General features: G+C 37.4%; 1 protein-coding gene across 2 annotated transcripts; it reads left to right on the top strand.

Moving 5' to 3' along the window:
• Window positions 1-25,004: 25,004 nt before the first annotated feature.
• CUL3 (cullin 3) lies at window positions 25,005-122,358 on the top strand. Of its 2 annotated transcripts, XM_065880239.1 has the most exons (16): window positions 25,005-25,388; window positions 45,611-45,808; window positions 67,889-68,002; window positions 83,457-83,617; window positions 84,628-84,742; window positions 86,855-87,083; window positions 91,309-91,454; window positions 92,199-92,375; window positions 93,578-93,748; window positions 94,383-94,490; window positions 98,829-98,953; window positions 99,548-99,644; window positions 101,341-101,475; window positions 109,058-109,244; window positions 118,943-119,088; window positions 121,860-122,358. In XM_065880239.1, the coding sequence occupies exons 1-16, from the start codon at window positions 25,323-25,325 to the stop codon at window positions 121,989-121,991; spliced, it is 2,307 nt and encodes a 768-aa protein (XP_065736311.1). In that variant the 5' UTR covers window positions 25,005-25,322; the 3' UTR covers window positions 121,992-122,358. The 2 variants fall into 2 exon arrangements, with proteins under 2 accessions (XP_065736311.1, XP_065736312.1); XM_065880240.1 differs by lacking the exon at window positions 45,611-45,808 and having other exon boundaries at window positions 25,323-25,388; window positions 121,860-121,991.
• Window positions 122,359-144,179: the final 21,821 nt, after the last annotated feature.

Genomic DNA, 144,179 nt, shown 5'->3' with positions numbered 1-144,179 from the left:
TGGGGGAGATTTCCCTTTCTCTTTTTTGTTTGCACAGCTCCTGGGGTTCAGCTTTGGATTTGGACCCTCCTCTGCGTGTAGGTCACCTGAGGGTGTCTGTTCCCTGCCCAGAGAGGACGGGGTTAAAGGAGCAGCTGATTAGGAGGCTCTGGCTCACTCAGGCCAGGGGGAGGGAGAGGTAAAGAATGCAGGGTGAGCCTGCGGAGGCAGAGGCCAGCAGGACGTTGCACCAGCCTGAGGTGCACAATGTGTTCCCCCCAGGGAAGTTGTCCCTGGATCACGTGACCCTGGCAGTGGCGGGCTGCACAGGCTCCCAGGAGGGGAGGTGTGGAGAGTGACCTGTGCTTGCACACAGGCGTCTTGGTGGTTGCAGTAGCAACCTTAGCATTTCATGCCCATCTCTGGTGTCTCCGCTGATAGCCATGGCTCGTGCCCATCTCTGGAGCTGGTTTAGGCGGTGCTCTGAATCTCCTCTCCTCGCGCACCCCCAAAACAATGGTCTCTTGCCTCTTAGGTAGGTCCATTCTCTTTCCTGGACTCCCTCTTGGCTAGCTGTGGCACACTAGCCCCCTTCAGGCTGTGTTCATGCTGCCAACCCCAGTCCTATCCCTGGGGTCTGACCTCCGAAGCCGGAACCTCAGCTCCCCGTGCCCACCCGCCCCGGCGGGTGAGCAGACAAGCCTCTCGGGCTGGTTAGTGCTGGTCAGCTCCAATCCTCTTTGCAGGAATCTCTCCGCTTTGCCCTCTGTACCCCTGTTGCTGCGCTCTCCTCCGTGGCTCTGAAGCTTCCCCCTGCCCCACCCCCCATCTCCTCCTGCGAAGGGGCTTCCTGGTGTGTGGAAACCTTTCCTCCTTCACAGCTCCCTCCCACTGATACAGGGCCCATCCCTATTCTTTTGTCTTTGTTTTTCCTTGTTTCTTCTGCCCTACCCAGGTACGGGGGAGTTTCTTGCCTTTTGGGAAGTCTGAGGTCTTCTGCTAGCGTTCAGTAGGTGTTCTGTAGGAGTTGGTCCACATGTAGATGTAGTTTTGATGTATTTGTGGGGAGGAAGGTGATCTCCATGTCTTACTCCTGTGCCATCTTGAAGGCGCCCCCTGGTAATTCTATTTTTAATTTTATAAGGTACTGCCATACTGTTTTCCACAGTGGTACACCATATTACATTCCCACCAACAGTGCACAAGTATTCCAATTTCTCCATATTCTCACCAACACTTGTTATTTTCTTTTCTTTTTTTTTCATAGTAGCCATCTTAATGGGTATGAGGTGGTGTCTCATGTAGCTTTAATTTGCATTTACATAACTATTAGTGATATTGAGCATCTTTTTGTGAACTTGTTGGTTATTTGTATATCTTCCTTGGGAAAATGTCTATTTAAGTCCCTTTGTCTACATTTTTTTTTTAAGAGTTTTTTTGATGTGGACCATTTTTAAAGTCTTTATTGAATTTGTTACAATACTGCTTCAGTTTTATGTTGTGGTTTTTTGGATGCAAATCATGTGGGATCTTAGCTCCCAGACAGGGATTGAACCTGAACCCCCCTGCTTTGCGAAGTGAAGTCTTAACCACTGGACCACCAGGGAAGTCCCCCTTTGTCTACTTTTGAATTGTTTAGTATTTTTCTTTCTGTGTTTTAGGAATTCTCTATATAATCTGTATATTAATCACTTATCATACATATAATTTACAAATATTTTCTCCCTTTCTGTGGATTGCCTTTTAATCTGTTAATAGCATCTTTTGATGCACAAAAGTTTTATTTTCATAAAGTCCAATTTGTCTATTTTCCTCTTTTATTGCCTGCACCTTTAGTGTCATACTCAAGAAATCATTGCTGGACTTCCCTTGTGGTGCAGTGGTTAAGAATCTGCCTGCCAATGCAGGGGGCATGGGTTCGAGCCCTGGTCCGGGAAGATCCCACATGCCACGGAGCAACTAAGCCTGTGTGCCACAACTACTGAAGCCTACGCATCTACGCATGCTCTGCAAAAAGAGAAGCCACCACAATGAGAAGCCTGCATACTGCAACCAAGAGTAGCCCCTGTTCACTGTAACTAGAGAAAGCCTGCATGCAGCAATGGAGACCCAATGCAGCCAAAAATAAAATTAATTAATTAATTTTTTAAAAAAAAGAAATCATTGTCAAATCTAATGTCATGAAAATTTGTCCCATGTTTTCTTCTAAGAATTTTGTAGCTTGTTCATATTTTCCTCTTGATTTATTATTTTTTTATTTTGTACATATTTTATTTATGTGTAGATGAGCATTTCTTTTTTTTAATAGATCTTTATTGGAGTATAATTGCTTCACAATACTGTGTTAGTTTCTGTTTTACACCAAAGTGAATCACCCATATGCATACATATGTCCCCATATCCCCTCCTTCTTTAGCCTCCCTCCCATCCTCCATATCCCACCCCTCTAGGTCATCGCAAAGCACTGAGCTGATCTCCCTGTCCTATGCTGCTGCTTCCCACTAGCTTCTCACATATATACACATTCGGTAGTGTATATATGTTGATGCTACTCTCACTTCGCCCCAGTTTCCCCCTCCCATCCTGTATCCTCAAGTCCATTCTCTATGTCTACATCTTTATTCCTGCCCTGCAACTAGGTTCATCAGTACCATTTTTTTTTTTTTAGATTCCATATATATGCATTAGCATACGGTATATTTGTTCCCTTTCTGACTTACTTCACTCTGTATGACAGACTCTAGGTCCATCCACCTTACTACAGATAACTCAATTTTGTTTCTTTTTATGGCTGAGTAATATTCCATTGTATATATGTGCCACATCTTCTTTATCCATTCATCTGTTGGTGGACATTTAGGTTGGTTCCATGTCTTGGCTATTGTAAATAGTGCTACAATGAACATTGTAGTACATGTCTCTTTTTGAATTATGGTTTTCTCAGGGTATATGTCCAGTAATGGGATTGCTGAGTCATATGGTAGTTCTATTTTTAGGTTTTTAAGGAAACTCCATACTGTTTTCCATAGTGGTTGTATCAATTTACATTCCCACCAACAGTGCAGGAGGGTTCCCTTTTCAACACACCCTTTCCAGTATTTATTGTTTTCAGGTTTTTTGATAATGGCCATTCTGACCAGTGTGAGATGATACCTCATTGTAGTTTTGATTTGCATTTTCAGCTTTATTTTTCCAGATAAAATCTGCAGTCTAAATATGCCCTGGGTAAAATATACACGGATGTATTACTCATCTACAGAACCCAAAGGTAATTAGCTATTGTGCCTGCACTTGTGTGCATGTGTGTACTCAAGTACTTGCGCATGTGTGTTAGGGTATCACTTGCTGCAAGAAATAGCAAAAGCATTTAACACTAGTACAGGAAAATATGGGCCTATTAGATAGGGTAGGCTAATGGCTAAACAAATAAGCCAAAAATTTATAACTGTTCAAACAAGAAGTTTATTTTTTGTTTATGTAACATCCAAAGCAAATATTTTTGATTGATGGCAGTCTTTCCTCAAAGTCATCATTCAAAGACCTGTGCTCCTTCCTTCTTCCTTCTTGTGCCATCTTTGACAGGCTGCATGTCCATTTGCATCAAGCTGGTGAAAGCGGACAGAGAGTGAAGAAACCACATCTGCTTCTTAACCACCTTGGTTTAGAAGTGACATACATAACTTCTATTCCCAAGCTTTTGGCAATACCTAGTTACTTGGCCCTTCCTAGATGCAAGGTAACTAGGAGATGAAGTCCCTGAGAGCATAGCTACTTTCCAGTGATTGCTCTATCTTTGCAATCCAATATGGTGGCCAGCAGCCTCATGTGGCTATTGGGCACTGGGGATGTGGTTCATCCAAATTGAGATGTGCTGTAAGCATAAAGAGCACACCAGACTTTGATGACTTAGCATGAAAATAAGGATGTAGATATCTGATTGGTAATTTTTAGAGTGATTACAGGTTGAAATGGCAAGGTTGTGGATAACTGCGTTAAATAAAATATATTATTAAAATTAATTTCACCTGTTTCTTTTTACTTTTTTACCAAGGCTACTAGAACATTTTAAAGTACGTATGTGACTTGCATACTTGCGTACTATTTCTATTGGATAGCCCTGCAATGGAAACTACCCTTCTCTGTTACACAGATTATCTCATAGGATTGAGATAGGGAGTATATCTGGGCCATTCACAGAATCAGAAGAAGAGGAATGGGAAAGCTCTCTGGAATCAAGGTGTGTGCTCTCTCTTTCTTTTTTTTTCTCTCACTGGAGCCACGTGGTCACTGGTCTATCTGTCTATACCTACTGACTTAACTCTTCTCTCTCTGTCTTTCTCTTTCTCCCTCTGTCTCTTTCATTCATGTTGCAATCAGCTGGGGTCAGGAGGCTAAGGTCAAATGGCGTGCCACTCATTCACTAGAAGCAATGGAAACAGGTTCTCAGGGAAAGGGCACAAGTAGGTCAGACAAATTGACTGGCGTGTTTGCTCAGTATGCAAATATGTAAAGGCTACATGGACTTGGCAGCTGTCAACATTCCCCAGTTTTTACACTTCAAAGACTATATTTACTCTGAGGCCTTTTGTAAGAACTCTGTGTTGAATAGATGATTAAATTTAATCTGAGAGTATACTATTTAACTCATGTCATCACTAATGAAAACATGTAACTAATCTTTATTTCTTGGGTTTGTACCAGTGCCCAGAAATAGTCAACCTCATTGACAAGGCTTGAATTTCCAGCAGTGTACATTGGGCTCAATATATATTCATAGAATATCAATTTAGCCCATAGGACCAGGCTCATTAAACCATATGCAGAAATTATGTGAGAGTACAAAGTTAATATATGGGTGATATACCCCCAAATATAACTCTCCTGTTGGGCTGGAACCTTTACATTTTAATGCCATTCTCTGGAGTTTAAGAAATGTCACCAGCCCCTGTTAGAATATGTATATATGACCTAGAGAGATTACCAGATGTGTTTATATTCTCAGGAAGAATTTATATGTCAGACACCATCCTAAATCCACTAAAAATTTATCAGAATTGGATTTTTCAGATTATTGTCTTCCACCTAGAAAAAAAAGGGGCCCATAAGGAATGGAATTAACTTTTGTTAAAACGGGATTTGGTTAGCTTCAAAATATGTCCAGGGGTCCTACAGAGGTTGGATGGCCAGTGTGTGCACTAGGATCTTAGCCATCAGGGAGGGAAAAGGAGGTAGGGGATGGTGATGAAAGAGGGGACACGAATGTCACCAAACACACATTTTACCTTCTTTATTTTCCTGATGAAACTAGAGCTTTGACAATGGTAGTCCTTTTGCAGGTGCAATTTCACAGCCCTGCTTTGAGGCTATGACCTTCAAAGTTGGTAGGAATCTCCTAAGCCTCTGAGGTTCTTTTGGACTTGTCTTAGTTAGTGGATGACCTTCCAGAAATGAGCTGACATTTCCTGTGGCATTTTTAGGATGCTGAGTGGGGCTGGCTGTAAGCTGAGCTGTTGGGGATACATGCTTTGCCTTTTTCTCTCCTGCAAAGCTTATTCAGAGTCCAATGCGGGTGTAGGTCTACCAGGAGATGGCCTCTACTCCACCAGTGTACTGAGCTGAATCTACCATCTCCCACTGACATAATGACCTACCTCCCAGGAAGCCTAGCATATTCCTAAGGGGGATTCTCTTACCCTTTCACTAAGAGGAGATGGGGTACAGTTGCCAGCTGTACTCCTCTCTCAGCTTGGAATCTAGACAAATTCTAGAGGGGTAATTTGCCAGGAAGTGGGAAGTTGTAATGCAAAGAGCTTAGGTATCTTCCACAACTTATGGATGGCTTTGAGGTCTACCCATAAATCTTGATGGAATCACTGGCCTTGTAATTTATATAATGGATAATAGTTCTTAGCTCGTGTTCTTTCTAGTACATGTTCCTGAAATTAAACACACATCTTAAGAATGTTCATAACATTTGACTACTAGAGTTAGATTATTAGTTCTATGAAGGCAGGGACCACTTCTGTCTTTATTGTCTTGTTTTTCCTAGTGTCCTTGGAGCTAGACACTGATTTAATGAAGGAATGAATGAATGAACAATGAATTTACTTATACTCTTATGTTATTTGTTGATTGTACATCTTTGTTATAGTTGTTCTTATAGGGAAGAAAACGATGTTTTAGTTTATTCTGTGTCTTGGGGACAGCTTTATCAGGGAACCACTTACTAAAAATTATTTGCTAATAAACAACTGGACAAGAACATGTAGAAATTTATCCGTAGAGAACAAGTAACCCTTTTCTTTAAAGCATGGACTTCTTTTTTCCACTTCCTATGTGAAAATAAAAAATAATGGAGGCCACAGAGAGATAATAAATAGTATCTGCCCCAAACTCTATCATGTGGGAAAAAACGCCCACTTTCACATACTCTATTTCATTTTATTCTTAGAGCAATCTTCTCGGAAATAGAACCGACAGTATAATCTGTATTATTAATAAAAGAGTAATTAAGATCCAGATAGTTGTAGTGTGTAGCTCCAAAAAAACTAGAAGAGTTGGGGTCAATGGTTATAACACGTGGCTTATTTTAACTTTGAAATCTGGACACAGAATTCTGTATATTGACTCTTAGGTTAAAATCATTATTTTATGTCTGACTCTTACACATCCCTCAGATCTCAATTCAAATGTCTCTTCCTCAAGGAAGTCCTCTCTGTATTCCCCAAGCTGGGTCTGGTCTCCCTAGAAATGCTCTTATAGTGCCTGGTAACTTCTGTACATGGTACTTATCATACTTGTCTGTTACTGGCTGTTTTGGTGGCTTTATTTGATTACTCTATTTTCTCCTTAACCAGGAAGCATGCTGTTTTACCATGGTATTCCTGGAGCTCACACAGTAAGCATTCAGTAAATACCATAGCATTAATAAGTAAAGGAAAAAGGACCTACTGTATATCACAGGGAACTATACTCAATATTTTGTAATAACCTATAAGGGAAAAGAATATGAAAAAGAACATTTATATTCTGTGTTATACACCTGACACTAACATGACATTATAAATCAACCATACTTCCATTTAAGGAAAAAAAGAAAGAAAAAAATAATAAGTAATGGAACAAATAAATGTTGACTTTTTAAAATGGAGTTTAAAGTCCTAGGAGCAATTCAAAGAGAAAGTAAGAATTGAAATTCATTTTCAGAGGATTTGAATTGATGTTTACATTTCAGAAGAATTCAGAATAATTTTAACAATTTAAATAAATGTAATAGCAAAGAGATATTTCAATCAGTTATTACTAAGATACATTATTTTTATAATTATGTATATGTACTAAGACTATTTAAAACATTCAAATTAACTTCTAAACATCCATGAATCTGTAATACAATTTGAACTTATTTTTTAACCTGACCTATTTTATGCTTTCTTTATCAGAGCATAGGTTAAATCACTAATTTTGTTAATTTTTCCCCCTTAATGGTCTGTTTTTAAGATAAAAACATTTGATTCATATTATCTATAACAATATATTTTATTAAAATGATGCTTAGTGAGGAAGAAAATGTCAAGAAACAAAATAATGTCATAGTATGATGAATTAAATTTATAGGAAACTTTATCCTACCTCCTACTTAGAAAAGTTTTATAGGGCAGTAAGACATCAAAAAGTTTAAAAAAAGAAAAGTTTACTAATGGAAGAAAAGAAAGTTTACAGGTTTTTCTAACTTTTCCTGGTCTATAATGAAAATAAGCACCATTCAATAGAATTCAAATGTAAGACATTTAAATGTGGAGAAAAACAGTAGCTAAAAATAAAACATGTCTTATTAAAACTGTCAAAAAAATTTTTTTTTTTGGCGGTACGCGGGCCTCTCACTGTTCTGGCCTCTCCCGTTGCGGAGCACAGGCTCCGGACGCGCAGGCTCAGCGGCCATGGCTCACGGGCCTAGCCTCTCCGCGGCATGTGGGATCTTCCTGGACCGGGGCACGAACCCATGTCCCCTGCATCGGCAGGTGGACTCTCAACCACTACGCCATAAGGGAAGCCCAAAACTGTCAAAATTTTAGTGTGAAAAATTATGGTTAATTTTCTTTCAGTCGAAACACTAATAAGATACTTATAGAAAGATTATAATTTTAACTTTTTTCATATTCACATATATGCACATATATGTTGCATTAAGATATCCTCAGATTTAGACAAAGAAAGTAATACCTAAATTAGTAACTGCAAAAATGAAAAAAGGATTTTGGGGAAAACTCTTAAGACAATTTCCTTAATATAGAAATTTAATATAAAGACATATGTCTTAATATAAAGATGTATGAATACAGATATAAAGGTGAGTGAGTTCTTTAAGTAAGAGATTAAAAGTCAAAGCAGAGCAAGCCAAGAGGGCTGCCTGGGAAGAATAAAAGGGGATGGAGGTCGGGGATTTTATTAGAGTAAGAAACAGGCAAATCTATAGACCTTTGAAGAGCTGGTTTTCATAAATATGTCTCTTCCTTGGTAAAATACAATTTCCTACTCATGTGTTTAGCTTAATAGCAGAATTTTACCTTAATCAAAAGTTAAGTGGGCTTACTAAAATTCTTGAGTGTTTTGTTTTGGTGAATTCCATAGTTACTATCATGCTGATTCACAGGAGTCTAACATAAATGATACATAATGCTAGAAAATTGAGTTTAAAATACAATTCTCTTTTATATTCTCATTCCCATACTAGAAGAAGAGAAAACTGAGTTTAAAGCTGCTGTGTTACTGACACTTCAAATAAGATTTAATTAGTTTCTCTGACAAAGCAGTAAACCTTTAAATTAAAGAGTTCAGGAGTGCTTAGCCCCATAAATTCTCTAAGGAAATTTAAATAAGAATAATAAATTTTAAACACATCTTTCTTGGTGCTTCCCATGAAGCAGCCAGTGTTGGCCCTTGACAAATGACAAATATAAAAATACCTTGAATCTATAAAAGTCCATCACAGGCATTTACTAAAATAAGACTTCTTGATGTTCAGGAATTAGAAGCCGACCTCCAGAATACCAGAGAATGATATAGATGAAATATTAATCAATCGATAAAAGTCATCTTTCTCTATAACAATAGCCAACATTTACTAAGTGCTTATGAAATGTTATGGCCTACTTTAAGTATTTTACATGGATTGAATCGTTACTCCTCTCAACCCTATGTGGTTGAAGCTATTATTATTTCCATTTTATAGAGGAGGAAACTAGGTCTTAAACAAGATGAGTGACTTCCTAGGAATATACTGATAGAGGATGTCTGTAGCAAAGGCTGCGGGTGTGCCAACTACATTCCCTTGGCCTTATCAATGTAGTGCACACCCAGGCCTTCTTTCTAACTGCCAGGGCCTGCTGCAGGCCACTTTGTGTATGTTTTGCTGTATGCAAGACAGACCAGAAAAGCCAGAGCTAGAATCTGCCCCAACCTCCTCCCAGGAGCCCTCAATCAATGACAGATGGGCTTTGGTATAAAATATCTCAGGTCCCTCACCCCTCAGGTAGGGTAGCTCAGAGGCACGTGTTCTATATTGCCTACTAAGAGTTCCCAAGTGGGATTAAACTTCTGTTACTCACAGTTATAACTTACTTAAAAATTCGCCATTAATTGGCTGCCTTCCCTTGCCTTTCTTATTTCCTTAGTCATTACCAGTGATTTCAGAGATTACCTCCCAAAATAAACTGTTTTCTTTCATATCCTTATCTTAGAGTTTGTTTCTCGAGAAACCCAAACCAGAAAGAGACCTAGACATGATTAGAACCCAGACAGTCTGGCCACAGAGCCTAAGTGTTTAATTCCTACAATATGCTGCCCATTCTCCCAAAAAGAGGACATATATTTTGTAAAAATGGTCTCAAGAGATGATAGGAGGAAGAATTTTTGTGTCTATTTTACATCCCACTTTCTTGTCAAGAACTGTGAAGGGTCTGAGATTTTACTCTTTTTGCTAACAAAGGAATTAGCTTGCTTTGAAGGCTGATAGAAGACATGAGACTCCTGAGTCAGAGACAAGAGACTCTATTACACATAGCAGTAGCAGTAGCTGAAGAACCTGCATTTGTACCAGCTGCCCAAGGCCCATTTCTAGGATGACACAGACAAGCCCAGATGAATAACTACACATGCAGTAGATTGTGTTATGGGAAAGAAACCCTGAGGTTAGGGAACCCAAAACTTATACAGGACAGTAAACATGCCTGCTCTTTGCTCCAGAGAGAGACACTATCTCTGTCTTTCAAAGGTGTCAGCTATACCAAAAATTTTGAAAAGATAGTCCATAATAAAGGCAATCAGTGCCTCACATGAAAGGTGTGCAGCTATGCAAGACACCCACGGAGAATTGTCTTCTATGTTCTGAAATCAAGAAATATGTTCATAGTTTCATCACACTGTGGAAACATAATTATGCCTTACAGAAAATGGCACAAACGAACAAATGGCAAAATTTAAACACTGTTTATTGTGTTGTTCTTAGTTTTTATTGTTTTGTTTTCAAAGCATAAACACATTTTCCTTTGATGCCCACAGTAATCCTGTCAGGCAAGTATTTTATGGCTGATGGAAAAATGACTCAGAAGATAAGGAGCTTCACTATCCTCATCTAGTGAGTGGTGGACCCAAAAGTTAAATCCAGGACTTCTTAGCCCAAAGCTGCCAAACATTTGACCAATTGCGCTAGAGAAGATGGACAACTGCTCAGAACTTATAACCTAAAAGCTTTAGTGAGTCTCTTCATTGCTTCGATGCTGCCACACTCCCAGGTAAGAATTTTGGGAGCAGAACTGAAGACATAAGCTGGAGGGTGCAAATGGGGAAAAGGGCACAAATATGCCCTCTTTGTTTTTTTGATGTTCAACTTCTACGTTCACTTTTGTTTTAGGTGGTTTGCACTGTGTAAATCAGTCACTGCTTAAAAAAAAAAAAAATCCCAGAAAGTCGTGGGTTTGGAACTGAGCTGTGAAAAAAACTCCACAATAAGCAGAATTATAGCATTTTCACTCAAATGGATGCAATACATATTTATTTCAGAATTTCGTGCGTTTTTCCCACCAGGGAAATATGCACAATTTCAGTGCATTCAAAAACTCAAGCTAGGGCTTCCCTGGTGGTGCAGTGGTTGGGAGTCCGCCTGCCAATGCAGGGGACACGGGTTCATGCCCCGGTCCGGGAAGATCCCACACGCCGCGGAGCAGCTGGGCCCGTGAGCCATGGCCGCTGAGCCAGCGCGTCCGGAGCCTGTGCTTCGCAACAGGAGAGGCCACAACAGTGAGAGGCCCGCATACCGCAAAAAAAAAAAAAAAAAAAAAACTCAAGCTAATGTTACACTTTTGGACATACTGTTTATAGCATCAGGGTGCCATTGTTTATGACATACGATACCTGAAAAAAGTATATAGATCAAATTCTGCTCTATCACATTATGGTTGAAGTGCATTATGGAAATGTTACTTAAGGGAATCCTATAGTGAATCCATTTTGTAGAAAACAACTGTAGTTAGAGAGATATCATGACTAGTGGCAAAAGCCTTGACCAAAGAATTCTGGGATTCTAGTGCTACTGCTTCTTTGTGTCATTTGTACCAAAGGAGGGGAAACTCGATAATCTCTAAATGCCTCTAATTTAAATTTCCCTTTTCTGGAGTGTAGTGACTGATGTGGTTTGACTCTCAGCTGTGCCGCTTACTGGATACACACTTTCCTGCAAGTTATGTAACCTTCTCATAACTTTTCCTAACTTGTGAAGTAAGGATAATAATCTGTACTTCAAACAATACTTGTATTACATTAAATTAGATAACACTTATTAAGCAGTTTGTACAAAGACTGGCACGTACTAAGTGCTCAATAACTTGCAGTCCATATCATTAATTCTACATTTTCATGTATCAAGTTCACTTACTGTGAGACTTCCTATAATACATGCACATTCTGGACTCTTCTTTTCAATTAAATATGACTATAAGTAATTTAATACACACATTCATGCTTTTTTTCTAACATTTTATTGAAAAATTTCAAACCTGGTATAAAGTTGAAAGAACTATGCAATGAATACCCATCTACCTACCACCTAGATCCTACAATTAACATTTCCCTAGATTTGTGTTATCACATGTCTGTCTACTCACTCCGATATCCATCCAGCAAGCCTTCTTTCTTGATGCATTTCAAATTTAATGGAAAATGTCAGCACACCTTTCCTAAACATATCAGCCTGCTTATTGTTAAATAGAATCCAGAATTTGTTTGGAGGCCTTTTTTTTCCCATTTGAGGTAAAACTTTACATACAAGAAAACCATGCATTTATTTTTATATTCTGGGGTGATTTAAATATTTCAAATTGACTCTTTTGTAGGGACTTAAATATTCAAAGTTAAATCACCAATTATGTTTGCTATAACCTGTAACATAATGCATTGAAATGCCTTTAAAATCCTGGTGTCAAAGAGCAATCTTACCTTATAGGTCAGCTAAACCATATCAAGATTCTCTTTGGTGGTTGTGTTATTTGGGCACATTCAATTTGACCTTGGTGTCATATATCCAAATCCACTTGGATATCCATTTGTAAACTATATAAAAAGATGTTCCAGGGCAGAAAAAAAATTTGTAACTATGTGTGGTGATGGGTATTAACTAGACTTATTGTGGTGATCATTTCACAATATATACATATATTGAATCATCATGTCAGACACCAGAAACAAATAGAATGTTATATGTCAATTATATCTCAATTTTTAAAAAAGAGGAAAAGTAAATAAATCTATAAGTATGTAATAAGATTTCAAAAAATAAAAAGAAAATGAATACTGCAAGTCAATAAAATTAGAATGACATTCTAATTCACATTCTGGTTTTCCAGCTTTTGTTTGATTCTGCCATGTTGAAGCACTTAAACTCAATAGTTCCCACATGTAACACTAAGGGGAAGATGCCTGAAGAGATCCCCTACCTTAAGAAGGGCTTTGGCAATCTTAGTCTTATTGGGGATACTCCAAGAAAAAGGATTTCAACAAAATTATCCCCTAAACTATACCTGCTCAGCTTGTTTTATAATTCACACCTACTCCCTTCCCACTTCTCATAATATATCTGATGTACAAAGTAAACCCTGGACAGAAAAATAAATTCCACTGAAGTTACTGAAAAAAGAGCAACAATGAATCATAGCTGGGACCTTCAGATATATCTGCATGTTCTGGTGAACTAAAGAAATTCATTTAGCTCCAAAACCTCTGTGGAAACTTTAGTTCCTTTCTCTAATGTGTGAGAAGAACAAACTCAGCAAAAATTTTTTCCTAGCTAATTTATGTCTTAAAGTATATAGAGATGGTCTTCATGAGTAAAGATCACAGTAACATGGATAGAATATTATCACATTTTCAGGCTATCACTCAAAATGGCAACAAAATACAGTCATCCCTCAGTATCCATCCCTCAGTATCCAAAATATATTGGTAAAAATATTTGCAGTGTGTGGCAAATTCAAGTTTTGCTTTTTGGAAATTTGTTTTTAAATTAATTAATTTATTTTTGCTGTGTTGGGTGTTGGTTTCTGTGCTAGGGCTTTCTCTAGTTGTGGCAAGCAGGGGCCACTCTTCATCGCGGTGCGCGGGCCTCTTATTATCGCGGCCTCTCTTGTCGCGGAGCACAGGCTCCCGACGCGCAGGCTCAGTAGTTGTGGCTCATGGGCCTAGCTGCTCTGCGGCATGTGGGATTCTCCCAGACCAGGGCTCGAACCCGTGTCCCCTGCATTAGCAGGCAGATTCTCAACCACTGCGCCACCAGGGAATCCCTGGAATTTTTTTAACCAAAAATTTTCAACCCTCGGTTGAATCCCCAGATGCAGAACCCATGGATACACAGGACCAACTGTAGTTTGTCAGGGTCTTAGGCATAGACTATCCATCTGTTGGTCATTCAGCAACATCCACTTAGTACCGTTTAAGTGCAGAGCACTCAGGAGTATACCAAAAAAGTTATTATTATTATTTTTGTTTTTTGCGGTACGCGGGCCTCTCACTGCTGTGGCCTCTCCCGTTGCGGAGCACAGGCTCCAGACGCGCAGGCTCAGCGGCCATGGCTCACGGGCCCAGCCGCTCCATGGCATGTAGGATCTTCCCAGACCGGGGCACGAACCCATGTCCCCTGCATCGGCAGGCGGACTCTCAACCACTGCGCCACCAGGGAAGCCCAAAAATTAATCTTGATCTCCAACTTTTGGGGAACTTTGTCCTATTATCCTGTGTGGAATAGAGTATTTGAAATAGATATTCAGCAGAAATATGACATATTTGTGAAACAGCCAGGCTCTAGAATTGGATAGACCTGAAATTAGATAAAAGCATTTAAATCCCTCTCTCATGATTTATTAATGTAGTGACCTTAGGCAAATAAACTCTCTCAGATATGACAAGTTACTTAATCTGTCTGATATACAATTTTCTGATCTATAAAATAAGAAAAATAACAAAAGAGCAGATTTTTATTAAGTGCTTATTATTTGCAAGGTGCTGGAGTAAGAGCACTGAAGGTTCCCTAACTCCTCTAATCTCATAACAATCTCAGGAGGTAGGTACCGTTATTATCTCCTTCCTATATGGGAGCACCCAGGTCGTTCAGCTCATGAGTACAGTACCTGAGCCGGAACCCAGAGCTCTTCATCATGATGCTAGTGATACTGAACTGCGTAGGGTTGCCTTCAAGAGAAGTGAGCAAAGTTGAGGCGTGAAAGACATGTAGCAGATGTTCAATCAATGCTAACCTCCTCTCCTTAGCAATAGTGTACCTAACTAAGAACACCCAGAACCTACACTTCAGATATTTTCTTTTTTTATTTATTTATGCATTTACTTATTTATTTATATTTTTTTAAAAAAGAAACTTGTTATCTGTTGAGCTTTTATTTATTATTTATTTTATATATTTATTTTAGCTGCTCTGGGTCTTGGTTGCGGCACGTGGGACCTTCCTGGCAGCATGTGGGATCTTTAGTTGCAGCATGTGGACTCTTTAGTTGCATCATATGGACTCTTAGTTGTGGCATGCATGTGGGATCTAGTTCCCTGACCAGGGATGGAACCTGGGCCCCCTGCATTGGGACTGAGGAGTCTTACCCACTGGACCACCAGGGAAGTCCCTTTATTTTTTATTGGAGTATAACTGACATACAATATTATATGTTACAGTTGTACAATACAGCGATTCATAATTTTTAAAGGTTAGATATTTTCTTATTTTTAGGAAGTTAGTGAATGTAAAACAAACAAAACAACAATAAATTAAGAATCGATCTGATGTAAATAAAAAAATACTAACTTCTATTCCCAAAGGAAAATTTCTTTGTTATACCAGTTCTTTACATCTTTGGGAGACACTTTTGCTACCAACCAGTAAAGACAGGATCAAAAGTCGAAGGGGGGCTTCCCTGGTGGCGCAGTGGTTGGGAGTCCGCCTGCCAATGAGGGGGACACGGGTTGGTGCCCCGGTCCCGGAAGGTCCCACGTGCCGCGGAGCGGCTGGGCACGTGAGCCATGGCCGCTGAGCCTGCGCGTCCGGAGCCTGTGCTCCGCAACGGGAGAGGCAAAAAGCCGAAGGGTTCCAGAACGATTAATAAATGTTTTGGCATCAATCAAGTATAAATATTTCTGAACTAAACATCCCAATACAAAATTTTCACATACCTACTCACTCCCTTAGAAAGGTTTAAAATGAACCCAAGGTCATACTTCATTCTTGGGAGATGTCTTGATTAATTTCCATTGTAATGTGGAAAGGAGCCAATCTCTCACCAACAAACAGGAAGTGGAGTGAAGAACACACTTCCCCTCAGGAGGCAAGGCAGGAAAAGGGGAGCTCCCAGAGGGCCACAGGGCCGCCCTCCTGAGACTCTTAGCTCCCAGTTTCTTCCTCATACATTGGCTCAAGTAGGGCACATGTTTGAATCTCATTATCACATTATTTTCCTATGTCTTTTACACAGATACGTTTGTCTGTTGGAAATCTAAGCAAACGGATAAAGAAGTTGCTTCTCCCTTTTTAAAGATCCTGCCCATCTTGGGAATTCACGTGTTTGCAGGTACACTTAGATTCTATGATGTAGCAATTAATGCTAAGCTGTTGGTGGCTTAATGTAGCCTTCTTCACATAAGCACTTACTTTTGAAAAATCTTTAGACGTGCTTTATCCAATAGTGGAACTGATGGCTTTGAGCTCAGAGTGGGGTGCTATGGGGTTTGGAGAGACAGCACAGAACCTTCCACCCTGTATCCCATAGGTAACTATCTTGTCCACCTAAGCAGATGGCTAGTTAGGTCTCTCTGTGTTTTTGTGCATTTGGTTTGCTTTGTTTTGTTTTTAAAGGGGGAGCATTTTGGAGGGTAAAGAGACCTCTTCATCACCTGTCAGGTTGCTCTTTGTGGGCACCCACCTTTTGTCCTCATTTGCCTGTGGAGGTCCTGGTCTATAGAGCCCACAAAAGCAGGGAGCAGAGAATAAGATTTCTCCAGCACCTCTGAGACAGAAGCCTGTGACCCCTGAGAGAAGTGTGCAACTGTCTGTGCATGCCCACAGTATCTTTTTGAAACAAGCTGCACCTTTCTGTGGGTCCCTGGCTGTGATGCACTTCTCTTTGATCTCCTTACCTGTGCTTGAGAGCTATCCATTCATTGTAGTTTGGGGCCTGAGATCATGCCCCTTCATTAGCCAAAAAACCTATTTTTCACACACATACACACACATACACATACACACACACACAGACACACACACACACACACACACTTCCCTTTCCCTCAAACTTAATCTCCACGTAAAATCTCTTCAGAGATAAATAAATGTGCTCTGTACTAACTGTTGACTCCCAAAATCTATTCTACCCCAATGATAGCATAAACTATGGTCACTCCCCTTACTACTGAGTGGGTTAAAATAGACACATAACCTAGTCTTGGCCAATAAGCCACAACAGTCTCCTGCTTCAGGGAACAGCTTCCTAGCTGATTACACAGAGACGTAAGAAAGAGACATTCTCTCTCCTTCCTTTAGTCTGGACTTTGTTGTGTCTGCAAGTGATACCTATAGTGTCTGTAGCCACCTTGCCATCAGCCCAAGGCCAGGGCCAGGAAGACTGTCACAAAGCTGGGCTGGAGCCTTGATGTACCATGTCTGGAGACCACACTAACTTTGGACTTATTATGTAAGATAATAGATTTGATTGTTGCGTGTGCCAATTTGAGTTCGGTTTTCTGTTACTTGCAACAAAACTTAATTTAGCTGATTCATAAAAATACTATTTTTATGGACAACCTTAATTGTTCTATTGCTTTGATATAACCATTTGATAACTGCTAATATTCTTTGAGCTCAGACCATATGCCAGGTATTTATGTAAAGGAGAGTCTGCTGGCTTGTTTTTAAAAGTGATATCGCTTATAATCAATTCATTTGTAATCCTTCTCCATCCCTACCCATGGTCACTTGTTACCACACTGGTTAGTATAACATTAGATGGTAGATGTGTAAATGCACCAAAAACTGATGGTGAATGAGTTGATCAAACTAGAGCCACGTGGACCATTTCTTTTACTCCTAAAAGTCTGGACACAATTATGGAAAGACCTGCCTCCTTAATCAATAGATAAAAAAAAATACTTTAGATGATATAGCATCATACTTCCAATCAAAATCTTAAGGATGAAAAAAAAATCTTAAGGATGAATTTAATTTGCCATGTACTTAACACTGACATGAGACTCCTAATTTTTCAGTTGTTGTAATGATGTAAGGTCCAGCCTTGCTGCCCTCTTGTGCATGACAAAGGTGACATGGCAGTGGGGAGAGGAAAGCAGAAGTGCAAATGATAATGAATTGCACCACATGTAATTTACATATCCAAAGTTTATACTTTGTATGTTTCGGAAAGAAAGAACACAGCCTAAAACAGATCATGAGAAGGGACAGTCGGGTTACATTGCTTTGCATGCTTATTTTCTAAAGTCCATTGTGGAACCTTAAAGCAAGCATAATAGATTTAAAGTTTTAATCCTAGAATTGTGGTACAACCAAATCTTAAACTACAGAGAGGATATCCTGACAATTTAAAGGCTGTTGAAGATTTTGATGCGGCGTGAAAATCAAAGCAGAGTTCCCACTACTGTTTCTTCTTTTTCAGTCTTTTTTAGGAGGCTTGATGCTCCTGAGTCTCACTGGAAGGGTAGATAACTTGGGAGCATCCTCCACAGATAACAGATGGCTAGGATGTAAGCCTAGAGAAGCGAATGTTGCAGGGAAAATGAATGCTGACTGGAAAGTGATGTGATCGAGAGGATGATGGACGTATAGGTATCAGATACAGATGACAGGGAGGCCACTGTGTGAGGAGTGATGGGACTGGGCATTGGGGAAGAGATTAACCACACAGGATGTTGTGGTGGCTGCAGGAATGGAAGTCAAAAAACAGTATTGGAAATTAGCCATAAAACAATTGTTCATGTTCTTGGAGTTCAAACTGCATGCCAGGTGTTGTGCTAAATGCTTTATCTCTACTGTTTCATCTAATCCTCACACTAGCCTTGTGAAGTCGGCATTATTATTAACCTAATTTCACTGATGAGAGTAAATGGCACATTTTTTGATACACTGCAGAACTCAGATGAGAATCCAGGTAGTCTGATTCCAGAGTTGGCATGCTTAACTAGATGCTATATTATTTCAGAGTTTAAAATATTAGTGCATGGGCGACGCACAGCCACTGCTGGTCTATATGATAGTTTTAATGCAAATTAGAAAAGACCAAAGGGCCCTGCCCACCACCCAGTGAAGTCCAGCCCCCTAGCTGCACAGTTTAGAGGACAGTTGGCATCTCTGATCAAGGAAACACATGCTCCATCCTTCAGGTAATTACAGCCCTTGCAAGGGTACCTGCCTTGGATATCAGCCTCTATTGACCTTCTCAGCAAGGCACCTCCTTACAGTGCACAGACCTTACAACTATATGAGGGGGCTTTAAAAAATGAATGTACATGTATATTTTAGTTTTATCAGTCAAGTCTCATTCGCAAGCACTCTACACAGCTACTCCCTGTTCCCTCTCCAGATCTATTCTCTACACTTCTCCATTCTGCTCTGTGTTCTGAAAGGCTGACCCTTATGGGCTCCACCAATGGGCTTCCTTGCCTTCTCGCTTCCAGGTAGCTTCATCCAATGGGAGGCACCAGCCAGAAGTCCGAGGGAAGGAGAAGAGTGAGGCTGGGGTATTTTGTCCCCTGGCTGCCTCCCTATTGAGCCAGGAGCTTTGGGTCCTCTCCTAAGGTCTCAGCTTCTCAGGCAGCCTGTTCCACAGCTACAGAGAGAATTCTCTCTCCAGGTTCTGGTGGCACTTCACCTCATAGCCCTTCCAGCCTAGAAGTGGTATAAGGCTCCCTGCTGTTGCTAGTCTTCATCATCCCTTGGTCACTCCCTAACTCTACCCACACTTCTGTAAATAGTCCCTGAATTAAAGTCCCCTCAATTTCCCTGTTTGAGTGAGCCAACTGTTTCCTGCCAGGACCCTCTCTGATACACAGCGGAAACAAACTTTGACCATCTTAAGCAAAAATGGAATTTAGGGAAGGCATTTTAGGAAGCACACGAAGGAAGATGGGAGGACCAGGGTTGGAGAACAAGCAGGAACCCAGGGACCTCTGGAAAGCTGAAGAGCAGGAATGACAGCTAAAGTCATTCAGTGGGAAGAGCTTAGGCCACCCACTGCCACTGCCCCCATGCCCACCAACTGTCCCTGTGTCCTTCAGCCACCTACTCAAGAGTGTCGAGGAGAAGGTCCGCTTGCCTGAGTCTACATCATACATCCCCAGGCTGAGCTGGGGAGTGGAGATGGGGGAATCAGGTCCCTCTGGCTATTGTGATAGGAATGGACACCACTACCCACCAAGACCACACCCAATGGGTGAATCCTTTAAAACAAGAAATCAGGATGCTAATAGGAAGCACCACCCCCAAAACAAGGACAAACATAGCTGTAAAACTTAATAAAATAATGTGAGACTGCCTTAACAATCCAATCCAAGCATCTGAAGTAACTTTTCCCAAAAGACGAAAGTTCATGCAAAGACAGGCACTTCTCAACAAGGATTCCAGTAGCAGAGAAGTACCATATGTAAAGGTCTTATAAATGAAAAGTCTTTATAGGGTTTCAAACTGGGTTAGGTATAAAGATGCTGGTTTCATCTTAACAAGATGCCATGTTGTCCCTTTCTTAGAACCACCCATTCAATGGGTCTTCTGCCCAATAACCAGCCACTCAAGAACTAGAATATTCAGATACCAATAACTTCAAGTCAACTTATTGCCAGGAATTAATTGATTATATCAACTTGGGGCTAGAAACTGGCCCCAACAATTTTTTTTAATCTGTTAGTCTCTTAAAGGTTATTCTTCAACTCTACCACCACTCCTTTGCTTTATTCAGATTTTGATTTTTACTAGTTGAAGATGTAAGAATAAAGAATACAGGTTTACTGTGAACTAAAGACAAACAGCTTATTGCAGAAGTTTAAAGATAATACTATTTTATTATATTTGTTGACTGTTGTATTTATAATTCACACAATTACTAAATCTAGCATAAAATTTAGACTATTTACTTTTATAGCTCTCTGGAACCATGCTTTATCTCATCTCCAAAATTAACTTACTTCACAAAGACAGAGCTGATGAGTTATAAATTTCAACATATGCTTTACTTGTCACGAATGAAAGCAATACATATTCATAATTGTCCCCCAGAGGTTTCTTGATATAGTTACTGTTATCAGTAAGAGGAAATTATTTTTCTTCAAAATAAAATTACATGAATGCAATGCCTATAATTTTTTTTCTTTGCGGTACGCGGGCCTCTCACTGTTGTGGCCTCTCCCGTTGCGGAGCACAGGCTCCGGATGCGCAGGCTCAGCGGCCATGGCTCACGGGCCCAGCCGCTCCGCGGCATGTGGGATCTTCCCAGACCGGGGCACGAACCCGTGTCCCCCGCATCGGCAGGCGGACTCTCAACCACTGCGCCACCAGGGAAGCCCAACGGCTATAATTTTTAATTGAGAATATGTATTCTGGTAAGTTAGGTTTGTTGGTTGTATATACAGATATTTTTATTTCCAAAATATTAATTTATTGGATAAATGTGGAGTAAATAGAACACTGTCCAGGCCAACTAGAAGGTTTCCAGAGCTGCCAGTGAGATGCTTTTGTTTAGCATGACAATGTGATAAAAATTGAGATGGGTTTTTATGATACAATAGGCATTTAAGATTTTCTTTAATTCAAGATGTAACTTGTCACATATGCTCATAGGGCTTATAAACTTCTTGTCTTGAAAAGAAATAGTAAGAACAAAGTAGAAAAGATCTACAGTTTTTATATATGTAATTGTGGTTATGTTCTCAATCAAATACTCCTGTAATATGTCATCTTATAAAGCAAATATGAATGCTACTGCTCTAAATATGTACAAATTTAATGGCCTGCAATACTTGCTAGTTGCCTGGTGGAGACAAGGAAGAAAGTAGATCTAGCCCTTCTTTTCAAGGAAGTGATAATATCTATAAATCTTCCTCTTCCAATTTCAAAAACATGCATCTTTCCCTAACAGTCTTTGTTGTTCAGAACCATTGACCAGATTTTTCTAAATGAATTGGGAGGCTGTCAGCAGTTTTAATAACCAATATCTGCACAATCAGATCACCAGGTACGATATAGTAATTCATGTGGCTTGGTATCCTGGATACCTAGAAATTCATGGCCAAGAAGAAGCTATTGCCTTTCACTGGCTTCTCACAGTCTGTACTGCCCATTTCTAAACTGGGATGTAGAAAAGAGGCTGGTCCACTCAGCCTCCTGACTTCTCTGACTGCACGTGCTCCATGCGAATAAATGGAAATGGGGCCACTGTTCTCCTGTGTCAGGACACGGTCAGCGTAAGTAGGAATACCAACTGGCAGGCATGTAACATCTAGTGAGTTCCTAGTCCAGAGCTGCTTTCTCTGCTAGATCAGGTGGCAGGTGGCAGGTGGCAGAAGAAGAAATATCCTGAAAGTTCATTTGCTATTTGCAAGTCAGGGAATACTATTGGACTAGAAGAATGGTCTACTGCTGCTTTACAGAGTATTTCATAGACATTTTGAGGATGCTGATTTCCTAGAAAGGAAAAGCTCTGATTTCTGTACTGCAGTATATAAAAAGTTATTGCCAAATTCAACCTGGGTCTGTGGTTTCCAAATTTTTGGGGGGGGGGGCGCGGTGGGAAGAACTACATATTCTGTGATTGCAGGTCTCATCTGTCTTATTCACCTTAGTGCCTGACATATAGCAACCATTAATGTTTCTTAAACAAATGAATAATTAAATGAAAAAGTAAATGAGCAGTAGATTTTTTTTTTATGGCAGTGGTAGACAAATTCATTTTGAAGAGTTTTTCTGGGTCTTTGTGGTTAAAAGCCTAAAGGAAGACCGTTGAAAGTGATTCTTTTAAATGCAGCTAAATTTTGCTTAAGCAAAACCAAAATATGAAAATCTGGGTTCACAAAACAAATTAATTAAAAGGTGATTATATGCTTCACAATTACATGGGAATATGACTTAATGCAGGGTATTCCTAAATGCTGGCCCATGGTGTTTTCTCAGGTTCTCGCTGAAAGGAGAAAACTCAGCTCAGTGTATTGTTCTAAAGAACTGTCCTCTATTCACAAGTTGACCTTCCTCCATTTCTGTAGTTAAAATACTTAACAACAGCAAAAAGATAATGAAACTAGTCTCTACTTCCAGTTAATTATTCCTTTTTAATGCTCTTAAACTTGCCAAAATAAAGTTGTTAACCCTAAATTGGTTCCCCAGCTTTTTGAAAAATACTTTATTGGTTTGTGAAATCCAAATAAGATTCATTTTATAAAAGCATACAGCATTTTTAAAGAAACCTACATATTGAATAAAGGACGATAGTGTAACCTGGGCCTTAATTACCCATGATAATAACAGCCAACAAGTTTTGAGTCAGTGCTGAGTACTGTTCTCAGGCCTTTTAAAAATGGTGTTAATCATCTAAATTTCATAGTAGCCCAAGGAGAAAATATTATTTTTATCCCCATCTTACAGATGAGGAACTCTAGACACAAACAGTCCAGTCCTTGCCCCAAAAGACAGAAAATACAGCCAGTAAAATGGTAGAGATGGCCCCATATATTCTTAAATTACAAAGAAACTGAGCCATGTGACACTACAACCAATAAAAAAACATTGGTTGTTAATATAGTCTAATGATTATAGAAATGGAGTTTCAGTCAGCATACAGATTATAAACTCCTATCCAAGACTCATAGTATTTTATATTTAAATCAGAATCCTCCCAATCTTACCTTATCAACAAAATTCTTGACCTATTTTTAGCTTCAGTATTTACACAGATACTGCTTCAAGCAACATCCTTGTTTCTTAAGCTCTGTTCTATTAGCAAATACCAGAAAACAAAACAAGAAAATATGATGTTTCTAATGGGGCATTTCAACCAAGTAGGGGGTGAAAGCACAACACTGGTAAATCTAGCTATCAGGATTAAGCTAATTTAGGGAAAATTCAACCTTATAGTGAACAAATCAAAAGGTATATTTCAGTCCACTTATTTTTAAAAAAAGTATAAAAAACCCAGTTTCCAAATGCTACAAAAGTATTACACTCCAGATTTTTTAAAAAAGGCTTTAAAAAATAAATTTAAAAAGTATTACTACCCTAGCTTCCAAATGTAGGGTCTTATTTAAAATGAGATCACAAACTTTAGTGGGAACTCACATATTCCTCTGCAGAGTCAGAAATCCAAATATAACATCAATTGGGCAAAGAGGTAAATTAGTAAGTATAATCCATAATAAATGAAAAGCAAAACTAGACTTTTTGATCACAATGCCAAAAAATTTTTTTCCCAAGTTATCCGCAAACTGGAATCAAAGACAAAAATTTTGGCTTTCAAAGTCTATCATACTCTTGTAATGGTAAAAATGATTTGGCAGGTTAAGGATAGGTTTCTAATCATCCTATCTTCTACTTAACACCATTTACCAAAATACTGCACTGCGTTAAGGGAGTTGTCTCAATGGCAACGAAAAAGAGATCTTAACACTAATAAGTTCTGGGTCCCTCGGAAAATATCAGTGAATCTAGAGCTTATGCTGTTTAAGGAAATTTTGTGGATTTCCACCCCTCAATCCTGACAGCTGGGGTGTGCACATCCGATCTGAATACTTTGTTAGGCATACAGGAACCGAATTTCTGACACTGCAGGTAACTCCTGCACAAACTCTTCTTTCAACTTTCTGGCATCTGGTCAAGTACCCATCCCTAGTCCACATGCCCTAGAAAACAGGAACCAGTTCTAGGACGTGGTTATCCACCTAGCACCCCACGCTCCACCCCGAGTCTACTCGCCTGCCGCCCTAGCTCAGCCCACCCCGGCGGAGCCGGACCCAACCTACTACAGTCCTACTGCTCCGGCTCTCCGAACTTCCCCCGCCCACTCCGTCCACGTGAACAGGGACCGCGCCGCGGTCCACCAATCAGCAGCCACCTCGCCCAGGATCCGGTCTCCAACGATCCCCTTTCAAAAAGTCAGCTTACACCTCCCGCCTCAGTCCCGCCCCTTTCCTACCTCCCCGCCCCTCTGGTCCCCCCCACCTCCCCAACTACCGGTTCCCCTCCTCTCCTCCCGTTGCCCCCTCCCGCTCCCAGGCTTCGTCCCGCCCAACCCAGGACAGAACACTCGCCCTCTTCTCGCGAGATCTGAGCGTCCCCCGCAGCGGCCGCCCGCTTCCCCTTCTCGTCCTCCCACCCCCCTCCTCCCAATCTCTCCACTCTCCGGCTCTCTTCCCTCCCTCCTCCCCCCTCCACCCTCTGGGCCGGATCTCGTCTCGCTGAGGCGGAGGAGGAGAAGGAGGAGGAGGAGGACGTTCGGCCTGCGCAGTGAGATGTTTGTCCGTCGCCGCCGCCGCCGCCATCGCGGAGGAGCGCGATAAAGGGAGCCGAGCCGGGCGTGAGGGGCATCCCGTGGAGCCGCCGCGCCAGCGCAGCCCCCCAGCCAAGCCCGAGACGCCGGAACCCGAGCCGCCGCCGCCACCGCCGCGGCCGCCCAGGGGCCGGCCAGCTCCCCAGCCCAGCCCGTGGGCCGCGCCGCCGCCCCCAGCGTCGCCCCTCGCCTGCCCGCCCGCCTTAAATGTGACACCGGCGCCTCGGAGTGCGACCCGAAGCCGCCGCCGGGGAGGGGACTAGCACCATGTCGAATCTGAGCAAAGGCACGGGCAGCCGGAAGGACACCAAGATGCGGATCCGGGCCTTTCCGGTGAGTCTCTTCTCGGAGCCTGGGACCCCGGGTTGGGGGCCCGGCCAAGAGCCGCACGCGAGGCCCGGGCTGAACTACCCCAACAGGCCGCAGGCCCGGCCTCCCCTCCCCCACGCCGCTGGCCGCGGGGCGCTAGCCTTCCCGGCAACTGGGCGGCGCGGGGCCCCGGCGCGGCCGCCCTCCCGGGCCGTTCCCCGCGCCCGTCGCCCGAGTCTGGCGCCGCTCCCCCGCCCCGGAGCTGCGCCTCCGGTCGCCCTGCGGGCGTCGGCTGCGGCTGGGGCCCCTTCGCCGGTCCCAGTTTCTCCCCATGCTCCTGGGATGTAGGCCCAACCCCTAGTACTCCGCTCCCGCTCGGTTCCCGGGACTCCCAGCCCTGCAGGTATGGGGACTGTCCAAGTCCTTCTTGTTTGGGGTGTGTGTGTAACTTTTCACGTGGGGTTTCGCTGCGGTTGAAAAAATCACCCAGCCTAAAAGATGGCCAGCCCAACGATGAGGGGGACTGTCCTCTCCCGCTCTTCCCCTCCTCAGGAAGGGCTATGCCATCCACCTGCCCCCCACGCAGTGACAATGGTTCCACGTAATGCTCCATAGTAACATACCAACAACGTTCTGTGTGTTTACATCATCTTTTATCCACAAGCTTCCAAAGCACTTGACAAACTCTCTTGTGCAGGAATTGCCTTGCCAATCAAAGGGAAATAAGAGAAAACAAATTGGACGGTTGGTTCTCCATTTCTTAGCCATGGAATCCCAAAAGAATGAGTAGTCACCACCCTGAGTTGCTTTACTCTTAGGGACAGCAAACGTAGTCTGTTTAGAAACTTATTCTTTTTTAGCATTACGTTGAGTCATACCCTTGCAGTGTTTAGTATATGGGGTATAACTTTGGATGTCATATCTGATTCAGATAGCCAATGGCAAGCAATTAAAGTGTACTGTTGGAACAGAGGAGCTGGACATACTTGCTCATGTCGCTACAGTAACAGGTACATGTCAAGACAGACAAACTAGCAATGGAAAAGAAGATTTTAAAACAGTAAAACTAGAGAAAGAACTTGGGTTTCCTTTCTTAGAATCACAAACACAGTATATCATGCAAGGAGGGAAAAGAGGGTTTGTATTCACTTCATGAAGCATGCTTTTTCTAAAGTGTAGTTTGCACTTTAGAGGGAAGGCTTATTAATATAATTGTCCTAGTTGAGTAAGAAAGCGACCCAGAGAACTTGAGGACCTCTCTGAATTCTTAAAATTTAGAAGAAGGAAATACACCTTATGCAGAACTCTGAAGTTGTAATAACAAATATTAATATCAATGTGAAGAGTCTTCAGGGTTTATGTAAATAAATGTAGGATATACTCAGGAGAATTAAATGTTTTGATGCTCATTAAAGGGATTTTATATCTTTGAAGTTTTTTTCCCTAAGTAATCATGAGAAAGTACAAAGAAAGTGAGAAATGTTGACAGAAGAGAACTGATGAACTTCATGTGCACGTTTTTCCTTATAATGAAGCAATGAACTGGGTTTATGATTTTGTGAGTAATGTTAGTTCCCCTGCTAAACCAGTTCTGAATATTTTTAGCAGAATCTAGAATTACTCAGAATTTTAAATAGTTTAATACAAGAATTTTTAAAGAAAAAATTAGCTATTCTTAAAGTCTGAGTTCTTCTAATTCAGATTATTACGAAAATGTGGAGTAGTTCACATTTGACATCAGCTTACTTACGTGGATATTCTGATTAACCAGTTGTACCTTTATGTGTAGTCAACTCTTTGATCTCTTGGTTTTGCCTGTTCCTACCTGTTCTTCCATTCCTTCATTCGTTCAACAAATATTACTGACGACTGTGTGCCAGGCACTGTCCTAGGGTCTTGGGATATATCAGTATAGCTTGAAGGACCAGTATCCCTCCCTTCTGGATCTTGTATTGTTGGGAGGAAGTGGTGGGAGAGAATTTCATTATTCCTTTACCTGAAGAGTATCATAGTATGTGACAAGTTACCACATACTACCGAAACTGATTTTTTTTTTAAGCAGCATTATGGTCATGAGCTAGTTTAGACCCTTTCTGTCTAAAACTTGTTGCCCTCTAAGTTTTTCTAAAATCCTTAAATGAAGTTTGTAAGTGGCTAGTGTTTGATATTCAGTACTTAATATCTGCTAATTTTTAAAAGCATTAAGATTTTTTTATTTCATAAGTATTAACATCACTCATAAGTAGTTCCTACTGAAAAGAACCATTATATTTTTTAATGTATAACTTTTAAAGTCATAGTTCTTTGAACCTTCATTAAGGATGGATACATACCTCAGTGGTGTGGTATTTCAGATTAATTTGGTAACTGAGTGCTTCTAGACCTTCAGAATTTTTTTTTTTATTCCAGGTTAGCAGTCTTTTACAGAACTATAGTCTCCATGGATTGCTAGTCAGAAGTAGTAAATGCATATTATTCCATAAAGAAAATATTATGTTCATATGTACTCGTGTGTGCATACTTAAAACTATTGTATTTTACATTACCATTTGAGATAGACAGTTACTCTAAGGGAAATTACAGTGTAATCGAAAGCCTCAAGTGCTCTTTTCAGAGTGTGTTTTATAAAATTGATGTGTAAAAAGTATAAAAATATGTTTCGGGATTGTTTTGTTTTCATTGCAAAATAGTAAGTGAAGGTACAGGATATTTTGTAAATGTGTAAACCTACTCCAGCTATAGTCCCATCAGTAAAATCAGTTTCTGAGAAATTGGTTCTTTTTTTTTTTTTTTTTTTTTTTTTTGCGGTACGCGGGCCTCTCACTGTTGTGGCCTCTCCCGTTGCGGAGCAACAGGCTCCGGACGCGCAGGCTCAGTGGCCATGGCTCACGGGCCCAGCCGCTCCGCGGCATGTGGGATCCTCCCACACCGGGGCACGAACCCGTGTCCCCTGCATCGGCAGGCGGACTCTCAACCACTGCGCCACCAGGGAAGCCCTGGTTCTTTTTAAGGTGGGAAACAATGAAGAGCTTTCTGTACTTATAGATTGGTGATGGAGGAAATATTTATTCCAGTTTGTAAACTTTCCTGCAGTGGACAAAATACATATCATTTCACATCTTTTGGGGTTTTTTGGTACCCAAAGTAACAGCAAGGGCCACAAAACTTTTTTAAGGAAGAAGTCTGTAGTTGGGAAACTTCTGGAAACGATATGGATTTGGACCAAAGAATGCTGCCCCCAGAAGTTCCTGGTCCTCTTTCCTTGCTGTTGCCATGTGTCTCACTCCTGAGCTTTTATTCCACTATGTAGGATTAGTTGCTGTCAGGTGAACCTTTTGTCCTTATCTTTGAAAAGCCATTACTCACCATCTGTACTGTCCACTGTTTGTCCACGTGGGCTTGAAAAGCTTGATTGGTTTGGAGGGGCTATGGTTGAATGGAAATACTGGTCTCTCCTCTGATTTGCCTTCTTGTCTGAGCCTTCAGAGTTTAGGAGACGTGTTATGAAAGTGATTGTCTTTAGAGTGTGATCTGGAAATGGTTTCAGTTTTTGGTTTATAGAAGCATGCTAAATCATGATAATGAATCTCTGGTTGTGATGTCCACTCCATAGTTCTAGATGAGCTTCACAGAGCACCATCTGTGTGGCGTGAACAGTTACTGATGTAGAAGTTATTGTTAGATGGAACCCGCAAAATGACTGAGATTAGAAAGAGATGAATTTTAAGATCACTTGTGATGTACTTAAATACTTAAGAGGACAAGAATTTAACGACAAATGGGGACAGTTAATTTTTTTTTTTTTTCCTGGCTATAGTGATATTTGCTAGATATGGGGGAACAGCTTTGATCTTCAAAATAGGTTTCTCTTAGGGAAAGTAGTTGTTGCCTAGAACTAGCTGGACTGTACATAGAGAAAGGCTGAATAATAGTTTTGGAAATCACACAGGGTGGGGAATTAACTATAAGTTTGTTTTGCATTCTCTAGTGTTTTGTTACAGAGATGTTATGGAGTAAGATATAACATTCATTAAAGTGTTGCTTTCACTTAGACTGACTTTGTTCTATTTAACGGTTTTAGGACAGTCAGCTGTGTTGTAGCTGTTAGTACCTCTCAGGCTTTAGAAGTTTAAAAATAAAAAGATAAAGTAGTTATCTATAAAAGTGTATATTTTGCGTTATCTCCCTAGAAAGTTCACAGGAGCCAAGAAAATTATTACTGCCAAATTATTAATACTAAAGTTACTGAATTTGAAACAATTTTAGTAGTATAGAATATAATGTGAGAATTTGGCCTTTTAAATAATACACTAGTCACAAAGTCAGTTCTTTCAAACAAAATAGAGAAAGTGTCATTTGTTTGTACATCATTCATTCATTAAATGTAGCTAAGTAATAATAGCATTTCTCTATTTCAACAAGAATATATAATTAAGACTAGAAAAAGTAGTATGTCTTCCCTTTGTGTTATAAATTGGGACCTTAGAGATAATTTTTTGCTGTTATCTTTATTCAAAAGTATCTGGGTGTTAACAGTTTTGTTAGATTTTTATAAAAGTTATTGGACAATTTGTGGTTTTAAATAATGGAACTTTGAAAATAGTTCTTGTTTGTCCATTGTAAAGTCAGCAAAAAAGTAAAAGTGCTACTGGTAAGAAATCACTGAGATAAAACATGAAGTACAGGTAGTGTCTTTCTATTGCGAAAACTATTCAGTAGTAGTCTGTCAAAGCTATGAATTCATTTTAGTAGCTTTTCTAATTAGAAAAGTGATGCGTATTCATGATAGAAAATTTAATAAATATCTAAACTTATAAGTAAGGAAATAAATATCACCTGTAACCCTACCACTTGGAAATAGGCCATATTAACATTTTGATGTGTTTCCTTTTAATCTTTCATAAATGTATAAGCACACAGTAAAATTGAGGTACGACCTTTTCATATGCTGCCTTTTAAAAAATATATAGTATCTCACTGTACATTTATTTCCATGTTAAATATATTGAAAACATGATTTTGGATGACTGGATAATACTCTCCAGTACCTTGGCTTATACATTTCCCTACTGACAGGTATTTTGATTGATTCCAGTGAATTCGTATTTTCTCTATTATAAAGAATGCAACTGAGACTATTGAGGCACATAAATATTTGAGCCCATCCATGATTATGGAATTACTGGGCTCGACATAATTGATACATATTACCAAATGGACCTCCAGAAGGGCAGGAGTAATAATGGTACCACACTCACCGAGTGCTTATCATATGCCATACAGTTGTTCTCTGTACTTTGCATGTGTAAACTAATTTCATTTGCACAATAGAATACTACTATTATCTTTTTTTACCTAAGAGGCCTTGAGAGGTTAAGTAGTTTGCTTAAGATCACTTTGCTTGTAAGTGGCAGAACTAGGGTTCTTTCTAACCTAGGTAGTCTGGCTCTAAAGTGAATGCTTTAAGAATTAATTACATCTCTCAAGCTTGTAACAGTAATGTCTACCATGTAGCAGTGTCTTAGCTAACATATCTTTAGTTTTGTAGGTTAAAAAAATAGTACTTCAATGCTTTATTTTGCATTTCTTTGCCTACTTGTAAGAGTAAAACTATGGATAGTCTGTAGGGAATTTTCATTTAGTTTTACATTAGAGTATTCAACATATGTTTTAGGGCTTCCCTGGTGGCGCAGTGGTTGAGAGTCGGCCTGCCGATGCAGGGGACACGGGTTCGTGCCCCGGTCCGGGAAGATCCCACATGCTGCGGAGCGGCTAGGCCCGTGAGCCATGGCCGCTGAGCCTGCGCGTCCGGAGCCTGTGCTCCGCAGCGGGAGAGGTCTCAACAGTGAGAGGCCCGCGTACCGCAAAAAAAAAAAACATATGTTTTAGAAGTATGACTAAAAAGTAAAGAGACTGAGAGCATAATAGTTAAGAGGGTGGGCTCTGGACTGTCAGAGTTTGAATGTCAGCTCCACCTCTTTCTAGTTGTGTTATCTTTAACAAGTTACTTAACACTTCTAGCCTCAGTTTTCTCCTCTGTAAAATTAGAATATTTATAAGACCTATCTTACAGGGCTGTTGTGAGATTAAAAAAAAAAGTATTAGAACAGGACCTAGCACACAATTAACTATTGTTATACCAACATTTAGCCATGATTATGCCACAGTTTATATATTAAAATTGAATGTTATTTTTGCAAGTAATTTTATTTACTGTACAGTTATTTTAGTGATGCCGCCATTTTTTGGTGCTTACATTTTTAGAACTTACATTTTGAAAAACTTACAGAATCAATCTGTGAACCACATTAAGAACTCAGTGTCAGGATATAGGTTTGGTACCACTGGGGTGCTTCGAAAAAATGCCACTGGCTCTTGGGTGAGGGGTAGATTCAAAAGAGAAGATCCAATAGTGATTATCACATAATCATCGGAATAAGTATGTAATCTTTCTGGGGTAACTTTATTGAAGGAGTAAACACTCATTTGGTGTGTACATTCTAATATGTACTTAAGTGTTTATCTAAAAATACATTTTGTTTTTATTTCCTTCCTTTTTTTCTTCCACCCTCTTTTGTTTCACTCATGAACTAGGCTGCAGTCCCTGCCCAAAGCTTATACCAGACACCCTTTTGAACCTGGAAGTACTTAGCATAGTGTTAGACACAGTGTGGGTGGTTAGTGAATGACCGATTAAATGAGAAACTAGTCCTTTAAGACAAACCATAGAAATTCATTACTTAGGTAAATCGATGCAGGTAGTACTCCAAAATGTCTGAACTCTTTTCAGCTGTAAGTGAAGTCTTAATTTGTAGGTCATTAATGATCATGTGGCACTTCCCTTAAAGGTTAGTCAGTCTAATCTCCTGAAATTAATGAATTGAAAGTAAAGGTAGTATGTACTGGCAGTAACCTTGGATTGGCGTGTCAGAAGACTTAATCTCTGGCCTAGTCTTTTCTGTTTACTAGCTGTACTCTACATTTTTTCCTTCCACCATGACACCTTCCTCCCAGCCTGTTAACTATACATGGTGATCCCCTACTTCCATTGCAGGTTGACTACCCTGTATCATCAGCCTGTTCTGTGAATTCTTTTCATCTGAAATTTACCTTTGCCTTGAGGATACAGGCTTATATTCTTGAATTGAGGTGTCTTTTTTCCTTATAATCCTTGAATCACTGGGCCCAGATGCCATTCATTGCCACATCTGTGATCCTCTTGTGTCTTGGGCCCTCGTGAACTATTCTTTTGAGTGCTGCTTGTGACCATCTCCTAACTTCGTACATATGCTCCCTCAGTCACTGAAGACTTCAATACCTTATTCACAGACATTCTCTGTAGCTTAAATTGTAACCTTATCCAGTGCAAGTGGGCAGAGTCATTCTTCTATTCATTCTAAAGTATATTTATTGTGTGTTCCTACTAGAGGTCTGGCACGAAATATACAGTGATGATCAAACAGATCTGGCCTCTTCTGTATTACAGTGATCTTCCCTTTGTCTTGGAGCTCGTCATCCCGCTACTTTAGAAATCTTAAACTTCAATATTACATTGTATCCTAGCTCCTTCATTTGTTAGATGTAGGACTTGAGCAAGTCACTTAACTTCTGCCTGTGTTCTCTCTTTTGTAAAAGGGAGAAAACAATATAGTACCTACCTCATAAGATGGTTGTAAGGATAGAGTTAATACATATAAAGCTCTTAGTGTCTGGCACATAGTAAGCATTATAAATAAATACAAACTGTTATTATTTCATTATTCTATCCTACTTGTTGCTTGTTTCTTTCTCATTAAATGTGCTCTTGGATTTCAAGAAGACCCCTTGCATTCTCCCAGGCTGTGGCGCCTGTTGCTAGTTGCCCCTTCTTTCCTACTGCCTCCCCAGAGCGAGGCCAGAAATATCAGCAAAAAGCATCTTGAACCATTCCATTCATCTGCCTTCACTGCTCATATTTTTTAGACTATTGTGCACTCCTGGAGAAAATTCCAAGACTGTGGTCTCCAAGCTAGTTGGACTGTCAGTGCCTCTGGGCGATATTTTTGTGTCCCTGGTAAACTCCCTCTCCCCTTTCCTGCATGAGCTATTTCAGACTTTAATCACTGTCCTTAAGCTCTTTATTGAGAGTTCTCTTATCTCTCTTTTTCAGGAAACTTAACTACTAAAGTTATCTTGTGTAAGTTCCTTCAGCTTGCTTCTCTTTCAGTTATATTCATTAACCTGTATCTTTACTCATTCTCAGCTCCTTCCCTTGGGTCTCAGAGAAGGAAGATGTTCCTTTTTCTGTCTTCCCTACCACGGTAACTACCATACCATCTCCCTTCATAGCCAGATTCTTCCAGTAGTCAGTACGTCCTTTATTAGAACATGATTTTCTTCAGAGGAGGCAGCAGGTCTTTCTGTATTGATCTTCGTCAGTGCTGCACAGTAGTAGCCAACAATGTTGAATGAATGAACTGACAAGACTCTGGCTTGTTTTCTCATCTTTAAGATGGGAACTATGGCAACCTTTCTCACAGGTTAATTGTGAGGGTTAAAAGAAATAATGTCAGAAAGTGCTTGCTAATAAACAGTGGCATCATTGAGACAGTTAAAATGATTTTCTAATCATAAAGTTAGTATTGTCAAGTAAAAGTAATACGTTTCATGTAGGACATTTATTTTCAAACTCTTACAGGGTCTCCAGGACCTAGGAGGAGTGGAGTAGGTATCTTCAGAAGTTTCCCTCTCTAGTCATTTAGAGCAGTTTGTACATTGCTCTATGTGTAGAAGATTTCTTTTTTAAAAGTTCTCTAACTATTGCTTTAAAATCACTGTCATTAATCAAGCCTTTTCAAAGTTGAGGAGAGTCCTACTTTCCCAAGTTGGTAACATTAACCAACTGAGAAATTGAGAACTGATCCTGTAGTTGTTGTAACCACTAATCCAGAGCTTTTGCTGCTAGAAGAGCTTTTGCTCTTTATTTTTTTAAGTCAATTTTAAAGTTGAAAATTAAGTAAAATTCCTTAATTTGACTTCCATTTATCTAGTGATCATTGAGAAAGGAATGGACCTGAATTTGCTCTTTAAATGAGAAAGGTTACTGCTAAGCAAATGAATAAAGACTTCAAAGGGATATCTTTTACCTACTTTAAGAAAATACAAGATTCCTTAGAGACGGTTTTCTATAAAAGCAAGCCATCATTGCTAAGAGGAATGCTTTAACGTACTGATTGCAAGTCATCCTTATCTAAAGCATTTCTTAACTGAGCAACACTTAGCCTCTTCTGTTTGCCCTGTCCTCTTGAAAGTAATCATGAAAAATTCTTTTTCTCCTTCCCTTTTCAATTTATTTAATAGTATGAGAAGTTGCTTTATAAGATGAGAAACTACAACTTGTTCAGTGTCTACCTTGTGTTAGGCTCTTTGAACTATAATTATCTCAAAATCTCAGAACAATCTTTAGATGTTACTTCTGTTTTAAATCTATCCTGGGGCTCAGAGAGACATAGTCAAATATGTGTATTACATATATACCTATGGAAGGGCAGAGCTGGAATTCAGATCCCAGGTGTATCTGTCTCAGAAATTCATGTTCTTTTCATTACACCACACTGCCTTAATTATATTCCGTTAAGAATTTGCTAGATTCTGAAATATTTACTTTCATAATAGGAATACATTGGAAAGTTAATTCTAAGCTTGCCGTTTAAATGATTACCCAGGGACGGATCTAGGGCCCCTGAAGCTTATACACAGCAGTACTCTCTTTATAAAAAGGATTCAAAATTAGTTTCCAGATCTTGGAAGGAGCTTTTTGCAAGCTTTAAACCTCACTAGATTCAAAGTATATGCACCTCTCATAAGAGAATACATGTTATAAAAACTTTGAATCGATGGATGCCTATGTTCAGTAAAATTTTAATAGATAAATTGCTTAAGGGGGTCATAGTGTGTATTGAATAAAGCAGTCAAAATCATAACCAATAGGAAGGATATATTAGTTGACGTATTTCTTAGTTAACACTTTCCTTTTTAAGTTAAAGACTGATAGTACACATTTTTAAACTTTTTTCAATTAGAAATTTATCTTGTAAATATATGTTTAGGGCTTCCCTGGTGGCGCAGTGGTTGAGAGTCCGCCTGCCGATGCAGGGGACATGGGTTCATGCCCCGGTCTGGGAAGATCCCACATGCTGCGGAGCCTGCACGTCCGGAGCCTGTGCTCCGCAATGGGAGAGGCCACAACAGTGAGAGGCCTGCATAGCGCCAAAAAAAAAAAAAAATATATATATATATATGTTTAGAGAAAAGTGATTTTATGTCTTTCAGAATGTATTAAGAAGTAGTAGGTTAAACAATGAAATGAATTTTGAAGTACGAAGATTCAGGTAGTTTAAAATAAGCAAATGAGACATGAAAGAAGTGTATTATTTTGATGAACGTTATCATTAGCCAAAAAAACAAGTAATTTATTTGCTCCTATTTGTTTTCATATTTTAATTTTTAAGAGCCAGAAAGGACTTTAGAGAGAATATGTTCTAATCTTATTTAATACATGGGGAAGTAGAGAACTGGAGAGGGTGATTTTACCCAAAGGATACTTAACAGCTTGAATTTATGGAAGAACCATGACTAAAAGCCTGATTTCTGGTTAAAAGCTCTTTTCTCTAGACCAAACTGAAATAAGCATATAGCCTTAATAATTCAGTGTTAATTATAAATTGATTTTGTAATATCAGACACTCAGGTGATTTGAGTTGACATGGTGTAACGGAAGGGTCCTTAGCTCAGGACACATGGATTCCTTCATTGCTGTAACTAGCTGAGTGATCGTGGATAAGCTACTTAGCTTCAGTTTCTTCATTTGTAAAATGAAGAGATTTTAATTTGGGGTTTTCTTAGGCTTATTTCCACTCTTAAAATTTCAGTCTAGAAAGCGAATGCTGGTGTGTTCTCCTTTGCTCTAAAACATTTTGTGATGTTGCAAATGTCACCGATCTTTTCAACCTTAGAATAAGAATGGTATATTTCAGTGGTGATGATTAAATGCTAATATGAAGCAGTGGAAAAGTTAGCTATGTTCTTACATACTTCTTTTTGTGTAAGTTGGTAGTTTTAGAGAAATTTTGAGATTTGATATCAGATTTTTGTAATAATTTTATGTTATAGGCCTTTTGCTGTCATATCACATTTAGTTTATGGTTAGGTTCATTCAAAGACAGAGCTAACTGTGGCAATTTGTATTGTTTTACATGTTTTTTTCTCTTTGGAGTGTGTGTAGCTGATTCTGGTATAAACTACTTTGTTATTGTCCAACAGTTTTATACATCTTTACACTTTATCATAGTTTTAGAAAAACTGGGTTTATCCATTTCAAAAAAAATAGCGACGTAAGCTAAAGAGAACAAAGTATTGTCATTTTTTATTAAAATTCATAGTTTTAGATTGTAGGATAGAAATATGGAACTCAAACATGCACTTAGATATGAAGTATTTTTTGTCTGTAGCATTACTACTACTACTTGAGATTCCATCCAAAAATATATGATTCTTGTTTTTCTATTATTTTTGTTTTCCAGATGAATGTTTAAGAACTAGTTTATACACGAGCCCTTACTATTATTGGGATTTAATAGTATATTGAGAAATACAGCAAATGTTTTTATAATTTTAAAGTGTTGATCTTACAGATGTAATAACTAATCTTCTTAATAGGGAGAGTCTCTATGTTTGAAGAGTTCTAGTCAAGATGAATATTGTATTCTCTGGATAAAACGTGTTTCAGGGTGCCAATAACATCTCTATATCAGCGAAAATAGCACCAATAGGAGAGTGACAAACTTCTTGACTCAGGGAGAATACTTATGATTGCATATTATTTTTTTGTGGTCATCATCAGACTATGAAATGTTACATATACATTTTTTCACATATGCGAAGATCATTCACAGAGATATCGTTGAAAGAATATTGTTAGTACTCTTAAGTCAGTTGTGACTTAACTGAACTTTAACAGGCTAATGTGAAAGCTTGAACTTAGTCTTTGAAAGAAATGTTCCAGATTTTTAAATTGATTTTTGAACAGCCTACTCATGTTGAGAACTGAAATGCAGATTATAATAATTGAACCGTCTGTTGATGATTTAACTTTCTCATTGTAAATGTTACTGTTCTGTAATTTAGTGATATTAGAGGCCAGTTGAGTGTAGCTCAGCCTTAATTTGTGATTTCATAGCATTTTCCCAGGCTACTGTGCTTTTCTAATTGATAATTGTCATTATCAGTCGTTACTTTTGGCAGCACAATTCCAGCACAGAAGGCTGTATGTTTCTTCCTTGTGGTAAAGAAAAAGAAATTTATTGAGCAAGTGATGTGTGTCGGATGCTTTCACAAACTTTCTTAATTGCCACACAATACATCATCTTCTCCCATTTCTCTTGTTACAAGCGGATGAGGAAAGTGAAGTTTGGAAGGTTAAATAACTTGCCCAAAATCTGAATGTGTCCCACTGGGCTGTTTCCTCAAAGCTTGGATCTTTGGCTATCTTTTGATGGTTGAGGATGTTTAAAAATTAACTGATGAGTAAATGGGATTATTGGAGACGTCATAAGTCATTATGTAGCCATTGGTCATCAAATAGGTTCATCATCATTACTAACTCTAACGGGACTGCATTCAAATCAACTAAGAATCATAACATGTATTAAAAAGGATACAATAAAATAAGGGAACAGAGACTTGATATTAGTCTAAGGTGCTTATAATCTGGGAGAGAACTTCCTTACAAAATTTATGGCTTAGTTGTATTTATCTAGAATATTGCCATTCCTCAGATATTTGTACCAAAGCAGCTTTTTTGAGGCTGAAGCTCAAAATTACGATCAAGCATTTTTCCTTGTTTATTTTTTTTCTAGCTGTGTCATTCTGAATTGCCTGGAATTTCAAATTCTCACCCCTTTCCCCCACCCACCCTGTTCTAAATTTCTTGTAGAAAATTATTCACAGGGGACTAAAGACTTTTTGTCCTTTGTATGTAGTGGATGTGAAGAGTACAGTTCTCTTCCTTTTAGTTTTAATTGGCTCATGCTGTAGTTCTCCAGCTCTCGGTAATTACAGAACCTTCAAGATGTGTAAGTGTATAATAGACTGACATCCTTTTAAATGCAGCATTTTGAAGGTTTATGTTTTTATATCTTTTAAGTAATGTAGATGAAAAACCAGAGATGTCTGTGAAAGAAAATAAAGATTGTTCGTGTTATTTTTATTATTGATACTTACTAATGAGGGGATTATAATCCTGGATTGGGGACAGGGAAGTGGGCAAAAGTCACTTTTAAAAAATAAAGTCTTGTTTGGTTTCTAAGAGGTGTCACTAAACCATGGACATTTAAGAATACTCAATTATATCTTTCCTTTGAAAAATAGCTTTTGTTTCTTTTCTTGCTAAATGAATTTACTTTGCTGAACACTTTGTAACTTGAGCTTGTCGGGGAAAGATGCAGTATATATCTAAAATAAGCAGACATTAAATGTTTGTGTATATAATATGTGCATTTTATCATTTTATTGTTTTGCTGGAGCATTGTTACCAGATCCCTTCCTGAGTGTATTTGTAGTTATTGCAACCTGAGTAAGTCAGTTTCATCAATGGGATTAAAATCCTGCTCAAATACTTTGGAATATTACTTTAAAGTGTTAGGGCTTTTAAATGACTGAGTGAAATCTAGAGTGATGTTTTTAATGGTTAACATTGATGACTTAGAGTTTATCATCTAGTCCTTTTAACTTTCATTGACAGTTAATGTTGTATTCTCTATCCAAGGATAGGTGAGATACTCACCCATCAATTAATCAGTAATGTAATTATTTTGCCACTGCTCATTTGATGCCAGGACCAAAGCGGGTATGTAGCAATATGTACTTGAAGCCTGTTTCCTTGGGTGTATTGTTTTTGGGCTTATTTGATTTAGGGAAAGACTGTAACTTGTAGATCTCCTCCTGAATAGCCTTTTTTTATCCACTATTTTCCTCCTAGTTAACATTTATTAATAAAGTTAATGATTAAGCAGCCTTTTGAAGCATTTAGTTAGGTGAATGTGAAAATACTACTTGATATATGAAATTTGAGAGTCTTTTGCTTGTACATTATTGTACTTTATTTCTGTTTGGAAAATATATTTTTATTTTAAAATTACATTAATTGTTACATAAAAACACGTTAAATTTTTTTTCAGTATCATTGTGCTTGGTAATTCAAATGTTCATGTTTTCAAAATTGCATTGGTATAACATAGGTAAAACAACATTCCCCAGACATTTGTTTATGGCCTTCTAAGTAACATTGAAGAAAAATGCACAATCCCTCAACTATCTCATAGTCTAATGGAGGAAAAAGATTCACAAACAGATAATTATGCAGCAGTATGGTAGTGTAGTGATAGATACAACCTGAGTATTATGAAAGAGCTGAGAAAGAGTTGTTAGCTTTGCTTGAGGAGGTCAGGGAAGGATTTTTGGAGGATGTGACACCTGAGCTGTGTTCAGAAGCTATGTAAAGAATCAAAGAGGCAGAAGAGGGGTGTATAAAGAAGACATGAGAGGGTGGTGTGTGGAGGGGAGGTGTGACAGTGGACAGGAATAACCACTGGTTTAATGTTGCCAGGAAGTGAATGTAAGATAGGTAGTAGTTAGTGAAAGATGAAGTTAGAGAAGTAGGCATAGACTGACTAGATCATGAAGTGTTATGTTCCCTTTTAAAGCACACCCCCCCCCCAGTTGCTAATGAGAGGTGGGTTTTGAACAGGGGTGTGATGCTGATGTGGTTATTTTAATGATTTTGAGGAAGATGGATTCCAACAGGTTATTAGAGTTCACGGTGGCTGGAAGGCTGTTGCAGTAATCTAGATGAAAGTTTTAGGGCAGCAGTATTCAGGATGAAAGATTGGGAGCATATTTGAGAAATCTCTTGGGCCTGATGTTGGTAGCACTTGATGATTGGATGAGAAAGGGATGAGAGAGAGGAAAGAAGAAAAGTTAAGGCTTACGCTTCTAGCTTGTATAACTAGGTGGTTTGTGTTGCCGCTACTGAATTAGAGAATACAGAAAGAAGATTTGGGTGTGTTTGGAGAGTGAGTTTACCAGAAATTTTGGACTTGATAAGTTTGATATGTGTCTGGAAAATTTGGTTGGGCATATCCAGCAGGTGGTTGAATACAGTAGTTAAGGCTTTGGGGGAACTTCTGGGCTGGCAATATAGATTTGGGAGCAATTAACATGTAAGCCAGTAATTTATCTTCTTTGAGATGAGGACCAAACTTCTTGGGAAATCTGATAAGAGCTAGTGACCCACCATCCAGAAAAGAAGTGCACACACATTATATTTGCAAGATTTTATATGCAGTTTTAGGAGGCTCCAGAATCCCTTGCCAATCTAGAGCCTTGTAAATTTTAGAACCCTAGAAGTATATATATATAGTAGTTGTAACTATGATAATGAATGGAAGTGCAGCCAGTGTAGAGTGAAAAGAAGAACCAAGGACAGAGCTCTGGGGATTAAAATGATTTAAATGACACTGGAAGAATAGGAGATATGAAGTAGGGGAATATTGTTTCTGAAAGAAGGCTACATTTTACTGACTTTCATTTAGCATAGTTGTCCTCTTAAGGTACTTTTGTTTTAGCTGTTTATTTGCTAAGCCTAAAAACTATTTTTTTTCCTGACATTTGATGCCCATAGATGAGAGTTCAAGAGATTGTGTCAGTTATTCAGCATGTGAGGGATTATACCGTAGTCCCTCGGTATCCATGGGGGATTGGTTATAGGACCTCTTCAGATACCAAAATCTGAGGATGCTCAAGTCCCTTACATAAAATGGCATAGTACAGTCAACCCTGTATCTGTGAGTTCCATGGATATGGAAGGCTGACTGCACTGTGCCCTAGGCTGGGCTGGATTCTACTGACATTTGCATTTAATCCTCTTGATAGTCTTTTTGAGATAGGTATTGTTATTAAACCCACTTTTTTACAAGTGAGGAAATAAAGGTTTAGAAGAATTAAGTAATTTACCCAAGGTTGCGTGGCTTATGAATTTAGCAGAGCCATGATGCAAATCCAGGCCTGTCAGACAGCAAAATCTATACTCTCTACTAATATACTCTACTGTGTTTACCAAGATAATCAGTGATTATACTGTAATATTACTTTACCCTATTAGCACAGTGGGATGGGAGGTGAGTTCAGTGGTTTGTACTGGATTTGAGAATATGAATTCCGATTCCAGCTCTGTGATTTTGGGTAAGTCATTTAATCTCTCTCGGTCTATTTTGTTCTCCTTTGTTTGAACATTTTTATACCTGAGCAATCACCAGAAGAAACATTTTTGCTCTCTGTCTTCATTTCTATCTATAAAGCACAAATACTGAGGAAAATACTACATACCATCTTGGATTTTAAAATAATGCTTGATTTATATATGTGAGAAATGATTCTTTTATTACAATGTAAGAGTATTTGTACAATATTTGAAGCCTCTTAGTTTATATCTTTAAAATACTTTAGTTTCTAATAGAAAATTTAGTAATTCATGCTGAGTAGAGACGTTTTTGTATGTTTTCTAGCTTTCATGGGATATTATGTTACAGAGCCTGAAAAGATCATTTGAAGTTTTTGCTCAACTATTAGCAGTATAGTTATCTCTGGAGTTTTTAGTCCGCATTAACTTTACTCTTTTTTGAAATTGGTTTGAACGTTCTGCTTTATATGTTCGTTGTTTAACCGCAGGGATGGTGTCTTAGCTGGCTTTATTGTAACCTCTACATATGCTGTCAGCAAACTAAAACCACATTGCACATACATGGAGTATTTGAGGCCATCATTATCACATTGTCTTGTGGGCTTTATTTGTGAAAAGTTGTAAATAGCAACATCTTATTTATATTTTATATGGATGGCATCCTCTGTATGAGAATATCTGATAAAAATAGGTAGTAGTTTAGATGTAAGGGTAAATTCTCTTAAGGCCATTTCAGAGAAGTCTCTGATAGACCTGGATTTGAATAATATTTGAGTAACAGGAAAGAATTTGTTTTCTAAAGAGTTCCTTTTTAAGCTCTCCAGAAAAGATCAGAATAATAAGACTCAGTTTGAGTCATCTGCTTAAGAATCCTCTTGATTGGGAGTTGAGCTTGTTTGACTGAATGAACTGTTTTGCCTACCTGCTTCTTCCTCTTTCACATTCATACTCATTGTACAGGACTTGGAGAGGATTCTTTTTTTTTAAACCACTTTATTGAGGTAAGCTGTACATATTTAATGTATTCAACTTGATGAGTTTGGAGGTAAGTATTCATTTGTGAAGCCATCACAATCTATGCAATAAACATATCCATCACCTCCAAAACTTTCTAGCTGGAGAGGATTTTTTTAGCTCGGTATCTTTTATCCATTTCAGGTCAGAAGTGTGCATGAATCTGATGAGTAATTGATGCAGTGTTTCCCTGGTTGTGAACGTGGAACTTGTAGGTTTTCTGAGCAAGAAGAGGGCCGCTTAGTCAGAGATTAGTAGAAAATCAATCAGCAGGTGTAAGTGCTTGTTATATGCCAGCTATTATTTTAGTGGCTGAGGTTATTCACCAGTGACGAAAATCCCTGCCTTCATGGAGCTGACATTTGACTGGGAGGAGAGAGGCCAGGAAAAGAAGTAATGTGAGGTTGGAATTTGAGGGTCACTAGTAGGAGGAGTAGCTAGTTAAAGCTTTATTTTAAGGCGACAGTTTGAGCAGAGTTTTGAGGTTGATCAGTGAATGAGCCACTTAGGTATCTTGGGGAAGAGCATTCCAGACAGAGAGAGTAGCAAATACCAACTTGAAGTGAACTTGTTTGCCATATTCCAGGGAGTAACGAGGCTGGTGGGGCTGGAGCAGAGAGAGCAAGGAGGAAGAATAGATGAAGTCAGAGAGATTATCAGGTCGAATAAGGCTTTGTAGAATAGCGTAAGGACTCTGACTTTAACTGCAAGAGAAATGAGAAGTCACCGAGGGTTGTGAGCTGCCGAATGACATGATTTGGTTTGTTTTCAGAAGGTCACTCTGATTGCTCTATGATATTGGGCCAAGAGCAGAAACAAAGACCAGTTAGGAGGCTGTTGTAATAATCTGAGAGATAATGGTGGTTTAGGAGCAGTGGAAGAAATGAGGAATTAGGTTCTGGGTGCATTTTGAAGGTAGAGACAACAGAATTGCCTTTTGTTTTACAAGTGAGGTGAGAGACTAAAGAGGACTTGATTACAGACTTTTTGGCCTTAGCAACTGGAAGGATGGAGTGGATATCTGCTCAGTTGGAGAAGACTGCAGGGGAAGCCAACTTAGGGGAAAAGATTAGGCTTTCTGTTCTAGACTTGATTGAGATGCCTAGTAGATTTTCAAGTAGAAATATTGAGTAGGTAGCTGAACATAAGACTGGTGGTGAGGGCTCCAAACAGGTTATATAAATTTTGAGGTTAACTTAAAGCCATGAGACCAGATGAGTTAACTTCACCTAAAAGCCGAGCGTGGATAGGTAAGAGGTTCAGACAAGAGGTTGGAGGTTGTGGTGATGAGTAAGAAGCAGTAAGCAGGCTGACAAATAGGAGCAAGTGGAATAGGAAGGGAAACGAGATTGTAGTGCTTGGAAGGCAGATGAGGAATCTGTGTCAAGTGGTAGGAGTGATCGGCTCTTTGAATTACTGCCAGAAAGGTCGAGTACGATGAGAAGTGAGACTTTGTTAGATTTAGCAGTGAGGAAGTCACTGGTGACCTTCTCAAGAGTAGTTTCTGTGAAATGGTAGAGATGAAAGCCTTATTAGAGTGGATTCAAGATACGACGGGAAAAATGTGACTTGGAGACAGTGAATATAGAAGTCTTCTCCGTAGCCCTGTGATTTTGTTGTAAATGAAAAAGAGAAAAATTAGGTGGTGCTGGAGTAATATGTGGGGTTGTGAGGATTTGTTCGTTTGTTTGTTTTCAAGATGGGAAACTGAGGGTATTAAATGCAGGTGGAAATTACCTAGCTGGGAGGAAAATTTTGATGATGCTGGGAAGGGAGATTGCTAAAGGGAGGTCCTTGAATAGGTGAGTTGGGATGGAACTAGAGCAATACTTGTTAAACTTCATTTTGTATAGGTATCACCTGGGGTTCTTGTTAAAATGCAGATACGGTTCTGTAGGTCTGGGATGGGGCCTGAAATTCTGCATTTCTAACAAGTCCCTAGATCATGTCTGTGCTATAATTTGAGTATAAGAACTTGGCACTTTGAGCACAAGAACTAGCAGGTTATATTGGTACACAATCAGGTAGGTTAGTGGATATGGCCAGAGTTTGTGCAGTGTCTCTTCAGGTTACTTCTGTTTTTTCAGTGGAACAGGAAGCAATTCATTATCCTAGAGTGGATGGAGGAGATGGTGTAAAATCATCTAGGAAAGTAGAGTCCATTTAGAAAATTAGGATTGTGGGGTTGTACTAAGGGCCGACTTGTGGTTAGTGGTTATGAATTTAAATTCAGATGGATTGAGTATGGTTGTATGTATGTTATTCTGTAGTTGCTTTCAGCTGTGTGGGTGCATGTGAGGCGTAGGTGGGCAGTTGGTGTTCAGAATGGCAAGTATTTTGGAGGAGGGGGAAGGGGGCAAGTTATTTATGGGTGTATACAAGGTGCTTAGAAATGACGGACCATGGAATCTAAAGTGGGAAAGGAGGAAAATGAGAGAATGCTAGGTTTAACAAAGAAAGTGTGTGGTTTTACTTTTTTTTGTTTTTTAATTACAGATCTCCTCATCTTTAATTTGCTAAGGAGCTCTGCAGATCTTCAGGAGAGGAAAATAGTGTTCATGTCCCCAATTTTTTTTCATCAAGGAACCTTTCTGTCTCTCTGAGCTCATATTCTACTAAATAAATTTAGGGAAAATATGTCTTACACTTTTTGGCTAAAGCAAGTATTAACATCAGGGATTATGATTTTATTTAAAGTGGAGAGTTGTGCTGCAGATAAGGAGGGAGGTGTTAAAAGGATTTGTTAAAAATTTCTTCTATCAGCTCTAAAAACTTATTTTAAAATGTATCCCTTTATTTCTGTTAAAATAGATTGTTAACATCCTTGTAAGTCATGCAGATTTATAATCATAGCCATATAATAAAATATTTACTATATGGACAAATACAGAAAGATTTTCAACCATTGGTTTTTTTTTTTTTTTTTTTGTCTCTTTCTCTCTTTTGGATATTACAGATGACCATGGATGAAAAATATGTAAACAGCATTTGGGACCTTCTGAAAAATGCAATTCAAGAAATCCAGCGTAAGAATAACAGTGGTCTTAGTTTTGAGGAGCTCTATAGAAATGCATATACAATGGTTTTGCATAAACATGGAGAAAAGCTCTACACTGGACTAAGAGAAGTTGTTACCGAACATCTCATAAATAAGGTATCCAACTTTAAAGGACTGTTGCTAACTATTTTGAATCTAGAAGTATTATTTTTAAAGGTTCCAGGAAGCCTATAGAAATAATAATCAATTAGTAGCTATATTATAAAACCTCACTTAAAACTTACAATCAGCTAAACCAGAATTTTTGATAATTGAGAGAAGGTGAAGCTTGTGATCTTTGATAGATATAATCTCGGAAACACTTTTAATTTACATATGCTTGTTTATTAATATGTTAATTACAGATCATTATTTCTTTCTTTAAAATGCTTAATCAGCCCATTTTAGCTTTCTCTTCTTTCTCTATATATTTGAAAATAATAAGACTACATTGTTTAAAAAATATTGTCTAAGTCTTTTCACCAAATGAAATTAACTTTATATAAATTTTTAAAGATAAATTAGTGTTGGACTGTTAACATTATACAATGGTTCTTTGGTTCCAAAAAGATGTATTTGTTTTTTTAGAGCAAATGTTTTTATAAAGCAGACTCTTCCACTGAAAGTATGTCTTGCTTTAAGATTGTCAGAAAAGATGTAAAATACCACAGATAAATAAAAACTTCTCAAAGTTTTTGTGTGGTATTAAGGTATTTGTTTTTTAAACTTTATTTTGAAAAAAATGGAAAGTTGCATCAGTAGTACAATGATTTACCAGTTGTCAACATTTTGCCACATTTTAGCCAGTCTTTCTATTGGTACTTGTTATTACTGTTACTGGTATTATTATTATTGCTGGACAGTTAAGAGAATAAGTTTTAGATTCATTTACTCTTAAATACTTCGGAATGTTTCTCCTAAGAACAAGGAAATTCTCTCACTTAACCAAAGAACAATGTTCAAAATCAGGCAGTTTAACATTAATATAAAACTGTTATCTAATATGGTCCACATTCAAATTCACCAGTTGTCCTGTGTGGAGGTGATGTCATTTATAGCAGTTCGTTTTCGGATCCAGGATCTAATCCAGGATCACACACAATTCCTCAGCCTTCCTTTGTCTTTCAGCACATTGACATTTTTGAAGAGTATAGGTCAGTTGTTTTGTAGATTGTCCCTCAGTTTTTGGTTTGTCTGATTGTTTCCTCATGACTAGTTTCAGGTTATGCATTTTTGGCAGGAATAATACATAAGTGATGTTGTGTCCTCAGTGCATCACATCAGGAGGCACATGATGTCAGTTTATCCCATTATTGGTGATGTTAACTTTGATCACTTGGTGTCCGCCAGATTTCTCCACTGTGAAGGTACCTTTTTTCCCTTTGTAATTCATAAGTAATTTGTTCAGATATATTTTGAGACTGTATAAATATCCTGTTCCCCAAGAAACTTTCATGTGATGGTTTTAGCATCCATTGATGATTCTTGCATGAATCATTATTGCTACGATGGTTACAATATAGTCACTTTCTATTTCTACTCTTCCTTCTGTAATTCTTTTCTCTTAAATGGGATTACATGAGCAGGTAGCTAGTATCTCATGAAGCAAGGTGATTATGTTCTTCATGCATTCAACAGTTTTTTGTTAAGTGCCTGCCATGTACAGCTTTCTAAGAAAATCTAGTAGATGCAAAGAGATATGATGCTGTCCCTTCCTAGGTTTGTTTTTGCTTTTATTCTGATGGAGAGATGATACACACATTTAGGTAACAGTGTGAGGCATTATATAATTCAATGGCGAATGAGTTGTATGGGCAATAAATGGCTTAGGAATTCAAATGAGGGAGAGATTACCCTGGGCTGTAAGATTTCATGGGAAAGGATGAAATTGAACCAAGCCATGAAAAATTTGGGATATAAGTGAACAATGTGGAAGGTGTTCCAGGATGGCAGAGGTCACACGATTATACAGAAATAAACTTGGATGATAAGTAGAGTTTGACTGAGGTGTATAATAATTTATGGGGATTAGTGGGGTATAGTGTTGCAAAGTTGGTTTGGGCACAGATTGGAGAACTTCAATGCCAAGCTAAGGAATTTGGACTTTACAGTGGAGGTTTATTGGAGGTTTTTAAGTGGATGATAATGTGACAAAATATTTTAAGAAGATTAAGATGAGAATGATATAAATATAGGAAGGGGGGGATGTGTGCTATAAACAGAAGACCTTGAAAAATCTACGTTAAGGTGATAGGCTAGAAATCAGTGGATGATGTCAGAAATTCTGAAGACCAGGTAGAATTTGGTTACTGGGAGAATTATGGTGCCACCAATAGAATTATTGTGAACTTACAGTGGAAAACTTATTTGGAATGCGTAGAGGAGATGACAGATTCTGTTTTAGGTTATATTGGAAATTTTTATAGTTAGAAAGCACCTTAAAAATCATTTTACATGTGATAAAATTTGAGTGTGAGATTGTAATAAGATGTCCAAGTAAAAATATGATGTGTTTGGAGATATACAGGTTCAGAGCTTGGGCAGGAACTCAAAACTGGAGATCAAGATCTGACATTTGGTAGCATGTACTGAGGAATATGTGTTGGGGTGCAGAAAATGAAAATCCCAGAGCCAAGGGATGTCATCTTCAAAAGCAAACTGTGGTAAATAGGTGTGGGAAATGAAGACTAATTTAAGAAACTTGACATCAAAAGAAGGAAGAAAAGTAGAGTGGGGGAGTTTTGCCTAAAGCGGTTGAAGAGGAGAAGATTGGAGCAACTGAATTTTTGGGTATGGAGAGAGTGTGGAATTGAACAGTGGAGAAGTGAAGGTAGAAGAGGGGCATGTCCTCATTTGCCAGAGGTTCTATAGGGTATGATAATAATATGCCCAGCTAACTCTTATTTAGCATTTACTGTGTGCTAGGTCCACTTCTAGTGCTTTTAGATGTATTCACTTACGTAATGGTCACAACCCAATGAGCCAGATACTACTGTTATCTCTATTTAAAAGTGAAGAAACGGAGGGCACAGAATTGGTGATTTGTCCAGATGCATGTAGCTAGTAAGTGGCCTAGCTGGAACAGTATTGAAGTAGTGCGGCTTCAGGCCGAGTCCTTAACTTTTCTATAAATCTGCTCCTGAGGCATAATGAACGGATCAAGATGCAGTAAATATATGCTGAAATTGAGGGTGCATGTGGGGTTTTAGGAAAATCGGTTCAGTTTTTGTAAAGCTATAGTCCTTTAAACTTTAGTTCTTGGTTTATTTATAATTAAAATGAAGGAATTGGCAGTAATATCTTTGAGATGCTTTAGTTTTAAGACTATCATGAATCTAATAATTAAGCAGTGCAAGTTCTGAAAATGAGATGAAGAGACTTGGAGTAGCTCCTGTGGGGAATATACTAAGGAACTGGCAAGTGAGGAAAGAGATAGCTCAGTAGGAGTTGTCCTGAATGTGTGATCTATCGTGTGTGTTTTTTTTTTTAAGCAGTGCTTTGCAGCTTGGGCACAGATGCAGAAAAAACATTTGTAGTTATTTGGTTTGGTTGAGAATCGGCTCTTTCAAAAAGTGAAGAGTGGAGGGGAAGCCAGAGTGTGAGGTCAGTGTTGATGTGATTGATATTTGGACTCTGAAACATGGTTAGGTAGAAATTGAAGTCATGTGAACGATAACTCCATGGTAACTGTAAGAGCTTCAGCATATTGTTAAGTCTCTTAAAGTGGTCCCATATCTAAGATTAACTATCATTTCAAAATATAAGCATTTCCCTATAATATATTCCAGAGAACATGTATTCAAGTTGATTATGCTAAAGAATTACAAAATGTATATGCTCAACTTTTATTTCTCTTACAGATGTTAATGATATATCAACAGCATCTGAAAATATTCTTTCATTTTTTTTTCTTTCACAAATACTCATTTGACCACCTTAAGCTAGTCAGTTTCTGACTAGGGGATGTACCATTGTCAGCATATCTAATGATTGATTTCTTTATTTAAATTGAGTTAAGTTTTTGAACCTCTGCTAGTATCTATGCTTTCATTTTTGTGTTTTCCATTGATCTTTTTTCACTTTTACTCTTATAAGACACTTTAAAAAGTCATACAAATACGGTACTGTCTGAAGGGGACACTGTTAAAGGAAGTCTGTTAACTGACAGGGCCATGATACAGTAGACCAAAATGTTTGTCCCCTGATGTCGGAAGTCTCCATTTGTTTACTAGATGGGACTTAGGGATGTGTTTGATCTCATGTGCAGAAATATAGTTTGCATGGAAATCAATATTGCCTGTCTCTACATTGCACCTTCTGACTGGAAGGTAAGAGAGTGGTTTAGGGTTCTGTGGTATCAAAGTAACTGTCTCAGTCTCACAGAATGTATCCCTTTTTATGGTTCTGAAAGCATTCCTATGTGGTCCACTCCTCATTTTTTTGTTTACTATGCTTTTAGCAGTTAGCTGAACTGCCTAAGTAATAATAATATATTTTTTAAAGCAAAGTTATTTTTGACTGAAGTGAACCTTTTAGTGCTATGGTATAGACAGCCAGGACCTATCTTTTCACATTGAAGAATTCAGAGGAAATACAATTTTTTCATGGAATCAGAGTTCGTTGGTACTCCGATTTCAAGATGAGAATAGTGAACATTTTGAGGAACATTTTTGGTAAAGCAGAGTGGTATAAACCTACAAGAGGGCAGCTGATGGGAGGATAGTTCTTTGCGATGAAAGTAGCTGATAATGGGCTTTGGAAATAAGTTTACAGAATTGAAGCAGGCATAGAAAAGCTAAATGCTGTTTCTCTTTCTTAGTAGTATATTCTTCCTATCTCTAGAAGAATGTTTCCCCAAGAAACTGAGACCCAAAGGAATTCAGTAAATTTCTCAAGACCACAAAGCAAAACTTAGGGTGTGATGTGGCCTTTGTGCCTTGTCATTAAAAAAAAATTCTTGTCTTATTTAGTAAATATGAAGACATTTCAAAATTCGCAGAGATTATTTTCTTCTAAGTAAAATACCTTTAAAAGTATGGTTATGTTGGAGAATAAAAGTTCTGCTACTTTCCAGTTAAGGATTTTTAAATTACAGGTCATTTTGTCAGAGCCTCAAAAGTATCCCTGTAAGATTTATCATCACAGAATTTAACATTCAAAAGTATTTATTATTTGCTAGGCTGTGGCTCGGGTGTAAGAAATATATTGGTAAATGGGTTGCATCTGATCCCTGCATTCATGGAACAGATAAACAAGTAAACAAGTGTTTAGTTATAAAAAGTAATGAAGAAAACAGGGTACAGTGATAGGGAAAAATGATGAGAGCAACTACCTAGGCCAGGGTAGGGTTGTTTGAGAAAGTGGTGGTGTTTAAACTGGGACTTGAAGGATGAGAAGGTGCTCATGAGAAAAGTGGGTTGAAGAGCATTGTAGGCAAAAGGGAATGGTTATGGAACATTTTTTCTATAAGGTGCCAGATAGCCAATATTTCCAGATTTCTGAGCCATATGTTCTCGGTCGCAGCTCCTCAACCCCTCTGTTGTAGCACGAGAGCGACAATAGACTACACACAATGAACAGGCACAGCTGTATTTCGATACAGCTTTATTTTTAAAAGACAGAAGGACTTCCTTTGCCAATACCTGGACTAGAGAAATTTGAAGCAGGGGGGCATGTCGTGAACAGGGAATTAAGAGTTGGTGGGGAAGAATGGAACAAGATGAGTTTGGAGAGAAAAGCAGAAGCTGCATCATGCCAGGCCTTGAAGCCATGCTGTAAGGGGGTCATACTTATTATATGTACTGTAGGTAGCCATTCAAGATTTTAAGCAAGACAGTGATATGATCTGATGTAGATTTTAAAAATATTACTCTGGTCGCTATGTGGTGAATAAGCTACAGGGCCCAAGAGTTGAAGTGGGGGCAATAGGATAGGATAATCCAATAATTCAGATGAATGATAGTGGCAATTTATAACAGTCTAGTGACACTGGGGATAGAGAGAAGTTTTCAGATTCAAGATTTATTTTGGATGTAGAAAGCTTGTTAACTGTGGTTAGGTTGATTGTATGGAATGAGGAAGAGGGAAGAATCCAAGGTGACTTCTAGGATTTTGGCTTTTGAACAACTAGAAGTTTCCATTTTTTGGTATAGATTTGGGGTAGAAAAAGAAACTCCATTTGGCAGGTTAATTTTAAGATGCCAATGAAATGAGATATGTAAATCTAGTTCTCTTGAGAAGTTTGGACTGGAAGTGTAAATTTGGGAATTGTGAGCATATAGATGATACTTAAAGCCCTGGAAGTAAATGAAATCACACAGGAAAAAGAAAGAAGAGGGCCCTAGGTTGAACCCTGAGGAACTTAAACATTTCAGGTAGATTGAGGATTCCAGTGGAGACAGAAAAATGGCCAGAGTTAGTGGTACTTTAAGACTCAGCTCTAACCTTAAATTATAAAATAATTTAATTTTGACCTTTATTTAGCAGGGTTGTGGTTTTCACAGTGTGTGCGTACGTGCGTGTGTGCGTGCGCGTGTGTGAAAAGACAATTTTAAATTCAAAAATAGTGCTAATCAGGGACTTCGCTGGCAGTCTGGTGCTTAAGACTTCGTCTTCCAGTGCAGGGTTGAGGGTTCGATCCCTGGTTGGGGAGCTAAGCTCTCACATACATCGTGGCCGAAACCCAAAAAAACATAAAACAGAAGCAGTATTGTAACAAATTCAATAAAGACTTTAAAAATGGTCCACATAAAAAAAAAAAAGAATCTTCAAAAATAGTGCTGATCAGTTCTATTACTTGAGGGCAGGGTTAGCTTAGGGTGGAGCCATATTTTTTTGTTTTTTTTTCCCCCCAGCTTTATTGAGATATAACTGACCAAATGGTCAGATATTTAAAGTGTTTTGTTTGTTTTTTTGGAGTCATTTCCTTTTAGAAGATTCCTATTTGGGATTCAAATTTAATAGAAATTCTCTAAGCTCATAGTAAAGTAATGGAGGACTTGTCTTTTTTTTTCTACACACTGCTAAGTACTCCATAATAATAAGAAATAATAATATCAGTAGAAGTAATAATAGGAGTTTAATGATAAAGAAGTTAGAAGTAGATGCAGTGGAAGAAGTACCGGATAGAAAGTAGGGAAAGTTAGGCTTTAGGCCTGATTCTACCACTAACAATCTTGAACAAACTACTAGATTTTTCTGGACTTAGTTTATTAATGTATAAAAGGAGATTGGGATTGGTTTTGTTAGCCTCAATGGGCATTAAAATTATATAATGACTAAGACTTAGGAAAATCATGGTTTTTGCAGTTTACCATTGTCCTTTCATGTGCCATAATATGTGTTTAGAAGTTTTTTCATTTTTAATTGTTTCTTAAAGTCAGGGGAGAAACTTTCTTTGGTTTTAATGTGGCAAGAACTTTATTTTCCCAATTTTGTGATGATTAACAGGTTTCTTAGATTTGACTGGTGCTTAATTTCCCCTTTTCTTTCAAATTATTAGTCTATAGTAATAACTAAATAATGTGGAGTCTCGTAAGTGAGCTTATAAAAGCTAATTCCTGTACTTTGAAAGTTTGTTCTCTTAGAAAAATAGCTGGACAAAAAAGATGTTGACTTCTTAACTCTAGTAGAAACAGTTTATTATTGCTAGAAAGAATATTTATTCCAGTGGTTTTCAAAGTCTTTCTTTCCATCTTGTTCTTCAAATAACAGCTTACTTTGAATGTGAGGAAGGCAGAATAAGAGGAGCTTCATCCTCCTCGCTTTACGTTCATTCAGAAAACTGCCTGTTGAGGACCTGTTCCATGCCAGGCACTAGGCTAATAAGCATTTGTGTTATATCAAAGATCCCTGTCTTTCTGGAACTTATATTACAGACTTACATACTTGAATCTGTGCCTTGTAATCCTGGTCAGTTCTCAGCACTTTGCTTTCCAGGTAGGAAAAATGAAGCCTTGAAGGGGAATTTCAATTTTTAAGTGACTTTCTTGTTGAGTATTTTTTTGTAAAGTCTCCTTGTAGAATAACATCCTACCATTTGTATTTTGTATGTAGGGTCACATTTGCTGAAAATGATGTTTCTATGTAAACTACTTGTTCAGTATATTAATTTTTCTCCCCATTTTTAGAGGGAGAATGGGAAGAACCAGAGTTTTAAGTATTATGTTTATTCATAGTTATATTTAGATGTTTATGTAGTAGTACTAATTGCCTGAGGGAATGAAGTTGGTAATTTTATGGTAAGCTCTGGACTATTTTGTAGGCCAATTATTTAAACAGATTTAGCTTTTTATAATAAAGCTTTTTTTAGTGCTTTTCCTTTATTTCTAGGCAAATGTCAGTGAATGTAGAGACTTTTAAAATGGCATTTATGTACAACACAACATAAATACAGTGATTGCAGTTAATTACGAAGGACATTGATAGAAACACTAAGGACTAAGATTTTCATTAGCAAAGACAGATTCACTTTAGAGGCCCACAGATACTGAGTCTCTCCTGTGTTTTATCCACCAAAAAATAATTTAAGACACCATGCCTATCAGCAAGAAACCTCCCAATTTTAGTGAGAGAATCAGATTTGAAGGGGAATTACTTTGCCTGCAGAATTCAGGACAAAGTAGAAAGAGGAGGTCACTTGATGAGCCTTAAAGGATTATGAAAGATTCATCATGTAAACAAAGGCAAAAGATAGTCTCAGTAGGGAAAATGACATGAGTAAGAAAGGCAGCTAGGTGTGAGCATTGTCTGGTGGACCAGTATAAGTGTAAATGGAACACAAAGGACTTCACATGTATTTGTAGGAAACGAGAATAGTAAAGTTAGTTGGACTAACATTGTAGGGCATTAGGCTTTTATTCTGTGGGTGGTAGGAGCTGTTGGGTTTTAATTTTAAAAAATAGACGGATTGAAACGGAAAAGATGGAGTAAAAGGTTTAGTAGGAGTGCCATTTTCAGTGCTTCTTTGCTACTTATCTTTCATTCTCCTGCCATCTTGTCTTGTCCTTTTTCCTAATTTAAAGTTGTTGGAAGAAACTAAGAACCCATTACATTGAATATTGGAGCAGCTTAGGGTGATGACAGGAGTCAGAAAGAAGACGAAGGCTCTCAGCTAGGTATACAAACCCTTAAGAAATATGATTTGGAAGAGTGACTTGAATATAAATAGGATAATCACAAAAGAGAAAGATTATTAGGGATAAGGTGAGGAAAAAGGGCTGTTAGAGAGTCAGAAATATACCAGTCATAGAATATGAGGGGCATAGGAAATTGAGTAGTTTCTACTTTGAAAAGATTGAAAGAGAAATGATGTTGGGGAAGAGCCGAGTTTAGAGTGTTATTTAGCAAGTTCACCCATGTTAAATACCAGCTATTCCCACTTAAATTGTGGAATAGACAGTAAGCACTGTGAGGGCAGGTACTGCTCTCTATTGTAGTTTCTAGTGATGTTCTTTTAATATTTGTTAAGCTAAGACCTGTTTCATTCATTTTTTGTGTCTCCTGCTCTTCATATTTGCTCTCCGTAATTGTCTATTGAAATGAATCTCTAAGAATAATACTAACAGTCAAATGGAAACCATCATGGTTTGTATCCATGAACTGCCGAGATCTGTTTTGTCTTCTGTATGTGGGGTAATACTTCTACCTACCCAAGTTAATTACTCCTGAATCTAACCACTTTAAGCAGAGTGTGTTTCACCATTTAAAAGCACAGTGTAGTTTTGGGGCTGTATACCTCTGATTTCTTGAGGCTGGAGTCTGTCGGTCTGCTGGGAACCAGATTGTGTGATCTTGTGGAACTGTGTTTTTTTCCTCCATGGTATTCAGGAGAACAAAAAGACTAGTTGCCATATTGCTGTGCTTTGTATATATTTTACTGTTTATTATGTCAGTGTCCCTGTTGTTCAGAGTTTAACTATGGTATTAATGCTATAATGTACTTGATGCTTTTAATGTATATCTTATTGTCTTAACCATTGGGAATGAAGTACTTTACAAATGATAATCATATTGTCCTTCTGTGGTACACTGCTTTTTTATTTCTGTTTTCCTTTCCAACCATTAGGTAAAAAGCTACCATTTTTCATGATACTACTTTGTCCTTAAATCCCGATTTTCCAAGTTGTGTTACTTTTTTAAGAAGTTCAAAAGAATATTTGAACTAAGAATGTATTTTTTGAAATCCCAAATTTGGATTTTTAAATTTTCTTTAACATGTAGCAGATTTTCTTTATGAAACTATGAAAATCCATTGTTCTAATTGCCATCATGTGCCCCTGCTTTGGACCTCACAACTTCTTTAGTACTATTCATTGGATTTCGCTTTGTATTGAGGCCATATGAATGCTAATATTAGGCTCCTGTTTCCTACCCTCCTGTATTTATAGAGGTTGTAAAGTGACCGCATTTTGTATTCCCCATGGTGCCTAGCACCCTGCTTCACCTTTTGGAAGTAATCATTAAATATTTGAATTGTCGGTTCAGGGAAAGATGTTTATGTATCCTTTTGAATTAAGAGCTTCGTTTTGGACACTTTGTGAAATTCTTAAACTTACGTCACTAACTACGTATACATTAGTAAACTTATTTATAGAAGAATCTTCTGACAGCAGTCAAGAAAAACGTTTTCCCTGTAGTGGCTATCTTTAGTTTTGTTAATGATACTGGTATGATTCCTTTGATCAAGGTGGCCACCTTTATTCTAAAAATTAGTGAAAATAATGAAAACAGTACTGTCAATGTAGAAAATATCAAGAGGGCAGTGAATTTTATTCCATTCAGGAATCTCTTGTCATTAGTGAATTCTTAGAAAGTTTAAAATATCTACAAAAGTTAAGGTTAGCTCTCCTCACCTTTAGTAGGAGTTTGCTTTGAAATACAAAAATCTTAAGGTTGTTATATGTATTACGAGATAGCAACATCTATTCACCAAACTTAATGGAGGTTGGCTCCATTACGAACTTCTCAAAGTATGAAGTAAAAGAATTCCTTCTAGTTGTGGAGAAATTTCTGTTCTTTAGAGGAAGGAAAGCAAGAATCAAGTGGAAATTGAGAGTTTAGAAAATACTGTATAAAATATGTGAATATATAGGTATACGTGTTTTATTTATGTTGCTTGTTTCAGAAAATTTAAGGCACTTATGAATTTTCTGAGTATCTTGTTAAAATGCAGATTATGATTCAGTGGGTCCAGCTCACCAGTGATGATGATGATGATATTGACCATGATTCTGCTCTGTGCATACCACACTCTGAGTAGCAAGATTCAAATACGTATATGTGTAATTTTAAGAATATGTAATACAAGTAATATAATAGAAGCAAATGCTTATATAGCATTTACTGTGCGCTAGGCACTGTTCTAAGTATTTTGTGTATACTAATTTTATCCACACAACAGCTCCTCAATGAAGTAGGTGCTATTTCTGTTTTTATAAAAACTGGTACATAAAGAAATTAAGTAAGTTGCTCAGGGTCACACATCTACTAAATGTGTGTCTGTGATTTGAATCAGGCAGATGGGCTTTTTAGCATCTGTATTCCTGTGCTGCCACTGTTCACCATGTAATCTTTTAAATCAAGAATTCTCGGCATAACGGGAAGAGCCGTGGACCTTCTTTCAAAGGATGTGTCGCATTAGGAGACATATCGTCTACACTCCATGGCTTGGCTTCCATTGAGATTTACTTATACAGTAAGCCACTTTTATTGATAGGTTTATGTCACATCACTTTGGTGTGATGAAGTGAAAAATATTTTGAGATCTTCAGGAATTATTGTTTAATGGCATTTCTAGGAAAAACAGGGTTTATATAACTGGTAAATTTGTAAAGTGACAAGCCCCCAGATCACATACGCAGGGCTCTGAAAAATTCAGATGTTGTGAGAACTTATATGCTATTTTTGACCATGGTAAATGTTGCATATTTATGTAAATACTCTGGTTTCATCAGGTGCGACAAGCAGTATGTTTTAGAATTTAGAGCCAAGAACGATACTTAGCAAGTATCCAGTGGCTGTCTCAGTTACAGGCACACCTTGTTGTGTTTAGCTTTACTGCACTTAGCAGATAACTTCATCTTTTTTTTTTTCCCCACAAATTGAAGGTTTGTGGTAACCCCCTGTTGAGCAAGTAGGTCAGGCACCACTTTTTCAACAGCGTTTGCTCACTTCATGTGTCTGTCACATTTTGGTAATTCTTGCAGTATTTCAAACTTTTTCATTATTATTATATTTGTTATGGTGATCTGTGATCATCTTTGATGTTGCTGTTATAGTTTTGGGGTGGGAGGCACAAACTGTGCCCAAATAATATGGCGAACTTAATTAATAAATGTGTGTGTTCTGACTGCTCCACTGACCAGCTGCTCCCCTGTCTCTTTCCCTCTCCTTGGGCCTCTATTCCCTGAGACGTAACAATATTGAAATTAGGCAAATTAATAACCCTAATAATGGCCTCAAGTATTCAAGTGAAAGGAAGAATGGCACGTCTCACTTTAAATCAAAAGCTAGAAGTGATTAAGCTTTAGTGATGAAGGCATGTTGAAAGTTGAAATAGGCTGAAAGCTAGGCCTCTTGTACCAGACAGCCAAGTTGTAGATGCAAAGGAAAAGTTCTTGAAGGAAATTAAAAGTTCTTCTCCAGTGAACACACGAATGATAAGAAAGTGAAATAGCCTTATTGCTGATACGGAGAATGTTTGAGTGGTCTGGATCGAAGATCACACCAGGAACAATAGTATTCCTCTAAACCAAAGCCTAATCCTGAGCGAGGCTCTAACTCTCTTCAGTTCTGTGAAGGCTGCGAGAGGTGAGGAAGCTGCAGAAGAAAAGTTGAAGGCCAGCAGAGGTGGGTTTGGAGGTTTACGGAAGGGAGCTGTCTCCGTAACATACAAGTGCAAGGTGAAGCAGCAAGTGCTGATGTACAGACTATCAAGTAATCCAGAAGATTTTCAGTGTAGACAAAACAGCTTCTATTTGAAGAACATGTCATCTAGGACTTCCATAGCTAGAGAGGAGAAGTCAGTGCCTATCTTCAAAGTTTCAAAGGACAGGCTGACTCTTGTTAGGGGTTAATGCAGCTGGTGACTTTAAGTTGAAGCCAGCACTCATTTACCATTCTGAAAACCCTAAGCCCCTTAAGAACTATGCTAAATCTACTCTGCCTGTGCTGTATAAATGGAACAACACAGCTTGGATGTCAGCATGTCTGTTTACAGCATGGTTTACTGAATATTTTAAACCCACTGTTGAGACCTACTGCTCAGAAAAGAAAGATTCCTTTCAAAGTATTATTGTTCTTTGACAGTGCACCTGGTCACCCAAGAGCTCTGATGGTGATCTATAGACGATTAATGTTGTTTTCATGCCTGCTAACACAACATCCATTCTACAGTCCATGGATCCAAGGAGTAATTTCAACTTTCAAGTCTGTTTATTTAAGAAACATTTCATAAGGCTATAGCTGTCATGGATAGTGATTTTTCTGATGGATCTGGGCAAAGTCAAATGAAAACCTCCTGCAAAGGATTCACCATTCTAGATGTCATTAAGAGCATTCATGATTTGTGGAAAGAAGTCAAAATATCAATACTAACAGGACTTTGGAAGAAGTTGATTCCAGCCCTCACGGATGACTTTGAGGGGCTCAAAGGGTGGAAGAGGTAACTTCAGATGTGGTGGAAGTTGCAGAAGAGCTAAAATTAGAAGTGGAACCTGAAAAGTGGTTTCTTAAGATGGAATGTACTCCTGGTAAAGATGCTGTGAAGGTTGTTAATGTGACAAGAAAGGATTTAGACTATTACATAAACTTAGTTGATAAAGTAGTAGCAGGGTTTGAAAGGACTGACTCCACTTTTTTTTTTTTTTTTTTTTTTTTGGCGGTACGCGGGCCTCTCACTGTTGTGGCCTCTCCCACTGCGGAGCACAGGCTCTGGACGCGCAGGCTCAGCGGCCATGGCTCACGGGCCCAGCCGCTCCGCGGCATGTGGGATCTTCCCGGACCGGGGCACGAACCCGTATCCCCTGCATCGGCAGGCGGACTCTCAACCACTGCGCCACCAGGGAAGCCCCTGACTCCACTTTTGAAAGAAGTTCTACTGTTGGTAAAATGCTGTGAAACAGCATTGCATGCTACAGAGAAATCATTCTTGAAACAAGGAAGAGTCGATTGATGCAGCAACTTCATTGTCATCTTATTTGAAGAAATTGCCACGGCCGCCCCCGCCAGCCTTCAGCAAAACCACCACCCTGATCAGTCAGCAGCTGTCAATACCAAGGCGAGATCTTCCACCAGCAAAAGATTATGACTCCCTGAAGGCTCAGGCGATGGTTAGCATTTCTTAGCAACAAAGTGTTTTTAAATTAAGACATGCACATTACTTATTTAGACATTTATTTAGTCTATTGTATACTTAATAGACTAGTGTATAATGTAAACATAACTTTATATGCACTAGGAAACCAAAAAATTCATGTGACTTGCTTTATTGTGATATTCACATTATTGCAGTGGTTTGGAACCAAACCCACAACATCTTCGAGGTGTGCCTGTATTTTTAAAATAGTGGAAAACCCCACTTTTAAAATCACACAAAACCAATATAAATCATATTTAATCAGGGGAAACAGTGCCCACCCTGGAGTGGTACTGAGACATCTTAGTGGAGCATTGTATGAGTGCCATTGATCTAATCAACCCCAGCCATATTACAGGGAAAAGGAGCTGCAGACTGTATAGGTCAAAGTCAAAGTCAAAAGTCCTAATTAGTAACTGCCCTTGGTAACTGTCTGCAAATACTAATTTTTTTTTAACATCTTTATTGGAGTATAATTGCTTTACAATGGTGTGTTAGTTTCTGCTTTATAACAAAGTGAAATCAGCTATACATATTCGTATATCCCCATATCTCCTCCCTCTTGTGTCTCCCTCCCACCCTCTCTATCCCACCCCTCTAGGTGGTCACAAAGCACCGAGCTGGTCTCCCTGTGCTATGCGGCTGCTTCCTACTAGCTATCTATTTTACATTTGGTAGTGTGTATATGTCCATGCCACTCTCTCACTTCGTCCCAGCTTACCCTTCCCCCTCCCGTGTCCTCAAGTCCATTTGCAAATAGTAATTTGATTGTTTTAGCTCCTGAGTGAACATTACAATACTACAGATTTCTAAGCGGTTGCACCTATTAACATTATATCAGTAGTATCTCTGTGATACTTTGAAATGTTCTTTTTTTTAGCATGTGTGCTAGATTATGCACCATTTTATGTTTTTAATACATGGTATATATATTTCAGTGCAAAATAATGCTAAATACAAATATCTGTATTTACAGAGATTTATCTGTGTTGGAATGAAGTATTGTCCTGAGTTTTAAGACTTTCTAAGAAGGAAGTCCTTTTCAGTAGTCCATATCATCATTAATTATATGGCTCAGTTCTGGTTTCAGTAAACTTTAGAATTAAAATCTTTATAATTAGTTTTAGCTGATAAATTTCTTTGTGTTACCTAGATATTAGGATTGGCTTGCTGGGACTTTGCCCCAGGCATTTAAATTTAGGTGAAAAAATTTTAATTAATGATTAAAAATAAATGTGTGTATGTTAGAGGGTGGGGGGATACTGTGTAGATTATTAATATCCTTCAACTCTCCATCCAGCCAAGAGCTGCTGCCCCAAGGTCAGCCTCCTTGTCAATCCTTGTAGCTCCCAGTCATGCTCATGCCTGCTGGCCTTCCTGTCATCCCCTTTTCCATCCTTCTCCCCCTCCCTTTGCCAGTAATTTGATTGATTTGAGGATGTATTTCTTGCAACTTGGATGTTAATTTATCAGTGAACAGGTGTTATTATTGATACAACATTGAAAAATAAAAGTGGGTTTTTTTTTTTGATTTAGTAATCTCCTTTAATCTTTGCTAAGTGTGTAATAAAAAGGACAGGGAAAGCTCTATTCACAGAAATGGAGGATGTAGTATGTCAATTTGAACTATAGCAGAGGCCTTTGTAACGTTGGTATACTCAAAATAATTAACAATTCTTCATTGTTTGGCATTCAAGTGGCTTTTATGAATAAAGATTGTGACATCATAGCTTACATTTATAATATGATAATAAAACAGGACCCAATTTTGAGAATCATAATTACTGCAAGTTTTAAAAAGTCAATATACAATAAAATTAGCCTTTTATTTTCATGTACAGTTCTGTGAATTTTAGCCCATTTATAGATTTATGTAACTGCTATCACAGTCAATATAGAACATCCTTCACCCCAGAAAATTTGTTTTCCCTTTATAGTGACATCCTTCTCCCACCCCTAATACCTGGCAATCACTGATCTCTTCTGTCACTATAGTTTTGTTTTCTCAAGAATGTCCTATAAGTGGAATCATACAGTTTGTAGCCTTTGAGACTAACTTCTTTCATTCACATAATTATTTTGCGATTGAGCCAATCTGTTGTATATATCAATAGTTTGTTCCTTGTTATTGCTGAGTGATATTCTGCTATATAAATGTATCAGTTTGCTTATCCATTTACCTGTTTACTTGTTGCAAGACATTTGGGTTGTGTACAGTTTCTTCTGATTGTGAATAGAGTTAACTATGAACATTTGTGTACAGCTTTTTGTGTGAATATAAGTTTTCATTTCTCTAGGACAAATTCCTAGGAGTGGGATTGCTGGGTCACGTGTAAGTGTACGTTTTACTTCATAACATACTACCAAACTGTTTTCTGGTAGGGCTGTACCATTTTGCATTCCCACCAGCAATGTATGAGAGTTCTAGCTGCTCAGAATCTTTGTCAGCACTTGGTATTGTCAGTATATTTTATTTTAGCCATTCTAATGGGTGTGTGTAGTGGTGTCTCATCACGGTTTTAATTTGCATTTCCTTAATGGCTGATGTTGGTGAACATCTTTTCATGTGTAGAATTGTCTGTTCGAGTCTTTTGCCCATTTTAAAATTCTGTTGTTTGCTTTCTTCACTGAGTTGTGAGAGGTTTTTGTTTGTTTGTTTGTTTTTATTCTGGGTACAAGTCATTTAATATTTTCTCCCAGTCTTTAGTTTGTCTTTTTATTGTTTTAACAGTACCTGCAGAACAAAAGCTTTTAATTTTGATGGAGTCCAGCTTATCATTTTTTTCTTTTGTAGCTCATGCTTTTGGTGTTAGGTTGGAAATTGCTTAAATCTCAGATGACATTGTATTTTTCTTACATTTCATTCTGCTATACCCTTTTTCTTTATTACAGTGCTTTGGAAATGAAATGATATAGCTAGAAACTTTTCTCCTAAAGTAAAGTTTAATGTTGAATGTTAATGGATGGCTTAAAAATATCAGGACTCAGAACCACATCAGTATGATTATTATTATAACTATATAAAAACATATTCATAGAGGAAATTCTGCAAAGGGAAGGAACAGAAATGGCTGGTGTGGCTCTTTTAAGTCAGTGGTTTCCTAATCCTGGCTATTGTATCAGAATCATTGGGGTAGCTTTAAAAAGAAAGATACCCAGATTCTCTTTCTTTTGATCAGTGTTTTTTAGATCAGTAAATTGGTGGGCCCCCCCAATTTTTTTTAATAGACTTTATTTTTAGAGCAGTTTTTGATTCACAGCAAAATTGAGCAGAAGGTACAGAGACTTCCTATATGCCCCCTGACACATGTACAGCCTCCCCTACTATAAGCATCCCATACCAGAGTGACACATTTGTTAGAATAATGAACCTACACTGACATACCATTATCACCCAAAGTCCATAGTTTACATTAGAGGGTCATTCTTTCTTTCTTTTTTTTTTTTTTTTTTTTGCGTGGTACGCGGGCCTCTCGTTGTGGCCTCTCCCATTGCGGAGCACAGGCTCCGGACGCGCAGGCTCAGTGGCCATGGCTCACAGGCCCAGCCGCTCCGCGGGATGTGGGATCTTCCCGGACCAGGGCACGAACCCATGTCCCCTGCATTGGCAGGCGGACTCTCAACCACTGCGCCACCAGGGAAGCCCTAGAGGGTCATTCTTGGTGGTGTTTATCCTATGCATTTTGACAAATGTGTAATGAAATACTATTATAGTACCATACAGAATATTTTCACTGCCGTAAAAATCCTGCGCTCTGCCTGTTCATTTCTGTTCCACCCTAATCCCTAGCACCCACTGATCTTTTTTACAGTTTCTTTAGTTTTTCCTTTTCAAGAATGTCATATGGTTGGAATCATATGGTACGTAGCCTTTTCAGATTGTCTTCTTTCACTTCGTAATATGTACTTAAGGTTCCTGTGTGTCTTTTCATGGCTTGATAGCTTATTTCTTTCTAGTGCTGAATGATACTCCATTGTCTGGATGTACCACAGTTTATTTATTCAGCTACTGAGGGACATCTTGGTTGCTTCTAAGTTTTGGCAGTTATGAATAAAGCTGCTGTAAACATCAGTGTGGGGGGTTTTGTGTGGACATAAGTTGTCAGCTCCTTTGGTATTTATTCCAGGGTGCATAATTTTCTGTATCATATAGTAAGAGTATGTCCGGTTTTGTAAGAAGCTGCCAAACTCTCTTCCAAAGTGACAGTTACCATTTTGCATTCCTACCAACACTGATTGAGAGTGCCTCTCGCTCTGCATCCTCACCAGATTTGGTGATGTCGTTTTGGGTTTTGGCCATTCTAATAGAAGTGTAGTGGTATCCCATTGTTATTTTAATTTGCAGTTCCTTACTGGTCAGATGTTGAACATCATTTTATATGCTTATTTGCCATCTGGATATCATTTTGGTGAGGTGGCCGGGTCTTTTGCCAGTTTTTAAAATTGGGTTGTTTGTTTTCTTATTGTCGAGTTTTATGAATTCTTTGTGTATTTTGGATAACAGTCCTTTTTCAGATGTGTGTGTCTTTTGTTAATATTTTCTCCCATTCTGTGTCTTCTCATTCTCTTGATTGAAATCTATTAGTCTCCATGGGATTCTATTTCTTTGCCAAGTTTGTGATCTACTGTTTTAAATTACTGTGTCTTGCTTTATCCTTTGCAAGGCTAGATGTCTTGCATAGCCATCAGTTTTCAGCTACTCGTTTATCCTCTTCGTCACAGCTGGTCCATCCTGCTCTCAACTTCCATGGTTCTTCATCGTTTCACTCTTCAAATTCCAGTTCTTTATCTGGGTAATCTTCATGTAGATTTTCTCAAGTAATGATGCTGGTCATACTTGATCTGCAGGTCCATTTGGTTCTGGTACCACCTCTACATCTGGGTTGCCTTTGCTGGTGCAAAGATTAATCATGTTACAACACACAGTTCCCACTTTCTATTTCAAGTTTTCTGTATTGTTATGTTAATAATTTGTAAAATAAAGGTTAAATCTTTTTTTCACTTTATGTGTATTTTGCTTTATATGCCAACTTAATCTTCTTTTGAAAAGCCTGTTTTGATCTTCATAAAGATTGAATTTTCACCTCATTCCTACCATTTTGTTGTATATGTTTGAACAAATATGCATTCACTTTTCATGTATCAGAGTATGAAGATATTTTTCTGGGGCAGTTTTAGAGGAATAGTTTTTTGCTCATAAAGTGATCTGAATAAGAGATAGTTGCAGCAAGTGTGCCTAAGGGTATTTATCTTTCATCTTTTAGTCCTGTCCGTGTGTGTAATCTTTCAAAAATAAATATAACAAAATTAACAGTTTATAGCAGCTTATTTTCTGCTAAGTAAAATTCACTGTTACTGATTTGTCAGCATAATTTTTTGAAGTATAATGCAAATAAAGCAGTTTTATCATTTATGACACATTGTGCTAGTTGATCGCATTTTAATTTTGTTGAAAGGCAGGTATCTTATACTTGTTGCTGTGTTTTAGTGTATAAATCATTGATTTTAGAAAATATGCCTTATTTTATAACTTTTAAAATTTAATTGGTAAATTTTTCATTTATCCAACAAATATACCAAGCATATTCTTGCATTCCAAAATCAGGGTGACTTTAATACAGTTAACGTATAACTTGATTTTATAACAAAGAGGGTATGTAGAAGTTCACTTAAGTCCTTACAAATAATTAATTCCTAGATATTATGGTGTTTGGAATATATAATTTAATTTTTGTTATGTAGTACAGTTTCTCTAGTAGTGTCATGATTTTGATTTAATTGCTACTCAAAGTTTAGTGGTTCAGTGAAAGAATATGAAGGTTGAAGAATTTTGTAAATAGGTACATTTTCAACTTGCTGTGTTTTTGTTTTTAGCGTTAGCTACCTTTGGAACTTGCATATGATGAGTGGTAGACTTAATGAGTTGAAATAATTGGTATATTACCACTTTGCATGAAAGTGTTTAACACAGTACTGTCAACTAACTGACATGGATGTTTATCACTTTTGATGTAGTCGGCATATTTATGGAGTAATCTCTGGGTGATATATTTGAAGTCAAGGAGCTGAGTCTGTGAACAAAAGATTATGTAATAAAATTCTGAATTATGTGGTGTAGGCTAGTGGTTTTCATACTGTATGCTTAGTAGAATAGATTTATTGTCCCATCACTAAAATCTCTCATTGACTTCTTTTCCTCTATAAATAAGAAAATACATAGTTTTCACAACTTCAGCTTACTCTCCTGTGGGTTGAGAGTAATGTGTTTTGTGTATTTTTTTTTTAATCTTTGGCACTTCGAACCACTTTATTCTAGTTCTAATACACAGTGACATTTTATTTACATGTATGTATAATTTGGGTTTATATCTCAACACACATATTAAATAATTTGTTTCTCAGAGAACATCATGACTTCAGATTCTCCCCAACCTGAAAAAGTTGAACCACTACTGCAGATTTTCTATGGTAAAGAATGTTTAGAGATAGAAGATGTCTCTTTAAGCTGGAGTTATTGAGAGTTGAGCTAGACCATGGAGGATTGATTGGATTTGGCAGTATAGTCCCAAAGTGTTGTAGGAACTTGGAGGACAGACACACTACTTTTTCATGACAAAGCTAGAACCAGAGTCTAGGTTCTATTTCCTGGTCAAATAATCTTTCAGTTGGACTGATAGCGTAGCAGGAAGAAGTAGTGGTCAGTAACCTCCTATTGGAGAAGGTGTCAGTATGCTTGTGGACTGTGAAATTCCTGAATTCTTATCAGGATTGCATTAGGAAGGCATTTCAGACTGAAAGGAACTTTATGTGCAAAGGCAGATATCCTGAAAGAGCTTACCTTGTTGGACGTGGATCATGGTATTGGAGTGTGGGGATGAAATAAAGGGTCTTTTATATGCCAGGCACTGTTCTAGATGTGGAAGGTACACATGGAAAAGACAAGACTCCCTGCTACTGTGGAGCTTACATTTTAGTAGGAGAAATAATAAACAAATATGTAATATACTAGTAATTAGTGATGAGTACTTGAGGAAAAATAAAGTGTAGGGTAAAGGAATAGAGATAGATGTTATTGAAATAGGATGTCAGGGAAGACCTTTTTGTGGAGGTGAAACTTGTGCAGAAAAAAAGGCAGAGAGTGAGGTATGTGAACCAGCACAGAGGAGATGGCAGAGCACATTTGCTGTATGCAGCTCCATGGTAGCTGTAGTGCATTAAGTTAATGGTTTATGCTCACTGAGTGTTTACTGAGTGCCAGACACTGTTCTACCTGTATTACTAGTGGTAATTCAGTCCTTAAAACCATCCTATAAAATGGATACTATTTCAGATTTGAGGAAACTGAAGCACAGGGATTAAATACTTTACCCAAGGTTGCACAGCTAGTCGGCGAGCTGGGATTCAAGCCCAGGTAGTTTGACTGCAAAATCAGTGTTTTCGACCATTCTTCAAAGATGGGGGAGGGGAAGCGTAGTAGGAAATTTAATTGGAGCAATAGCCTGGGGCCAGTTCTGTGGGGCCTTTGTGGTTCCTTTATCAAGTATTTAGGATTTTATGCTGACAGTGAGGTTAAGTCATTGGCGGGTTGAGAAATGCCCAAGAGGTTGCTTTATGAATCTGGAGGTCAAGAGAAGGGTCTGGACTATACAAAACACATTTGTTAGTTATCTGTATATAGGTTGTATTATAGCTTAAAATATTTCTACTGGTCTGTAACATGTTTCTTTGTTCTAAAATCGAAGATTCCACTTCATTGTTTTGTTGAACAGATATGTGCATGTATACATATGAGTGCGCGCGTGCTTGTGTATAAAGAAACTAATGAAGTTTTCTGTTAATAGGTGCGAGAAGATGTACTTAATTCATTGAATAACAACTTTCTTCAAACACTAAATCAAGCTTGGAACGATCATCAGACAGCTATGGTGATGATTAGAGACATACTAATGTATATGGTAAGTAGAGCTTTGTTGTTTTTCCTTTAGGTTAAGCATTTCAAAACACTGTCTTTTTTCTGTCACATTTATTTGGATGGTACAACTCAGTGTGGAAAGCATTTTTCTTTTCTTTTTTTTTTTAAATACTATTTCCTTCATAAGGGCCAACCTTAGCTTATATGAGTAAAATCTTAGTTGCTCCTAAACTTAATGATTAGAATGGAAAACTGAAAGGGAAAGATTTAATATTTTTCTAAATATCTAGCACTTATGCTTCAATATGTGAAATACTGAAAAGTCTGTCTCTTCTTGAGTAAGGGTGATTGAGTGACAACATGAGAGATGAAATATTCATTCTCTTGCAAGTTTTTAAACCCTAATGTCCTTATATTCTCAGTTACAGGGGATGTCATATTAATACAAATATTTTTGTAATAGCTGCCATCTACCACTCCTAATAATAAATCTCTCCCAGTCTTACAAGGACTGTAAGTCCTTGCAGTGTATATATAAATTCTTCAGATATGTATTGCCTTTTTCACCTAGTATTACTGTTTTATTATCATTCAAGAAAAATATCTTGTTCATTAAAACAATTTGGAAAACATGGACCTGAGGTAGGCTGTTTAATAGCTTTCAAGGAGATTAAACGCTCAGGTTTTTTTAACTTTAGAATGATTATTAAGATTCATCAAGCTTAATTATTGTGTCTGCAAAATCATCAAGCCCAGTAACTTACTTCAGATTTTACTCTCTGCTTTTCGAATTTTTATTTTCAGTTTCTTTAGTTTTGATTATTAGTGTAATGGTGAGAGCATGTCCTGGTTTCTTTTACTTGGTAGAATAAAGCAGTGTTTGGAAAGAATTTCCAAGGAGAGCAAACAGCTGTAAAGTTTTTGTTCCGCTGAGTGAATTCAGTCAGGCCTATTAGCCCAGGTTTTATAGGACTTAGTGGCAAGAGGGTCAAGGAGAAGCTACTTCATTTTTCAGGGTTTTGATAAAACGTTTAACAAGTTATTTAGCCTTTCTGAACCTCATTTTCCTCTTCAGGGTATAGATTCATTTTATGTTGACATTTTGAGGTAAATGTGATAGCATGTGAAAACATATAATGTCTGGGATTTAAATGTGAAATAAGTTAACTTACTGCTGTCCTCTTTAAGTTTTGGATTTGGTGAGTCTTTAAATTCCAACACAAACACTGAGATAGAAAATTACTTGTGATTTCATGGTCCATCACTCTGTTGATAAAAGGAGTATTTTAAAATTATATACTTTTTATACCATGCTATTTTTTAAATTTCTGTTTTATTTCAGCACACACACATACCACTTTTTTTGTTGGTTGGGGGCCAAAATGAAATCTCAGACCTTGAATCCTGGCTGTTATGTGACCATAGTCAAGGAACTGATTATCATTCCTCAGCTTCCTCATTTATAAAATGAAAATAATATTGTGCTAATTGGGTAGAGTGGCCATGAGGCTTAAAGGAACCTTTCATATGAAGCACCTGTATGGCCTGGACTGTAGTAATGTGCTCAGTAAAAATTAACTAGTATTAATATTTCCCATCATCTTTTCATCAAACCCAGCTGGTAGTACCACAACCCTAGATAAACCCAGCAACTTGCCTTTCCTGGGCTTCTGCTGGTAGAAACCCCACTTGGGGAACCTCACACAGGGTAGCTCAGTGCCACTATTTGTGGCATTTTCACAAACCTCTAGTCAGCCCTCCACACTGCTCAGTAGTCTCACTCTTTCTCTATTCAGCTCATTCCACCACTTTGAAAGAGTTATTTCTCTTCAAACCTCCAGCTATCCTGCTGGTCCCCTTACTCTTAATAAACAGTCTTGCCCTCTGCCTCTCAGAGAGAAGGAGAAAGCATCAGGTGGAAGCTGGGTTCATCTCTTGCCTCTGAATCTACAGGTTTCCCTATATTTTCTTCCCTTTTGTGTTTCTCTTTTTCCCTCCCATTTTAATGGAGGGCAGTGTTTCCTCACCTATCAAATGCCATTTCTTCACTTGTGCTAAGAATCTCATTTCTTTCTGCTTTGTCAAAAAACAGAATTATTTTCAGGTTCTGCCTTTTTACTGGTCTTACTCATCAGCATTAGACACATTCAGGTCACTGGCATCCTCAAAATAAAATCCCACTACATTTTCGGTTGGACCCCTGCACTGCTTCCCAGGGTCTCTCATTGCCATGCACAGCTAAATGTCTCATAGGAAATGTTGACACTTGCTATCTCTTCTTTCTCATCTTTTATTCATTTTGAATATGTTTTAGTCACGCTTCTATCTCAACTCTTCTATTCATTCTCGCTCTTACTAGGATCACCGCGCCTGCGCATCTCTGACAGCACAGCTCACTGCTAATCCTCACGCTCCTTGACTTTTCCAGCAGCATTGGCACAGTTGACTACCTTTTCGTCTTCTAACACGTTGGGTTCTTAGTTTCTGTGACCAAACACTCCCTTGGTGTGCCTCCTGCCTTTCTGTTTCTTCTCAGTCACTCTTCCTTCTCCTCTGCCCTTTAAAAGGGTGGCATTCTTGGGGCTTAGTCCTAGGCTTCCTTCTCCTGGTACCTGTTATTTGCTTACCTTAGCTCTCTGTTGTGCCTCTGTTCAGGTGATTCCCCCATTATGTCTCCAGCCTCATTCTCTGAACTTCAGACTCGTAAATTCATTTATCTAGTTGGTGGCTCCCTTCATTGTCTGAGAGGTACTTCAAACTTCGCGTTTCCAAATGAGCTCATAATCGGTGTCATTCCATCTGATCGTGACAGAAAACTGGGAATTATTCTTGTTAGTTTCTTCTCCCTCTCTCCCTACATCATGTATTTCTAGAACCTGAAATTTCTCTGTTTTCATATCTAGTACCTAAGACCAAAGCACCTTCATTTCTTAGTAACTAGTCATATAGCATTCACTGTGCTCCTCTCTATTCTCTTTTTCATATTGCTCTAGAATTATTACTGTAAAGCACATGATTATGTTACTGCCCTGCTGAAGTCCTTCTCTCTCATCTCGGGATTTTCACACGTCTTCTGTCTGGATATGTTTCCAGAATGTTTCCTCCCTTTATGTGATTTTTTTTCCTCCTTATCCTTCAAGTCTTAGCTTAAATTTCTGGTAAGCTTTCCCTGACTCATGCTGTGTACTGCACACTGGCACCAGCTGCTCTCACTGTATTCGGTACTCCTTTTGTAGCATTTATCATTATTAACAACTGTTTAGTGCCTCGTTTCCTCACTAGACTGAACTTTATTGGGGGGGATGTCTGTGTCACCACTGTGTCTCCAACACCTAGCACAACTCCCTGCACAAACAAGGCACTCACATACATCTTTGAATTAATATACACATTTTTAAAAATATATCATGCTTTTTTTCAAAATGCTTATTAAAATATGCAATTATAGATGCAGAAAGAAATTTAAGTGTTGATAAGGTTCTATAAGGTTCATGTTCTATAAGGTAGACTTCTTTCATCCTTCATTCTCTTTATGTTTCCTTTTTATGTGTAGTATTCTGGGCTTAGTTAAATAAGTGCTTTTAAAAATTAAGGTAAAATTTATATACATTGAAACGTGCAAAACTGAAGTATATAAAGTTATTTTTGACACATGTATGCTCCTTTGTAACCAGTACTTCAGTCAAGATAAATAAATGATCTTTTCCAAAGATCAAAAAAATTTTTCTGTTGACATCTATGTTATTTTCTGTGAAGATTTTTACCCTCAATCAGACTTATCAGATCACTTTACCTGCTAGATAAGACATACACCTGAGTTGTGCAGGTTTCTAGACAGATTTCTCCTTACTATGAATTCCGGCTCTAACTGTTGGGACTTTAGATCTCAGGCTCAGAGGGAGGAGAGAAGATGCTACACTGTCTTCCCACCTCCCTCCTACTCAGCTAGCTGACTTTTTCTCTGACAAGGAGGTGTCTGTATCTAAAATGCCCTGCGTGAGCCTCAGTGTATATAGATAGCATGGGACACACTGACTCTTGAAAGTGGAGATGGAATCAGTCACAGGTTACGTGGAGGCAGCCGTTGGTCACAATTTGTCCCCACTCACTTTGTTGTTGGCAGGTTCAGCGTTCCAGAAAGAAAAGTGTACATGTCTCTAGATGGAACATGTGATCTATACCCCTTTCTAACATTTGAGACTTGCATTATGTATTTTGCCCCTGAAGGCGCTGGAGTTTGTAATCTCTGCTTTGTTTCTTATTTTTAATTCATTCTCTTCTTTAAGAAAAGTTAACATGTTAAACTTTTAAGATTGGTTTGAGCCTACTTAGTATAAGTTTCCTTTTCAATTTTTTAATTGTTTAAAAGATAAATGATTGGGGAAAGATCTGATTATTTTATGGAGAAAATGTGTTATAGGTTATATAATCGCTTTAATTATCAAAATAATCCACAGGTATATTTATATTCAGTTCATTTCCCTCCCCCGCTTAAACTATAAAATGAATACAATATCAAGGGAGAGTTAAATTTATGGATGGTATTCTGTAGGTTACTTTTGAGCAATTAGAATTAATGTCAAAAGATATAGGAAAGCATTTACTATTGTGATATGTAGGCTAATAGAAGGTTAATAGAGGAATTTTCTGCATAAAACTCTGGTTATTTTCAAAGATATTTTCATGTTTTTACTTGAATTTATCTATATTCCCAGTCATTTTCACAAATAACAAAGGTATAGTACTATTGCAGGTTATCCTTAAAGACTAGAGGCTATAAATTCAAAGTCCTGGGGTGGAGAGTTGACCCAGGAAAGAAGGGTCACTGCTTCTTTGAGCTATATGGGAAGTCATCAAGGATGGTGGGTGAAGAGGTGAAGTGGAATGTAGCAACAACTTTGTGAAGAGGAAAGAAGCTGAGGAACTCTTCTGATGCTCTTGGTCTCCTTAATAAAGTAGAAGGTGGGACCATCAGTTACGGGTGACAGAAGCATGTCAGGTGTTGAGGAGTGTGGTAGACTGAGTAATGGACCCCCAGATATGCCCATGACTAACCTCTGGAACCTAGGGATTGTTACCTTATATGGCAGAAGGAACCTTGCAGGTGTGATTAGGTTGAGGATCATGAGATGTTTTCCTAGGTTATCCTGGTGGGCCCAGTAGAAGTGCAGGGTCTTTATAAGAGGGTTGCAGGAGGGTCAGAGTGAGAGAAGTCAGTATGATGACAGAGACAGAGATTGGAGTGATAATGCTTTGAAGATGGAAAAGGGGCTATAGCCAGGGAATAACAGGTGGCTACTGGAAGCTGAAAAAGACGAGGAAGTGGATTTCCCCCTCAGAGCCTCCAGAAAGAACCAGCCCTGTCGACATCTTGATTTATCCTAGTGAAACTGTTTTCAGTCTTCTCAACTGTAGAACTGTTAGAGAATAAGTAAGGTACTAAAGTTGTGGTAATTTCTTCAGCAGTGATAGGAAACTAACGCATGGAGGAAGTTTGGAATATCCCCTGTGCTGGGGTCAACTATCTATAAATAACTAAGTGGATCATCTGTAATTGTGAGGAGATAATTTAGGGTAAGCTGGCACAAATTTTGTATAGTGGAGGCAGTCAGCAGCATTTATACTTTTTTCGGAGGTACTTAAGCAGTCTCAGAGAAGAATATTCAAAAACTAAGGAAAACCTACTGATACAATTTGGCTTATTCGGTATGGGGAAGAATTCTAAGATAGTAGCATTGTTAAAATTGTTGATCGTGGATCTGTGCTGTTTAATAAGCAGGCAAGTGAATCACAAGGTCCCAGGAAACAGAAGTATTAGGTGTAAGGGATCAGTAGACCTGGAGCTCCAGTTAGAATGCGGAGCAGTTGAAGTGTAACCGAGGAGAGGCGGGAGGAAAGAGGGTCTGTAATACCAGGGACACCTGATGTTTTCTATGAAGAGTCTCAAGATTTGTCCATATCAATGTGTGGGTGAAGGGAATCCTGATAAGATGGGAGATGAAAATTTAGGCATCTGTAAGGAGTGCGTCAGATTGGTCGTTATTATGAAAGTTGCAGTTACCAAAGGTGATAGATGGCAAGGAGTAGAGTTGAGAGAAATAATGTAAGCTGTTTGCTGAAGCTACCAAGGATTTGTATGTCCTTGGAGATCAGAAGACAGGATGAGAACATGGAGATGACAGAATTTGTGAGTCTGTTTTTTCTCTCGTAGATTTTGATACTTTTAGTTCCAAAAAAATACGTCTTTACTGTATTCTAGATTGCACATTGAGAAAAGTTTGAAAATAGCTGTATTCTGGAAGAACATAGGTAGGTTGCTTAAGAGTCTTCTTGGTACTTTCTCTGTTTTCAAAATAACATCTTAGAAGAAAATAGGATCAAGTGGCTTTGGGACTGTTAAGCTTCACGCTTGTTCAATATACTTACTTACTGCTTTTGCAAGAAAGGTCTGTGCAGGACAGGTTCCCCATATGTGCTCTAGTGTTTGCGTTTGTGACTGACAGTATAATACCTTGGCATCTTTTTATGGTTAGGTCAAAAGCCAGGTACTAGGCCTTTATGTAAAATAAAACTAGGGCAACATCGTAAATACTGTAAAGATTAAGAGTATTGTGCTTGATAATTAGGATTTCTTCCTTGCCGTCCATTTTAGCTCCTCTTTCAAACAAATTAATAGAGCCATAAACACCTTGATTACTATGCCCTGTGAACTGTTTTTGTGTGTGTGCAGTGATTATGTAGCAATCTATGACTGAGTTTAGGGAGGCAAATATTAATTCAGCCAGAGGTAGGCCCTGTGGTGGTGCAGTCATATCTTGCTGTAGGAAAGGAAATGAAACTTCTGTCCATAAAGGGGCTGCTCCCCATATATATACACGTGTGTGTGTGTATGATAATTTTATGTAATGTCATATATATATATGATAAGTTATTTACACAGAGTTGAACTAACATTCATTCACCTTTGTGCTTAGGTGGATAAATTCATTCATTCAGCAGGTATACAATGACTGTGTATTATATATCAGACACTATATTCTAAACAACTGGGTTCCTTTTTCCAGTTTCTTCTATCACTGGGCAGTTTTATGATGTGGACATCCCATTTGGGCAGATAATCTTGGTTTCCCAAGCCTAATTTAAGAACAGTGATTTTATCAATGATCCAGGTATAAGTTATCAAACATATTAGAAATCTTTAGTATTGTTTCTTTTCTCATTTTTTATTTTGAATTTGATAATAAAATTCTCATTGAAGAAGTGACTTTCTAAGGCTTTAGATACCTAATTGTCATCAGAAGTTATTTAAAACCATCATTATTAGAACACTTAGAAACTCAACACAAATACTAGATAGTGTAGCAATTATTCTAACCACTTAATAGGATATTAGCCTTAAACTAATTTGAAAGTCCTCTTCTAATTTTTTTAGAAACACTTTTCTTGATATATAACATAAATTAAACTACACCATTTTTTTTGCCCATTTTTTTTTAAAATGTGGGTTTTCTGGGGTTTGTTTTTTTAGTAATTTGTGAGAGTTCTTTATATGTTCTGGATAAATGTTCTTTGTCAAATAATATATGTATTGTGAGGTAGTGTCTTCCATTCTGGGCTTGCCTTTTCTCTTAGTGGTATCTTTGAAGAGAAGTTTTTATTTTCAGTTTTTCAATCTGCAATTGTTGGATAAAGTGTTGTAAACATACCAGTTAGTCAGATTTACTAATCAAGTTCAGATCTTCCACGTCTTTACTAAACTTTTTGTCTGCTTGTTCTATCAACTACCAAGAAATATTAAAATCTTCAGATTTGATTTGTTTGTTTATTCTTTTAGTTTATATATTTTGAGGTTTTGTTACAAAGTGAATATCAATTTAGGGTTTTATCTTCCTATTGAATTGACTTTTTTATTTTTCTGAAATATCTTTATCACTAGTAATACTTCTTGCTTAAAGACTACTTTGTCTAGTGTTACTATATGAGCTTTCTTACAATTAATGTTTGCATGGCATACTTCATCTCATCCGTTTCTTTCTACCTTTCTGTGTCCTTATATTTAAGGTGTGTCACTTGTAAGTACCATGTAACAACATGCTTTTTAACCTATCTGATAATCTTTGTTTTTAAATTGAAGCATATAATTCATTTACATTTAATGTGATTACTGATGTATTTGGGTTTATTTTTGCCATCCTACTGTTTGGTTTTTTTCCTGTTTGTCTAATCTGTTCTTTTGATTTTTTTCAGCTTTCTTTCCTCCTTTTAGGTGAATCAAGTATGCTTTATTATCCTATCCCCTTCCCCCATTAGCTGTTATTTATATATACTTTTACTATTATTATTTTAGGGATTACCTTAGAGATTACAACATAGATCCTTGACTTATAGTTTACCTTATATTAGTTTTTTTTTTTAAACCACTTCTGGATAGTATCAGAGTCTTGGAATACTTTGACTTCCTGAGGCTTTTCCCCCTTAGTTTTTAGACATTGGATCCTGGGGTGCTTGTTCTGTTTTGGTGCGGGGACAGGCCTGGTAATTTTTCCAACATTGTGTATGAAAAATTGTGGAGGCCCTGGATGATGATGTTTTCCTTCATAGGATCAAAGATCACCGTGATCTTGTTGAAGCTGGCTTTTAGGCTTTGTTAAGGTTGATCTATTTTCAGTTTGCCTTTTTTTCCAGGGCATGTTTTTACGCACAGGAAATAACCCCTTCTGGGGTCTCAGTTAAAAGCCTGAGTTGTTTACTGGTTTGCTCTTCACAGTTACTGTGCCTTGAGATACCAGCTTTTGTTTCTCTCTGCTGCAAGTCTGCCAACAGTCTCTGTTCAGCTCTTTAGTCTCCCAGTGCTGCTTTCTATTTGGTGTTTTGGTGTCTCATCCACGCTTAGGTGATGTGTCAGTAAACATCTCAGTGAAAATTGCTTGCAGAATTTCTGGCTCTTCTTTACATTTCTCTCTTCTTCAGACTTTTGCCTCATAAGTCTTAGCTGCTTGATAGCCAGCCCACCTGTGACTTTCTGCTTGGCCTCTTTTTCCAGTCCTCCAAATACAACAAATGACCCAAGGGAACGAGTGAAGGCGAATGTAGGGCTCCTCTCAGTATACTTGTCTTTTCTCCAGAATCCGGGTCCCGCAAGTCCAGGTTGCTTTTGGTGCTCTTTGATGCTTTTAAACAGTATTTGTTCGTTTGTTTTAATTGTTGTAAAACACACATAACATAAAATTTATTATCTTAATCATTTTAAAGTGTACAGTTAGTTCAGGGTGTTAAGTACATTCATACTGTTGCACAGCCATCACCTCCATTCATTTCCAGAATTTTCATCTTGCAAAACTAAAACCCGATACCCTTTAAATGATAACTCCCCATTCCCCACCCCCTGGTCACCACCACTGTACTTTCTGTACAAATTAGACCACTCTAGCTACCTCATGTAAGTGGAATCATAGAGTATCTGTCCTTTTGCAACTCAAGTTTCATCCATGTTGTAGCCTGAGTCTGAATTCCCTTCCTTAACAGATCAGTGGTTACCAGAGGGAAAGGGGGATGGGGGCAGCGCAGGCTGGGTAAAGGGGGTTGGCTGTATGATGACAGAAACTAAACATTTGGTGGTGAGCACATTGTAGTGTATACAGAAGTCATAATATAATGTTGTACACGTGAAATGTATGTAATGTTATAAACCAATGTTGCATCAATTTTAAAAATTGCCTTTCTTTTTCAGGCTGAATAATATTCAGTTGTATGGATATACCACATTTGCTTATCCATTCATCTGTCAGTGGTCACTTGGCTTGTTTCCACCCTTTGGCTGTTTTGAATAATGCTGCTGTGAACATGGGTGTATGAATATTTCTTTAAGACCCTTCTTTTGACTCTTTTGAGTATAAACCTAGATGGTAGAATTGCTAGATCATATGGTAATTCTGTTTTTATTTATTTATTTACCCTTTTATTTAAATTTTTTTTATTTTTTAAAAATTTATTTAATTATTTATTTGGTTGTGCCGGGTCATAGTTGCAGCATGCGGGCTCTTGCCACTTTTCTAGTCTCTTTTTTTAAAAAAAACATAAACGAAAACAGTTATAGATCTTCTTGCCTTGAGGACAAGAAAGTGAAAGAAGAATTATTTAAGTTTAATTAAGCTCCTTGACAGTGTGCTTGATAAACCAACTTTCAGAGCTATTCACTTCAGTTTAAAAAGTGGTCTTTGCCTAAATAAATAGCTACCATTGGTCATAAGTGGGATCAAGCAGGGAAGTGTAGATAAATGAGTACTAATCCATAACTGCCCTTAGTTCGTTAGTGGTGGTATTAAAAGTACTGAACTGCTGGTATTTGAAGCAAAAATTTTATAACAAGCTCCCTCAAAAAATAATTGAGACAAAGGACTATTGTATTTATATTTGTAGTACTGAGTGTTCAGAGTTGAATGTAACCCAAAGGTTAGTTTTAGAATTTGCTTCCCAAATACCTGTTTAATCTTACAAGAAAACATTGTTCAAATGAGACATTAGATATGAGTGATATTGAAAGAGCTTATAATTTTGTCCTTTCCTTGGGTGCATCATTGATTCCTATGCCCAGTACACATTTATCCTAGTTTGCTTTTTCGTGATACAGTGACTGTTGGTTAAAAATATTTCCCATACCATTTCTTGTGGATAAAGTAGTAAGAGTTATTTTTTGAGGTTCATTATCAAATTTTTGTTGTTTTATTTTTATTTAAATACCACTCCCTGAGTCATGAAGCTTTTTAGCCCACTTACACAGTCACTCCTTGACTTTGCACAGGTTTAGCTTTCATAAAATCTATATTTTCGCATAGTGTGTCTTGACACATCTAAGAATACTTTTGCATGCTGAGTTAGATCTCTCATATATTAGTTAAATATTTAGGTATCTTGGTGGATTAGGTGTCTTGGTGAAGCCATCAGTTAAGGGGAAAAGATTTGCTTGGTCTAGGAATAGCATCTCCCAAGAGGGAACCATAAAAAGAGATTTTAAATGTAATTTTATCTCTGTAGTTATGAAACTCACATCCCTTTAGTAAATCTAATGTTTGATCCAGACGTGAGGCTTTCAAATGGATTTTTCAGAACATTTTATACTTAAAATGCCTGTATTTTGGCTTTCAAAAGGCAAATAGAAGCAACCACCAGCTTTCTATGTCTGCTGAGCTCTCTTCAATAGATAAATGACTAATGTTGGACTCATACAAACTACCTTTTGGTCACATTAAATATTCACATAGAAAGGTATACAAAATAAAAAGTCCTCCAGTGATTTAAATGATTAGAGCTAAATTGATATTGTATTACATAAAATTAACCACTTATTTTTTAACAAAGAGAGATTCCTGTTAGAATCTGTTATGAAAGGCTGTTGTCTACCCACAGGCTGAACTCCTTCTGATAGTGCTGATAAACAGTAAACAGAAGATTTAGCATGTTCATTCAGCAAATATTTTAATAATCATGTGCAGATCACAAGTTTATTGTGGATGTGTGCCTGCATTCGTTTAATGTACGCACACGTAAGCACTCAGGTGTATGTATGTATAGCTTTTATTTTACTTGATGGTAATTAATCATATGTACCAGACAATATAAATGACTATTTGGTATTACTCATTTAAGTAGCTGTACTCATGTTTGCAGGTTTTCCCTTCTCTATTTATTAGCTCTCTGGTATCTGTAATCATATTTCAGGGTTAATGGCTTTTCTTAATATTATGTCATTTAATTATAATCATTATACACCTTGACAGTCTCACATTAAAAGACAAGAGTTTGGCTTTTATCCTACAACATCTGTACTTCCCTTATCCCCAGTCATCCTCCATGGATGTAAATTTTCTATGCGTTGCTCAAATGCTCCAACCATGTGTTCCCATCATACCTGGCTTCTTTTAGTCTGAAACATTGTTCTCTCCTGTATGCATTACGCCTGAAGAACTCATCAGCTGCACCTGGCTCTCTTTCTGTCTTTTTGCCACAGGGCTTAAGATAGCAGATATTATAGGCCAATACGGTTATAGACTCACCTGCTTTGGTAGTGATAGCATCGCTGTGTTTAGGATTGAGAAGAGAGTACCCAGGCCAGGGGAGACTGATAACAGAAAGGGAAGGAGTAATATTGAAACGTGTCTTGATCCCTAGTATACGTTAATTTTTGATCAGAGAGTTAAGCTTCAAAGGAAATCAGAGTTTTAGAGACTGTCTTTACCAGCCCTTTATGTTACCCAGGACCGGAGTGGGTAAATGGCTTACTCAGGGTCACACCACCAGTTAATGGTAGAGCCAGAGGTAATACGAAGAATTCTATAACTGACATGTCCACTTTAGAAAACAAACAATTTGGCAATTTTCATATAGCTCAATAGTACTTCTACGCATAGAAATCCATCCAAGAGAAATGAAAGCATACGTCCAACAAGAAGATTGTACCCAAGTGTTCATATCAACATTACTCATAGTAGACTGGAAGCAGCCCCAAATATCCATCAGCTGATAAATGGATAAGCTAAATGTGGCATAACCAGTACAATGGAATACTTCAGCCCAAAAAAAGGAATGAAATACTAATATATGTTATATTAATGAACCTTAGCAACTTTACGCTTGATGAAAAATCAGACACAAAAGATTACATGTTCTATGATTCCACTTATATGAAATGTCCAGGAAAGGAAATGTATATAGAGAGAAAGCAGAGGTGCTGGAAGTGGAGATTGACTGTGGAAGGGCTGGGGGGATCTCTTTTCTTTTTTACTATTTCTTTCTTTTTTTGAGTGATGGAAGTATATTCTAGAACTGGATTGTGGCAATGACTACACAGTATAGAAATTTACTGTAAATTATTGAACCATGCTCTTAAAATGAGTGAATTTTACGGCATATAACTGCAATAAAGCCAAAAGGGGAAAACGTTAAAAAATTTTCACTTTAACACTCTTAGTTTACTCTGAAGATTACATAGCATGTGTCTTTTGTTCTGTAATTCTTAAAAGTATTTGCCTTTCACCAAAAACAATAAAATCTGACTTGGTTCTTTGACATCTCTCTTAGCTTAAATTAAGAACATTTGGTTTCCTAAGAAAGAGGTTAGTGTCTTAGTAGACATATGTTAAGTTTGCTTATATCATATGTATGTGATGTTATATATCCCCCACAAGATGTGCTGAATGTCACAGAGGCATATCGTACAGTTGAAACTTAACAGTACCTGCCCGAATTAACAGTACTTTCTGTTCTAGCTGTGAAACAGCCTGATGGATACAAAGTTCTCTCAGTGCTGTTCCACTACTTTTCAGTGTATCTTCTCTGTTTTGCTCTTGTCAGTTGAGCTTTGCTTACTGAGAGTCAGTTGTATTTGTTTTCAGGCCTGTTTATGCTAGTTGTACTTCTTGTTGTTACATCATTTTATATTGTGTAAGTCAATAAAAATGCGAAAAACAATAAAATTTGTTATTTGGCAAACTAGATTGAATGTTTTGGAAAGACTTGACAAAGGCAAATCACTAAATATTGGGTAATTTGTAATTTAAAAGACTGGAGTGGAAATTGTAAAAATCTAGAAGGCCATTTACATTGCTTCACAGTTGTCTCTGGTCATTAGCCATCTTAATGAGACTGAAAGTAGACAGACTAGATATTTATGATGTATGGGTATATGTGAGAAAGACAGCATTGACTTCTAATCATAGGACTCATGTTCAAAGAAAAAGTCTTTATCTCAGTGAATGCTTATATGTTTTAAATTAAAATGTTTAAGGTGCTGGTGTGGTGTGTGTGTGTTTAATATTTTTCCTCTTTTACCACGTCAGCTAGCTAGTTACTGGTTTTGATTGCATTGGGTAAGAGTGATTCTGTATTTGGTACAGAATCTGTACCATAGAAATTTATAATCAAAATTGTAAAAATCAAATTTATAAATAATTTACTCAGTAATTGGAGTGATTATTTTCTCATTGCTTTGTAAATTATTAGATTTATGCCAGTTTTATTGAATGTGTTTTGTTTTATGCTGAAAAGTAAGCCAGAATCAGTATGGTAGTGGAGGGTGGGGAGTGTTGGAGCTGAAGGTCATGAGAGTAAAGAGTAACTTCAGTACATAGAAAACAGTGAGGCCATCAGAAAGGAGGAGGGATGCGGTCAGGGCAAAACTCAGAATTTAAGATCTTGAGGAAAGAAGTATGAAATTCAAGAATTTATTGAAGAAGTCATCAATGAAAATTTTGAACTTAACTGAAGTTGCTGTCAGGATTTGAAAAATGTGATATAAAATGTAGAAAGTGAGCACCAACAATGCTAATAAAAGAGCAGCTTTCCTTGTAGCATTAGGTATGTACCATTGTGTGAGATGAATGAAAGTTGGAGGATAGTGTCTGTGAAGAGAGTGCTACTCATGGAGAATTTAGTAAAAATTGGCTAGAAAGGTGATCAAAACCATTTAATACTAATATGGTAGAACTTCTGTTCATGTTTACCTTGTATTCTATTTGGTGTTGCTTGTATTAACAGTGTTCCTTTAAAAGTTCAGAGATCACAGTTTGCAGTGAGTCTTACTGTTTTTGGATTACAAATGCCTTTAAGAATCTGGTGAAAGCTACGGACGGACTCTTTCCAAAATACTTACGTATGAACAAACACACAATAATTTAAAAATTTTGAGAAGTTCACAGACCCGCCAAAGCCCGGAGAGATCCTGGTTAAGAACAGAAAGGAATTCTGTTACTAATTCTTTTGTGAATTAAGAACAGTAGTTTTATTTTGTATTTTGGTGTAAATACGGATTTTAAAATATTTCACAAAATATGACTTTTATGGCCAATAATTCTGGATTATCTGTACTCTATTAAGTGAGACACCAGTAATCATGTTGGTAAGAACTTGAAAGTTAGATGACTACCAGTAAATAATCTGAAACGGCAGTAGCTAGGGGTGTTTTAATTATGTAATACTGAATGCTGCTCTGTTATAAGCATTAGAACCTTTTAACATTTACCAGTAAACAATCAGCTTAAGTCACATGCATCTGTATTTCATTCAGCTCTCAATTTTACTTAAAGAATATGATCTTCAGGTACAGTATTTAAGAAAATAAGAACCATATTTGTGCATGGTATGGCTTTGGGAGAAAGGAAGTTCTGCCTGCCTTGCTGTCTACCTTTCTCCTCTGCTTTCTGCTGACTTGCCTCTCTCCCTGGGTGGGGTGCTTGCTTTTTTCCTCCCTTTTTCTTAGGGTAAATGGGCAACCGCCTATAGCCATTGTTTCAGTAGCAATTGTAAATTGTAAGGACTTACTATATATAACTTTTATATAACTTGGGAGGTACTAGAAAATTCCATGTTGCTTGAAGTGTTTCTCACCTGCAAAATTGACCACTTTTGGAATTTTATTTCCTTTATTATTGTAACTCGAGGATTATTTTTATGTTCGCAAGAGTTGTACTAATGTTTATATTATGATTTTGTTTTAACTGCAGGACCGTGTGTACGTACAACAAAATAATGTGGAGAATGTCTACAATTTGGGATTAATTATTTTTCGAGATCAAGTTGTACGTTACGGGTGTATTAGGGATCACCTACGACAAACGCTGTTGGATATGATTGCCAGAGAGCGGAAAGGAGAAGTTGTAGACCGGTATAATAATCTTTTTACTCTTTGGCTTTTGGTTTTTAGTGGTTATATCTTGAGAACCGATTCACTGTCTTAATTTTATTAACGTAAATTAAAGTTTGATTGTCCAGCATATTATGAAAATACTCAAAAACCTTATATCACAGTTAACAAAGTTAGCTAGATTGTAACTAAAAAGCACACATTTATTTTTAGAAGAAACTATCCTAAGCTTTTATTGAATATACTTTTAAAAAGCAAATCAGCTATTAGTCTTTTTGATTTTTTATGTATTTTTTTTATGCTGGTTTTTTTGTTTTGTTTTTTGCTATTTGATAATATTTTTTTCTTCTTTAAAAGGGCTTTTGGCTAGGATTTATTTTTAAGGTCTCTGAAGAAAAAAATGTTGAACATAGTCTAAAATGACTAAGAACTCTTGTACCCCTTTTGTTATGTCATATTCCACCCCCCAAACATTGTTGCAGTGCCATTTTTGTGACACTGCAGCCAGAGTGGCTTGAAACATGCAAGCCTGCTTTCTTTGCTTCTTTGTATTCAAAGCAGCTGTTAGAGGAAGACTTGTAAAGTTCTTTTTATTTCAGCTTTGGTGCTTGGTCAGGATTGCCCAAAAGCCATTTGGTGCAAAAAAATTATATTGCCTAGGAGTAACTGTGCGTTGTACCCATGTCAAGTGCTGTAGACTCCCTCTCTCCTCCCTGCTTCCTGATAGGCTGTTTATTCTTTTTGCGCTTTTAAATACGCAGGAATATTTAGTCATTTTAAACATATTTTCTTGAAAAATCCTAAGTTACAACAGCATGAGAACAACTTGAGATACATAGCTGTGCAGTCAAGATACGCTTTCCAATTAAAATTACTCTAAATCCTTATGTTATAAATTAGTTGCTTATGGGAGATTGGTCACTTTGGTTAAAAAAACTTGCTCTGAAAGTCTTTCTAGCTACTTCTGCTGCATCTTTTACATGAATCTTTAATGTGTTTTTATTATCAAGTGGTTTAACTTCTTTTGACAGAGGCGCAATAAGAAATGCTTGCCAGATGTTAATGATTTTAGGTCTCGAAGGACGATCAGTCTATGAAGAAGATTTTGAGGCTCCTTTTTTGGAAATGTCTGCAGAGTTTTTTCAGGTAATCAGTGAGATATAAATAAATACTCTTTTAAGATGTTCTTAAAATTACCGAATATAGTTAGTAATTTAAGCATTTTAACCTCTTTGTACTGAGGCCCTTTGGGGAAGAAGGTGCAAATTACACCCTTCAGCACACCTACCCCACAGTCTCACATTCCAGTGAAGGAACTGTCTGAAAATAAGTCGAAGAGGTTGGACTTACGTGATTTTTAAAAAATTATATGTATAAAACATATAAACTTAGAAATAACCTTAAATTTTATTATATTTATATGTTACTAATTATTTACCATAGATTCACAGGCAGTACATCACCAATGAAGTTCCACTGTTCAGGCTTTTTGGTAATATAAGTTGCTAGTAAAATAAATATAGATATATGCATGATCCCATAAGGCATATATATGTCTTAAGAGCTGTTGATTAGGAAATTAAAAGTCAGTAATTACAGTTGATAAAAATTTGCAGCAGTATGTACAACTCCGAATCAACTACGTTGCTGAAAGTAAAGCTAAACCGGTACTATTTTGTAATGAAATGATAATAACAATTACTGAGTACTATGACAAATGATAAGACAATATTTATAAGGTCATGATAATCAGGCATTCTTCCTGAAAGCCTCAACTATCTGAGCAATTTATAGTAGGAGCTTTGTAGTGTTGCTAAAGTAGACTTTACTGGTCAACTTTAGTAATAACCTTTTAAAGAACTAAATGAATAGAACGTTACAATAGCTCTACAGTGCGTCATTCGTAGAAGCCATCAGATGAGTATAGAAGTAGACTCGGTGGGTTTTGGTGTCCTTCAGACTGGCATAACCCCCAGGCCGCTTTTCAGAAATCAACCTGTAGCCATCAGAAAGCTTTGTGTGGCCTGTACTGGTGAGCCTGGACCATACTTCATGAACTATTAATTTTATAATGTAGGAAACAGGCTTTATTTTCTGGTAACACAGCAACTACTTCTAGATATTTCTGGCAACGTTTTTGACGTTTGCATTTGTTTTGATTACCTTCATTGCAGTATAGAAATACCAGTAGATGATTAATTGTCAGGATCCCAAAGTGTGGTACAGTGGCATATGGATATATCTGTGTGTATATATAAAATACAGTTTTGACAGTGAAGTGACAGTCTCACCAAGATTTTTGTTTGGTGTGTTAATGTTTATTCTTAGAAACTTGATTATTTTAAACTGCTTTTTTTTTTAACATCTTTATTGGAGTATAATTGCTTTACAATGTTGTGTTAGTTTCTGTTGTACAACAAAGTGAATCAGCTATATGTATACATATATCCCCATATCCCCTCCCTCTTGAGCCTCCCTCCCACCCTCCCTATCCCACCCCTCTAGGTGGTCACAGAGCATCGAGCTGAGCTCCCTGTGCTATGCGGCAGCTTCCCACTAGCCATCCATTGTACATTTGGTATAAACTACTTTTTATTAAGAGAATGGGAAATGTTATTAAATTTTGTACATAATTTATATTAATACATCTTTTATGTAATTCTTAGGTATATTTGTTAATTTTACTATGAGATTGAAGTCAGTTGAGCCAACATTTAAAATTTACTGGAATTTCTCTAAGGCTGGTGTTAGAAGACAAGATTAATAGTAACTCAAAAGCTCTATTTCTCAAACTTTATATATATTCCTTTGAGAGCGGGAGTGGGGTGGCAGGAGGACTTTAGTAACTACCAATATGCCAGCAAAACTGTATGATAAACATGATGAATCTTTTTAGGCATAATTTTACAATAAAACAAATCAAAGAAGAATTTCCCACTCTCACTTGGGGTCAGATGCTTCATTCTATACTTTTGATCTTCACTGGCGTGTGCTTACTTTTTCTGCTATTTGGAATACACTGGCAAAGTCTGAAAAACGCTGCTTAAGGATAATATATTAATTAAGTCTTATGTAAGTAATGCTTTAAAGGGTATAATTCGGACTATATGAATATATATAATAAGACAGTATATAAAATGTTAATAGTGCTTGGGATATTTAGTTTGGTTTATGAGAAACTGTAGAAACCCAGTTAAAAGCAGAAGCACATTTTGCTTCTGTGTTTTTAAAAAAAAAAATCATGCTTCTTATTTGCAGATGGAAAGCCAGAAATTTTTAGCAGAAAACAGTGCTTCAGTATATATAAAGAAAGTAGAAGCTAGAATTAATGAAGAAATAGAACGAGTGATGCACTGCCTTGACAAATCAACTGAAGAGCCAATTGTAAAGGTGGTTGAGAGGGAACTCATTTCCAAGCACATGAAAACTATAGTAGAAATGGAGAATTCGGGGCTAGTACATATGTTGAAAAACGGAAAAACAGAAGGTAAGTGTTAGCAGTTGAAAAATAATTAAATTCTTACAGTTCTACCAGGTTCTCAGTATTTTTTTTCCTATTGTAGTTTATGAATGTCAATTTTCAAGAAGTTGTGGTGTTTGTCATTAATTTATCACTGTTGTTACTTTACACATATTAATGAGGATTTTAGATATTCCTGGTGAATCAAGTGGCTTTTTTTCTTTCATCTTAAGTCTCCTCACTTTTTGTTTTTCTTAACCCAAAAGGTAAGTTTAGGGACTTCCCTGGCGGTCCAGTGGTTAAGACCCCGCACTTCTACTGCAGGGGGCACAGGTTCGATCCCTGGTTGGGGAACTAAGATCCCACAAGCCACACGGTGCACCAAAGGGGAGAAAAAAAAAATAGAGGAGAAAATAAAAGAACTTAAAAAAAAAGAAGGTTAATATTATTTATAAGGTCAATGATCCTCGCCTATTCCTGTACTTTATATTTCTATACCAGGGTGTTAGACTCTTCTTTCCCACACACTCTCCTGTAGTTTTTGTGATTCTTTTACAACCTGAAGTTCCAATCTTAAAATTTTTGTAAGCATTTCTTCGGGAGTTGTGGTAAGGGTACCAAAAATGCAAAAATATGTGTCTTCCATGTTGACATATTTAGATAAATTAGTAGATTGGATATCTTGTTATAGAATGAAAGAGGAGAAAGGAGAATTGCTTAAAAGTAAACATTTTGGAGGTAACTGTAACATTTACTCTTCTTGGCTATTTACCTGATTTTCCTAAAATGTTATTTTGTAACAAGTACCCTAGGAGAAATTGTAAAGAATAGTCATGTTGTCCTCCTCAATTTCTGAAGATTTTCTTTAGAACTATGACTGGATAAGTCACTGATATGGTACTTAAAAATAAACAAATTTGGTACTCTTAGATGAAGTCTTAGCAATATTTTAGCCATGTATTTCTTATAAAATAAATGCATATTGCCTGTTGGGTCATGACATAGGTAGGGAATGGGAAAAAAAATTTTTAAGTTAATAATTTAAAAGAGGAGGGAAAACAAAGATGGTAAGCAGAGAGGTTGTTCCATTCTTTCTCTAGTGGAATCTTTGCCTTGTGTTTTCAAATGGTTATATTTCTATATATGTGCTAAGTTCCTAAAAAGTTGTATGTAAATTTATTGTTTTTATTAAACTAGAGAAAGTTACTTCTTAAAAGACCCTTCTGGTAAACCTTTTTTATAAAAGCAAAACAAAAATGATTTTTAAAGATGTTTGTCATGTTTTCTAAAATAAGCTACTCCTGGATGCCTATGGTCTGTCAGGGATTGGCAAGCTTTTTTTGTAAAAGGCCAGATAATAAATATTTTAGATGCTTGGACCAGACAGTAAGCTACTCATCTCTGCTGTAATAGTGAGAATGTAGGCACAGGCAATAACACAAACGAATTAAACTTGACTGTGTTCCTATAAAACTTTGATTTTTATTTTTCAAACATTTAAAAATGTGAAAACCATTCTTAGTTTGTGAGGTGTACAAAAACAAGCAGCGGGCTGTAGTTGGTTCATGGACCATAGTTTGATGACCCTGATCATAGTGATCCCTGGCAGATAGGACTTTATGAAAAGCATTTTCCTTTACTTAAAATGAGAATCTATCCTTTTTTTTAAAAAAATTTTATTTATTTATTTTTGTCTGCGTTGGGTCTTTGTTGTTGTGCGCAGGCTTTCTCTAGTTGCGGTGAGCGGGGGCTACTCTTCGTTGCGGTGCGCGGGCTTCTCATTGCGGTGGCTTCTCTTGTTGTGGAGCACGGGCACTAGGCACGCGGGCTCAGTAGTTGTGGCGCATGGCCTTAGTTGCTCCACGGCATGTGGGATCTTCCCGAACCAGGGCTCCAGGGTGTCCCCTGCACTGGCAGGCGGATTCTTAACCACTGCGCCACCAGGGAAGCCCTGAATTTTCTAATGTACTGTTTAGTTATTGAGTTAATGCTTTCTTAGTCACCTTGGGTGGGGATTATTGAGGAGGGGAGATGAAATGCGCTTGGAGATTAGAGGCTAGGAAATGTTTGATGGGGAGGTTGTTGAGCATACCTGAATTATAGTAACTGTAACCTGCATGGAGACTTGTGTTAAAGGCATTAAGTATACCTAATACATGGCAAGTGCTTAATAAGTGCATAAATAATGGAGTATCAGAATAGCCACTTACCATAGTTTCTATTTAGTACTTAATGTTCTCCACAAATAAGCAGCTTTCTGTGATTCTAAATTAAATTTTAAAATCATGGATTCAGTTTTCCTTTTCCACTAGAAACCTAATTGCAGAGTATCTTTAATTATGCTAGGCCCTGCTCATGAGCAGTATGTCAAGAATATGTCAGAGACACAGCTTCACCATTATGAAACCAAATATCTCATAAATCAGAAAGTGAAAAAGTTTTTTCCCACCATGAATGGAGGATGAGTTGGATTGATAATTAAATGCAGATAACATTATGAAATTAAGTTTGAATGGTATCATTTTATTGTTTTATGAAGTGTATACAGAAATAATGATATTTAATTTTTGAATGATGCATATTTTTCATTTTCTCTTTCACATTCTCCACTAAGCCATACATTTATTTATATACAGTGAATTACATATAATGAAATTGTATTAATTTACATACTGTTAAATATACATGTGACTAAGCAAAACTGTAACAACGTAGGAACAAAGTAGACAAAGTTGGAAACTATTTTGTCATGAGGTATTTGATATGCCAAGTTTACTGTAGTATATATGTTCATAAATTATTGTTTGTAATATTTGTTTTTAACATGGGAAACTTGGTTGTAATTTATAACAAATGTGAGAAACTGTCAGATTTGCTGTGTGTAGATTATTTTGGACATATATTATTGATGGAAGCACTTTTTAATGAAATTTGCTTTTGAAAGTCATTGAAACAAATTTTGAAGCCTTTTTTGTAAAACTTGTGTCCAGGTATCTTTAAAATACATACAACTTCAGTCTTAAGATCTGAGTTGCTCTTATAAATGTAGACCAGGGTGGGCAAATTATAGCCTGTCTGCCAAATCTGGCCCACTATCAGTTTGCTTGAAAAAAAAAAAAAAATCAAAAGAGTAATATTTCATTACACATGAAAATTATATAAGTTTTAGATCTCAGTGTCCATAAATCAAGTTTTATTGGAACACAGTCATGCCCATTCATTTATGTATTATCTGCAGCTTCTTTATGGCAACAATGGCAAAATCGAGTAGTTATAAAAGAGACCATATGGTCTACAAGTTTAAAATATTTACTCTCTGGTGCTTTACAGAAAACAGTTTTCCAGCTACTGATCTAGAAACTGCTGTACTTAACTCCATATTTAAAAGTTCTCAATCATAAAGCCTTTTTATATCATTGTAAAGTTTTGACACTATAGCCTCCCAGTAAATTCTTATTTCGTAGATACATTAGACGTATGGAAAAGCAGTATTTTAACTCCACATTTTAATCTTGTAAAAAATAGAGTCCAGAGTTTTCCTTCTAATTAAAAACAATGTAGTGAGATAAACCAATTTTTAAAATATACATATTGGCTTAGGTCAACACCTGGGAAATATTAGGGATTGCTCTGAGGAAAATATTAAAGAATAGGAATTTATGCTGTAAATTTCACATGAATTTTACCATGATGTGTAATGAAATAAATCCTAGTATATTTAATTTTATCTGTTGTCATGGTTGTCATTTGAACTTTTGAGATAGATATACTTAAAAATTATCTGTAAGACTTTAATTCATTTTTAAATTTCTTCTTTATTACATTAACTGCCAGGTATACCACAGTTAAAGTTATCCTTTTGATAGTTGTTTTGCAGTATTAACTAGATTCTAGATTAGAATTATATAGGCTAAATTATGTAGTAATTCAAAACTTCAGTTTTCATTTTTTGTGACTATTATGCTGTTTGGACATCTCTTCCATGTAAACTAAAATTTGCTATGACATTTTATTGATGCTTTTAAAGTATCTCATCTGTAAGACGTATTTTGTAAATTGGAATAATAACCATTAACTAGCTTTTTTCCCCTGTTTTCCTGGGGTTTTTTTTTTTTTAAATAGTTTTTCATGTGGCCAGCAAATGATCATAATGGAGAAATAAGCTTCTTTAAGTATTGCAAATTAGCATGAACAGGGATTCAAATTTCTTGATTTTTAATGTAGCCAATTTGTGTGTCTGTTCTGATTGCAGACCTTGCTTGCATGTACAAGTTATTTAGTCGTGTGCCAAATGGTTTGAAAACAATGTGTGAGTGTATGAGTTCCTACTTGAGGGAACAAGGTAAAGCCCTTGTTTCTGAGGAAGGAGAAGGAAAGAATCCCGTTGACTATATCCAGGTGAGTAAATACAGAAGATTCTCTTTATCATAAAGTAATTTTGACAAGTGCTAAAAAGGTCACTTTTACAAAGCTATGTAGTATGTATTTCTGACTTAATTTTTCCAGTGGTAAATTAATATGTAATTATCCTAAATATTTTAGAATTTTGGAAAGCATGTATATTTTTATCAGGGATACAAACTCACCCACTTCTTTTCATTTATGAGCTTGTCTGATGAAGAAGTCTTTATTTAAATAGTCTCAAGAATGAAAGTTCTTTCTACTTTTTTGTATGCTTTAGAGTTCATATACTACCTTAGTGTGTTCAAGAAAAAATAACTGTGTTTTAGTGACTTTTTGGTTCAAGATATTTTGCTTTCAAGCAGTACAACAAATATATTATGCTCTCAAGTTTTTCATATTTTAATATAAATAAGCTTTCTCTATGTATTTTTAAAGCTAATTTTCTCTCAGGTTCACCCATTCAGTCAAGATAGAGGAAGGTGGGGAGAAAAAGTGAGGAGAATCTTTGGTTCATCTTTAATAGAATAATACATAAATGGAAGATAGAATACTTCTCTCACCACTGACATTTTTAACAGGCTTAGAAACAGGCTTGAAAATAGCAATGTAGAATCTGTAAGTTTAACACTGAATGCACACATTTATTACCAGCAAAGTTAAACGTGTGTAGTTACACATGTATTGTTTATAGAAAAGTTATTATAATGTATCCTAAGTTTCTTTGTTTTTATTTGGAAGGGCTTATTGGATCTGAAGAGTAGGTTTGATCGCTTCCTCCAGGAATCGTTTAATAACGACCGGCTCTTTAAACAAACTATTGCGGGTGACTTTGAGTATTTTCTCAACCTCAACTCCAGGTCCCCTGAATACCTCTCATTATTTATTGATGATAAGCTGAAAAAGGGAGTCAAAGGGGTAAGTATTAATGCATTTGAAAATATATTGTTATATTTGTAGATATAAAATTAGGAAATAAAATATAAAATTAGGGAATTTTGTAGATATAAAATTAAACAGTCCTCCTTTGCTGTGCTTAAATATGCACTGTGATATTTGAAAGGATTGTTTCAAGTATTTGAAATGGTCAAAAGTACTTTGACATTTCATTGAATATGTAACTGGCATCAAAAACAACTACACATCCATAGACTTGAGATTGTGAGGGTTAGATATGCTATAGAGATAATAAGGAACTAGACTATAGCTATCCATGTGGCACATAGAATGTTGCTTGCTGTCACCTGGTTCTGGGGGTTACGTATCAAACAATACTTGAGTGCCAAAAATTTGAAGGCACAGACTAGAATAGGTATCAGAAAATAGTTTGAAAGCATATATGGAAGCTCAGTTTCAAGCCTTTATAATATATCTGGGATCTTGGAAGCTCACTACAGCACAGAAAATCAAAATAAGCAGATTGTGGTCACACGTGAATTGGTCTTCTTGACTTCATCTCGGGATTTGTGAGACAGAAGGGCAAAGCAACAAATAGGTAGCTATAACAAAGAAACAAATAAGAGGAAGATTACTAAGGGCACCAAATAGAGAATACACAGCTGAGTAGTCTACCATATTTTTAATATAAGCTTAATACAACCTGCCACAGTATCATCTTGCCCTTATTTAAAAGATTGGGGCAAGAGGCCTTTTTACTTTTGGAATTATAACAAATTATTACCGTTCTGGTTGCACAATTTAGATTCTGAATGAGCTTATATAAAAATATCTGTCTTTTGGCCATGTAAGTTTCTGCCTAGATACTACGCAAGGGCATGGTAAAATTCTTTTATGTGATTAAAATTTCATTTCTTCTGTTCTCAGTCATCCTTTAATCCAGCCATGTATCACTTCATGCCTCCCTTTCAGAGGTAGCCCACTAGGGAGTGGAACTCCATTCCAGCCCCTGATTAATGCTGCACTAGATGAGGATTTAAGAGTCGTGCTACTAGATAAAGTAGGAGGCACTTTCTCGCACTAGATCCCTCCTTCTGACATATCTCAACCAGATGTTTATGTTTGTTATCAAACAGTGTTTTTAAACTATTGATGAACTGTGATGCTGTATTTGTAGAACTAAAATTGTGTAATTGTTAAATTGTCTTTTCAATGGTTTGCAGCTAACAGAACAAGAAGTAGAAACAATATTGGATAAGGCAATGGTCCTTTTTAGGTTTATGCAAGAAAAAGATGTATTTGAACGTTACTATAAACAACACTTGGCAAGGAGACTTCTCACAAATAAAAGTGTTTCTGATGACTCTGAAAAAAATATGATTTCTAAGTTAAAGGTAAGGTGTATTTAAGATGGAATGGAAAAAAAAAAAGATGGATTGGAGTGCACGTCACTAATGATGATTATCACATAATTGAGCACCAGCAACATGTGACTGGGAAATACTTAATTGATTTAAAATACTTCTCTAAATTAATAAAACTAGATTTTTTTTTTTTTTTTTTTTTTTGAGCAGGCTGTACTTAGATTTGTTCAAGTTCTGGGGCATTCACAGTGTGCTGGAATTTCTCTTGGTGTGGCAGATACATTCATTCATGGAGATCTGGGGGAGGATTAGTACAAGGGAAACAATAAAGGGAATATCACCATATAGTTCTGTTTCACAAAGTGTGGTTCACAGACTACTTGTACCCATATCACCTGATTTGGGTGTTTCTTGCTGAAAATATAAGAGTTCTGAGTACTGCCTTCAGTGAGGTTTATGGGAATCTCAGAGAGAGTCTGGGAATTTGCATTTTAAAATAAAATTCTTGGATTAATCTTAATCACACTGAAGTTGGTATCCACAGACATAGAACAACTATTGGAAAGATTTAGGAAGGATGACAGTAACATGGAAGAGTTTCTTTGTACATTTTCTAATAGTAAAATCCATCATTTATTTGTGTATATTTGTTTTTCTTCCACAGACTGAATGTGGATGTCAATTCACATCAAAACTGGAAGGAATGTTTAGGGATATGAGCATCTCAAACACAACTATGGATGAGTTCAGGCAACATCTACAGGCCACTGGGGTAAGATTCTTCATTAATTTCTACTTATATAAATGTGTTTATGTAAAGTCCTTTGTAATGGGCATTTTCATCCAATCAGATAACTGAATTGCTGGTGTTATTTCTTTATTTCTTTTAAACCTTTTATGGAGTATAGTTGATTTACAGTGTTATATTAGTTTCAGGTGTACAGCAAAGTGAATCAGTTGTACATACCATATATCCACTCTTTTTTTTTTTTAGATTCTTTTCCCATATAGGCCATTACAGAGTATTGAGTAGAGTTCCCTGTGGTATACAGTAGATCCTTATTAGTTACCTATTTTATATATAGTAGTGTGTATATGTCAATCTCAGTCTCCCAATTTATCCTTCCCCCCACCCCATGTCATTTCTTTAAATGCCATTAGTGACAACATATGTATTGTCTGTGAGTGCTTTAAAAATTATTTCTCCCATATAACCTCTTTTTCTAACTATTAATCTTAAAATATTTTTTCTTATTCTTATAAAACTTAGTTTATCTTCCCCACTTGAAGGAATATACTGAAAATTTAATAAATAGTGATTCTGCTGTTATAACCATTTTTAGGTTAGTTAAAGAATACCAGGCTTAGGCAAGCTTACTGAGTTTTAATGCTCTTTCTTTTACTTTACCCCAGGTTGGTGCTATCTTAGAATTGTTACCTGATTTTCCTGTACGTCAGTATTCTTATTCATCTGAAATGTCAGGATAAATGGGCCTGACATCCTCAGGGTCGGTGGAGGGTGAACTGAGTATAAAAACACTGATGCTAGTGTGTTATAAATGTGGTTTTGTATTGTGATTCCCAGAAGGCAGTAAGCTGCAACTTACATGGCCTTGGAGTCCAGTGGGGTTTTGTGAAGATTCAGTGGGGTTTAATGAAGTTTAGAATTTTCCCTTCTCTCTTCTTTTTTTTTAAACTGTTTTTCAACTGTAACTTTAAGTTTAGAGAACTCCACATTTTTTCTTTAATGTTTTCTCTCTCAACTGACAATATACTACTTCATAATTAAAACATGTCACAACCATTTAAAAAAAAATTGGAGGTCTTTTCTTTGATATTTAAATATAAGATCATCACTTCTACTGATCCCATAGGTCTCATCACAAACAAAATATGTGAAAATACCTAATTCTGTAGAAATGGACATTTATATATATTAAGAGATTCTGACTCAGAGGGACTTCTGTTTCCTCTTTGTTATAAATAGTTGTGTGATTTGCCTCGGACGTTTACAGTGGAGAAAGGCTGAGAGCAGGAAAGATAGACTCTGTGATAAATAGAAATTTGAGTGGGCAGGGACTGAATAATGTGATTATCCTAGATGTTTTTCTCTTTTAGATTGTTCAGGGATTTGTGCTTCATTCTGTCTAATGCATTGATAAAAATCATATTTTCATATGGTACATTTTTTGTTTTTCTTCCACTAATGTTACACACATTAAGAGCTATAAGGAGATAACCTGGTCTGAATAAATGCTGTATTGAAACCATGTAAAGGAATGTTCCCGGATGGGTCCAGAACCCTTACTATTTTTTTAGCTTTCTAATTACCTTATCTGTGGTAGTTGAAGGCATTTTGACAAGAAAATTACGGTCTTTATTTACTCTCGACCACTCTCTTGCACTTATTTAAAAAAGAGGGAATGATTGTTCAACGTGATCATTTCATCAGATTGTTTGCTTTTGTTATTTTCTATTGTTATGAAGTTGTGCATTGCTTTTGTTATTTTCTATTGTTATGAAGTTGTGCATTTTCTATTCTTTCATTTTGATTATTCAGATATATCCTGCACTTTCATAATTTGTTATCCCAGTAAGTAGAATACTTATCAAGATGTTCAAAGTTGTATATCTGCTAATCTGGTTGCAGCTTTCACTTTGTAAGGCCATTATTTGCATGCAATTATTGGCTATTTTGTAATTGTTTAAACTAAGGATCTTAAGCTTTACGTCTCTTGAGCCTTAATCTTCGTTAGAAAGATTTGATGAAAAGTGACAGAGGAATCAAAACAAATCTTGAACTTTCTGAAATCTTGGAACCCTTTTAAAACATCATCAATCCTCAGATAATTCTCTGTAACTTCCTTGAAGGTTCTTGGCCTGTTTAAATATACCAAGAGAATGACTCTTCTGTTTACTTTCAGAAGTCATATTAACAAGTACTTTTCTTAAAATGCTAAATACTTGTATATTTTATTAGATAAGTCATATTTATTTTGCTGAGGGAAATTTAAGTGTGTATTTTTTCCTGTGTTTTACTTTTTTAATGGGGATAGGAACAGGAAAACCACCTTGCTATCATATTTCTGTTTATTTATATCAGCAAATCATATCACATCCAGACAGACTTTTCTGGTACCTCTGTTTCTGTGTACTTGTCCCTGGCACGTGCTATCTTGGAAAATAAGCTGAATGGTTTAAAAATATTACTAAGAGGGGCTTCCCTGGTGGCACAGTGGTTGAGAGGCTGCCTGCCGATGCAGGGGACACGGGTTCGTGTCCCGGTCCGGGAAGATCCCACATGCCGCGGAGCCGCTGGGCCCGTGAGCCATGGCCGCTGAGCCTGCGCGTCCAGAGCCTGTGCTCCACAACGGGAGAGGCCACAACAGTGAGAGGCCCGCGTACCGCAAAATATATATATATATATATATATATATATATATATATTACTAAGAGAGGTAGAAAGAAAAGGTCCAAACCATTAGAGTAATAGTTCCTTGAGGTTCTTTCTTTTTCTTTTTTAATAAATTTATTTTATTTATTTATTTTTGGCTGTATTGGGCTTCGTTGCTGTGCATGGGCTTTCTCTATTTGTGGTGAGCGGGGGGCTACTCTTTGCTGCGGTGTGCGGGCTTCTCATTGCGGTGGCTTCTTTTGTTGCGGAGTGCAGGCTCAGTAGTTGGGGCGCACGGGCTTAGTTGCTCCTTGCCATGTGGGATCTTCCCGGCGCAGGGCTCGAACCCATGCCCCCTGCATTGGCAGGCGGATTCTTAACCACTGCGTCACCAGGAAAAGCCCTCTTTTTCTTTTTTTAATTTAACAAATAACTCATTGTTTCTGTGCCAAGCGTTTTTCTAGGCACTGGTCATACAGCAGAGAATAGACAAAAATCCCTGCCATGTTGGAGCTTACTTTCCAATCTGGGAGACAGATGATCAACAAGATAAGTAATTGCATAGCACCTTAGCTGGTGATAGGAGGTATAGAGGAAATCTGTAGCAAGGAAGAGTGGTTGAGGAAGGCCTCCTTTAAAAAACGACATTTTGAGGAAAGACTTGAAGATTAGGGAGCAAGACGTGGAGATATGGGAAAAGAGATGAAAGACTTCATTGTCTTGGGTGGATTGAACCAAGTTGTGACCCCCTTCCCAATTACAAGTGTACAAACAGTTCTCAGCCCCTTCTCCATTCATCATCTAAGAGTCTGCTGTGATCATCTCTCCTATGTGTCATGTAAGATTTCTGGATTCAGTTTCTTTAAAATAGAGTAAATCATTTATTAGATATTTATGAAGAAATCTGAGTGTGGAATACTTCTTGATATTTATAAACTCATTTTTCTCTTTAAAGAATTTCTATAACTAAATCATCCAGGTTACATAAAAATGGAATAATGGTTTAAAACAAGCTGTGAATATTAAAAATAAAGATATTTCCCCCTTTAGAATTTCTTCTGATGTGTTTTATTTTTGTTTTCTTAAAATTGTAATTTATTTAAAAAGAAAAAATATCTAATTGTGATGGTAATGCTAGCATATATTTTGTAGAGGTAGTCAAACATTATGCAAATGCTTATAGAGCACCTGCTGTGTAGAACTGGATCTAGTGTCCTGTGCAGAGGTTGTTAGAGTGTGAGCTGCATGTGAAAACATGGAGGTTATGGTCAATATAGTTGAAATGTGACTGGGATATTAGAAATGTGTTGTTTCTGTGTTAAGATGGTAAAAATGTTTAAAAGCTGAGATGAAAGGTATTGTTCTAGAATTTTCCCTAAAATGATACTGATAATGGCCCCTTGACATTTTATCTGAAAAAAATCTTTGAGGACCAAAATCTCTGTACTTTTCAATGACACCAGTAAGACTTTGTTCATATGCTAGGAACTTTGATCGGTATTGTAAATTCAGCATCTTAAGCAATAATTATAAATGTGCCAGGATAGTTAAAATTAGGAAAACATTGGATGAGTGTAACTTTTAAGAAGATGTGTTTTATTTGCTGAATGTTGGATATGGAGATAACTACTTTGATAACTCTAACACAGTGTCTGTATGGAACAGATAACACATCCTAGCTAATTAGGGGGGAACATTTTCTTCTCTTTTCCACAGGTATCTTTAGGTGGTGTTGATCTCACAGTTCGGGTGCTCACAACAGGTTATTGGCCCACTCAGTCAGCCACACCAAAGTGCAACATCCCACCAGCACCAAGACATGCTTTTGAGATATTCAGAAGGTAAATGTAGATCAAACTTTGTATTTCTAAGTACAAATTGTCCAGAATTTAGATAAATTTGAGCATTCAGTAGTGTCCCCAATTGAAGGGGTATATACTCCATTTTTTAAATCTCATGTTATCCTTTATGCATTTAATATGTAAGGATGAATTGCATAAACTTTTCAGAGGAATGTCAGTCTGCTTTCTTCAGCATTAGTGCATGGTTAGGAGTATATTTTGTATTGCTGATGTCTGACACTAGCTTGGGGTGACTTGCTTATTGGGTTAACTGTGGAGAAAGAAGGTCATATAAACAGCGGTGGCTGAGCAGCAGCCAGGGGCAAATAAATGTACTGGTAGAAAGTACTTAGTGTGCTACCATTATCACTTAATATCTAGCTAAGTTTCTTAGGTCTGTTTCCCACCCAGCCACCCCCACCCCTTATTTAGGGCTTCTTTTCTGTAAAAAAAAATTGGAACTGAACTTGATTCCTAAGGTTTTGTTTAGCTTTTAAAGTCTCCCTTACATATATATTTGTTAAGGGTTGGTAGTTTATAATTTCACATATATAAATTACATGATTCTCAAAAACCTGGTTTGATTTGCTGAAGGTTTTACTTAGCCAAACACAGTGGTCGACAGCTCACACTCCAACATCATATGGGTTCTGCAGATCTCAATGCCACCTTTTATGGACCAGTTAAAAAGGTAAATATTAATAGTTTGAAGGTATTTTTATTAAGTAACTTAAAATTAGTCTGCAGAAGTGATTTGTGATTTTTGTTGACTTGGATAAATTATTTATTTATTTTATTTCCTTACCTGTTTCAAATATTAAAAAGAGGGAAACTTCGGCTTTGATTTATTGATTTCTGTTCCCTTAGTTGCTAACTTCATTTGACAATATGAAGACTATACCAGTAGCCTTCCTTATGGAATAAATAATATAATTACATGTTTTATTTATAAGATTAGATTTGAGATAATATTGCATAAAATAATGGATTTGAGGGCATACAAAGCCATGAGTTCCTTTTCAAAATTCTCAGTCTCCTATAATCCTTATTTCCAATAAATTGAAACCGGGAAAGCTAACACGTAAGATTTGTGAAATGTACAAAATGTTGCTAAAGTGATTATTTAAAAATTAACAATACAGGGGCTTCCCTGGTGGCACGGTGGTTGGGGGTCCGCCTGCCGATGCGGGGGACGCAGGTTCGTGCCCCGGTCCGGGAGGATCCCACGTGCCGCAGAGCGGCTGGGCCCGTGAGCCGTGGCTGCTGGGCCTGTGCGTCTGGAGCCTGTGCTCCGCAGTGGGAGAGGCCGCAGCAGTGAGAGCCCGCATACCGCAAAAAGAAAAAAAAAACAATACGCTAGAGAAGTGCCTTCATTTAAAGAAGTAATTGCTTTTTTATATGTAAAATTGTGAGGTTTAGATTAATAATTTACTTCATTGCTTGGTATAAATCAAATCAGGGTCATTTGGCTTAAAATGGCAAAATAATAAAAAGCTTCTAAAAAACATTAAAAATACCTAAGTTGTCATCTTGGCAGCAAAAACAGTTTCATTAAATATTTTAATTAAAATCTTACTTGTCACTGCAACACCAAAGTTTTTTTAATATTGTTGAAGATGCCTATATACATGTTCTAATTTTTATATTTAATTGAAGTGGGAAATAGTCCTTAGAGTTCAGTTAGTTGAATAATGTTTGACACTATTATATATTTAACTGTAAGTGGGAAGGTCAAGGATACATACTGAAGAACTCAGCTTTTAATTATTGCTTTCTTGTTGCTGTTTTAAAGGAGAGGGTTTTTTCCCGAAATAATCATGTTATCTTTTGAGGTTTTATTAAACAGATCAGTAGGTTTTTAAAACATAATTCATATGTTAATTATTGAGGACTGAATTTCTACTTTGTACTTCTAAATCATAGAGCAGGAATAGGCTTCAAGGATGGCAGAGGTTTTTTCTCCCCATCCTGTGCTATTATTTGAAATCTTACCATGATCAGACCACACAGAAAGAAACCTAATACTACTTTAGGGTAGTAGTATAATGGCAGTAGCATCTTATAAGTCCATTATTATCCCATTGTGTACTGTTAACATAATTTTAGTTATAAATATAAGGAATTACTCATTACTTGCTCAGATACATTAAAATGTTCATAATGGAAAAAAATGGGACAGTCCTAAATAAAGACTTTGTGTGTATGTATACACACATATTTACACGTACACTTTTAAAATAACATTTCATTTTTATATAGGAATGAGTTTATATCATTTTGTTAAGGGGAGGTTGGGCATTACAGAACTTATTTTTCAAATATACTGTTAAAGTTACTAGGAGATAATTATATCTTGTTTCTATTTTTATATTTAAACAATTAAACAGGAAGATGGATCTGAAGTTGGTGTTGGAGGGGCACAAGTAACTGGCTCTAATACGCGGAAGCATATATTGCAAGTCTCCACTTTCCAGATGACCATATTAATGCTCTTCAATAATAGAGAAAAATACACATTTGAGGTATGGGCTGGTTATGTGCATTTTAACCATTTGTTTCTGATTCTCACCCGGAATTTGGATTGTTCTCAGATTTAGACTGTAGTGAATAGAGCTATATGTTTAACTTTTTAAAGAAGTTGCCAAACTGCATCCTGAAGTGATTTTTACCATTTTACATTCCTGCCAGCAGTGTAGGAGAGTTCTAGTTGCCCCACATCCTCTCCAAAATTTAGTATTGTCTTTTAAATTTTAGCCATTTTAGCTGGTGTGTAATTGTATGTATACATTGTGGATTTAATTTCTTTCCTTGACTAATAATGACATTGAGCATTTTTTATTTGTTCATATGCCACTTATATGTCTTGTTTGGTGAATTCTTTGTTCATATCTTTATCGGGTTTTTTAAAAGTTCTTTACAAATTCTGGATACAAATCCTTCATCAAATCTATGTTCTGTGAATATTTTCTCACAGTCTGTCACTTGCCTTTTCATTTTCTTAATGTTATATTCTGAAGAGCAGAACTTTTTAATATTGATGAAGTCCAGTGGCCACTTTTTTACGTTTATGGTTCATGCTTTTGATATCCTATCTAAGAAATTATTGGCTATCCCAAGTTTGCAAAGATTTTCTTCTAAGTGATTTATAGTTTTAGCTTTTACATTTAGGCCTATGATCAATTTCAAGTTAATTTTTTTGGTATGGTTAGAGGTAAGGATTAAGAATTATTTCCTCCCCACACATAGGTATTCAGTTGTTCATTTCAGCATCATTTGTCCAAAACACTAGTCTTTTCCCTTTGAATTACTTTGAGCCCTTTATTTAAAAAAAAAAAAAAAATTCAGTTGACCATATGTATGTGGGTCTATTTCTGCACACTCTGATCTATTTCATTAATTTCTATGTCTATCCTTATGCTAATTTTATACTATTTTGATAGTGTCAACTTTCTTTTTTTTTCTTAGAGTATATATATTATAATATACTTTTTATTTCTCCCATTAAGTCATGATTTGATTGAATTAAATTCATTTAGTCTTTTCCCATACCTTTGATGAGTAGGTTGGAGTTGAAATGAAGATCATGTGATTTTTAGTAAGTTTAAATTAAAGATAAGGAATGAATATTTTAAAAAGCTGTAGAATTATAGCCATATTTATACTTAACTGAAAATCAATTTTCAGACATAGGTGAATGAATATAGGAAGAAATAAGTTTAAGTTTGAAATGAAGAGCAAGATTAAATTCTAGGCCTATTTTAATACTCATCTCCATGTTCCCTTTTTGTGGTGATGATATAGTTAAGAGATGACTGTTTTTATGTGATACACCTCAAGGAAATATTTTGAAACGTAAGTGTTTTATTTTTAGGTCAGTGGCTAAGCCAAGAGGTTTTGCTCTTATAAATTTCCAGTTCCAGGCGTGTTTTACCTAGGGAATAACTTTAAGTTTCAAGCACAAGTTAAATGTGATTGAGTTCTAAAGAATATTGATTAAGTAAGTATTGAGTACCTTACCCAAACATTGTAAGCCTTTTCAGACAGGTGGAATTGAATTATCTTTAACAGCTTGGATGTTTTAATCTGCTGTTCTCATGGATAATATATTTTAAACAAAATAAGCTACTTGATAAATGCTGCAGTTGGTTTTCAGGGTCCTACTTTATAAAGAGCTGGCAAAAATAGTGGGATAAACAAAAACATAAATTGATTTTCTTAAGCCATTATTGGAATTGCTAGTAATTTTAGTGGTTCAGGCTTCCTTTTCTCGTCCCAGTCAGCTTGCGATCAGTGAGGCTAGTGAGCAGTGATTCAGGTAGAAGGTAAAATTAAGTAGAAAATTCCTGTAATATTTTAAATTTTAGCTAAGTCACAAACCAGAAGCCTGAGCATAAGTGGCGTATGTAAAATGCCATTCCTATGGCTCCAAAACCTTCTGGCTGCTTGCATCTCAAACCAGGGAAGAGTGAAAAGGCACATGAAGTTTTTTGTCTTTACTCGCACTATGTCCTTATAGTCAGTCTGCTGCATAAGTTTTATTAGACATCTCTTTTACAGAAATTGCCACAAATTAGAGGAGACAGTTAAAAGTATTTAACTATAGTAATTACTAAAGGAAGCTGATCTCTTATTTTTGAATATTCTTTCTTTATAAGTTCAGTAAGATGGTGTATTCATTATTTAATGCCACACAACAGGTCTCAAATTCATGTTTTAAAGCAGCCACTAACAGTTTATTATCTTTAGTGGTATCTGTGGGTTGGGGATTCAGGAGGGGCTTTCTGGGTGGTTCTGGCTTGGACTCGTTCGTGAGTTTAAGATGTCAGCTGGGGCTTTAGTTGTCTAATGTTCGTCTAGGGCTGGAAAATGCTATCAGTATGCGCCTTCTTCCACGTGGCTGGCAAGTTTGTTTTGGCTGTTGGTAAGAGGTCTTAGTTTCTCTCCACATGGGCTTTACCAAACATGGCTGTTTGATTGTCCTTGCCTCCTGGTGGCTAACTTTCCCTAGAGCAAGCCATCCAAGAGACCCAGGAAGAACCTGCAGTGCCTTTATGACCCAGCCTTGGAAGTCACGTATCGTCACTTCCTTATTTTCTTGGTCACTCAAGTCAGCCCTGGTGCAGTGAGGGGACCACACAAGGTTAAAACATACCAGGATCATTGTGGGCCATCTTGGAAACTGCCTACAAAAGGTGACATTTATTGTAGTGTCACATTTAATCCATAGTAGTCAGGCTACTCAGGCTTTCAGGCTTTTCCTCTTTTTATATAGTTTTTGGAATGAAGTCCGTATTGTGATTTAGAACAGCTAAAATATGGAAATACATATAGTGGTAATCTGTACCTTGGATTTTTAGTAATAGCATTTAATTTTTGAAAGAGGTATGGATATTAATACATTTTTCTGAATGTTCTTTATTATACTTTTCAAACATTTCTGAGAATGAGTGAAATATAAAAGCTAATTGTAGACAGTAGCAAAATTCATGTCAGACAGAATTTGAATAGAAAACCATTAAACAGCAGTGGTAATTGATATTTCATCGAGAACTTATGTCAGTAATGTGACATAACAATATATGAAGGAAAATGGTTGGAAGTACAAGGAGAAATAGACAATTCCACAGTTACAGAAATCCCTCACAAGTGTACTGATTGACTATATGATAAAAAAGAGGGATATAGAAGATTTGAATAACACAATTAGCAAATTAAAATTGAAAGCTATACAGGGAACTTTAAACTCAGAAAGCAAAATACACAAATTGTTCTTGGGAAATATCTGAGGCTGGCATAACCTTATTACTAAAACTGAACAAGGAAAATACAAAAAAGAAAGGGAAGCTATAGGTTATTCAAAATAAATACACAAATCTTAAGTAAAATATTATTAGCAAGTTATATTCAGCGGTCTATTGAAATAATAATTCACTCTGTCCAAACAGGGTTTATTCCTGGAATACAAAGAAGGAATTTGTTAACAGATAGTTACTGAGATTTTATAATAATAATAATAAAATTAACTGATCACCTGCTATATTACCAGACATCATTTCAAGGAGAAAATCAATGATTTCCACAAATGTGCAAAAAGCACACGAGAAGAGTCAGTCCCCACTTCTTATTTCCAGATGGGGGACTCTTAGCCACCTAAGAATAGAATGAAATGCCTAATGGCATATTGGTGTATCTAATGAGAGACCTAAGCTTTAAATGAGAGAGAGACCTAAGCAAACAGTAATTAGTAGTAAAATGTTAGACACCTTCCCATTAAGGTTAGGAAAAATTTAGGATACCTGCCTTTACTACTGCTATCCAGCCTTGTTCTGCAGGTCCTAATTAACACACTAGAAAAGAAAAAGGAATGAAATTTATAAATATCAGGAGTTGACAAAGTTTGTCGACAGTATGATTGTCAGCTATAATAATCAACTGAGAAATGAGAGTTTGGTTGAAAAGTTTTTCTATAAATCATACTTACTTTAAGTCAACTTTTCTCTACATCAGAATTAATCTGAAAATGACATGAGAAAAAGGATGTTTTAATAAGAATCATAATCTTTCTAGGAATCATTCTAACCCAAAAAGTAGAAGACTTAATCGAAAAAGGCAATAAAAGAAAAGAATATGGAAGGGTAAATGTACCTGAAAGGGAAAGCTATGTGTTATAAAGGACTTTTTTTTTTTTAAGTCACCTATAAATTCAGTGAAATGTCAGTCCAAATCTGCGGAAGATTTCTTTTCTGTGAAACTTGACAGGCTGATCCCAGAATTCATCTGGGCAAGAAAATGCACAAGAATAGGCAAAGAGGGACAGGGATTTGGGAGATGGGAAGGCCCAGTAAGAGGGAAAGGAGTACGTCTTAATACCCAGACATACCTCAAAGTTAAAATTGTTTTTAACATGTGTAGACAAATAGGTCATTTGAACAAAATAGAGAGTCCAGAAACAGATTAGTATATAGAGAGGTGTTTGGAATGCGATATATTTACTATTTCTAATAAACTAAATTAAAATAACTGCTACTTCATTTGTGGGAATGGAAGGAAAATAGTATGGCGAACTTAGTTCCATATGTCATATCAAATGTAAAATCAAATTCCAGGTAGATGTAAGCACAAATCTATAAATGTAATAGAAAAAAACAATATTTTGATAAGCGTGATATAAGTAAGGCCTTTTTTCAAGCTTTTTACATAAACCACAAAGAAAAAGACTGACAGATTTAACCAAGTAAAAAGTAATAAAACATGTAAATGATGAAATAAGTTAAAAGAGAAGATAAAGAGTCTAGGAGAGGGCCTCCCTGGTGGCGCAGTGGTTGAGAGTCCACCTGCCAATGCCGGGGACATGGGTTCGTGCCCTGGTCTGGGAAAATGCCACATGCCGTGGAGCAGCTAGGCCCATGAGCCATGGCCGCTGAGCCTGCGCGTCCGGAGCCTGTGCTCCGCAACGGGAGAGGCCACAACAGTGAGAGGCCCACATACCGCCCCCCCCCAAAAAAAAAAAAAAATCTAGGAGAAATTATTTACAGCAAGTAAGAGTATTGAAAACTGTAATACGTAAAGAGCACCAGTAAATTGATACAAAAACAGTTGAATAGAAAAACGTGGAAGGAATACGGATAAAGCACAGAAGAGTTACAGATATCTTGTAAACATAAAAAGATGGTTTTTTCTCCTATTGGTTATAGAAGTACAAATTAAAATAATGAGATAACATTTTTAGCCCAATAGATAGGCAAAATAAAAAGCCAGTTCTGTGTTTGAAGGTAGAGAGAATGAATACTTACAACTGCTGTGAAGTTAAATAGTTAAGAAACTTGAAAGGCAGTTTGTCACTGTCTATAAAATCTTTATAACTCTGAGGAAACAAGTACATTTCTAGAAATCTGCTTCAGAAACCTAGCTCTTGTACTCAGGCAGAAATGCATGCTCCATCACAAAATTGGATACAATCTCAATCTCCATATTGTGATAGAGCAGTACTATGGAATTCCCTGTAGCTTTAACGTCGTTATGCAAACATGCAAAATCATCAAGAAATTAATGGAAGAATTCATATGGTGTGATCCTGTTTATATTTAACACTAATACTAGTGTACAGGTAAGTATGTTAATGTACATACATGTATATGTGTATTTGTATTCGTGTGTGTGTGTGTGTATATGTAGATGTATTTTTAAAAATGGCATAGAAGGATGAACATTGAATTGCAGTACAGACATTTCCTGACTTATGGTGGTTTGACTTAAGATTTTTCAACTTCATGATGGCACAAAGCAGTACGCATTCAGTTGAGGCTGTACTTTGAATTTTGATCTTTTCCCAGGCTGGGATCAGCAAGCTGCAGCTCTCAGCTAGGTGATCACAAGAGTAAACAACTGATACACTTATCACCGTTCTGTACCCATACAACCATTCTGATTTTTACTTTCAGTACAATATTCAATAATTACATGGGATATTCAACACCATTATAAAAAATAGGCTTTGTGTTAGATGATTTTGCCCAACTATAGGCTAAGGTACGTGTTCTGAGCATGTTTAAGGTAGGCTAGGCTCAGCTAGGATGTTCAGTAGGTTACGCGCATTAAATGCATTTTCAGCTTACTCAGTACAATGAGTTTATTAGGACATAACCCCGTTGTAATTTGAATAAGATCTGTAGCTACCTAGTCTAGGAATGATCTGTAGTTGTTAAAATACCACCTAAGGGGCTTCCCTGGTGGCGCAGTGGTTGAGAGTCCGCCTGCTGATGCAGGGGACACGGGTTCGTGCCCCGATCCGGGAGGATCCCACATGCCGCAGAGCGGCTGGGCCCGCGAGCCGTGGCCACTGAGCCTGCGCGTCCGGAGCCTGTGCTCCACAATGGGAGAGGCCACAACAGTGAGAGGCCCGCGTACCACAAAAAAAAAAAAAAAAAAAAAAAATACCACCTAAGAAGGTATTTCCGGTTCTTTGACTATGGTTAAACAATAATACATGTAAATAAGTCACTTTTAGCATGTACATAATAATTACAGTTAACATTCTAATTATTAATAGCACCTATTTAATATGGTGGGATTAACATTTACATGTCTAAAGTATGTAGATATACTGAGATCATTTGAAGCAAGGGAATATACATCGTCATCACTAAAGGTCACATTTCTTTCGGTTTCACTTACCTGACAGTCCTTTAGAAAAGCCTAAACTGTTCTTCAGAGGCTTGTGAAAGGGAGAACAACTCTCTCCATATCAGTTACATACTCTGAATAACACCATCTTTATACCCACTCTTCCTGAGCTCCTTTTGAGAAAATAACAGCTTTATACAATGTGAATCAAAATGATGTATCCTAATATGAAGATTTGCTGCACCATACAGTACCTGTAGATGTGAAGGGACTAAATCATATACATGTACAATTCTCTTACTGTCCCATTGACATAAAAAGAATATAATGAATTTAAAAGTTACAGATTCACTCTTTCCTGAACTGCTTTTTTTTCAGTATTACATTTTATTCATGCCATAATAATGTAGCAAAAATTATCACCTGCACTTCAAAACATTTCATGTTGCTTTTCATATTTAGTATTAATTATCAAGTATTTAAAAAATTTTTTTCTTAATTTGGTTATACAGGCAGTAAAAATGGTCAACTTGGATTGTAAATTTTGATAGTATGATAGAAGACCTTAGGTCACTCTTACTTTGATTATTTCTAGGAAAGAAGTTGCTAAGCAGAAGAGTAGTATGGATAAACTTGAGAGGATGATTGTAGAGTATTTGTAAAATTAGCAGTCATATGTTGATTAACACTTTGTTTTTTACCTAAATATTAAAGCAGGTCCCTTAATAATCTCTGCTGGATGACATTCTTAGACTACGCTTTATATCTCTGAAACAAAAAGTACATGTCTTCTAAGTATTTTGTAATTTGAACTACCTTTTTCTCTAATTTGTTCAAATAAGTGAGATTTTAGAGTCATAATAGTCAGGAAGTTCTTTGTTGTAAATTATTTAATGGAATTACCTAATTACTGCTTGGTCAATTTTACTTACTAATTAATCTTTCAAAAAATCTAATTATGTTAATCTGATGAAATTTCAGGAAATCCAACAAGAGACAGATATCCCTGAAAGAGAACTTGTTAGAGCCCTGCAGTCCCTCGCCTGTGGTAAACCAACACAGCGGGTTCTCACAAAGGAACCCAAGTCAAAGGAAATAGAAAATGGTCACATATTTACAGTTAATGATCAGTTCACATCCAAACTACACAGAGTCAAGATTCAAACAGGTATCTGGAATTATATTTTTCTCTCTAAAAAAATTATATATATTTCTTCTTTCTAAAAAAATTCTTAATTGTTGGATTTCTATTTTTTAAAAAGTAATGCTTTTCTGGTGCTGCGTGACATATAGGCTTAAGAAATAAAGCACTTTTATTGATACGTATTCCTGTCAAAATGCAGTTGAATCCAAGTACAGTAAGCATTTTAAAAAGTCATTCATAATGTGAACAAGTATTTATTTCCATATGGTTTTCTACAAGTGAAATATAATTTTACGAACATATTAGTACTTATAATTGTTTTTAACTGGTTAACTAATAGTCATTGATGTCCATTTTAAAGCATTTACAGATTTCTCAAAATTGGGAGTTACCTATTTAAAATTTAATCTTTAAATGCAACTATTTATATTTGATAAATACTTTCTAAGTTGCAAAATTTAAAAACCCATATTCTCTAACTTAAAACCAGTGATGACCCTGTTGTGAACAGATTTTGGTACAGCTTTTTTTTAGGTTGATGGTAAACGTCCTACTTATTGTATATTTAGCAATGTAAGGTGTATATTTTCTATGCATTTAAGGAGGAAAAAAGGTACTTTACCTTTGCTGATTTTTAAAACTCTAATGTAGCTTGCTACCTGGTTTCAAAACTAGTATTAGATAAGCTTCCCAATGCTAGTTTATCCATTACAGCTAATATGTCTGTACAGTAAGATTAACTTTTTAAATGACTACAATTTTCTGATTTGAAAATGGTTTTACATTATATATTAATAAAAGATAAAGTCTTTTTAAAATTATTTTAATGTTAAATATACAGTTGATTGCCAGAATATATTGATTCAAGAACATTTTATATATACTTTTGTTTTTCTTTTTGACCCTAATTGGATATTCTTTTCAAAGCAGAGTGGTCTCTCTTTACAGACTTGACTACTTTGTCCCATCATTGCAAACCTTATCATTGTATCTTATCTTCATCACCAAAATTGATCCATATATTTGGGACACAGATGTATATTAAAAATAAAACAACTGTGCTAAGGAGGGTCATGGAATAAAATTTCTTCTTCTCCCAGTACAAGACATATGACTATAGTTTTGGGCAGAAATGGGTTTTGGATATCAGGACTTACTTGAATCTCAGATTTGGAGGATATATGGTGATACATGTCTGAAATACCCAGCCTCACCCTGCTTTATCCTAAATAAATAAGTGTCTTTGTAATGCAAGATTCCATCGTGTCCTGCAAATATTGTCAGATATTACTGTGATTATCAAAAAAATAGTCTTCTTCATAGATTGTTAATTTTTGGTGTTAAGTGTGTGTGTATAGTATTTTAGATCTGATTAAAATAGGAATATAGTTATACATGATGAAGAATTTGACTCGATGACCTTTTAAAGTCCTTTTCAGCTGTAAAATTCTGTAAAGAAAAATGTTTTTCATTTTGAAATGGTGCTTAGATTGTCTTGGCTCTTACTGATATTTTGTAGAAGTTAAAAATTTCTCTCTGGTGATAAGTATTGTGACCACATAGTTTTTTTAAAGTTGTCAAAATACATGTTTGCCTTTTCGAGAAAGTACTCAGGCTCGTAATCAAATATTCAGAGACGCTGATCTTACCTACTTATGCTGCTTTTTACTGTGGTCAGTAATAGACATTCAAGCAAAAACTGAAAAGCATTTACTCAAATAACACAACCTTTGAAAAGAATTAGATTCGTTTTATTTTACAGTGATTTCTATAGTTGACAGCCTTCCCCACCACCAGCACTCACTTTCTCTGTCCCTTTCCTCCTAATACATCTAGATACTTAGGTACCCACTTACACAGCACATACCCTTGTTATGCTCTTCTTAAATGCAGAGAGTATTGTGCTAGGCTCTGGGAGTGAGCTCCTGCCCTCACATTTTTAAAAACATCATAATTCAGTGTGTATCACCACAATCTTCCCATTTATCTTGGAGTATATCAATTTAGGTGACCAAATTTAGATGAACCAAGTGGATTGTTAAAAAGTTTTTTTCCCTCCACCATTTTATTTTATATATTTTCACATCTGCAGGAAAAGTGAAAAACGCTCTAATAGATAAACGTTAAAATTTTGCCGCATTTGCTCAAGCACCCTTATTTCTACCCTCGTGCTCTCCCTCTCTCCCTTCATATATGTATATATTTCCTACAGCATTTTTTAAAATATTTTTTTAAATAGCTCTTTATTGGAGTATAATTGCTTTACAATACTGTGTTAGTTTCTGTTGCACAAGAAAGTGAATTAGCCATGTCCCCATATCCCCTTCCTTTTGAGCCTCCCTGCCATCCTCTCTATCCCACGCTCTAGGTCATTGCAAAGCACCAAGCCCATCTCCCTGTGCTATGCAGCTGCTTCCCATCAGCCAACTATTTTACATTCGGTAGTGTACGTATGTCGATGCTACTCTCACTTCGCCCCAGTTTCGCCCTCCCACCCCATGTCCTCAAGTCCATTTTCTATGTCTACCTCTTTTTTTTAGATTCCACATATATGTGTTAATACATATTTGTTTTTCTCTTTCTGATTTACTTCACTCTGTGTGACAGACTCTGGGTCCATCCACCTCACTACAAATAACTCCAGTTTTCTTTTTATGGCTGAGTAATATTCCATTGTATAAAGTGCCACATCTTCTTTATCCATTCATCTGTCATTGGACATATAGGTTGGTTCCATGTCCTGGCTATTGTAAATAGTGCTGCAGTGAACATTGTGGTACATGTCTCTTTTTGAATTATGGTTTTCTCCAGGTATATGCCCAGTAGTGGGATTGTTGGGTCATATGGTAATTCTAGTTTTAGTCTTTTCAGGAACCTCCATACTGTTTTCCATAGTGGTTGTATCAGTTTACATTCCCACCAACAGTGCAGGAGAGTTCCCTTTTCACCACACCCTTTCCAGCATTTATTATTCCTAGATTTTTTGATAACGGCCATTCTGACCAACATGAGGTGATACCTCATTGTAGCTTTGATTTGCATTTCCCTAATAATTAGTGATACTGAGCATCTTTTCATGTGCCTCTTGGCCATCTGTGTGTCTTCGTTTGTGAAATGTCTATTTGGGTCTTCCACCCATTTTTAAACTGGATTGTTTGTTTTTTTTATATTGAGCTCCATGAGCTGTTTGTATATTTTGGAGATTAATCCTTTGTTGTTTCATTTGCAAATATTTTCTCGCATTCTGAGGGTTGTCTTTTTGTCTTATGGTTTCCTTTGCTGTGCAAAAGCTTTTAAGTTTAATTAAGTCCCATTTGTTTATTTTTGCTTTTATTTCCCTTACTCTAGAAGGTAGATCAAAAAAGATCTTGCTGTGGTTTATGTCAAAGGGTGTTTTTCCTATGTTTTCCCCTAAGAGTTTTATAGTGTCTGGTCTTACATTTAAGTCTTTAACCCATTTGGACTTTATTTTTGTGTATGGTGTTAGGTATTGTTCTAATTTCATTCTTTTACATGTAGCTGTCCAGTTTTCCCAGCACCACTTATTGAAGAGGCTGTCTTTTCTCCATTGTATGTTCTTGCCTCCTTTGTCGTAAATTAGTTGACCATATGTGCGTGGGTTAATCTTTGGGCATTCTGTCCCGTACCGTTGATCTGTATTTCTGTTTTTGTGCCACTGCCGTACTGTCTTGATTACTGTAGCTTTGTGGTGTAGTTTGAAGTCGGGGAGCCTGATACCTCCAACTCCGTTTTTCTTTCTCAAGATGCTTTGGCTCTTCGGGGTCTTTTGTGTTTCCATACGAATTGTAAAATTTTTTGTTCTAATTCTGTGAAGAATGCCATTGGTAGTTTGATAGGGATTGCATTGAATCTGTAGATTGCTTTGGGTAGTATAGTCATTTTCACAGTATTGATTCTTCCAACCCAAGAACATGATATATTTCTCCATCTGTTTATGTCATCTTTGATTTCTTTCATCAGTGTTTTATAGTTTTCTGAGTACAAGTCTTTTGCCTCCTTAGGCAGGTTTATTCCTAGGTATTTTATTCTTTTTGTTGCAGTGGCAAATGGGAGTGTTTCCTTTATTTCTCTTTCTGATTTTTAATTGTTGGTGTAGAGGAATGCCAGAGATTTCTGTGCATTAATTTTGTATCCTGCAACCTTACCAAATTCATTGATTAGTTCTAGTAGTTTTCTGGTGGCATCTTTAGGATTTTCTACATATAATATCATGTCATTGGCAAACAGTGACAGTTTTACTTCTTCTTTTCCAATTTGTATTCCTTTTATTTCTTTTTCTTCTCTGATTGCTATGGCTAGGACTTCCAAAACTATGTTGAATAATAGTGGCGAGAGTGAACATCCTTGTCTTGTTCCTGATCTTAGTGGAAATGCTTTCAGTTTTTCACGATTGAGTATGATGCTTGCTGTGGGTTTGTCATATATGGCCTTGATTATGTTGAGGTAGGTACCCTCTATGCCCATTTTATGGAGTTTTTATCATAAATGGGTGTTGAATTTTGTCACAGGCTTTTTCTGCATCTATTGAGATGATCATATGTTTCTTATTCCTTAATTTGCTAATGTGGTGTATCACATTGATTGATTGCATATATTGAAGAATCCTTGCATCTCTGGGATAATTCCCACTTGATCATGGTGTATGGTCCTTTTAATGTGCTTTTCGATTCTGTTTGCTAGTATTTTCTTGAGGTTTTTTCCATCTATGTTCATCAGTGATATTGGTCTATAATATTCTTTTTTTGTGATATCTTTTTCTGGTTTTGGTATCAGGATGATGATGGCTTCGTAGAATAAATTTGGGAGTGTTTCGCCCTGTGTAGTTTTTTGGAAGAGTTAGAGAAGGATGGGTGTTAGCTCTTCTCTAAATGTTTGATAGAATTCGCCTGTGAAGCCATCTGGTCCTGTACTTTTGTTTGTTGGAAGATTTTTAATTATGGTTTCAATTTCATTACTTGTGATACATCTGTTTATATTTTCTAATTCTTTATGGTTCAGTCTTGGAAAATTGTACCTTTCCAGGAATTTGTCCATTTCTTCGTGGTTGTCCATTTTATTGGCATATAGTTGTTGGCAGTAGTCTCTTATAATTCTTTGTATTTCTGCAGTGTCAGTTGTGATTTCTCCTTTTTCATTTCTAATTTTATTGATTTGTGTCCTCTCCCTTTTTTTTTGATGAGTTTGGCTAAAGGTTTATCAGTTTTGTTTATCTTCTCAATGAACCAGCTTTTACTTTTATTGATCTTTGCTATTGTTTTCTTCGTTTGTGTTTCATTTATTTCTGCTTTGATCTTTATGATTCCTTTCCTTCTCCTGATTTTAGGTTTTCTTTGTTCTTCTTTCTCTAGTTGTTTTAAGTGTAGGGTTAGATTGTTTGAGATTTTTCTTGTTTCTTGAGGTGAGATTCTGTTGCTATAAACTTCCCTCTTAGAACTGCTTTTGCTGAATCCCATAGGTTTTGGGGTCATCGTGTTTTCATTGTCATTTGTTTTAGGTATTTTTTGATCTCCTCTTTGATTTCTTCAATCTCTTGGTTATATAGTAGTGCACTGTTTAGTCTCCATGTATTTGTTTTTTACAGGTTTTTTCCTGTAATTGATTTCTAGTCTCAGCATTGTGGTCAGAAAAGATGCTTGATACAATTTCAATATTCTTAAGTTTTCCAAGGCTTGATTTGTGACCCAAGATGTGATCTGTCTTGGAGAATGTTCCATGTGCACTTGAGAAGAAAGTGTATTCTGCCACTTTTGGGTAGAATGTTCTATAAATATCAATTAGATCTATCTGGTCTCTTGTGTCATTTAAAGGTTGTGTTTCCTTATTTATTCTCTGTTTGGATGATTTGTCCATTGGTGTAAGTGGGGTGTTAAAGTCCCCTACTATAATTGTGTTTCTGTCAGTTTCTCCTTTCATGGTTGTTAGCATTTGCCTTATGTATTGAGGTGCTGCTGTGTTGGTGCCGAAACATTTATAATTGTTGTATCTTCTTCTTGGATTGATCCTGTGATCATTATGTAGTGTCCCTCCTTATCTCTTGTAACAGTCTTTATTTTAAAGTCTATTTTATCTGATACGAGTATTGCTACTTCAGCTTTCTTTCCATTTGCATGGAATATCTTTTTTCCATCCCTACAGTTTCAGTCTGTAAGTGTCCGTAGGTCTGAAATGGGTCTCTTCTAGACAGCATATATATGAGACTTGTTTTCGTATCCATTCAGCAAGTCTGTGTCTTTTGGTTGGAGCATTTAATCCATTCACGTTGAAGATAATAATCAATATGTATGTTCCTATTACCATTTTCTTAATTGTTTGGGTTTGTCTTTGTGGGTCTTTTTCTTCTCTTGTGTTTCCCCCTTAGCAAAGTTTCTTGAGCGTTTGTTGTAAAGCTGGTTTGGTGGTGATGAATTCTCTTAGCTTTTGGTTGTCTGAAAAGCTTTTGACTTCTCCATTGAATCTTTTTTTTTTTGGTGGTACGCGGGCCTCTCACTGTTGTGGCCTCTCCCATTGTGGAGCACAGGCTCCGGACGCGCAGGCCCAGCGGCCATCGCCCACAGGCCCAGCCGCTCCGCGGCATGTGGGATCCTCCCAGACTGGGGCACAAACCCGCGTCCCCTGCATCGGCAGGCGGACTCCCAACCACTGCGCCACCAGGGAAGCCCTCTCCATCGAATCTTAATGACGTCCTTGCTGGGTAGAGTAATCTTGGTTGTAGGTTTTTCTCTTTCATCACTTTAAGTGTATCCTGCCACTCCCTTCTGGCCTGCAGAGTTTCCACTGAAAAATCAGCTGATAACCTTATGGGGATTCCTTTGTATGTCATTTCTTGTTTTTTCCCTTGCTGCTTTTAATAGTTTTTCTTTGAATTTAATTTTTTTACTTTGATGATTACGTGTCTTGGTGTGTTTTTCCTCGGGTTTATCCTGTATGGGACTCTGTGCTTCCTGGACTTGGGTGACTATTTCCTTTCCCGTGTTAGGGAAGTTTTCGATTATAATCTCTTCACATATTTTCTCAGACCCTTTCTTTTTCTCTTCCTCTTCTGGGACCCCTCTAATTCGAATATTGGTGAGTTTAGTGTTGTCCCAGAGGTCTCTGAGACTCTCCTCAATTCTTTTCATTCTTTTTTCTTTATTCTGCTCCTCGGCAGTTATTTCCACCATTTTGACTTCCAGCTCACTGATTTGTTCTTCTGCCTGAGTTATTCTGTTATTGTTTCCTTCTAGTGTAATTTTCATTTCAGTTATTATGTTGTTCATCTCTGTTTGTTCTTTAGTTCTTCTAGATCTTTGTTAAACATTTCTTGTATGTTCTCAATCTGTACCTTCATTCTATTTCTGAGATTCTGGATCATCTTTACTGTCATTATTCTGAATTCTTTTTCAGGTAGGTTGCCTATTTCCTCTTAATTTATTTGACCCTTTAGGTTTTTACCTTACTCCTTCATCAGTGACATGTTTTTTGCTGTCTCTTTTTTTTTTTTTTAATGAGTGGGATTGTGTTCCTACCTTACTGGTTTGTCCTGAGGCTTCCAGCACTGGAGTTTGTAGGCTTATTGGGTAGAGCTGGGTCTTCGTGCTGAGCTGAGGACCTCTGTGAGTCCTCACTCTGATGAATATTCCCTGGGGTCTGAGGTTCTCTGTCAGTCCAGTGGTGAGATAAAAGAAAAAGGGATAGGGGCCTTGGCTGTGGAGGGGTTGCTTAAGCAAGAGCGAGGTTTGGGTGGTGGGCAGGGCCTATGCTCAGGACCCACAGGGCTGGAAAAGGCCCTGGGGGCTGTGGGGGGTGGAGCTTAGGCTCAAGGAACAGAAGGGGCCCAGGCTTGTCCCCCACACCTGGTCTCAGAGGGCAGGGGGCCTCACCTAGGGGCTCAGCAGGCTTCCTGGGCTCAAGTGGTGGGGCAGATGCCCTCCTCTTCTCTCCTGCGCCTCTGGTCTGGGAGGGCCCCTCCTGATCTCCTGGGCTTCCCTCCTGTGCCCCCAAGGACCTGTGTGGCCTGGAGGGGACTTTGGGGGGCAGGGGACTGGCCTGGGGACTCAGCAGGCTCCTTTCCCACTCTTCGTGGTGAGTCCCTCCTGCCTGTGTCTTCTGACCTACCCGGCCTCAGGGGTGCCGATCCTGTCTGGCCTCCACTTCTCCTCCCCCCTCAGTCCCCCTGTGTCCTACTGGTTCACTTTGCAGTTCCTCCTGTCTCCTTGGGCATGAGAGTCCCCCACCAGCAGCCGGCAGGTGCCCTAGTTGTGGGGAGACGCTAACTCCACATCTTTCCACACCGCCATCTTGACTCTGCCTCCTTTCCTACATCATTTTAACTTAATTTGCCAGCGTTATAACACTTCCCACATAAATACTTGAGCATATACCTATCTCAGAATTAAGATTTTACCACATAATTGTAATACTGTATCACACCCCAAAAAATTAATAATTCCAAACATTTATATATCACCCATATTTACATGTCCACAGTTATCTCAAAAATGCCTTTCATATCTTATTTTTTGGATCCAGGATTCAGTCAAGGGTTCCACATTACATTGATTTTAATTTTCTTTAGTTCTATTCAATCTAATCCAGTGCCTCTATCTTTTTTTTCCCCTTATGACATTGAATTTTTGAAGAAAAGCATTTTTCTTCTTTAGTTGAGCATTTAATTTTACTCTTTTTTTTTTAAGGTATTGATTAACTTGGGAGAAGATACTGAAGCAGAATTCTTAACCGAGGGATTCTAATTAGAAACAGCTGAATGAATATGCACACCAAAATGATCTTCTAAATTGTACAGTCTGCTATCTCCTGGTTGTGCCCAGGCCTAAGTCAGCAATGTTGCATATGGTTCTTTGTAATTTTACAGTTTCTCCCTCCAGAAACTTCACATCTGTCTCCTATTGATGACCAAATAAATTAAAAAAATCTTTCTCTGCTGCTTCAATTAGAGCAAAGTTATAAGAGAAAGGGACTTTTATACTTAATTCTTTAGCAGTTGCCTTGAAGACTATAGGGAATAACAGTAAGACTTCTAAAGAGTGGAATATAGTTTGCATTAGTCATATTGAGATTATGACATTTAATAATTACCAAGATACATGTTAAGAAATTGTTGAATAATTGATGAGAGGTACAAAAGAATTGTTACGGAGTTAAGTGACATTCTAGTGGTACTTTAAATTTTTTATTTAGCTAACTAAATCTTGGCAATACATGTTCTTTCCTCCTCTTAAAAGTCCTCACATTTCTCCTGTTTGAGGTACTTTTGGTGAGGTTTAACTTAGAGTCATGGTGGTAAAATACTAGTTAACCTCTGGAAGTCACAAGCAATGAAAACTATTTACTGATAATTTTACTGCTAAATATATCAGCTAGTGTTTTTCTTCTAGGAAAGGAGTCATTGAATTCTATAAAAATAAAATTGATTTTATTATCTCTGTAAAATTAAACTCCTAATATTTAAAAAGAATAATTTAGAATTGAAGAATTTTTATATCACTGCTTGTTAATTATTTAAATATTTATTAAAGTAAACGTTGAATTAGGCACTTTTTGAGTGTTTAATTAATAAGTATATGTGTGGTGTGTATTCAGAGGTTGACATTGATTTCTCTCTTGACAATAGTAAATTATATTAAGTTTGCTTACAAACATTTTTCCTTACTTTTGAAATTTATATCATAATCACATGGTAAATGTCTTTATTTCTCTTTTAGTTGCTGCCAAACAAGGTGAATCTGACCCAGAAAGGAAAGAAACAAGGCAGAAAGTAGATGACGACAGAAAACATGAGATAGAAGCTGCTATAGTGCGGATAATGAAATCTAGGAAGAAGATGCAGCACAATGTGTTAGTAGCAGAGGTGAGGACACTTCCGGACTGGATTAACGTAGAAAAGACAAAATTACTTTAACTATTTAAATTTAGGAAAGTACTGTATTCAGCTAATTTAAAATACAATCTTAAAATTAGAAAACCGTAGTCAAATAACACATTATTAAAAGCATGGTAGGTACTTGCTTGATAGTTAAACATAGCCAGTGCGTCAAAATATGTGCACACTTTAAGAACTAATATGTTTGTAATGAAGATAATAATAGAATATTGTCCCATGAAGAATAAAGAAAAAGCTTTTCACTGCTATTTAGTACTTTGATGTAAAACAAACTACCTATACTTCTAAAAATTAATGGCTTATTTATTGAGTAAAAGTTAGGAAACTAAGGAGGGGAAGACCATTGTGAAGCCATTGAAATAGTGAGGAACAAGGTGATTAGGGCTGAATAAAGTATTGGTTGAAGATAGAGAGCTGAATGAAGACACATAGGAAGTGAAATTGACGGCATTTATTGACTGATCGTGGGAAATGAGACGGAGGAGTGGAGGACGACTCTGAGACCCTTGCTTGCTTGGCCAGGTAGAGGCTGGTTTCTTTAACTGAAAAGGGAGGGGCAGTGTGCTGCTGTGTTCCACGGGTCAGCTAATACCACTTTTTATAAGTTGACTTCGTATCACATGGCAGAGGAAGAGAATTATAGGTGAGTGGTCAGTCAGTAATTTAAAAAATCATTAAAAAACCAAAACAAACCTTTAAGACATGTTGGCAATTAGGTGACTGGTTAGTTTTCCCGTGTTCATTGGACTGGTAAGAATAGACATTTGATGGTAGTTCCTTGAGAAGTAAATGGAGGTGAAACCACCGAGTGAGTGGTTTCTCCTTTGAGGTGTTGGCTCGTGGGAAGGGCACAGAGAGCAATACTAGAGGATTAAGTGTTGAGTTGAGGGCTTCTGGGTACTGTTTTTCTAGATGGGAAGACATTGAGTTATATTTATATTCTAAGGATAAGGAGAGATGATGCTTAAAAACAAAAGGGAAGAAAAATGAGTTGAGGGGTTACTTGATGTACTCAAGTCTAGAAAAAGAAAAGCGAGAGGGTTGTATAGAGAACACAGGTAGGTGGTAGATGTGTTAACAGGGATGCTACCAAATACTTTTCCCGAGAACCCAGGGCTGGGTACAGGGGTGGTTGGAATGAAGCATAGAAACAAGCCATGGACAAATGGATAAATGGACAAATGGATAAATGTAAGGTTGTGGAAGTTTGAGGAATTTCAAACTGAAATGGCCTCTTTTCTTATGTAAAACAGGATGTGAGGTTATGGTGCTTGAGAACTTGCTGACCTTGAATGCTGTAAATTTGTGTTATCAGCCTAAACCAGAGATTGGCAACCTTTTTTTAAATGGCCAGTTGCAGCATGAAAGCACCCGTAGATAACGAGTGAGTGTGCTGTGTTCCAGGAGGGATTACAACAGGCAGCGGGCTGTATTCGCCTGTGGACCCCAGGTCTACACAAAAGGTGTAAAAACGACAACTTTACTCAATAACGAACCGAGTAGTGGATTTTGGGTGATGTAGTAAATGTAGAGTGGGTGCTTATGGAACAGAACCAAAGGAGTCAGGGAGTTGAAGGTACTGTTGGGGGTGCAGCTCAAGGGATCTTTTGTGAGGGAAAGAGGTGAGAGGTCAGACAAAGAAGTTATTGGTAGCTTAGAAGAAAGGGCCAGAGGATTGATTCAGGGTCTCAAGTGGGTTGAGAACAAATTTGTTGATACTGGAGTGATAATATTAGAAGAGTGATGGATTTTAGTTGGGGAGTGAAGTGCTGACGTTTCCGACTTTGAAGAGTTAATAATCCATTGTAGCCTTCGAAATGAACTGATCCAACACTTGTAAAAGAGAAGCTGGCTTATGGCTAGATGAGTGATCTGCAGGATCACTGACTGGATTAGTGAGAAAAGCATGGGCTTCAGGGGCAGGAGGATGTAGATTCTCATCTCTTCTGGCTCTAGTTACTACTTGTTCATACCATTTTTCCTTTCTGGCTTATTTTCCTCATTTGTAAAATGAGACAACCTACTTTGCAGGGTTAAGAGCATTGAATAAATAAATATAAACAAAACTGACTGATACATAGTCAGATTTCGGCTAGTGCTGTAGTTCCTGTTGTATTATTACCGATGTCACGATACCTAGAATCCCGACAGCTGTTGGAGAAAAGAATACCAAGAGTAGCACTTAACTATGGACTGGGCATTATTCTAAAGCATCACCTCTGTTAACTCATCTAATATACACAACAACTTCATGAGGTTAAGTAACTTTCCCAAGGGCCCAGAGCTAGTAAGTCGTAGAGCTGGGATTTGAATCCAGGCAAGTCTGAGTGCCGAGTTTGTGCTTTTAAACACATTATGCTACCCAAATTCTGTGACTTGGGGGAGTAACCCAGAAGTCATTAGATTATAGCTTCAAAATGGGTTAAACTATACGGTGGTATAAATTCATACTAGTATATTGCAACTAATTCGTCTGTTAATCCACTTTAGCATTCACATTCTGATGTGAGGAGGTGTGTTCTAGCCATACATTACATTTTCAAATAGAATCCTTTTTAATTTTCTGTATTTTTAATGTTCATAATCAAATTAGTAAAGTTTGAGCTGAGTCTTAAAATGACATATCAGTTCTACTCAAAAATAAGAATTTTTGTGTGTTTATATAGAAATGTTTTTTGTTTTTGTTTTTTAATTTTCTGGTAGGAATTAGTGTTTTTTTTTTTAACCTTCTCTTTTAGGTAACTCAGCAGTTGAAGGCTCGATTCTTACCAAGTCCAGTTGTTATTAAAAAACGTATCGAAGGACTCATTGAGAGAGAATATTTGGCACGAACACCTGAGGATCGCAAAGTATACACATATGTAGCATAAAATGCATTCAGAAACTTGATTTATTATTGGACTGTACTCTTCGCATGGACTGGGAAGTTCTTTTAAATCATTAAATATTAAGACGACCATCTCTTCTATTAAATTACAGTACATGTTTTAGACCATTCAGATCAAGCCTTTACTCCCTTTGAGAGTTTTCAACATCAGTTGATTGAGCTTCAGGCTTTACAACGTTTATCCCTGTAGAGATCATCTTTACAGTTCCTCGGGAAAATGTGAATGTGCCGCGTTTTGTTTTCAATACTGTACGAAAACAGGAAAAAATAAAACAAAATTTAGAAAATACAGCTCATTAAAATAAAATTGTTGGTTTCATTTCCCCAGGTCTTCAGTGTTCACGTAAATGTGTTTTTGTAGTGTTGCTTAGCACTTTGCGCATTGTATAAGTTGGGTAACAAAAATGGTAAAAGAAATGACACAATTCCCAATTATCTCGCTCTGCTTAAGGCATTTCTTTAGCTCGTCTTGTTTAATTTAAAGGTTTGGTAAATTTACAGAGACCCAAGCATAAAATTTGAGCATGCTTTATTCTACCACTTGCACTTACTAATCTAATAGCCTAATGACCAGGAACCTTTGTTTTGGGCTCGGTATACACCCTGGTTTGATTTTTCCCTACTGTAATTTGAGATGTCGCAAATTCTTACAATGATTAGGTTTTGTTCTGCATTATCTCTAGAGAAAGAAAATATTTTAGTATGTATAAATTGTACAATAATTTTTTGCTGTTGTACTCACTGCTAATAGTGGATTGTATAGGGCAGTGTTTTTATTTCATTTTATTGTAGACAAAAATAAATGAATTCAGTATACACATACTCACTAATTCAGGTGTGTCAGAGCACAAAGTTGGCAGCTGGTTGTATTTAATTCAGCCCCTCTGAAAAGCACATACAGTCTACACTTTGTTTCTAAATATCTTAGGTTCACCCTCTCTTAAATATATATTTTGGTGAAGCTGGGATGCACTGTTAATTTTCTGTTTCAGAATGCATTCTAAAGATGCAATAAATACGATTACCTTAATATTTTTTAATAAGATCTTTAGTTCTTGCAGCTGCGTTTTGGAAAGTGATTAAGCAATATTTTTCAAACCTGATGATTCTTGGATCATTCTTAGCTGTTGTCCTCCAAAGAGTCATCGTTTCATGTTTTCAAAAGATGTGCTTTGTGCTGAAGATACATGTCAGTTATCCTGTGCTTCCAACTTTCACCAATATTTTTTACCTGATTGATCTGCCGAGGATTATAGTTTGCTTTATTTTAACTTCAGAGTATTTTTATCTTCAGTTTTATTTAATTTTGTTTTCATAAGACAGTGTTTCAGATATGTAATTGGGGCAAACCACTATAGATTTCTGTTGATAGAAAAATGACATGTTACTAATAAGTTCAAGTAACCAACTGACTATGATACTGTTGATACATTTATTAGAATGTATGTCTCAGAAGATGGTATCTGTTTTAAATTTATGGTCAAGTTACAACTGAATTCTAATATGGATTAAAAACTCCACATAAATATTTTTCCCCATGCGTCTTGGGTTATAATTTTCCTTTAACTTGCAAATATGCTCTTCCTACATTTAATTTTGTCTCCATCTGTCCTATAGGATTATAAGTCTTATGCTCTTAATCTCTATGTTTTCCACTTTTACGTGATGCAGTTAAGATACAAATGAAAACTATCATGAACATTATTCTCAGGATACTTTCACCATACTTGAGTGATAGTAGGTCAGGTGTAACAAGGAAAGCCGAAGGGTTTCCCTTTCTCATTTTACACAATTGGAATTTCTTTAGTGACAGCGTGTTTACCTACAGGAAAACACTGGTTCTTTCACGTTTCATAATTTTTTTATTAACTTGACAATCTGAGTGTTCTGTTTCCCAAAGTGTTGTATATATCATTTAATTGGTATATATATAACACTTTGGGAAATAGAACACTCAGACTGTCAAGTAAATAAATATGAAAGATGTAAAAACTTCCATTTGAAATCTAAATGAGACATTAAAACAAAAATTTAAGTGCTGGTTTGAACTATTAAAAATCAGTCAAGTTAAATTTATGTCATTGTCTCAAGTGTGGATGTACAAATCACATTTAGAATTCAGAGACATACTTGTTAGTTTTGGAGAACAGGTTTGCTATTTATGCTTCTAAATGCTTGTAAGTATGTTAAAACATTTCTGAATTGCAGTTGTATGGTGGGCGAAGGCAGCCATTTGCATTCAGTTGCATTTCAGTCAATTGCAGTTGAGTCGAGTGGTCGCAGAATGCTGCTGCATTGAAAAAGAAAATTGGATCACCTAACATGTTTTATATGTTTTAGCGCATTTAGTGCATTTTATTTTAGCTCGTTAAGCGCGTAGTGATACATTTTGACCTTGCTTTCTTTTCAGCAAGAGATCATTCATGCCGTTTTTCTTCATTTTTTAATGTCTTAATCTCAAAAGAATAATGCATCCTAACCATTCATTTAATCCTGTTGCTGTGAATAGATTTGGTGATTTGCTTGAAGAATTTTAAGGAGGATGGATGCATAGTCTTCCAACTGCAAAAATGATGTACTCTTTGTTCACTTGTTAAATTGTAATTCTCTGCTATCATTTTTGAATCCAGGACAGTGTTTATTTTGAATTGTCATATAGTTAAATTATTTAAAGATTGAAAATTCATTGCAGCTAGGGAACACACAGCCTCACAAAATAAACTGTGGTTGTGATTGCAAGGTTCTTCATGTCAATGAGTTTTAAAAGGGGATGGGGAAGGGGTGCATGTCTTGCTAAAGGATGTGTTAGAATCACGTGTGTAGCACTGTAAATATAGACATGTACCACCCCCAAACTCCAAGATGCTAGTGCACTTCCTTGACAAAGAACTTGTCATAGTGAGGCACTGTTGATGTTCCATCCCTCAGTGTGTACGTTGGGCAGCAAGAAAGGCTTAGGTGGCAACTAAGTGATCTTACAATTATGCCTCCATCCCTAGGAGACTAGTTGGCATGATCTCAGGCTTCTAAATATTTAGTTCCTAATTTTGGAAAATAACTGTAGTGTGTTAAATCCAGATAATGCTGGGGGTTTTTTTTGTTTTGTTTACAGTTTTAAATACTCATTTTGAGTAAGTATTAGAGGGTTATATCTTTGCCTGCCTACTGTAACTTAAGACTCAGTTTTTATAGCCTTGTTTTTCACATGGTATCTGATGAATACTATTAGATTGTTTCAGTCTGGGGAGGAAAGCTGTCACCTATCAAAATTGTAGATCGTGTATTCTATATGGTGCATATAGTCAGTCAATAAGTATTTTGTACTCTTGATAAGAATGTTAAAAACATTTCAGGTTAGCAAAATAACATAACATTTATATTCCCAAAAGCAGAAACAATAGAAATGTTAAACAGTAACAGCATACGTACGTATTATCATGTGCCAGACACTGTTTCTGAGAGCTTTTTATATGTGTTTCATTTAGTCATCACATGGGCTCTGTGAGATGAGAACTGTTAATTATACCAGCGTTGCCCAAGGTTGCTGCTAGGAAATGGCAGAGCCAGGAGCTGGACCTAGGTTTGATCGTATGTCTGGCTCCTAGCTTACCTTCCATATTGCAGATGGGCATCATTTTCTGTTTATAAATTTATCATTTAGTTTGTATCTCATTCACATGAAAAAGAACTTACGGCAAGCTAAAGTTAAAGATAGTACACAAAGCATCTCAATATGGAACTTGAAGCATCTCAATATGGAGCTTAAGACATTTTTATTGCCTTGATACTACTTGCTGATCACAGTTTTTAGTAGGAAGGGATACAGGGAAGGTAAAGGCCGCTATTCTGGAGTCTTAGTGAATGTCTTACATACTTTAATGGGTAACATGGATAGATGCTTTATTTAAATTCAAATCTTGGGTTTTAAGAAACATTTTACGCACTGCATGCCTTTTCTATACCACATCATTTATTTAGCCAGAAGTAAGAGAAGACCTAAGAATGACTGAATTTAACAAGTAATGTTAGAGATTGGTCATGAAGCTAACTTAGGGAAACATGAATAGTTAGAACACTTGAAAGCCCATTTAATAATTTTAGAAATAGCAAATTTGTAAATGGGTCATTTAAGTGATTTGATCCTTAGTATTAGGGTCTAAGGTGAACCTCCAGTAAGCCATGCCAAGATAACTGTGTGTGAGGAGCTCAAAGTAATCTTAGGAACATTTTAGTCACAATGAAATTGTTGAAGTTCAGTATTCAGGTAAAGTACAGTTCAAATAATACACGAAACTTTAGGAATTTTTTGCAGTGTGGGAAAAATAAATTCTAAGTCTTAGAATTCTTTCTGCAGTTGTGATTCTTGAATAAATGCCTCAGCACAATGTCTGGCATGTGGTGGGTGTAGGCACTCGGTAAATCCCAGATGAATGTGCATAACGATCACGAAGTGATTTGGAAGAAAGTCTTAAAAAAATTGAACTTCATAAATTAAAATTGGTACTGCATTATCAGGAGTATGACAGTATTCATGGAATAAGGATTATATTTTTTTTACTTTTGTAAATGGAAATCACTTGATGTTTGGTTTTTAACTAAGTAAAAAGTGGGAAGTGTAGACCAACTGCTGGGTTGTTCCAGATGGTACTAAATGCTGATTTTAAAGCCCTCTTGACTCACAACATCCCATGGAAAGAACTCACTCAGACTAGTGATATAAAAATTCATGGTCCCACTTGGAGATAATGGGGTACAGGAATTTGGGCACAGGTCTGTGTGATTCCAAAACCTGTGCTTCTCTAATTAGTGTTAATGTGTCCCCAGTTGTTTTGGCAGATGATGGGCAAAACTTTATGAACTGAATTTGCATCTGAGAGGTGATTTTCTTGGTGAGTATTACGGTGAAAGTTTGTGTTGATTTTTTTGTAGAAAGTGTTCTTTGGAGAAATTGATACTGTGAAACTTGTGTAGAACCCGCACAAGAGAAAAATTGGCAATATTAGCTGTGCATATCACTGTATGTGGTATATGTGAATTATTTTGTTTATAGTAAGTTTATAGAACTGATGTCAGATAACAATATAGAATTAATCTTTTATTTCCTACATGATGCTATCCTCTGTATTAAAAAAAAAAAATAACCACTAGACTGATTTTTTTTTTTTTAATGGAATGCAGTTGTAAGCAGAAAGAGACAAAACTTACCTAAAGGGCATGGAATCAGGTGAGGAGAAGGATGAGATCTGCATTTTGTTCCAGTGTGTAGCTCTAGCAATAGGCAACCAGTGTATGTAACTATGAAATAGACTCTGTCAAAAGCCTGTTGCAACTTCTACATCGGAATGAAGGGGGTGGGGTGGGAGGGGAATGCTTTAAAGTAAGAAAGTCTACACATACTGGGTTGGCCAAAAAGTTCGTCCAGATTTTTCCGTAAGATAGTACAGTACTATGTTTATAGTATTTTAAAAAAAATTCCCCCTCTTAGGTTTGGCTGCAGAGGTGTTTTGCAGTACTCCTAAGAAAAGCAAAGTTACTATCTTCTGACCGAAATTAGTATTATCCAAATTTGTAGTAAGGCATCTAATCCACCTGACTTGAGCTGATTAGAAAATAATGCAATCCATTCTCAAAGGAGTGACAGGTGGCAGTAGCTTTTAAAAGCTGTTCCAGAAGAGGAGTGACAAGTGCTTTGGTGTTTTAAAACCTAGAAGTACACCGGAATTTCTTAAGCTTTAAAACCAAACAAAAACATAACGCCTCTTGTAGATTATGATTTAGCAGGTCTGAGGTGATTCTGCGCAGCTAAACGAGGAGCCATTGCTTTAGATCACCTGTGTTATAATAAAGCATGTAAGCTCCCAGTTTTCCTAATGGAAGAGAACATGTATTTGATACGGTATGCAAGTTATGAGATGCTCTTACACATCTTACATGTACTTACTTAAACCTCAGCTGGTTATGGCAACATGTTGGTCAAGTCAAGTGGTTTGATTACCAAGTGGACCAGTTAATTTCAAGCTACTCATGGTCACAGATCACAGTATTAATCACAACCGATCAGTTGTCATTAGTGGATCCTCCTAAATCCGGGGTTGCGGGGGGTGGCTGGATCAGTAATATTGTAATATTGTCCTCCTAGTCAAAGGGGAACCTGTGTTCTTAGAATTTTAATTAGGCATTTCCACTGGGAGAAATTAAATTTAGAAACCAAGTGTTCAAAGCCCAGTGACCTCCATCCCATTAGTATGAGTTTAAAAGAGTGATTCTAAGAAAAAAGTCAGTGCCCACTGAACTGATTTGATTTTTTTCTCCCATAAAGAACCATTGGTTTAGAATCAATTTAATGAGATCTGGGTGACAAAAAAAATCGGTATGTTTGTGTTGCCAGCCTTGTAAGATCATAAACAAGTGTAAACCATAGTTTTGGCCATTATCAGTGTAATCCTAATGGTGCAAAGTATTTGCAGGGAGAGTTAGTCTGGTTTGAGGATCATCCACTTACTCTGACAGGAGGTGACTCCCTTAAGGCCAGTAATTGCCGCTTCAACCCGAGTATGGATACACAGCATGTTAATGTTTACTTATCTTTCTAATGTTTACTTCTCCGTTGGCCTCAACCAGGAATCCAGTGGTAGAACTAGGTGACAAATGGCGTTACTGCTCCTGAGGGAGAATTTCCCCTCTGTAGCTTTACTTAGAAAATTTGGAACTAGAGTTTATCAAAGGAGCAGCTGCTGGCATGCTTTCACTGTAATAGCTCTTAGCGCGATACCTGTCACTTAGTTTTCAAATGCTAACTTCATTCCACCCCTTAATAACAGCATTCACTTATGAGACAATGGGTAGGGTCCTCCCTGTTCTGTATAGTTAATAGCCCTGCTTATGAACCCAGGCTGCTGTATTAGCCTCATTACATCATGCTCTAATCAACAGCCTATTACCTAGAAACTTTGATTTATATACTAAGCCAGTTCATACTGTTCTCCCCTTGCCTTTGAACTAGTGTATCTTGAAATAAAGGCCTAATTATCTATTATGAACTTCCTACAATCCTTCCTTAAAAGCCCCATATTTCCTACTTTGCAATCAGACCAAAAAGTGAGTTGCTAAAAGAGTTATGTACAATACAATCAAATTATTGAAATCCTTTTTTTTAATTGGAGTATAGTTGGTTTACAATGTATTAGTTTCAGGTGTACAGCAAAGTGAATCAGTTATGTTTACGCATATATCCACTTTTTTTTTTTTAGATTCTTTTCCCATATAGGCCGTTAGAGTTCCCTGTGCTATACCGTAGTTTCTTATTATGAAAGCCAATTTTGTATAAATGTTTTTGTACATGTATATATGTATGTACAGTAGACCCTTGAACAATGAGGGGTTTGGGGTGCTGATACCCTCTCCTACCGCACCCCACCCCCAGTCGAAAATCAGTGTATAACTTTAGTCGGCCCCTTGTATCTGCAGTTCTGCATCAGGAGATTCAACCAACTATGGATCATGTACTGTAGTGCGTATTTATTGAGGAAAATTCTGTGTTTAAGTGGACCTGTGCAGCTTAAACCTGTGTTCAAAGATCAACTGTGTGTGTGTGTGTGTGTGTGCGCGCGTGTGCATGGATTTGGGTGTGTGTGTGTGCGCGCGCGTGCATGGATTTGGGTGTGTGTGTGTGCGCGCGCGTGCATGGATTTGGGGGTGTGTGTGTGTGTGTGCGTGTGCATGGATTTGGGTGTGTGTGTGTGTGTGTGTGCGCGCGTGCATGGATTTGGGTGTGTGTGTGCGCGCGTGCATGGATTTGGGTGTGTGTGTGCGCGTGTGCATGGATTTGGGGGGGTGTGTGTGTGTGCGCGCGTGCATGGATTTGGGGGTGTGTGTGTGTGTGTGCGCGCGTGCATGGATTTGGGGGTGTGTGTGTGTGTGTGTGCGTGCATGGATTTGGGGTGTGTGTGTGTGTGTGCGCGTGCATGGATTTGGGTGTGTGTGTGTGTGTGTCTGCGCGCGTGCATGGATTTGGGTGTGTGTGTGTGTGCGCGCGTGCATGGATTTGGGGGGGGTGTGTGTGTGTGTGCGCGTGCATGGATTTGGGTGTGTGTGTGTGCGCGCGCGTGCATGGATTTGGGGGTGTGTGTGTGTGCGCGCGCGTGCATGGATTTGGGTGTGTGTGTGTGCGCGCGCGTGCATGGATTTGGGGTGTGTGTGTTTGTGTGCGCGCGCGTGCATGGATTTGGGGTGTGTGTGTGTGTGTGTGCGCGCGCGTGCATGGATTTGGGTGTGTGTGTGTGCGCACGTGCATGGATTTGGGTGTGTGTGTGTGCGCGCGTGCATGGATTTGGGTGTGTGTGTGCGCGCGTGCATGGATTTGGGTGTGTGTGCGCGCGTGCATGGATTTGGGTGTGTGTGTGTGCGCGCGTGCATGGATTTGGGGGTGTGTGTGTGTGCGCGCGCGTGCATGGATTTGGGGGTGTGTGTGTGTGCGCGCGCGTGCATGGATTTGGGTGTGTGTGTGTGTGTGCGCGCGCGTGCATGGATTTGGGTGTGTGTGTGTGTGTGCGCGCGTGCATGGATTTGGGTGTGTGTGTGTGTGTGTGCGCGCGCGTGCATGGATTTGGGTGTGTGTGTGCGCGCACGTGCATGGATTTGGGGGTGTGTGTGTGTGCGCGCGCGTGCATGGATTTGGGTGTGTGTGTGTGTGTGTGCGCGCGCGTGCATGGATTTGGGTGTGTGTGTGTGTGTGTGCGCGCGCGTGCATGGATTTGGGTGTGTGTGTGTGTGCGCGCGCGTGCATGGATTTGGGTGTGTGTGTGTGTGCGCGCGCGTGCATGGATTTGGGGGTGTGTGTGTGTGCGCGCGCGTGCATGGATTTGGGGGTGTGTGTGTGTGCGCGCGCGCGTGCATGGATTTGGGTGTGTGTGTGTGTGTGTGTGTGTGCGCCCATGGGTTTGGGTATGCACATTTGTGTGTGCATGAGGAGTGACATTAGATCTTAAAATTCGGTATCGGGTAGATGGTAATTTCTGTTATAAATTACTAGATATATAATTTATCAAATGGCAAACCACATAGTAATAAAGTGAGTTTAGACCCATTTTACTTCACTACCTTTGCTAAGAAACAGTGTATTATGAAATATCAGTAAAATTCTGTTGGGCAAAAAATGTATGCATACATATAAGCCTGCATAGAAGGAACTCTAGGAAATTGGTTGACTAATAAATATTAAAGTTGTATTCATATGAAGTTAACTTCACATGGTTAAGTGTGTATTATCAGATATTGTGATGTAAATAATTTCCTTCTTTGGTAAGAAATGTACATACTAGAAAAGCAAAAACAAAAAATGTCTACATATATACAAAAATGCTGCATTGATCTAGCACAGCCAAAGATTTACGTGGTTTATATTCTTTTTGTAATTTCTGGTGTCAGCTTTCTGCAACTGTGTTACACATGTATGCACCTTTTTTGAGAAGAGGTGAGTGGATATAGAATCTGATCTCATGATTCTGGCATCAACTATAGTAAGGTTTTGTGCCTTTTGTCTGGGGCTTGTCTGTGGCCTCCCTCCAAGTCTGGCAGAGTCTGGCTGCAAGTTGCCTTCTTGTTCAGTATGCTTGCCTCTAACAGCCACATTGCTTCTCCTGTGCTACAGATGGAAACAAAGTAACTGCAGTGGTGAAACTGCTATTCAGCAGTAAAGGAGACTAAGACACAAGGAGGGGAGGAGTAAAGGGCCTGGCTTTGTGAGAGTTTGCGGGGCAACTTGGGTTTGGATTCTGAAGTGTAGGGGAAATCTAACCTCCAGAATAACGGCGTGTAATTGCGTAATGTAAAATTGCCTCTACATTGACTTGTAGTTATTTTAAGTTTGTCCGGATTTACTAAAAACGAAACAAACTTTCTTGAAAAAGGAGTGAAGAAGTTAAAAGGGGACCGTGGAGGATTGGGTGACAATAACAAATCCCATTACTGAATTCACTTCAGACAGAGTATGTGCAGACAACTTATAAGATGTGCGTATTTTCAGAAGCTACCAACATTAGCGATGGGAACTCCCATGATCCACAGGTGGAATTTGGGTGTTGCTGTTAATTGAACATTCCCAATCTGTTACCTAGTTTGTGTATCATATGTAACCTACTACATTTAAAGAATATGAATGTAATGAAATTTAGTTAACTTACATTGACTAATACAGTTTTACATAGAATTCATTTGTTTATATTATGTATCTTTAAGTAGTTAACCATACTTAATATGTATCTTCACACCTATTTAGGTATGTATCTTCTCTGTGCCCTGTAGACTCAGCAGTGAGCAAAATAGACAAAAAACCTTGCCCTCAGGAAGAGTGCACTGAGGAGAATTGCCAAATATAGTGAATTATATAACATGAAGAATGTGATAAGAACTGTGAGAAGAAAATAAAAGCAGCTCAAGGGCACGAGGAGTGGCATGGTGGAAGGTGGTTAGGCCCTAATTCTGAGCAGGACGATGAGCGTAAGTCTGTCTTATTTAGAAGGTCGCGTTTGAACTAGTAGGATTCGGAAGAAGTGAAGGAGCAAGCAGGCCGTGCCAGTATCACGAAAGCATGTCCCAGGCGGAGAAATAAGACAGTTGAAAGGCCTGATTAAAGTGTTAAAGCAACAGCGACGGAGCTGACATTGCTAGTGCAGAGTCGGGGAGGGAGAGAGAGAAGTGGCAGGTAAGAGGGGCCGGATGGTGGAGGACTCTGTAGGCCCTGGAGAAGACTGGCTTTTACTCCAAGTGGAATGGAGAGCCATTGTGTGGGCTAACCAGAGGAATGACACCCTCTAACTCATCCTTTGGAAAGACCACTCTAGCGGCTATGTTCTATGGCTACTGCAATACCCCAAGGTGGGAGATGATGAGAGCTTGGACCAGGGTGGTGGAAGTGGATGCGGAAAAGTGATGAGATTCCACATATATTTTACAAGCAGAATGTGATTGATAGGATGTGGCCAGTGAAAGAGATGACACCAAGGCATTTGGTCTGAGAAACTGAAAAGACAGATTTGCCATTACCTAATAGGGGGAGAAGGTGAATAGGGTAGTTTTCTTTTTTCATTTTTTTAGATTTTTGACATTTATTATTTTTTATTAATAACCTTTATTTTTTAGAGCAGTTTTAGGTTCACAACAAAACTGATCATTTTATTTTCAGGGAGGGGTGAGTTGAGTTCAGTTTAGAGCGTGTAAAGTTTCAGTGTCTAGCAGACAACCAAGTGTGCACATCGAGTAAGCGGTTAGATATACATCTGCAGTTTAGGGCAGGGCTGTGGGGTGGAAGTAATAAATTTCAAAGTTGTCAGTAGGTAGATGGTCTTTAAAGCCATGAGACTGGAAGAACATACCAAGGACATGTGTCAGTTATCCACGTGATGCCTCTCAGCTCCAAATGCGCCCTTCATCTGTGCAAATGGACCTGCGCCCTTTAAACAGTTCTCCTTTGCCCGCTGACACGTTGTTAAACTCTATCAGTAGAAGGTATTGATGGGACGTTGCAGGGGAAAGAGTTTTCTGTCCTGGGTCTGGTGGCTCACCCACCAGGATCTAGGGGAGGGCCCTTTTCTTGGGCCCACAGGGTGTAGCTCTCTCCAGCATTTAGCCGCCACCCTCAGGGGTTTCTTAAGCCCTTGACTCAGGCTTAGCAGCTTGGCTGGGAACCCCAGACAGTGTGGACCTGCACTTCAGCCAAGATCGCTGCTCCCTCACCCTCTCCTCAGGCCCCACCCCCCAAGCATGCCAAGAGGCCTTAATAAACCAGCCATTCGACTTTCATCCCACGCAGCGTTCTAGCCATCTGGGCCAAGCCATGCACAGAAGTTCACAGCGGCTCTCTAGCCCCTGGTTCCAGCAGTGCCTGCGGTGGGGCGCCAACCCCCTCTGCACACCCAATTCCCTCTGTACAACCAGCACCCTCTGTACAACCAACCCCTGTGTACAACCAACCTCTGCACAGCCAGCCCCCTCTGCACAACCAACCCCTCTGTACAACCAACCCCCTCTGTACAACCAAACCCTCTGTACAACCAATTCCCTCTGTTAAGCCACTGAATCCCCTGCTCACCTACATCCTGGGGTTTGTTCCTCATGGCCTTTCCAGCATGGACACTGTCAATTCCAAAAGTCCTTGTACCTACAGCCGCACAACTCCCTCCACACAACTGCCATCAGCCTTGGCTTGCCTGCATCCCAGAGGGTTGTTCCTGCTTGCCAGGTGATGATGGGTCAGGAGATTCTCCTCCTTCCAGTGGACTGCACCTGCACCTTCTTCGATTGTCCTGGCACTCTTCGTCAACCCTAAGGTGCCCATTAGGGTTCTCTTGCAATCTTCACAACTTTCCCCAAATAGCTTAATAATTCCTTATTTTAAACTTCCCCTGTTTAAATTACTGTGTAGTATCTGTCACCTGATTGGACCTGGACTGATACCAGAGTTGAGATTAAAGAGAGAAGAGGTTTAAGGATTTGAGATCTGAGTCACCTCACCATTAAGAGGTTGGGAAGAGGGTCTAGGAAATGAGAGTGTAAGCAAGTGGCCAGGGAAGGAGAAAAGCCAAAAGAATATGGCATTGCATCATAGAAGCCAAGTAAAGAACATGTTTATAAAGGAAGAAATCATGTGGTATATATACAATAGAATACTACTCAGCCATAAAAAAGAAGGAACTTTTGCCATTTGCAACAAAATGGATGGACTTGGAGGGTATTATGCTAAGTGAAACAAATCAAACAGAGAAAGATAAATACTGTATGATATCACTTATATGTGGAAGCTAAAAAATAAACTAGTGAATATAAGAAAAAAGAAGCAGACACTATATAGAGAACAAGCTAGTGATTACCAGTGGAGAGAGGGAAGGGTGAAAGGGCTTTATAGGGGTAGAGGAACTATTAGTTATAAAATAAGCTGCAAGGATATATTGTACAACGTGGGGAATATAACCAATATTTTATAATAACTATAAATGGAGTATAACCTTTAAAATTGTGAATCACTATATTGTACACCTGTAACATATATTGTACAGCAAATGTAATTCATACAAAAATTCTAAAAAAAGGGAAGTAATCATCAATGTTAAAAACAGCTGGTTATTCATGTGTGAGGAGAATTGAGGATAAAACACAGGATGTAGCAACAGGCAGGTCATCGGTAACCTTCACAAAAAGCAGAAAACTTAGAATATAGAGTTCATCTACCAACCTCCTACCCAAAGCATCCTTGACAGATCTTTCACCCATACAGAACCTCCCAAGTTTTCTTGGAATATCATTATTTATTAAGTCATTGTATTTATGAACTTTAGGGCTTTATAGTATTTAAAAAATAATTAAAAGCATCAGTTACTGTAAGCATAGAAAGCATAGACTATTGAGACGTCTTCCCATACTTCTCCTTATGTATTAATTAATACTTATTGAGCACATACTGTGTGGCAGGTATTGGTCTAGGAACTGGGATATGGCATTGAAATAGGGAAGCAAAGTGTTCTCCATTATGGACCTTACATTTGGTGGGAGAAACAGATAATAGACTAGTAAACAAATAGCTAAACTATGTTTCCAGAACCATATATGCAGTAGAAAAAAAAAAAAGAGTGACAGGAATAGTAGGGAGTTACATTTGAATTATATCAGTGGTTAGAAAATTTCTCTCCAAAGAAATAGCATTTGAGCTAAGACCTAAATACAGAGAGAGATGAGCAACAATCTGGGAAAAAAGTATTTTAGGTGGAGTGTGTGACAAAAAGGATCAGAGAGAAGAAGCTTTACGGATTCAAGGGACAAGAGGAGAGCAAGTAACTGAAGCACAGTGTGAAATCTGGGAGAGAAGTAGAAGATAATGTAATAAAGATAGGCAAGGCAAGGGGACTTCCAGTTTCAGCCATGATGGAGTAACAGTGATGAGATTTACACTCTAGCCCTAAATTCAGAGCTGTGATCCCTGAGAAAAGGGGAAAAACCAAGGTAATCCCTACAATTGCACTAGGTTCTTATGGGGAGACAGTTTCCACGTTGACGTGTGGGGAGGGATCAACCCACTCAGCCTAGCAGCCTTTCTAATTTGAAGAATCCAAGATCAGAGTTTAGGGAGGTAAAAGACTGGCTACAATTTGTGGGTTGTAGTCCAGAGAGGAGACAACTGCACCAAGAGAGAGCCCTGGACACTGGCAGATGTGTCCTCTCAAGTCTTTGGCTGAGTATTGAGCTGAGCATTCATGAGAGGAAATACCCACGGCCAAGGAAAGATCTACCAGAAAGGACAAGGCAGAACAGTCCTGAAGCCCATGCAGGACTGGGAATAATCTGTGCCCCCATCAGCCAAGTGGAAAAGTCTCACAAAACACAGGGCACTGGGTAGAATCCTCAGAAGGGTATCAATGTAGTAGTGAAGCAAAATTAGCAGTAGACAAAGACCTACACCAACAAACATCAAAAGCAAACCTCAAAAGAATCCAACTGAGTCCAAGTATCTTAATGGTGAACCAGTATTTAAAGGAATACAACAAAATCCTGCAGTCAACAAATAAAATTCACAACATCTGACATCCAATAAAAAGATTACGAGACATGCAAGGAGTGTAATATGATCTATAAGTGGTAGAAAAATAAAAGAAACAGACCCACAATGCAGAGATGATGTAACTAAGAGACAAGGACTTTAAAACAGCTACAATAAATGCACCCCACATATTCAACAGTGAGAGAAAAACAAGATTGTAAAAGAGGAGAGAAGTGGAAGATGTAAAAAAGATTCCAATGGAACTTTTAGAGATGAAAAATACAACGTTTGAAATAAAGAACATACTGGATGAGATTAAAGCAGATTAGTCACCAACTTGAAGACAGCAATAGAAACTATCCAAAAAGAAACACAGAGAAACTAAAAACAAAAGAACAACAAAAAAATATAGCATCAACAACTTGTGGGACAATATTAAGTGGTCTAACATATGTGTAATTGAAATCCCAGTGGGAGTGGAAGGAGAGAGGGAGAAATATTTGACCAAATAATGGACAAAATTTCTCATAATTCCATGAAGATTACAAATCAGTGGTTGGAAAACTATGACTCATGGACCAACTATGGCCTGGTGCCTACTTTTGTAAATAAAGTTTTGTTGGAACAGAGCTTTGCTCATTTATGTGTCATTTATGTATTATGGCTGTCTTTAAGTAGTTGTGATGGAAAGTATGGGGTTCAAAGCCTAAAACATTTACTATCTAACCCTTTACAGAAAAGAAAAAAATTGCCAGGGGATTGGGGGAGGAGATTAACTGTAAAATACCAGGAGGGAATTTTGAGGGTGATGGTATTGTTCTACATAATGAGTGTGGTGGTCACTACATGACTGTATATATTTGTCAAAACTCACTTAATTGGACCCTTAAAACTGGTAAATTTTATTGTATGTAAATTGTACTTCAATAAATCTAATTTTAAAAATATGATAGATTAGAAATAGTTCAACATCTTTGTAGACCTTGAGAAGTTTCGCTTGCACTTTAAACATAATCAGTGGAAAGCCAGTGGAGATTTTTCATCAGAGGAGGGACAATTCGATTGAAAAGTTTTAAATAAATTGTTACTTTAGCAACACAGTGGTGACTGAGAGACAGGAGCCTGATTTAAAGGGTTTTGCAGCATGGGCATACCTCATTTTGTTGCACTTCACAGATATTGCAGTCTTTACAGGTTGAAGTTTTGTGACAACCCTGAGTTGTCAGAAGATAGTTAGCATTTTTAGCAATGAAGTATTTTTTTAATGAAGGTATGTACATTGGGTTTTTTAGACATAATACTATTGCACACTTACTAGACTACAGTATTGTGTAAACACAATTTTTATGTGCACTGGGAAACTAAAAAATTAATGTGACTTGCTTATTGCAGTAGTCTATAACCAAACCTGAAATATCTCCAAGGTGTGCCTGTAATCTCCTTCAGAGATCATGGTAGTGTTTGAACAAGGATGATGAAGGTAAAGACTGAAAATGAGATGGATTGGGGATTTGTTTTTGAGGTAGAACGAACAATCCTGCTGTTTGAATGTGGAAGCTAAAGTGGACCCAAACAGGACTTCAGGGTTTGGGCAGAGAGGTGGGTAGAGGTGCTCTTTACTGGGATGGGAAAGATGGGGAGGAAGGCAAAGCCCAGAATGAAAAAAACAACTCTTGTTTGACTCATCGTGCGTATTCCAGATAAACTGAACCATGATGTTTTACATACACAATCTTTTTATGTTTACAGTTGAATTCAGGACTTACTTACGTGACAATAAGATGAAGTTCACTTTTACAATGATGTAATGTTTTTAATGAGAAACAAGCATTTGACAATTGTATAAAATATAAAGATGCTTTCCTTAGATCTAGTTTATCATTGTATGTAAACTTGCTTAAGTCCTCCTCCTAGAAGACAATTAAAATTATGTTGAAGCAAAATTAAAATATCAGTGAAGAGGTACTTTGAATGGTACTTCCACTCATTACAAAAATAATCAGTAACGGGAGTAAATAAAATAATTATACTGTCTTAATTCTCAGCAAGTCACTTCCCTTTTCACACCTTCATTTCCCTATTTCCCAAAATGCCTTATTCCTCCAAAGATTCTGATAAACTTTACCATTCACATGTTCATTTTCTAGCATACTATGAAGTGTGCTAAATTGTATTTGGAAAAATAATTGACCCAAACCTGTGCTTTTTACTTTCAGTCATAGAAAGAATTTTCTGATGAGCTAAATACATAATATATATCTTACTAATTATCATGATTTTGACTTTACTTTGTGAAGCCAATTAAATTCTTCATGTTCAGAGGCATCTCCCCTTTGTATTTTCACTCTCTGAAAATGAATTCTGCCTTTCTATCCAGCCTTCTCCCAGCTCCCCTCTCCACAAAAAATGTTCACCTCTTTACCTGTTTTCTTCAGGCTGTGGTCACACATACACGTGAAGCAAAGTGGGACTGAGAATATTAGTTCCAAGTCTGCTGGTGTCTGGAAGTAGCAGCCACCTGAAGAAAGGGCCCCTGACGGACTGAGTGTGTGGGGTTCACCCAGACTGGCTCTGACTTGAATCCTTTGGTTCCTTTTCTGAGTCAGATGCATCCCTTCTTCCTATGAGTTTCCAGTTTTGCTCCTATTACACATCTGATTTAAGTCTCCCAACACAGTTTCCTTCCAGACCTGAACTCTGACTTGCTACTACTCTCCTTTCTTCTACCTGTTTCTCTTGAGGTTATGGACATTTCCCTGATCCCCAGTGAAGCTGATGCTTCTCAAGGGAGAGCGCTCCTTTACAGAGTGTGCCAACACACTGGATATGTCCAGCCTCTCCAGACAGAAACAAAATGGGGATTTGACCCCAGTGTAAAGGGCACAATCGCCAAATATAGTCTCCTGGCCTCCAGTGCATGGGATCTGCCTCATTTAACTCATCCACTAATTAGCATTTTCCTTTGAAAATTCTGATTTACACACTGTCAGGAACATTTGCATTTTTCTTAATTTTAATCTAAGTCCAACCATTAAACATCCACTCCTTTTGGTTAGATGTGTGTTGCTTCCCAAGACTCCTGGATAACGGCCAGTCCTCCCCAAGTAGAATTTCAGTTTTCCTGGAGCCCCCGGATTGACTGGACATATTTTCATACACATACACACACACAAGTCCTTCTGTTGTTATTTTTCTTCTTTTTTCATACATGTAAATCCCGAACTCCCAATCTATCCCTCCCCACCACCCTTCCCCTCTGGTAACCATAAGTTCATACTCTAAGTCTGTGAGTCTGTTTCTGTTTTGTGAATAAGTTCATTTGTATCATTTTTTAAGATTCCACATATAAGCAATGTCATATGATATTTGTCTTTGTCTGACTTACTTCACTTAGTATAATAATCTTTAGGTCCATCCATGTTGCTGCAAATGGCATTATTTCATTCTTTTTAATGGCTGAGTAATATTTCATTGTGTATATATATATATATATATATATATATATACCACATCTTTATACATTCATCTGGTGATGGACATTTAGGTTGTTTCATGTCTTGGCTGTTGTAAACAGTGCTGCATTGAACATCGGGGTGCATGTATACTTTCGAACCAAGTTTTTCTCTGGATATATGCCCAGGAGTGGGATTGCTGGGTCGTATGGTTGTTCGATTTTTAGGGAACCTCCATACTGTTCTCCATAGTGGCTGTATCAATTTACATTCCCACCAACAGTGCAAGAGGGTTCCCTTTTCTCCACACCCTCTCCAGCATTTATTGTTTGTAGATTTTTCGATGATGGCCATTCTGACTAGTGTGAGGTGATATTTTATTGTAGTTTTGTTTGCATTTCTGTTGTTTGTTTTCTTAATCTCAAATCAATTTGTTCCAGAATGAAAACTACTACTAAGTGGATTCTCTTTCCCTGAATGTATGTTTCCTATTGCTGTTGTAATAAATTACCACAAACATAATGGCCTAAATTTATTAGCTTACAGTTCTGGAAGTCAGACGTCCAAAATCAGTCTCATGGGTCTAGAGTCAAAGTAACAGCACGGCTGGTTTCCTTGGAGGCTCTAGGGGAGGATCCATTTCCTCACCTTCGCTAATAGCTCCCTGAGGCTGCTACATTCCTGGGCTCCTGGCCTCTTCTTTCATCTTCAAAGCTAGCAGCGTAGCATCTTCTCTCCTTCTCCGTCACTGCTTCTGTTGCCACATTACCTTCTCTCTGACCCTGACCCTCCTGCTTCCCTCTTACGAGGACACTGTAATCACATCGGGCCCATCCTGATGACCCAGGATAATCTTCCCTCTCAACAGTTTTAACATAATCAGATCTGCAGGGTCCCTTTTGCCCTATAAGGTAACATATTCACAGGTCTCAGGGATTTGGGTGTGGACATCTGGGGAAAAAGGGAGCATTATTCAGCCTGCCAGACCAAGTAAACTAATTTTTTTCTTCAAAATAAAAATTATAATTAGTTAAATGAGCCATAGGTCAAGATTTATTTTCTTTATGGATAGAAGCCCAAGGAGTTTAATGCCCTCTACACAGTCGTGTGATGAGAACCGACTGGCGCAAAATCAAGGCACATCAATCTGAAATCAGCCGGTGGATCACCTTCAATGTTTTGTCACATTGACCAGTTTCTTTTCTTCTGTTACTTCATAACATAGAACAGTATTCCTGAATTATTAACAGGCCATCCTTTAATCTGGCTGTACAATTTGTTTGAAGAAGGCTGTGTAAAAAGTGTTTTGCCAGTAGAAAACTCATGTGAAGTTGAGGGCCAATAGTATAATTTGACATCTTAATTCTTTTCATGCTGGTGGCAGCGTATTTGACAATTTATCATCCTTGGGTTTGAAATACCAAAAGTAATTGGAAGAGTGGGTACAGAATGAGGTTGATTTAGCTAGTAGCTATCAAGAATCCACTACAGGGACTTCCCTGGGGGTCCAGTGGTTAAGACTCCACACTTCCACCACAGAGGGTGTGGCTTCGATCCCTGGTCAGGGAACTAAAGATCCTGCATGCCCTGCTTCGCGACCAAAAAAATAAAATAAAATAAGATGGTTAATGAAAACCAACCCACTACATGCAAGGCACTTAGCCGACCACCTTAAAGAACATACTTCCAAATGGAGAGGCAAGACCATCACGTGAATACTTGAATACTCAGCAATGTGGCACACAGGTGCTACTGAGGAAAGAACCATCCCGTCCAGAAAGACCTCACATTGCCCCTCATGCCCTCGATCTTTCATTGGAACCTGCTTTCACTTGGGAAATTATGAGGAGTAGGAAGTGGATGGGAAGGTATAGTTTGTTTTTTTTTTTTTTTAATTAATAGACTAAGTTTTAGAGCAGTTTTAGGTTTACAGAATATTTAGCAGAAAGTACGGAGAGTTCTCACATACCCCAACTCTCTCCTGCTTACAGTTCCCCTACATTTTTTTTTTTTTGTGGTACGCGGGCCTCTCACTGCTGTGGCCTCTCCCGCCACGGAGCACAGGCTCCGGACGCGCAGGCCCAGCGGCCATGGCTCACGGACCCAGCCGCTCCGCGGCACGTGGGATCCTCCCGGACTGGGGCACGAACCCGCGTCCCCTGCATCGGCAGGCAGACTCCCAACCACTGCGCCACCAGGGAAGCCCTCCCCTACATCTTGAGTTACTGTGGTACATATGAACCAATGGGGCCACACTGTTATTAACTAAATGTCCTTCACTCTTTGTGCCATACAGTTCTATGGGTTTTGACAAATGCCTAACGTCATGTATCCACCATTACAGTATCATACAGAATAGTTTCATTCTGTATTCATTCATAAATCCCTTGTTTTCCACTTTTTCATTCCTTCCTGCCTCCTCTCAGACCTCTGACAGACACTGATCATTTTAGTCTCCATATGGGTCTGCCTTTTCCAAAATGTCATATAGTTGGAATCATATAGCCTGTAGTCTTTTCAGACTGGCTTTATTCACTTGGTAATAAGTACTTAAGGTTTCTCCTTGTCTTCTTGTAGCTTGATAACTCATTTCTTTCATCACAGAATAATATTCCATTGTAGGGATGTAGTACAGTTTATCTATTAAAGGACATCTTGGTTGTTTCCAACTTTTTCCGATTATGGATAAAGCTGCTATAAATACGCATGTGCAGATTTGCGTGGACATAGTTTTCAGCTCCTCTGGGTAAATACCAAGGGTTCTGGACCATAGGTGATGACCATGTTTAGCTTTGTGAGAATCTGCCAAACCGTCATCTGAAGTGTACCATTTTGCATCCCCACCAAAAATGAATGGGAGTTCTTGTTGTTCCGCATCCTCACTGGTATTTGCTCTTGTCAGTCTTTGGATTTTAGCAATTCTAATAGGTGTGTAGTGGTACCTCCTTGTTATTAAATTTGCACTTGCCTAATGACATATGATGTTGGGCATCTTTTCACATGCTTATCTGCCACCTCTGTATTTTCTTTATTGAGGAGTCTGTTCAGATATTGCCCATTTAAAAAATGGGTTGTTTTCTTATTGTTGAGTTTTAAGAATTATTTATATATTTTGGCTATAAGTTCTCTATCAGATATGTGCTTTGCAACTCCTTTCTCCTAGTCTGTGGCTTGTTTTTTCATTATTTTAGTCATGTGTTTTGCAGAGCTGAAGTTGTTTGTTTTTGTCTTTTAATTTTGTCTTTTTTTAATTGAAGTATAGTTGATATACAATATTATATACGTTACAGGTGTACGGTATAGGGATTCACAATTTTTAAAGGTTTTATTCCATTTATAGTTATTATATTATAAAATATTGGCTATATTCCCTCTGTTGTAAAAATATATCTTTGTAGGCTTATTTTATACATAATATTGGGTTGGCCAAAAAGTTTGTTCAATTAGTGAACACCTTGTTCAATAAAATTTTTGGTGAAAATTAAAAACGTGTCTTTTATTTTTACTTAAAACTGAATGAACTTTTTGGCCAAACCAACAGCTCGTACCTCTTAATCCCCTGCCCCTATATTACCCCTCCCCACTCCCTTTCTTTACTGTTAACCACTAATTTGTTCTCTATATCTGTCTTTTTCTTTTTTGTTATATTTATTAGTTTGTTGTATTTTTTAGATTCTACATATAAGTGATATCATACAGTAGTTGTCTTTCTCTGTCAGACTTATTTCACTTAGCATAATGCCCTCCAAGTCCATCCATGTTGTTGCAAATGGAAAATTTTCCTTCTTTTTTATGGCCGAGTAATATTCCATAGTGTTTGTGTGTGTGTGTACATATATATAGAGAGAGATATAGATATACCACATCTTCTTTGTCCATTCATCAGCAGAGCAGAAATTTAAAATCTTAATGCAGTCCAACTCATCAGTTCTTGTTTGAATTTTTCATTTAAAAATTCATCACTGAACCCAAGATTATATAGATTTTCTCCTATGGTGTCTTCTAAAAGTATTATAGTTTTGTGTTTTATATTTAGGTATATGACCCATTTGAGCTAATTTTTATGAAAGGTGCAAAGTCCGTGTCTAGATTCACTTTTTTTTTTTAACACATGGGTGTCCAGCTCCAGCACTATTTGTTTAAAAGACTATCTTTTATCCATTGAATTTTCTTTGCTCCTTCGTCAAAAATT

Source organism: Phocoena phocoena, chromosome 7 (assembly GCF_963924675.1).
Source record: "Phocoena phocoena chromosome 7, mPhoPho1.1, whole genome shotgun sequence".
In the NCBI taxonomy this organism is placed as follows: domain Eukaryota; kingdom Metazoa; phylum Chordata; class Mammalia; order Artiodactyla; family Phocoenidae; genus Phocoena; species Phocoena phocoena.
Note: the sequence above shows the minus strand (reverse complement) of the source record. Positions and strands in the feature narration are given on the sequence as shown.

Bases quoted from the DNA above. Each gene is read 5' to 3' on its own strand.
- CUL3 (XM_065880239.1), top strand. From the start codon at position 25,323: ATGTCGAATCTGAGCAAAGGCACGGGCAGCCGGAAGGACACCAAGATG. The intron at 91,455-92,198 runs GTGAGTAAATAC...TTTATTTGGAAG, and splicing joins ATCCCGTTGACTATATCCAG to GGCTTATTGGATCTGAAGAG. The intron at 119,089-121,859 runs GTGAGGACACTT...CTTCTCTTTTAG, and splicing joins ACAATGTGTTAGTAGCAGAG to GTAACTCAGCAGTTGAAGGC.